Source organism: Canis lupus, chromosome 36 (genome assembly GCF_011100685.1).
Source record: "Canis lupus familiaris isolate Mischka breed German Shepherd chromosome 36, alternate assembly UU_Cfam_GSD_1.0, whole genome shotgun sequence".
In the NCBI taxonomy this organism is placed as follows: Eukaryota; Metazoa; Chordata; class Mammalia; order Carnivora; family Canidae; genus Canis; species Canis lupus.
Window position 1 is genome coordinate 16,889,829 of NC_049257.1, and position 110,658 is coordinate 17,000,486.

A 110,658-nucleotide genomic window follows, 5' to 3' on the forward strand; every position below is an offset into this window, starting at 1 on the left:
GTTGTAGACAGACATAAGATAATTACAAGGAGAAACATTAACTCTGGAACTAGATGATTTGCCCAGATTGACTGTCTAGAATGATCTAATTAACAAGCTAACCAGCAGATCTTTATTTCACTTGAGGCTATGGAGAGTTACAGCTGGTTTTATATAACTGGAAGCAATGCTTAAAAGTATATCATATATTTCTGGTTTAGCACTAAAGGAGCTTTTTTTTCTTTTTGAGTTTTTTGTTCTGTTTCGTTATTTGTTCTTTTGTTTTTAGAAAGTTTTATTTCAAAAAAAAAAAAAAAACACATCAAATTCCTAGGCCCTACATTGTATTTCCAGTTGAGATGTATAGTTTTGATGTTGCCCAGGCATTTAGTTATGGGTTATTTAACACCACCACATATTTTAAACTCCCCTTCTCCTCCATTTCATTAGTGATGAGAAGAAGATTACAGCCTACAATCATAGTCTTTATAAAAAGGAAAAAAGGAAATTGGTTGGTTCTTCTCTATTTATTCATCTTCTCTGACTTCCTAAATTTCCCCAATTAGTTTTTGGGTTGTGTGCCTGCCAGCGTAGTTAGCATTCTCTTGATGTGGGAGTCCATTTCCTGCTCACTGGCCTTCGAGCTGGAGAGCCACATTACTTTCTTTCTTTCTTTTTTTTTTTTCATTACTTTCTTTAAATCAAACCTCTCAGTGCAGTCCAGCTAAGAGTTGGAGTAATAGTACAGGCCTGATTTACATTCAACTTAGATTCACGGCCGCTACAGGTTCTCTGATGTTAAGAAGGCGGCCTGTTATTGTAAGGGTTGCAGAAGGCCCGGTGGAGAACAGCAGCAAGTAACTCTGCAGTGTATTGTCTCAGGGCAGAAAGGCCTCAAACCTAACAGCACAACCAAACAGTGAAGAGAAAGTGCTTTTTGTCACTCTGGAGAATTCTTTGCCAAAACTCCCCTCTACTTGGAAAGGAGGAAGCGCTTTTACAAGGTCGAAAAGACCAAGGAAATATGACTCCATTCCCATGGTGGGACCTGCTATGTTTTGGTGGGTACAGAAGGGCACTTGTGCACGTTAACCCAATTATAGGAAAGAGGCATTTACTGGCAAAAGTGTGACATGCCTAGAAAAGGCATATGGCCTTCCTTTCTCCCCAGACATTAAAAAATGACGGTTTGGTGGAGGGGAATTGGTTCATTTCGACAGGACAAGGGTAGCAGCATTCTAATTTCCATTGTATTCTTACTTGCAATTACCTTCCCTTAATAATAAAAGTCTTCCCAGGACAATGAGTACTGAATAAGGTAGGCATTAGGAAGATTGTAGATATCAGATTGTGGGGAGAAATGGGATTTATTTATTTATTTAGAAAGATTTTATTTATTTATTCATGAGAGACACAGAGAGAGAGGCAGAGACATAGGCAGAGGGAGAAGCAGGCTCCCTGCAGGGACTCAATCCCAGGACCCCGGGGTTCACGACCTGAGCTGAAGGCAGATGCTCAATCAGCCACGCAGGTGCTCTGGGATCTGGGATTTAAATTAAAATTCAGGTCATTAAAAAAGACCAATGATGTGTTTCACTTAAATCAATCAGCTTTATATTGGTTTTTTCCCCCTAACACAGTTGTTCTCAGATCTTACCTACATCACTGTCATCTGGAGGCTGAGTCCCACCCTGCACTTTATGTTTTAATGGGGTGGGGGTGGGGGTGGAGTCCGAGCATTGCAGTCCTGACAGTGTTGCTGATGCTGCTGGTTTGGGAACCACAATACAGGTGGAGCAGGGCCAGTTGAAATGTCTAAAACCCTGCCCTGACTTTTATCACATCTGATACAAAGCAAAAGTTGAATTTTTAGCCAGCTGCTTGCTAGTTGGACTTAAACTGGTATGTGTTGCTCACGCTGATGGACTGGTTTCCAGTTGTTTAGGACGATGCCAGAGGAGTGGTTCTTTTATACACCCCAGCGAAGAGGTATGTAAGAGAAACGTATAGGGTTTTGAGGATGATAAAGGTACACACAGGCACACAAGTTCACATAGACCTTATGCAATGGAATTACTTTCCTTGCCCTAATTTTCCCTTCGTAATTCTGAATTATTTGAATCTACAAATTATTTATAAGAAGGGTTGGATTTGAGAATATTATATTCTGTGCTGCTCTGAGGATAACCTTAAATGCTTCTTCAGGAAACAGAAAACTGCTCTGTACCAGGTCTCAAGAATTTGGGGACTTTTGCTTTTGACTAACACAGGCAGGGAACATGCCAGGATCCAGCCTTACATGAATGTAAACCATAGTAATATCGTAGGATGATTGGGGCCAATCTGTTCTTTCTTTCTAAAGATTTTATTTATTTATTCACGAGAGCCAGAGAGAGAGAGGCAGAGACAAAGGCAGAGGGAGAAGCAGGCTCCATGCAGGGAGCCCAATGCGGGACTCGATCCTGGGACCCCGGGATCATGCCCTGGGCTGAAGGCAGCCGCTCAACTGCTGAGTCACCCAGGCGCCCCTGCTCCTCTTTACAGATAAGTAGAGATAAGTGTTCAAAGGAGGTGATTGGTGAGCTACGCACTCTAATGTGGCAACTGGGGATGGGCCTGGGTCAGCGGGGAGAAGTTCAGGACAAAGGGCCAATGTGTCCTGTTGTCCTGCTTGTGCCTTTGAGCCCTGGCATCTGGAGGCAGGGATTCAGGCTCTGAGAGGAGGACATCACTGGATCTGGCGGCTGAACTGTGAAACCACCATCCCTCAGACTTCTTGGGAGGCCAGCCAACTTGCTGTCTGCTGTTGAGTGTGGGCGAGGAAGTAGGAGGGGAGAACTGGGTGATGAGAGAGTAGGAGGACAGAGAGAAACTGAAGAGTGGAAAATTTGTTGAAGGGGGTGAGGAAAAAGCTGGTGAGGCACAAGAACCCCAATTTAAAACACAATTTAAGGGACACCGCCATCTCCAGCAGATCAGGGGCTTCATGTCTGTTGTCCCTTAATCCTTGCAGGCTTGTGCTAGTCACAGGCCCCTTGGCCTCAGATGTAGCCCCTCTGTGAGCCACACGAGATCCAATTCGTAGGGCAGGTGTCCTGGGCTGTGTGTGGGTGGTGTGCTTGGTAGAAGGCATTGGTAGGATTGAAAGGTGAGGGAAGAAGAATCCCAGAGAATTCCCCTCCCCCACCCCCATCTCTGCCTCAGGTGGCCGTCCTGGCAGCAGCTACCAGACAAGCCCTCAGAGACCCGGCTTCCTCAGATGACCCTGGACTTCCAGCACTTCATCTCCTCTCTTGTCTTCCACCCCAGGGTAGGTAATGGTTTCCTCTCTCAGCTCTGCCTTCATCTGTAGAAAGGATTCCTCGAATTACACCCTATTGTAAATACTTAAAAGTAGTTCATTTCATTGGTTAGATCCTGACTGATACAGGTTAGAATTCTTATTCCTAGTGAGCAGAGGAGTCAACCCAAGCCTGTGTAGGTTAACTTGTTCAAGGTCATCACAACTAGAGAAGGATGATATTGACATTCAGAACACAAGACAGCAGAGCGCTCACACTGTTAACACAATACTGTGTGGCCTCTCAGAGTTTGGATGAATTCAGGAAAAAGAAGAAAAGAAATATTTTCATGTATGAAACAGTGGTAATGGTGTGAAAATGTTGCTTTGACCTCAAGCAATTAGGTGATCTCTACGGTAGAGTAGGCGTGTGTGCCCTGCGTCCTAAATCTTGGTGAATTAATTCAACTCAGGCACTGATGCTAGTCTTTTATTACAATTCCTCGTTTTTTTGATCACAAGGGGTTACTTATTTCCACTCATCTAGCTGTAGTTTGTGAAAATGTGGCCTGAGCCTTGCTTTGGAACTCAGGTTGCTATAGAAACCTTTGACTGGAGGTGGACGGATCACGGAGGTTTATTAATGAGAATTTCCCCGTTCTACCTCTGGGCTTAGTCTGTGTGAAAATCTAAGAAAGGCTCATTAGTTTTTATATTAGTCAGGGTTCTCCAGAGAATCCAAACCAATAGGATGTACATAGGTAAAGAGATTTATCTTAAGGAATTAGCTCATGTGACTATGACAAGCTAAAGACCCAGGAGAGCGGTGGTGTGTTTCCAGTTTGAATGCCAACAGGCTTGAGATCAGAAAGTGGATGTTTTAGTCTGAGTACAAAGGCAGGAAAAAATCATGTCCCATCTTAAGGTAGTTGGGCCACAGTTCCTCCTGACTTGGGGGAGGGTCAGCCTTTTGGTTTTATTCAGGTCCTCAACAGATTTCATGAGGCCCACCTGTATTAGGAAGGCCAACCTGCTTTAATAGTCCACTGATTCAAATGTTAATCTCATCCAGAAGTACCCTCCCAGACACACCCAGCATAATGCATGACCAAAATGTCTGGGCATCCTGTGGCTTAGTCAAGTTGACAAGTAAAATTAACAATTGCAGTTTTCATTATCGAAGGCTAACATTTCAGCCTAATTGTTTGGTGATCAAAGCTGATGATTCTGTCTCCAATCAGCCCTACAGAATGCTGATCTTCCCACATCAGAGGTGAGTGTATCCTTGAGTTGATTGCTGTCTGGCTCATTCCACAGAAATTTGTCTTGAATTGAATGTTACTAGGGTGCCAACTAATATTTGATAAAGGGCAGTGGTCCTCAAAGAGTGGCCTCGGAGCACCAGCATCAGTATCACTTAGGAAATTGTTAGAAATGTAAACTCTTGGGCCCCACCTCAGACATACTGAATTGGAAGCTGAAGGTAGGACCCAAAAATCGGTGTTTAATGAGCCCTCCCAGGTGATTCCAGCGCATAGTCTAGTGGTCTATCCTACAGAAGTGTTTCTTAAACTGAGAGCCATGGGTCTGCAAACGTGTGCTCGGGGACATGAGATCTTTCTAAAAGAATGAGAAATGAAATGTTTCATTTTGACAAAAATCCAGAAAAGCTAATATAAATATATTCTAAGTATCCTAAATAATCAGTTTGAAAACAAATACTGCCATACTATTTCTTTGTCTGTAATTTGTGTTTGTGTTAGTTTTTGTGTCGGCATAGAGTAGAATTCCTTTGCTACAGGGTCATGAGATGCATTTGTGCCGAGTGAAGACTGGGTAAATTGGTAAATTGTTGTGGGAGTTTGAATCTAGAAGGGTGATGGGGAATTGAGGTGTCACAGTATGACACTATATGCACGTCAGACATGTGGGACCTCAGTGGTCACTGTGATTCAGTTTTAGCAAACAGCATCACCTTCCACATTGATTTCATGTTGGTAACTTGAATTTCATTGGTTTTGTAGGTTTGTGTTAACTTATAAGCTTGTTTTGGCTTTATAGTTGTTTGTATATATAAACCTAAGAACCTTAAGCTGAAATTTATATTTGCATATATCTAAGTGACATAATAATGAAAATAATTTATATTAACTTTGGACCTATTCCAACTTCCTCCTTTTAAAAGGAATTTGTGTTTTTGTATCAGTAAGGATAGGTAAACTTATACAACAATATTAAAAAAAAAAAAACCTCGGTTACAGAACTCAAAAGAAGTTGAGGGGTTTTGCTAATTTGAGGTCATTCAGGGAACCAGGCTAGCTGAGGCTTCATTTTGACCTTAGCAGGCTTAAAAATTTTTAAATTAAGATATACCATCACATTTTGCCATTTAAAAGGGTACAATTCGGTGATTTTTTAAAGTATATTCATATAGTTGTGTAATACTTATTACCTAATTTATCATCACTACCTAATTCTAGAATATTTTCAGCACCCTAAAAAGAAATCCTGTACCTACCGGCAGTCACTTCCCATCTTCTCCACATACCAGTCCTGGCAAACACTAATCTACTGTCTCTTCTCTATGGATTGCCCTTGTTTGGACATTCCACATAAATAGAATCACAAAATATGTAGCCTTATGTGTCTGGCTTCTTTCATTCAGTATGATATTTTCAAGGCTCATTCATGTTGTAGCATGTACCAAAACCCCATTCCTTTTTATGGCTGAATAATATTCCATAGTATAGATATATTACATTTTGTTTATCCATTCACCAATTTTTAAAAAGGTTTTATTTATTTATTCATGAGAGACACAGAGAGAGAGGTAGAGACACAGGCAGAGGGAGAAGCAGGCTCCCCGTAGGGAGACCAGTGTGGAATGCGATCCCAGGACCCCTGGGATCAAGACCTGAGCCAAAGGCAGAAGCTCAACCACTGAGCCACCCAGGTGCCCTCCATTCATCAATTGATGGACATTTGGGTTGTCTTTAACTTTGGGCTATTGTGAATAATGTTGCTATGAACAATCATGTGTAAGTTTTGTGTAAATATAGATTTTTAATTCTCTTGCCTGTATATCTAGGTGTGAAATTGCTGAGTTGTAACTCTATGTTTGTGTTTTATTTTTTTAGAAATTTTATTTATTTATTCATGAGAGACACACACACACACACACACACAGAGGCAGAGACACAGGCAGAGGGAGAAGCAGGCTCCATGCAGGGAGCCTGACGTGGAACTCAATCCCAGGTCCCCAGGATCACACCCTGGGCTGAAGGTGGTGCTAAACCGCTGGGCCACTGGGTCTGCCCGTAACTCTATGTTTAACTTTTTGAGGAGCCGCCAGACTGTTTGCCACAGTGGCTGCACCATTTTACATTCCTATCAGCAGTGTACAAAGGTTCCAATTTCTGTACAACCTCTTCAAATGTTATTGTCTTTCTTTTTGATGTAGGAAGCAGCTTTTTAAAAAAGATTTTATTTATTTATTTGAGAGAGAGAGAGAGAGAGAATGAGAGACAGCACAAGCAGGAGGGGCAGGGGAGACAAAGAGGAAGAATCTCAAGCAGACTCCATGCTGTGAGTGGAGCCCTACACGGAGCTCCATCCCAGGCCCCTAAGATCATGACCTGAGCTGAAACCAAGAGTCAGATGTTTGACCAACTGCGCCACCCAGGCGCCCCTGTAGGAAGCAGTTTTGATTTGTGATGACTAATGATGTTGAGCATCTTTTCATGTGCTTCTTGGCTATCCCTATTTCTCCTTTGGAGAAATGTCTATTTTTTAACTAGGTTGTCTTTTTAATGTTCAGCTATAACAGTTCTTTATATATTCTGGACATTAGGTCCTTATCAGATATGTGATTGAACATTTCCTCCCATTCTGTGGGTTGTCTTACCACTTTCTGGGTAGTGTTCTTTGATGCACAAAAGTTTTTAAATTTTATGAAGTCTAATTTATCTACTTTTTCTTTGATTGCTTGTGCTTTAGGCGTCACATCTAAGAATCTGTTGTTGATCACCTTTAATGACCACAGCAGGATGATACTGTGGCAAAATGTGCCATGGTATTTGAAGCATCTACCTGAAACTTCTTACTGAAGTTCACATTTCATAGGTTACAGAATATCAGATGGTTTTACCTAATCTTAGGAGACAGAGAAGTGCAAACTTACAGTAAGTTTGAAAAGTGGGGAAAATAAGAAATAGTTGTTAAACAGCACTACTGACCACCGTGATTGAACTCATACTTGAGAAACACCGAACTTGGGATCACCAAAAACAACATATATGGTGTATTTTAGAACCAAAAGACCCATCTTTACTGAAATACAACCGTATCTTATGTCCTTGCCTTTTCACTTGAAAAATTTTACATCTTCAACAAGTTTATGCCAAAGTATATTGTTCGTTATGTTAGATGGTGGCTTTTACGTAAGGAAATGCATGGTAATTCTTAGGATTTAGTAACAGGAAGACATTATTTATAGATGAACTGCTCCCTTTTATTTTGAATGGGAATATTTTTACTTTTGTTGCTAGGAAGCTCAGAGCTGAAATTAACGACTGCCTTATATCCTCTTAGTGTAGCTAGTATTCCCTTGTTTCAAATATTAAGATTTTTTTCCTCTAAGTATTTATTTTACCTGTCTTGTGCCATTTGTGTGTGTGTGTGTGTATTTATGTATGTATGTGAATGACCTAATTTTTTAATTCTTTGCCATACAGTTAGGAGATAAATTACAAATAAATTACAGGTATTATTATATTTTTCAATACAGTTCTTGATAATACAGTTCTTAATGTACAGTTCAATACATTATAGGGGAATGTTATGCTTAATTTTCAAGTTTTCCAGAACATTCTGCTATGTTCGTGCATAAAAAATAAAATGCATTAAAAGTATAGCGAATTAAGACATGGAATTGGTGCAACATGAGTAAGGGGTTGAAAAAATGGGTAAAGTCACCTTTTACTCTTAGCGTTGATGCTGGTAATTACATGATACTCTCAATTTAAACTTTTGTGGGAGGGTGCTTAGGTAATTATATCACAAGCCTCAAAAATGTGCATACCGTTTGACTAAAAATTGAACTTCTGGGTATTTATCCTAAGCAAATAATTTGGGAAGTGGGCAAAGATTAATAGTTGCACAATCACAAATGTTTTTTTTTTTTTTAACTTGAGAGAGAGAGAGAGTGTGAACGAGTTCAAGCAGGGGGAGGGGTAGAGGGAGAGAGAATCTGAAGCAGACTCCACAGTGAGCATGGAGCCCAATGTGGGGCTTGATCTCACAACCCTGAGATCATGATCTGAGCTTAAACCAAGAGTCAGATGCTTAGCCGACTGATCCACCCAGGAGATCCACAATTGCTAATGCTTTTAATGCTCATGGTTAGTTCTTTATATATGTTTTCTCATTTAAAAAGTAGGCACCACTGGGACACGTGGGTGGGTCGGTGGTTGAATGTCTGCCTTTGGCTCAGGACGTGATCCTTGAATCCTGCGTTGGGCTCCTTGCATGGAGCCTGCTTCTCCCTCTGCCTGTGTCTCTGCCTCTCTCTCTCTCTCTGTGTCTCTCATGAATAAATCAATAAAATCTTAAAAAAAAAAAAAGAGGTAGGTCCCACTATAAGCTCATTCAACAGAGGAGGAACCTGAGGCTCAGAGGGATTAAATGATTTGTTTGAGGCCACTTGTGGCTAAGAGGGCAGCACCTGGGACATAGACCAGAGCCATTTGATTTAGAGTTCAGAATTTTAATTATTATTCCCAGTGCAGATGTGAGAGCAAAATTTGGAGACAGGAAAAATGTTCAACAATAGGAATTTGTTAAATAAATCAAGTCATACATCGGAATACTGTGCTACCACCTATGGAGTTGCAAAATTGATTTATTGATGTGGGAAGCCATTCACTATATATTGTTGAGTGGACAAAGCAGAAAAGAAAATAGCATGCCGGGTAGGATACAAACGTGTGTGTGTGTGTGTGTGTGTGTGTGTGTGTGTGTGTATGTGTCTATGTCTACGTAGGTGGGGAGGACTGACACATTGAAAAGGGATTAGAGTAGGGTTCCCAACTTTCTCAGAGTCTTAGAAACCTTGAGGAAACCTTTAAAAAATACTGATGCCAGATCAATGAAATCAGATCAGACCAACAAAATTTGACCTCTCCAGACCACTGAAATCAGTCTCTGGAGGTTTGCCCTGGGCTTTACTATTTTCGAGATACTTCCCAGGTTATTCTAATATGTTATCAAGGTTAAGGACTATGGGTAAAGCAGAAAGTTCACCTAGGAATTAAAAGTGGTTGTCTCTGAGTAGAATGGGAGAATTCCCCTTACCTGTATGAATCCTATAACTTACTTGTATGTGTTCTAGAATGTAAATATACTTATAGAGAAGATACACAATATATGTGTGTCCATGTCTGTGTGTTTGTGTGACTTGTGTTCCTCCATGGTATGTGGGAGCCAAACTACCATCTGGTTAGATGTCTGTGAGACCATGGCAGGCACAACAGTCTTGCTTCTCCTGACAGCCTGGGGTGGTAAAGCCTTGGCCTGCTCGGTTACCCCCAAATGCCATTCCTGCAGTTTCCTCCATGCCTGCTAGGGTGACCAGTCATCTCAGTTGGCCTGGGATTCTCATAGTTTTAGCACTGAAAGTCTTGAGTCCCAAGAAACCTCCCAGTCTTGGCCAAACAGGATGGTTGGTTCCCCTGTTTCAGCTCTGCTAGACACTGTCATCCTTTGTGCTCCCCCCCCCCCAACCAATCTCTCAGCTATGACACTGCCACTCCTCCCCTCTTCATAACCATCCAACATAACATGTGAAGGCGGGGATAAAGCAAATCACATCAGAGTTTGCTCCAGGGCCAACATACAAATGAAAAATGTGTTTTTTTCCCTCATATGCCTTTATTTGGAAGGAGAAGGATATCTATAAACCCAACAGTACCAGGATTTACTCTCTTTTATTTTGCTCTAGGCTTTCCTTAATAGCCTTGAACATGCTGAGTTTTCTAATCTATGGGAGAGCTATGGCATTCTTGCTGAGTAGTCCATTTCTTTTCTTTTCTTTTCTTTCTTTTTTTTTTTTTTGAGTAGTCCATTTCTTTAATATTCCTGAATCATAATACATTTCTCTAGGCTATGTTAGAGGCCTGCCAACCAGTCCTTCATCATGACTCAAACTTTCATAGGATTTTGCAAAAAGCTGGCCTGGACTCTGCTTCGATAACTCTAGAAATGGATTCCAAACAATCTGTTTCTCCTAGTCCTCCTTTTCTAAATTGCTATTTGATCTTGTCATACTCTGCTAAGCCTTGGGTCCTGTTTCAAGTTGCATATCACTCTTTATATGGTTTGACTGATATAAAAACCTTATTGCAAATGCATACTGTACATCAAACTCTGTTGGTTACTCATAATATTAGAAGGGTAACACCATTGCACATTCATTACTTTTTTTCTTAAACTTGGCACATCAAAAATTTTCCCATTCATTTGCATGAGTGGCATCTTTACTCAATTCCCCTTGAAGATGGCACGTGTCTGACCCAAATCAGTGACGCCAAAGTGTCTTTAATGTATTAAAAATAAGTAAGAACCAAAGTTCTATTCCCAAGCTGCAATAAAATCTAGTTTGTCAGTTGGAATGGAAGGTTCGAGGCCAAGGTTGTGTGAGGGATGGTAGCAGTGCGTGTTCTCATTGTGAAAATGGATGCTGATTGTCATAATGGACTGGACATGGGTAAAGCGTTTAATTTACCCTCCTTCTGCTATAGTTGCTCACTTAGGAAAAACTGATTTATTATGTGAAATTTCCTCCAGTCCCCTTATCCAGTTCAGATAGTTTCGGGACATTACAAAATTGTTCCTTTTACAAAAGACTAAATAGCTAATAGCTAATTTTTCTCTAAATTGTAACATTTCCTTCAAAATGTGAATGGAAGATAACCACCCACCCCCTCCTTTTATAAGCTAGCATTTTATAAGCTAGCATATTGGTGAGTGTGGGGCCCATGGCTTCTCTCTCTTTCTATGAACTCCTGGTTATAGGCAAATTGATAAAAAAATTGGGTAAACAGAACTTGCTTTCCACCCATCCGGTCACAATAGCAGCTGCTCCCACCTCTTCAATTGTGAAGACACATTTTGCTCCGGGAAGGGTTTGGAGGGTAGAGGAGCCAGTATCTGGGGCCTCTCTTTCAGGAACCTTTGGACCATTGGCTACCTTGGGGTTCTCTCTCTCCTGCTCTTAAGAAACACTTCTATTCCGTGTGCATTTCTTTTTGGTGAAATGCCATGGTTTGAATACTAATAACTCAGCAAAAGTTAATTCCCTCCCTTAGTTATTGATGCTTTTTCTCCTTTTAATTTTAATATTATTTCCCAACTCCCCCACCCACCCAAAGCACAGCAGGGATAGCTATGTGTAGAAGAAATATTGGCCCCTTTTAAATGTGTAAGATATAATTCACTTTTTAATCCTCACTGGCAAAGGACTGAGGCCACCCGACCTAGCTCCCCTCTTCCTACCCAAATCAAAATCTCTGCGCTTTTACCCATTCTCTCTTCCCTCTGCCTGTTGCAGAAGCAGGGGGTCTATAGGTCACTCTTTCCGCTGCACCTTCCATCCTATCCCGTCCTGTCTTTCCTAGGATCTTGCATGGTCCCCTTAATCTTGTACCTTTAGTCTGCATTTTCTTTCTTTTCTCTTCCATGGACTCATTCTTGGCCTACAAACATCCTCCAGCATCTTCCTCTTAAAGCAGTAACCTGCTCTAGTTTCACTGCCTTTTAAGCTGCTCTCCTCTTCATTGCTGAACTTTTCCCTGCCATATCTCAAAAATTGAAACCTTCCCATCCTTCGAGACCCTGCTCAAATGCTTGATAACCTCTAGGTAGGAAGGACCTTGCTCCCTTGCTTCCTGTTCCTCAAATCCCTTTCCTTCCACAGGACAGACCCTCGTTTTCAGGATAACCCCATTTTCAGGATACCCCCCTGCCCCCAGCCCTCACAGCAGTGTGCTAAATCCGAGAGATGAAACTCCAGATCAAGTTTTCCTTTAGTATAGCTGCCATTGAGAAGAGTAGTTAGCCTGGTCCCTGCATTGGTTGACCTCTTACATTTAAGCATCTTCCAACTACAGACATTAATTGAGGATGAAGGTGGTGAAAAATTAAATCTGAAATCACATTAAGAAAAATAAACATTTCCTTCCTTAGTCCTGTTGTGTGGAATAACTAGGCTTCCATTATTATGTGGCTATTTAGCTTCCTTCCACTTGTTTTCTCTTTGGCCTGGTTCAGAGGAATCCACCGGTATGAAAGGGAAGTTACTGTCTTTAATGGACCGTTTTTTACTCAAAGAAGGGCTGTGGCATTCCATCAAATTTTAAGATTCTTTCTGTTTCAGTTAGTTTACTGTTTCTCAGTGAGGGTCCTATGGGTCATTTGTCCAGGGCAGTTCTATTTTGACTACTATAGGGTGTTAATTATCCTTGCTTCCCATCATATCCCAATGACCCCAGGGAAGACCACTGTCAAAGTGGTTGAGAAAACACTATTTTTACATAAATGCACACTTACAATAGCTGGTAGAGTCCTAAGAAGATCCCCAATGATCCACATGCTTGTCCAGTCTCCTTGAACATGGGGAAACTATGAGCATAGAAACTATGCATACAATGAGATACATGATCATGTTATGTGACATGAAAACAGGTAGATTATTCTAGTGGACTTGGCCTAATCAGGCAGGCCTTTTAAAAGCAGAGGACAAAGTCTGACATCTGAAGCAAAAGGATTGTACATGCCCTTGATGGCTTGAAGTGGGAGTCATATGACAAGGAATGCAAGGAATGGAGGAAGCCTTTTAGGGGCTGAGAGAAGCCTGGCTGACAATCACAGAGGAAATGGGGGATCTCAGTCTTACACCTGCAAGGAAACAGATCCTGCCAAAAATGTGGATAAACTTGGAAGGACCCTGGGCCTCAGATGACCCACAGCTGGACCCCAGCCCAGACTGACACCTTGACACATACCCTCCGTGCCCAGACTTCTAACCTACATGACTGTGAGAAACTCAGCTGTGGTGATTTATTAACACATCACAGAAAGCTAAAACCCGTGCATTTGTCTTTAAAAAGTATATAGATTTTTTCCAATAAAATATAATATTCTCAATTACATGGACAGGCCAGCTTCATCTGGGGTCTATCCAGATGGTCCAGGATGACACCTCGTCATGATAGAACTCTATTAACGCCAGGCTAGTGGATGAATGACATCGTTAGGTTCACCTTAAAGGTTGAGGGTAGAGACAAAGAAATAAATGTCCTTCACAAAGCTCTCCCAATCCAGCAGAACAACATGGGTCAGCACCTACTTCTTTCAAGGCGTACATATAATGCTGTCCCCTACTGATTTCTTTTAGTAACTGAAGATTTTCAATCGAACTTGATTTTTCCTGGACTTCCCTGCAAGGTTTCCTTCCTTGGCAAGGATGTCATAGGAAAGAGCCACATCAGCATATAGTTTTATTAGTGTTATTCTACTGATACCCTGCAGCATGTGTACAGTCTACCAGACTGTTGGAAATGTCAGGGTCATAATTTTGGTTTTATAGTTGTTTTCCCTAATTCCCAGTGGAGTCTCAATTCCCTGTGTCAGGACAGGAAGCCAGTGGTGGCTGAGGCCATGGTTAAACCCAAGCTTGGCTCCCTGTGCTTCCTGTCCTGGGACATGGTGTGGAGTGGTGGGGAAGGGTTTGACTCTGGTCAGAACACACCTGCATTGAAGTCGCAGTCCTATCCCAGGGATGTGCCTCTGTCTCCCCACTTGGCCAAAGGGGTGATAATAGCACCATTTCATGGGATAGCTGAGGAGTAAACAAGATAATGTATATAAAGTACTTAGCATAACGTCTGTGGTTAGGTGGCTCTCAAATATTAGCTTTTATAGTTCCTACCAAATGTGAAAGATTGGTTTCTATAAGGACGCCTGGGTGGCTCAATGGTTGAGCATCTGCCTTTGGCTCAGGGCATGATCCCGGGGGCCTGGGATCCAGTCCCACTTCGGGGAGCCTGCTTTTCCCTCTGCCTATGTCTCTGCCTCTCTCTGTGTGTCTCTCATGAATGAATAAATAAAATCTTAAAAAAAAAAAAAGATTGGTTTCTGTAAATTTAAGAAATGTCTGCACTTTCCTTTCCGTCGTTTATATTGCAAAAACAATAGTTTTCAAATATAAAATGACTTATTATTAAGATATATTTTAAAAATGAAACATCCTCATGTGTGTTCTCCTTGTGCTCCTCTTACGGGGCAGGTCCCTGCTCTGAGAATCCCTTTTACAGGTGTGGGTAGTCTGGGGAGGGGGCGATCGGCTTGTCCAAAGGAAGCCAGGTTCAGGCTGTTGGTTCTAAGTTCTTGCAAAACCAGGTATCGCCTTTTGTGGGGGTGTGGTGCACATGATTTAGAGATAGAAGCCAGGTAGGCGAGGCCATCCAGAATTTTGGTTTCAGGAATTTGGGGGAGGCTGCGCTGCTGGTAGGTTGGGCTCTAGACTTCTCAGGGAGAATGCAAAAGTCTTTCCATAGAAAGCGATATGGTAACCTTGAGCTATTTCTCTGTAGAGCAAAGCAAAAGGGCAAAAAAATCCCAATGAAGAAGTGCCAGTGAAACCTACTTGTTGGGCTTTCAGAATCTTGTTCTGAGATGGCATGTAGATGTCAGCAACATGCTTGCACTTGAAAAACGCAAACTCTGGCCGGAGCTGGTGTTTACGAGTGTGAACTTGCTCTGGCATCCAGTGTAATTTTTGCTGGCTCCGAAACTGCCATTCTTCCCATCTGCTCCCTCAAGCAAATCTTTGTGAAAGAGGACTTCCAGCTGGGGAGAGCTGGGTTGCCGTGTTAAGAATGTGCTGTGGGTGGGCAAGGAAAGGGGCTTCCCTGTCTTCTGTAGAGGAAGCACTTCCTCATGAGCAGGAGGTGAAGACAGGGGAGCTGGGTATTTACAAGCCAGAGAGATGTGGCATTGACTCGTTTACCTTCTTGAGGGTATTTAGAGATCAGAACTGCTCAGCTCCAGCCCCTCCTGGAGGGAAGATACTCTTACCAAGCCCCAAGGAGGGGCTCCCCGAGTAGGGGCAGTAAGGACTCTCTGGACCTTAATGGCTTGGTCACCTTCCAATGGCCATCTGTGTGATCATTTCCGACCTTTATTAGCACGCTTATTTTTGCAAAGACTTGTTGCTATATTGGGAGCCTGTGTAGGGTTGCCAGGTAAAATACAGGACCTGGTTAAATTTGAATTCCAGATAAACAAAGGAATGATTTTTTTTTAGAGTAAGTATTCACAAATATTGCATGGGATGTGTATGAAAAAAAATTGTTTATCTGAAATTCAAATTTAACTTTTTTTTTTTTCTTTTGACTGAATCTGGCAACCCTACCTCCATAAGGCCTGGTGACCTGAGATGGAGTGAGGTAGCATGTGCCAGGAAGATAGTAGGGTTCATTTCCTGGTGGGTTTTTTTGTGGTGGCTTGTGATGACAAAGTGACACCAAGCAGTTCTCTCCCCAAGAAGTCTGCTAAGTGGCAGAAAGCTGTTTGGAAGCAGAAAGGAGCCTGATTAAGGTACCCTGCATTCCATCCTAATCAGACTAAGAAAATATCCCCTTCTCAAACCAGCCTTTCCTTCCAGAAGACCAACCCCACTGGCTCTGACCAGTTGTCAGCATGTCAGGCCTGGCATAATGTCATTGGTTGGTGAGCTGTTTATCCTACATTCCTAACCCGGGAAACGACTCTCATACTTCCTGCCAAGGGGTGGTACTGAAATGTCTTGTTTTGAGGGCTGATAACAAAGAGCACAATCAGAAATCCAGTGTGAAGATAATGTAACTGGGGGCTATGGCAGGCTGTTGCAACAAGGGAAACTTTGCAGTTAGACAGACCTGGGTTCAAAGCCTGCTACTCTGGCTTGCTTGCTGTTGGATCTGAGGACTTGGGCTCAGTCACCTCATCTCTAAAATGGGATTGATTGTGCTATTTTTACCTCACAAAGTTGTGCGGAGGGTTACATGAGACAGTATAGCCAGGGCTCTCAGGTAGTCTGTTATTTGGCAAGTGCTAACTTAATGACAGTGCTTATGGCCACATCCACACAGTAGTTCAATCCCCACCCCATGCTGCTCATGATGATCAGAATGATCTTCTCACAGAAATCTTGCCTTGTGCCAACGGAAAGGGGATGTGTTGGCTTGAGCTTAGCCAAAAGGCTGAGAAGCAATGGAAAGGGGATGTGTTAGCGTTGCCTCCTTTTTGACAGCAGAAAGCAGCTGGCTGGCCTCTGAGGGTCTTTCCAGAAGGACTCTGGGGTTTCTTGGCACCATAATCAATGGCTATACTTGGGTGGATCAGCTCCAGCTCTGAGGTTGGGGTGGGAGTGGGGGTTCCCCAGGATTTCATGAGTTCCCACTCTGAACTTCTGCATATCAACATTAAATCTATGTAAACACAGGGTGCCAGCTCTGCAGAGCCAGCTTCTGACGAGTCTCTGTCCCCACACTTCCCCACCAGTCAGACTGTAGCCCAGGCCCCTGTGTAAAGACCTTGGGGGTCATTGCTGGGTCAGACGAGAAGGGCCTGAGACACCAGGCGTGAGCAGCCTCTCCCTGCAGAGAGAACCAAGGTTCTAAGAGCACTGGCTTTGTAAGAACACAAATAAATTGGATAGAAGACATTTGAAAGTTTCAGCATTTGGTAGAAAGTCTTTATTAAGATTATGTAGCTAATTAGGCGCCTATCAGAATGCGCTGACGCATGTATTGCAACAGAGGATACGTGGGTAAAGGGCACAAGCTTAATGGCACCGATAGGCTTTTAGAAAGGGCATTTAGAGAAAGTTCTAGTGACATTTCAATGCAGCTGATTACACATAAGGATGGGGGAGGCTTGTTTTGGGGACTGGACCACAGAGCCTGGGCCGACGGGGTTGGGGCTGCCAGGGGGTTTGGGTAGGAGGGGACAGAGCCAGCACAGCGGCCACCTGTCCGTCTCACTGGGCCGGCTGTCCGGGCCCTGGCAGCTGGGCCCAGCCCTGCCCCTCGCCCACCACTGCCCCGGACAGTCGGGCAGGCTGGCTGACGGGGCTGAGGGGGGGTTAGGGGGGTGCACTGAGTTCTCTTCCCAGGATGGGGAGGAGATGCAGGCTATTCCGCGTATCACCCTCTCCACCTGCCAAGGAGGCAAGACAGTGCTGGGGAGGAAAGAGCTTTTACTCATTCCTTTGTATTTGGGCCGGACTAGGAGCAGCAGGGACCTGGTTAATAGGTCTGCTGCGCATCACGCTGATGGAGGTGCTAGGGTCTGGGACTCCAGGCCTGGGGAGAGCGTGCTGAGAAGCTTAGGGTGTTATCCCCCTAGCGGTCCCCTCTTGGAGCCGTCTTCTGGAGCAGTCGCGTCGCGTCAGGGCTGGTGTGAGCAGCCAGCTGCGACAGGGAGGGACAGGCCAGGGTCAGGGGGAAAGGCCTGGAGGCCTTTCTATGAAGTGATCATCACGGGGTTAGCCTGGAACATGTTGCCTGCTGTCCGAGCTCTTCACTCTTCGGAGGCAGAGGTACGTTGCCTGGTGCGCAAGGACGAGGAAGGGCAGGCCGCTGCCGGGGCGCCACCAAACCGTCGGATGCTGCTAGGTTGGGTCTCCTCCAGGCCTCTGTTCTCTCTCAGGATGGCCAGATTAGGTGTCCTACTCAGAGAAGGGACCTGTCATATTCGGGGGGATTTCTTTTAGTCTTGGGGATGCTTAGCATGGTTTTTCTTCCATCAGACCTTAGCACTTCCTGGTACTCAGCTGTCACTGTTGGCTCAGGTCTGAGTTCCATGCTATTGTTCCCAACTGTCCCTTCCTCCTAGAGTCCCTGTTACACTGCACGGACCAGATGACTAGAGGCTGCTGGCATCTTCCTCTGGTAGGTGACCTGCGTGCTAATGAGACCCGGCTTCCTCAGGGCTGAGCTCTGCTGGGCGCAGAAGGGCTCAGGGAGCAGCAGGCAGAGGCTGCCAGGACCTACAGCCTGGCTTACACAGGCCACCTTTGTGAAAATAGGGGCTGTTGCTTTTCCATTACCTATGGTCCAAATGCTCCATGTCTCCCACCTGGCCCCAAACACATACCTGCATCCCGCTTCGGCCCCCCTCTTTGCTCACCAGATGGCTAGCTTAGGAGTTAATTGTACTCAAAAGGGCCTCAGTGGTTTTTTTAAGCCATAGCGGTGAGCTAGCTTCAGCCCCTGCTGCCTTCCTGAGTCACTGCCTGGCCCCGTTGCCAGCAAGAGAGGAAGAGTTGGGTGGAGGCGGGAAGAGTGACTAATGACCTGGGAAAATCTTCAGCCTGGAGAGTGATCTCCCTGCTTCCCCTACATGAAGTTATTGCGTGGAACGAGTGTGTCTGTGTGTGCGTGCATGTGCATGCATGCGTGCATGTGCACGTATGTGCTGGAGCCTCGTCCAAAAGCCAGTGCTTTCTCAGCATCCCCTGAGGCCCTTGCTGTGGGCGCGTGCTCTGAGGTCACGCTCTTCTCCTTGTGGTCAAACTCAAGTGCAGTATGAGCCTTGTTGTTCCACTCAGACGAGGACACAGACCCTTGGAAATTCATTTTTTAAATCATGTTCAACAAATGTTCTTGGATTCGCTAATCCTAGCGCCTTCCTTGGGTAGGCCAAGGGTGGGTATACCAAATCTTTCACCAAGATCTTCTTCCTTTCTTTCAAATTTCGGGTTTTCTCCCAAAGTGTAAAAAATAGCATATATGCCTTCAAAATGGAAGTCCCTCCACCAATGACTCTATTGACCGAGAAAATAAAATCCTCAGCCAACTCCTTGCTTCCTGGGCCCTCCGAGGAGGGATCTGTGTGGGAGATGGTCAGCCACTCACAAACATTAACACCTCCATCCACCCTGGAAAGAGGATCTGTGCTCTTATTTATAATGTATATTTTAAAAATGATTTTATTTATTTATTCATGAGAGACAGAGAGAGGGAGAGGCAGAAACATAAGCAAAGGGAGAAGCAGGCTCCCTGCAGGGAGCCCGATGTGGGACTTGATCCTGGGACCCTGGGATCACACCCTGAGCTGAAGGGAGACGCTCAACCGCTGAGCCACCCAGGCGTCCCTATTTAAAATGTGTTTACACAGCTCGGTGGCCATTGAATAAGCCGCTTAATGAAATGCTGGACTTGTGTCTAGATGGGCCTGTTAGAAATCATTGTGAGGAAATGCGTAGAGATTTATTTTCCTTCCCCCAGAGGTCTTTCACAAGTCCCTGAAGATTAAATATTTGTATGACATCCAGTTTGTATTTCCACAGCCTAACATGGTGCTGACGGTTCGCCTTCTTCCACTGAGCTTGTTCACATGCACAGAACTGCTCTCCCCGCCCAGCGCCAGTGACACTATCCCCCTGCCTTAGAGACAGCGCCTGGGCGGCAGCCACTTACCCAGCCTAGAACGTGAGGGCAGGCGTGGGCTTGTTGCTGCTCCAAGCAGCCACACGCCACCAAGGAGTAGGACCAACTGGAATCAGATGAGTGTTGCCTTGAGTTCAGAAAGCCCCATTTCCTCTCCTGGGTGAATCCACCCTTTGAGTGTCATGGAACTCATATTGGCTGTATTTCTCAAGAGTCCTGCAAAATGGAAACCTCTGGAATTTTCTGTGTTCCTTCTGGAAGGCTGATTCGAACTTTCTTTCAAGTAACTTCTTTTTCCTTTAGACTCTTAATATTCCAAAACAAACCCAGGGATGTTATCTAAGACCAGGATTATAAAAATGGTTTTTTTGATTGGTCTTTGTCTCCTTTCTGGGATAAAAGAGAAGGGAGAAGGAATTAGAGAGTACTTCATGCTTTTCATGTACATTTTCATTTATTTAACTACAAATTAGGAAAGTAGGCCTAAGGTTACTCCATAAAGGACGCGACTAGTCATTTTAGAGAGCATTATCATTAGCATAAAATGGGGTTACAAAGAGGTCTGAGGCTATTCAATTTATTTTACATCTCCATACTTGAGGATGGTAGAGGTCTTAGAAATTGGTGTCTGAAGACATTTAGGAAATATTTTCAGCTCAGATTCAAAATATTCTTTACCATAAGGTATGGATAGTACCGTAACCTGAGAAATACTATATACTCGTATCCATAATCTTGAAATGGACAAACTCCTGGACAAGCTTGGAAAAGACTGAAGTTGCCTGTCGCAGACTTAGAAGAGCCTAGACAGTTTGAATTTAGCGGGTAGGAATCTATCAGTTTCCTCCTGCAAGAGTCAGCAACTGATTTTAAGATCATTGTTGGAAGTTCAAGGCTGAAAGCCATCATGAAATCCTGCTCCGTGGGTAGCTCACCGTCCACTCTGTGTGGACTGTCCTGACATGAGAAAACAGTGCAGGAGGCCAGTGAACTTTTTGAGAGCCTGGCAGCCCAGCAGACATGCTGATGCCAGCAGGACACCCGGCGGGAACCGAAGGGCTTTGTACCAGGAAGCCAAGAGTGCCTCTTCCTTGAAGGAGAGGGAGTCCTGGCCCTGGGAAGGCCCTGGGTAGGAACCTGCTAGAAAAGCCTGGGGGAAGGGCCTGAGGTTGGTGAGGGGCTGTGTGCATAGTAGGGGGGAGAGGGATCTGGAGCTTTCCGAGCTGACACAGAAGGGATGTGGCCATCCTCAGGGGGTGGGGAGAGTGGCTCAAGTGTCCGTCAAGACGTGACCCTTCTTGTGGAGAAGCCCCTCCTTGTTTTTAGTGAAATCTCAGGAACCACTTCATGCCAGCAGATTTACTTTTGGGAACCACTGAAAGGGCTGCATTTTGCTTTAGGGTTGGTGGAGGAACCACACAAGAATGGTGTGCAGACATGAGAAAATGCTCCGCATCACTGGCCATCAGGGAAACACAAATCAAAACCACAATGAGATACCACCTCACACCAGTGAGAATGGGGAAAAATAAGAAGGCAGGAAACAACAAATGTTGGAGAGGATGTGGAGCAAGGGGAACCCTCCTGCACTGTTGGTGGGAATGTGAACTGGTGCAGCCACTCTGGAAAACTGTGTGGAGGTTCCTCAAAGAGTTAAAAATAGACCTGCCCTAGACCCAGCAATTGCACTGTTGGGGATTTACCCCAAAGATTCAGATGCAGTGAAACGCCGGGACACCTGCACCCCGATGTTCATAGCAGCAATGTCCACAATAGCCAAACTGTGGAAGGAGCCTCGGTGTCCATCGAAAGATGAACGGATAAAGAAGCTGTGGTCTATGTATACAATGGAATATTCCTCAGCCATTAGAGACGACAAATACCCACCATGTGCTTCCACGTGGATAGAACTGGAGGGTATGATGCTGAGTGAAATAAGTCAATCGGAGAAGGACAAACATTATATGTTCTCATTCATTCGGGGAATATAAAATATAGTGAAAGGGAACAAAGGGGAAAGGAGAAAAAATGGGTGGGGAATGTCAGAAAGGGAGACAGAACATGAAGACTCCTAACTCTGGGGAACGAACTAGGGGTGGTGGAAGGGGAGGTGGGCGGGGGGTGGGGGTGACTGGGTGACAGGCACTGAGGGGGGCACTTGATGTGATGAGCACTGGGTGTTATGCTCTATGTTGGCAAATTGAACACCAATAAAAAATAAATTTATATATATAAAAAAGATGGTGTGCAGAGTCAGGAGGTAGGAGGACACAGACCCACAGCCACCCCCCCCCCCCCCCATCTCCCGCCCCGGGAAGGCCTTTGGACCCTAGACTGTCGCGTTGCTGGGATCGTGAGGATTTCACCTCGCTTGACGGGGCCAGTAGATCCGCACGTGACATCTCTGAAACAATGTCCCGATGGGGGCTTGTTCCTGAAACGCGTGCGCCGCGCGGCGTGCCGGGCAAGTCGGGGCCCCGACGGCTGCACGCGCGGTGCGGAGGGAGCCTGCCGGGGAAGTCGCCGGCCCGCGGGGGAAGGGACGGCCGCGGGCGGGGCCCCGGGCGCGCGGGGGGCGGGGCGGGGGGCGGGGCGGGGGCGGGCGGCGCTGTCAGCCGTGGGCGGGGCCCCGCCGCTCCGGGGACAGCTGGCGGGCTGCGCGGCAGCGCGGGGCGAACGGTGACAGGTTCTGCAAATAACAGCTGCGGAGCAGTCTTCTTGTTTGGACAACGTGGGTAGGGCCATTGTTCACAAATTGGTCTCTTCAACCACACCTGCGGGCGCAGATAATAATCCGCTGTCGGTCTCGGGCTCTCAAAGACAAAAGACGGCCGCGGAGGGAGGAGCGAGCCGTTCCCTGGAGGTTGCAGGACGACTTTTGAACCGAGGAGAGTGCAAACGGGGACTCCAGGTTCTGCTCCCGGGGCCGCCTGGGACAGTAACTCACTGTGGCTTCTCCTGCGTTTGCCGGCGGCGAGCGCCACCTCTCTCTCTCTCTCTCTCTCTCTCTCTCTCTTTTTTTAAAGAGTTTATTTATTTATTCATGAGAGATGCAGAGAGAGAGAGGGAGGCTCCGTGCAGGGAGCCCGACGCGGGACTCGATCCCGGGGCTCCAGGGTCACGCCCCGGGCTGCAGGCGGAGCCCCCCGGGGACCCCCACCTCTTTAATCCCCGCGGGCCACCGCCGCTGCCGCCCGGGCAGCCCCTCCTGGGCAGTTGCACAGCGCGCTCCCCTGCAAATCGGCGATCGATACCGCAGACAGGCCCCGGGAAGGGAAGGCTCGCACGGGTGTCTGTGAATCGAAAGGTTTATGAGGCGCAGGTGCTTTGTACTCCCCCGAGATTAGTATTAGCATGTCAAAGCCAAAGTGAAACCGAAGCATGTATATGCTCAGTCCCTTCCTGTGTGGCTCCGGGAGGGCCCGAGAACAGCCCTCTTGATCTTGCCGTTTGAAATCCTATGGTGGCGCCAGATGCGGCCACCCCATTGCTAATGCATCCAGTACCTTCCATTCGTACAACGCTTTGCAGTAAAAGGTGAAGGAGTTTGCGCACTTGCATTGTCTCATTGGAGTCTCCTATTTCCACTACCTTCCATTTTCACAGTGTTTTGCAATTCACTAGAGCTTCTTGGTTGCATTTTCCCATCTTGGCCTCCTAAGGACAGTGTGAGTGTCAGCTCACAGCTCACAGTCTGGAGTGAGCAGAGGCCCTACTTTAACAGAAGAGGAACCAAAGGAGCCAAGTCTGCTGTTAAGTCGGTTCTACTACTTGGCACAGCTACAGTGTACGTTGGGTTATTTGGATCTTCTTTTACTCTTTCTTTTTCCTTTATTAAACAGCTGTGACCAGGGCCAAGATTAGGTAATAGGCAAGAGACACAGGAGATATTTTCTCTCTCCTCACTTCTCTGTCCCATTGGAGCCGCTAGACACACATGGCTATTTAAATTTAACTTAATTAAAATGAAACGAAATGTGGGGATCCCTGGGTGGCTCAGCGGTTTAGCGCTTGCCTTTGGCCCAAGGCCCCATCCAGGAGTCCCAGGATTGAGTCCTGTGTCGGGCTCCCTGCATGGAGCCTGCTTCTCCCTCTGCCTGTGTCTCTGCCTCTCTCTCTCTCTACGTCTATCGTGAATAAATAAATAAAATCTTAAAAAAAAAAAATGAAATGAAGTGTAAAATCCAGCTCCTCAGTTGCACCAACCACATTTAAATTGCTCTCTGGCCATATATGCCTAGTGGCTACTGTACTGGAGAGGGTAGAAAGTTCTATGGGACAGCATTGGGTTTAGAGATTACCATTTAAGAAAATGTCCCTTCTTTTTCTGTCCTGTTTGCTTGGTTTTTGAAGCAAGAACAAAGCACTTGTCTGGTACGTGATATTCTTGAAATTCAGTTGTTTCTTAGTGCATACGTGCTTCTTGCTTTCTAAAACATAGCTTGAGCAATTTTAGTTTCTCAATACCTTTACTCAGAGGTAAAATGTACATAGAATAGATGTGTTCATTTTGATGTGTGATTTAGTGAGTTTTCGCAAATGTAAACAACAGTGTAGTCACTGCCATTATGAAGACACAGAACTTGTCTGATATCTTTCTATAATATTCCCTTGTGTCCCTTCCCAGTCATTCTTCCTCCTAACCCTTGTTCTAGACAAGCATGGGTCTACTTTCTGTCTTTATATACTAAATCTGTAGCTTCTAGGGTGTTAAAAAATGGAATCTTATAATATTCGCTCTTTTTTTTCGGGCTTCTTTCACTCAGTTTGAGGTTCATCCATGAGATTTATCCACCTTGCCACTTGTATCTGTAGTTAGTTCCTTCTTGTTGCTGAATAGTGTTCCTTTGTATGGATGAATGTATTACAATTTGCTTACCCACTCACTCACCTGTTGAGGGACATTTGGGTTGTTTCCAGTTTTGGCTATTATGAATATTTGCATACCTGCCTTTGTGAGGACATGTTTCCACTTCCTAAAAGTGAAACTTCTAGGTCATAGGGTAAGTATATATTTAACTTTATAAGAAACTACCAGACTGTTTTCAAAGTGACTACACCATTTTGCATCCTATTTAGCAAGGTTGTAGAATTTAAGGTTAACATATAAAAATGAATTCTATGTCTATATGAAAGCTAGGAGTAATTGGAACTAAAAATTCAAAAAGCACCATTGATTGATAACAGCATAAAATATGAAATACGTAGGGTTAAATTTAACAAAATATATGTCTTACCTGAACACTGGAAACTACAAAATGCTGCTGAAAGAAATTTTAAAAGACCTAAATAAATGGAGAGATATATACTGTGTTCCTGGGTTAGAAACTTGATCTTAAGATGTTATTTCTCATGTTTGTTTGTTTATTTTTTAGTAGAAACTGGTAAACCAAAAATAGAAATCCAAAGAATCTAGAAGAGTCAAAACAATATTGGAAAGGAGAACAAAGTTGTAAGGTTTATGTGACTTAATTTCAAGAGTTATTTTAAAGCAGGGATAATCAAGAGGGCATGGTCCTGGTGTATAAAGATAGTCTAGTAGAAGAGATACTAGAGAAGAACCATGACAGGTAAAGATTTAGGAAAAGGTTTTTGGAAAGGGGTCAAACTTTGGGCTTTGGGCTTATAATGAGGAACTTGTGGGGGAAAGCAGAAAAATCTAATGGAGATTTTTATCAATTTGTTTGCTGTCTGTTATGTGCTATAATTCTTCCTCGGTGACAGCACTAAATCTTCAAAAAAGTTCTTAAGCTAGAAGATGCTTGGTTTAGGTAAAATTGTCATAGAAAGTCACAGAGGGCAGAATCAAGATGGCAGACTCAGATGAAGGAGTGGAGTTGGGGGGCACAGAATATCAAGAGGTCATAGTAATGAAGATCCAGAAGTAAGTAGAATATAGTCAGTAAATGCCTGAAGTAAGGTTAGGCATTTTGTAAACAAATGAGGGCTTTTGGATGTTCCAGAATGTGGAAGTAGGGTTCAAACCACAGTCAGCCAGATTCTCTATGGCCAGATAAAGACTTTTCTTATGTGAAGGATTCAGAAATTCCAGTGCTGGTATATTGCACAATTTCAGAAGGCACCGTTTTCATATTCTCAAAATTCTCAGAGAAAGCTGGTTCCCAAGTTGTGCCACCCAACTCAGCAGCCCTCATTGATGGAGTCTGAAAACCAGCATTTTATAAACGGCTATGGGAGTGTGAGCTTTGCAGCAAATTCTCCAAAAAATATGTGTTATTTTGTGTTTCTCAGCCATGTCCCTATAATATGTTCCTTAATTTACAGGCCTCTCAGATAAAGACCCATTAGAAAGGACAGGCAAGGAAAAAAAAAAAAAAAAGAAAGAAAGAAAGGACAGGCAAGGGACACAAAATGAAACCGTATCATCAAATGGGATTCCTCAAAGGAATTCTTTTTTTTAAGTTTATTTATTTAAGCAATCTCTACACCCAATGTGGGGCTCAAATTCACCACCCCGAGAGCAAGAGCTGAAGGCTCTGTAGACTAAAAGCCACTCAGGTACCCCTAAAAAGAGAATATTAAGAGAGAATGCTAAACAGGCTCCACAATCAGTGCAGACAATGAGGGACTCAGTTCTATGAGTCTGAGATCATGACCTGAACTGAAATCAAGAGTCCCACATTTAACTGACTGAGCCATCCAGGCAGCCCAGGAATTCTTTTTTTTTTTTTTTTTTTTTTTTTTACTTCTTCGAATTTCTCTGATTTGGGGAGTCAAAAAAGGGAAGGAAATCTCTTATTCACATAGCCTGGATTAATTAAACTGTATGTCTAGTTCATTCTACCTAGGTCTCAATTTCATATTGCTTTCTTTTTTTTTTTTTTAAACTTGAGAGAGAGAGGGGCGGGGGAGGGAGAGAATCTCCAGCGGACTCCCTGCTGAACCAAGAGCTCACCGAGGAGCTCAATCCCAGGATCCTGAGATCATGACCTGAGTTGAAATCAAGAGTTGGAAGCCTAACCGACTGAGCTACCCAGGTGCTCCTCAATTTCATATTTCAAACCATATTTCTCCCATATTTCTTTTCCATTTAGGTATTCCAAATAATTAGACATGGCCAAAACAAGAGTAAAGTACTTTTACTGGTTAACATCCAACATCCGTTTCTTCTTCTTTAGCACCCTGATTTCTCTCTGGGGAATCATCCTCTCCCTCCCTCAGAGGTGGGTTGCCTATTCTTCCCAGTATTGGGCAGGGCATGCCACCCCGCCTGAGACAACCCGTGCATCACATCCCCTGGCTCTTCTGATTAGTTTTCAGGTGAGGCACGTGGACTAAGTTGGGTCAATCAGAGCAAAATTCATAAATGAGGAAAAGGCTTTCTTCTAAGCCATGCCTAAAATCAGAAGTGTTATCTACAGCTCCTTTATCCCCCTTATGTTAGCTACGTCAGGTTCCATATTACCACAAAGCAACCCTAAATAGAATGCCAGATTTGTTACCTCATCCTCCAAATTCATCCCACTTTTCAGTATTCATTGTCAAAGTGGCATGACTGCGGTCTTGGTCTCAGGATAAGTCCACTGCCATGACAAATGACTCCGAGATGTCAGTCACCACCGTGTGACACCCAGCTGGTGTTCGTATCTGGCAGGCTGCCCTTTATGTAGTCATTCAAAGACCCAGGCTCCTGCAGGGTTGTGGATCTGACCTCCTCTTCATTCATCAGGAGGATGCAGGAGGAGGGCAGAGGAGCATACATGGGGGGGCTGCATGGACCAGACCCAGATGAGAATCCCATTACTTTACAGTCTATGCTCAGAGCTCAGTCACCCACCAGCATGGGTGGCTGGGAAAGGTGTTCTAGCTGTGGCTCCGTGAGGAAGAGGAGGGTGCCCTCAAGTGCCAGGATTGCAGTGTAGTCACTTAATATTTATGCTCGTCCTTGCAGGACTTTCTTCAGCTGGTCACTAAGTCCTGTTAGTTTTGATTTAGCAGTGTCCCTTTCATGTCCTCCCTTCTCTCTGCCACTTCCTCAGTCCAGCCCCAACTATTGCTGTCTGGTGCTTCGACCCATTCTGCATTCCCCTTCCCCAGCTCCTCAAGGGCGGCCGCTGCCTTCCCCAGCTTTGTATTCTCGGTGCCTACGGGCACCTCCGAAGCCTCAAGAAATGTTTGTTTTGTGAAAACCTGACAGACTAATCTTCCCTCTGTCCCAATTTCAGCATGTCATCCCCTTGCTCAGAAATCTTCAGGAGATCTTAGAGTTTATCCTGTCAGTTTTGCATTTATTTGATCTGCATCTGCCTGCCTACCAGTGCTCAGGCCTTAATTTCTATCCTATTCCACAACCTTCTCCTCTGCTCCCCAGGCCGAGGGCTGGCTCCAGTGGGTTCTGTCTTCTGGGCACCTGAAGATATTACTATGCCTTTCCTGAAATGCTCTTCTCTTTTCCCTCTTCCCTCTGACTTTCTAGATAACTTCTTCTTTCCAAGTTCTGGCAAGCCCTGCCTCCTCCACAGAGCTCTCCTTTTCTCTCCTGCTCTTCTTTCAACTCTGGCTGCCTGTGTTGTTGGTAACCAGAGTGACCCTGTGTTCTGGCTTTTCTGGGAGAGCCTGGATGGGCACATGATCTGTCCTATTGTCAGACACTTTAGACTCAGATGCTCAGCGTGAGAACTAGAAAAGATGGAACAGCTTGGGTGGAGGGAGGGGGGCAGAAATAAGCTCTATGGCACCACACCATTGGCCCCAGCATCTTCTTGCAGCCCTCTGGAGAGTGGAGGTTTTTTTTTTTTTTTTTAATTGGAGTTCAATTTGCCAACATATAGCATATCACCCAGTGCTCATCCCACCAAGTGCCCCCCTCAGTGCCCATCACCCAGTCACCCCAACCGCCCACCAACCTTCCCTTCCATTACCCCTTGTTTGTTTCCCAAAATTAGGTGTCTCTCATGTTCTGTCTCCCTCTCTGACATTTTCACTTATTTTCTCTTCTTTCCCCTTTATTCCCTTTCATTATTTTTTATATTCCCCGAATGAATGAGACCATATAATGTTTGTCCTTCTCTGATTGACTAACTTCACTCAGCATAATCCCCTCCAGTTCCATCCACTGCGAAGCAAATGGTGGGTATTTGTTGTTTCTAATGGCTGTTTAAAGACCAGTGATTGGGTCCTCTGGGTGGCTCCATCGGTTAAGTATTTGCCTTCAGCTCAGGTCATGATCCCAGGGTCCTGAGATGGAGCCCCATATCGGGCTCCCCACTCAGCGAGGTGTCTGCCCCTTTCTCTCCCTCTGCCCTCCCCAACACCCCACTTGTGCTCACTCTCTCAAATAAATAAATAGAATCTTAAAAAAAAAAAAGATCAAGTCCAATCCCTTCCTTTTGTGGATGAGGATGTGGAGGCATCTAGAAAGGCAGACTTGCCTAAGATCATAGCTGCTTAGTGAAAGAGAAGTAGCCAGAACCCTCAACCTGGTGCTCTTTCCTGTTTTTGTTTTTGTTTTTTTTTTTTAAGATTTTATTTATTCATTAGACACACACACACACACACACACACGCACACACAGGCAGAGGGAGAGGGAGAAACAGGCTCCATGCAGGGAGCTGGACGTGGGACTCGATCCCGGGGCTCCAGGATCACGCCCTGGGCCAAAGGCAGGCACCAAACCACTAAGCCACTGGGGCTGCCCCTGGTTTTCTTTCCTAACATCTGCCTCCTCCATATTCCGTCTTGCTTTGGTCTCTGGCACAGCTGTGTAGGAGATAATAAATTCTACAGGGCAGTGCCTGCCTCGTTGACTCCCCGGTGGCTGAGATTAAATAATAGGAAATGCCCAATCCATACTTATATGGACTTAAATTTAGTTTCACATCAGAGGGTTTGAAATCTAGAGAAATTAGCCAGGATCTGCGACTAAAACTATAAACCCATTATATACATTTGGATAAGGATTAGAAGGGAACACAGGAAAATGGAAGTAATTTAATTTGATGACTGGCAGGACTATGGGTGAGTTTCTTTTACTTGTGCTAAGTATGAGAATGGCAATCTACTGGAATTAACTGGGGTCCAGATATCTTCTATGCTGCTCTCATTTTAACTGAGAACAGCTTTTTTTCTCTTTCTTATAATTTTCCTTTTTTTCTAATTTCAGAGTTTACTGATATCAACATCCTATCTTCTTTGAGGTTCCCTCTAATCTTCTCTTTTCCATTCAAAACCACCTCAGGCATTTGAGAGTCCAATTAACATTAGAAATTTATTATTAATAATATCAGCAAAATATAACCTGTAATTATATACACCATGATTTTAAACATGGTAGAGCATTTGCAGAAGCACGGACCTTGCCTCAAGGGCTACAGTGTGCATACTCCACGTCGATAGGAAGAATGAATAAATCCTTTTAGATAAGATGACTTTTGGATCTCAAAGGTAGAGGATTCTTCAGTTACGTTCAATAATAATATAAATCAATTTTTCAGAAAGAGACCATCCCCAAAGGACAGAGAGCAAAGGCAAGAAGGAGGTTGCTTTAATGAAAGGCTTGAAAGACATGGGGGGAGGCATGGCATGTGGCTGAGAGCAAGCCAAGCTAAAGCCATGGGGTAGAAAGTTGCTAGCATCTCAGAGATGCCATCCTTTGAGAGAAAGGATAGTGTGGCCTTCCTTCACTAGAATTGGGGACAAGGGCCAGGAGCTGCATGTATGTGAGAAGAGATTGGTCTGATATTTTCATTTCTCAACTCTTAAGAGCTGGGTAGCTGCTTTCAAAAATTTTAAATCACAAGGTAATTTAAGAGTCAACTACAAGTATTTCTTATGGGCCTTGTTTTGAATCTTGTTGTGTAAAGCTTGTTGGGTGGGGGCCAAGGCTGCCCTATAAGGTTGAACAGTTTGTGCACTGCACCAAGACCCAGGTTGAGGTGGTAAATTAAGCCTCATTTTATTATGGGGCTCTGCACTGGTACAAGGCTGCCTTAGCCCAAAGGAAGGGCACTTTTCCCCTAATTTATCCAAAACCAGCTTGCCAAGCCAAGTACCCAAAGAAAGAAGGTGCTGAAAAGAGAGAAGTAAGGATACAGGAAGAAGATAACATGGAGGGCAGCCCGGGTGGCTCAGCAGTTTAGCACTGCCTTCGGCCCAGGGTGTGATCCTGGAGACCCGGAATCGGGTCCCCATCAGGCTCCCTGCATGGAGCCTGCTTCTGCCTCTGCCTGTGTCTCTGCCTCTCTATCTGTTTCTCGAATGAATAAATGAAATCTTAAAAAGAAAAAACAAAACAAAACCAAAAAAACATTAAAAAAAAAAAAGAAGATAACATGGAGAATTTAAATGAATTTGGAAGAGAAACATTCAGAAGTGTTACAAGGTACCATGTAATCCACCATGGCATTCCACTGCCAGGATTCCATTTCCATATTTCTTCTACTCTGCTCCTTACCTCCCATTCTCAGTGATTTCCTTCAAGCCCATAGCTTTAACCTCCACTTTGATGCACAAGACTTCCAAGTTTCTCTCTGCAGCTCTGATCTCTCTCCTTAGCTGTGGGACCATCTGTCCCAAATCCTATATCGGAAATACACCTGGGTGGCCTTGAAGCATCTTAAACTCAACATGTACATTGTCTCCTGCGACCCTAAACTCGTTCTACAATCTTGATCTTCTAAACCTGCATTCTTCTCTTTACTTCCTTGCCTTGCCTTGTAACTGATCTGCCTGCCTCCACATAATGTGTCCTCCACATTTCTGCTGCAGCAATTTTCCTAAAAGGAAAATCGTTTATGCCTCTCTCCTCCTTAAAACTCTCCTGGTTCCTAGATGAGCTTGGAGGTCTTCATGATCTGGTCCCTGTATGTCTCTTTCCAGCCTCCGTTCCTACTCCCACTCCCTTCGTGTTTTATAACAACTCTGACCTGGAGGGTACAGCTCCTCTTCGCACCTTCCTCCTTGTCTCCTTGTCTCCATGACTCTCCCCAGGATGTCTGGCCCTCCTCGTTTGCCAATTCAACTTGCTAGTCACACTTTGCTTCCCTGAGGAAGCCTTCCTTACAGAATTACTTTCTTTTGTGCTGTCTCAGTGTCTTGTACTGTTTTGGGACATATCTCTGTACATGCCAATCTTCCCTCCTAGATGGGGTTCTGTGATGGTTAACTTTATGAATCATCTTGACTGGCCTAAAGGATGTCTACATAGGTGGTAAAACATCATTTTTGGATGTGCTTGTGAGGGTGTTTCCAGAAGAGATTAGCATTAGCGTTTGAATCAGTAAACCGAATAGAAAAGATAGCCCTCCCAGTGTGGGTGGGCATCATCCAATCCACTGGGGCCTGAATAGAATAGAAAAGCAGAGGAAGGGAGCATTTGCTTATTTTTTTTTTTCTCCTGATTTGAACTGGGCAATTGATCTTGTGCCTTCAGACACTGGTGCTACTGGTTCCTGGGCCTTCTGACTCGCACTGGGACTTACACCATTAGCTCCACTAGTTCTCAGGCCTTTGGAGTAGGACTGAGTTACATTATAGGCTCTTCTGGTTCTTTAGCTTGTATGTGGCAGATTGTGAGACTTCTAGGCCTCCCTAATTACGAAAGACAATTCATATATGTAGATATATATCAAATGTATATATCATATATATATGATCTCTATATATAGAGAGAGATTTTATTGGTTCATATATATGTATATGTGTATATATATATGTATATATATATACATATATGTACACACACATACATATAGAGTGAGAGAGAGAGAGAGAGAGATAACTTATTGGTTCTGTTTCCCTGAAAAATCCTGACTAATACAGGCTCCACACATCAGGGGTGAAGTCTTGGTCATCTATGTGTAACTGATACTTGTAAGTCTCTGATCTCATCAGCCTGTGCCTAATTGGAAAAGTCGCCTGGTAAATGTTCTGTTTTATACCCAACTGGTAACAGTTTAAGTCCCTTCTAGTCCACTTGCCAGAAATGAGCTTTCTTTCAAATGGCCATTCAGGTATTTTTTTTTTTTAAAGATTTTATTTATTTATTCATAGACACAGAGAGAGAGAGGCAGAGGCACAGGCAGAGGGAGAAGCAGGCTCCATGCAGGGAGCCTGATGTGGGACTCGATCCCGGATCTCCAGGATCACACCCCAGGCTGCAGGCGGTGTCAAACCGCTGCGCCACCCGGGCTGCCCGCATTCAGGTATTTTTGAGAAGCTTGTAGGAGACTGCTCCCTTCTTGTGATTTTAGAGTGAGGAAGACCCATGCAGACACCAGCCTCCAACCACTACCAGAGTAACCATCTTTTTTGTTTTTTTTTTTTAAAGATTTTATTTATTTATTCATGAGAGACACGGAGAGAGAGAGAGAGACAGAGACACAGGTAGAGGCTCCAAGCAGGGAGCTCAACGTGGGACTCGATCCCGGGTCTCCAGGATCACGCCCTGGGCTGAAGGCGGCGCTAAACCGCTGAGCTACCCGGGCTGCCCCAGAGTAACCATCTTTAGAAAATTTCAGGTCAAACAAGATATCAGAGCCCCCATCAAATCCCTGGAGAATCTCTCAGCATCTCCAAGCCAGTGATGAGCCATGTCACCTAAGATCCACCAAACCACTGGCTGTCTGTGACCAAAAGCCCAAAATATCTTGGCCCAAAAAAGTTTTACTGGGAAAATCAGGGCATTTGAGGTTCAAAACACTGAAATAAGTTGCCCATTGGTAGCGGGGGGAAAAGATGGAAGGATGGTAGGTGGTAATTCCAGGATCCTAGGCAGTCAGGTCATGGATAAATCAATGAAGTTAGATGCCAGCAAAACTGTGAGTGAACAGGGGATGCCAGCTGATGGAGATGGAGAAAGAAGCAGACACATGGAGGGTGACAGCTCTGTTAGGGGTAGGACACCAGCACAGGGAAGCTTGGGACTTTTTGCTGCTAACGTCTCTAAAGACACCTAAAATCCAGAACACCTTACCTTAAAAGCTTAGTTCCCATGAGGACTGCTGTACTGTGGCTTAGTATCAGATCCTGTGACATCCCTGCCTCCTTCCTTACCTTTTATTTATTCTTAGAGTAATTCCCCCTCTCCCCCATTAATCAGATTGAGGAAATGGCTATTCCTTCCACCCCAACAATATGGCCCGCAGTTGGGGCCTGAATCACACTCATTGAATTACACCATGAGGACTTCAAAAGGAGAAAATGCAACGTAAGTTGCTGTGGTTAAGCAAGGCTTTTGGGAAGAACTAGAACTTTAAGGATGGGGGAAGAGTAGAGGGGGAGATATTCCAGGCCAGGGCCAGTGAGTGATCCTAAATTACACCAAGGGAAAGGCTGGTTAGAGAGCAGTGATTTTTGGAACTGAGTTGGAACACTGAAGCTTGAGAGTCCTCTCCTGGTTTTTCGGGCTGCCTCTCCCCCGCCCTTCTTCCTCCTCCCCCGCTGATTTCCCCAAGTCATCATTTGGATTAGTCTGACCCCAAAACTTGGGGAAGACAAAGGGTGACTACTAAAGAATCATACTATGCTGTGGAAGATGGAAAGGTAAAATTGTGCTGTAATAGTCCCGCAGACAGAATAAATGTTGTAGTGGATTATTATGTTGTCTAAAAACAGTCTTTGTGAATGGTGAATGACACTCGTGAAATTTTCAGCGATTTACTTTGCAGTGCTTCCATTTCCATTCTATTCGGAGTGATGGTTTCTTTTCCAATGCCTCCCCTTTTCCTTCATCTTGGCAGTGGGAAATAACCTGACAAGGTGCATTCAGGAACTCTCTCAAGGTCTAGCCTCTCACGGTTCTCCAAAATTCTGGAAAGTTCCACTTCTTCACTTGTGTTAGTGTGTGGGGGTGGGGGTGGGCAGGGGGCAGGGAGGAGAGAGAGAGCAAGAACACAAGCCAAAGAGAGAATGGAAGCCAACGTGAGAACAGGGGGCATTGGCCAGCTGCCATGGAGACTGACATCCATGAAGAGGCATTTATGTAGAAAACACCCCAAGGGTGGGTGGGGGGGGAATGGTTGAGGATAAAGCAAAACCCTTTAACATGCTTGAGCTTTGTACAACAATCCTAAATGTGGCTTATGCACCCTTCTAAACCTCAACTTTTCCAGCATTTTACATTAATTTTTAATATTTAATTTACTTCAAAAACTAGGTAATGTGCTTATGGCACAGCATTTCATATTTACACGAGAGTTTGTAGTGAAAATTGGATCACTTTCTCATTCCTATGACCCAGTCCACCAGGATCTAAGGATCTTTCTTTGGAGACAACCTTTCTGGTGTTTGTTGTTGTCGTTTGTTTGTTTGTTTTTACCTAACTTCCAAAAATAGTCCATGCATCAACCAGAAAAAGTACATTTGTCCTTCTTCCTCTCCTCTTAAAGGCAAATGATAGCATACTATGCGTATTATACTTACATTTTTCATGAGTTGATATATATCTTGGAGATAATTCAAGGGAATATAATTTCAGGATTTATAATGCTGTTTTATTTTTTTAACGACTACACTGTATTCTATTGTATGAAAATGCCATCATTTGACCAATTTTCTATTAGTGTAGCATGGGCTGAATCTGTATCCCCAAAATCCATAGCTTGAAGTCCTCACTCCCAGTCCCTTGGAGTGTGACTATATTTATAGATTGGGTCTTTTAAAGAGGTAATTTAGGTTAAATGAGGTTATTGGGGGTAGGCCCTAACTCTTTATGTATCTATATGGTAAATTCTAGGAGTAGAACTGTCAGGTCAGGGCAAACTTGGGCTAAAATTAAAACTCTTATTTATAGAACTGTGTGAAGGGAATTCAGAAAGTAGATACACCAGTTTTGTTATATATGTTGAGAACCTGTTTAGTTGAACAAACAAACAAACACCAAAATGCAGGGTATAGGAGAAAAAGAGGACATTGTAGTTCATAGAGTGTTAAAATGGAAAGACTTGTAGAAGTCATCTGATTTCAATCCCCTGATATACATATGAAGAAACTGAGCCCTTTGGAAGATCCCAGTATGAATAGAACCAGGGCAGACCATAATACCTGTCACACCATACCATACCACACAACATGCCCAGGTCTCTTGATGTCCTGTTGGCATGATTTTTCACTATGTTTTAACTAATTACCTGAAGTTTATTTGGGGGAACATAAAGGATGATTTTGCTGTGGGAAGGATACTACAGTGGAGCCATTCTAAAATTAAGTAATGACCCCCCTCCCCCCAAGAGAATACACACCATTTTGGTGTTTGTTTGGTGTTTACAGACTCCAATTTCAAGCATCACAATTAAATGGTTGCAATATTGTTCGTCAAGCTCAAAAGCCAAATTTCTAGGAACAAATGTAACAGCTCATCATGTTGACGATAAGCATAACAGGTACCATTTGTCAAGTGCCTGCTGTATGTCAAACAACACCAGGTCCTTAAATACACATTTTTTTTTTTTTTTTTTTTTTTACCTCGTTACCACTTAAACTCTCATCTTTGGTTTCTTCATCTGGAAACAGGAGACAGAAAGAGTGTCTACCTCATATGTAAGGTTGCCTTTAGGATGAAATGAGGTAATCCATATACAGTACTTAGTAATACGTCAGGCAGCGCTCGGTACTCCCTAAGTGTTAGCCATTATTGTCGGTATCTCATTTATTTCTCAGCAGAATGCAGTGATGTAGGGACTTTGTTCCTATTATAGAGATGAGTAAACTGAGACCCAGAAAGTCAAGTAACTTGCTGTTATATTGTTTATAATATACTTTTATAACTTCATTATGAATAGCATGATACGTTTGCGTCTGAGATACATTTCATCATCCTACCAAGGTGGTTGGTTAACACTGAAAGGATTCCACTAGAAGCCCGCTCTCTAAAGCTGGGTACAGGCAGGGGCTTCAAATATCATTATCTATATCCTCAGCAGAGCTTCTGCTAATGAGTATAAGACATATTAGAAATAGGTTTTCATTAGTGACGTGAGCGGCGTGAAGTAGTTTGTAGGACAGAAGGACAGCACAGCCCTTTCCACCACTGTAGGAACAAGATACAGGAGCTGGCTCATACACCCAGAGGCCCGACACTTATTTCCGGGACCCCCACATTCTTGCACACTCTGTCCCTGGGTTCATGAGAAGACTGGCTGACCTTGACTCCCAATGGCTGCGTTTGCCTCGAGTGAAGCATAGATGCAAAATCTTATAGGTGTCCCTAGAGATATCATCCAACTTTACAGGAATGTGGTGTGTCAGTGCTTCTGCCCGCTTTGCCAGGAATGTCTGTGTGTCTGACAGTTGCTTCCACTGAAACATAACACTGTGCAGCAGGTTGCTGTGGGAGGAGACCTAGCTCCCAGCCATCTCTAAGAGTGGCAGGCCACTGGTGTCCAGAGCAGGTGTTGAATGGTCATACTGCCGTGGATCGCATAGATCATGGCAGGATTGGATTGAAAACCTCAGTCTTGCTGGCCCCAAAATGTGTGTTCTCAGCCAGCTCATTTTTCTACTTGATAATAGAAATGACTGAGGATACTTCTGACTATTCATTTCAGGGTATTGCTGTCTAAAATGGCAAAAAAAAAAAAAAAAAAAAAAAAAAGTCTCATGAAGGATTGATAGTTTCCCTAAGACGGGACTTTCTCTACCTGAGCATTCTGGATCTTAAGGGGCCCGTGATAAGCTTCAGGGTTCCAGGAATTCCTGCAAATTGTTTACAGCAGTTTTTGAATTATGTTACTATGCGGAGTCATTTTTCATGATCAGAGTTCATAATTTTTCTAGAGAATCTCAAAAGGGTCTGTCTACGACTCTTCTGCCTCGAAATGTTTACTTCTGATTTAGAAAATCAGTTATAGACCTTTCATCTGCCCTCCAAAGACGTTTTTCTAGACATCAGCACATGAATTTTCTCATAATCTACAGGTAGAGGTAAATGGAGAGTGTCACTGTCCTCATTTTGCTTAGCAAGGAAGGGAAGTGCCCGAGAAGCTCAGGTGATTCAGGGCCAGGGATCCTGCTGCGAGGTCCTGGCTCTGAAGCTGCTCAGGAAGGAGCCCTGCCCTGGGGTCCAGCATCTCTGGCTTCCAGCTCCTTAGTGACATGATCGATTTGCTGGCCTTGAAGTCTTCCCTGAAGGTGCCTCCCATGGTTCTGCTTCTGTGTCTCCTGCTCACACTGCTTGCTTTGCCCAGAAGCTCCTTCCCTTCCCTTCCCTTCCCTTCCCTTCCCTTCCCTTCCCTTCCCTTCCCTTCCCTTCCCTTCCCTTCCCTTCCCTTCCCTTCCCTTCCCTTCCCTTCCTTTCCTTTCCTTTCCTTTCCTTTCCTCTTTCCTCTCTCCTCTCCTCTCCTCTCCTCTCCTCTCCTCTCCTCTCCTCTCCTCTCCTCTCCTCTCCTCTCCTCTCCTCTCTTCTCCTCTTCTCTCTTCTCCAAGATTTTATCCATTTATTCATAAGAGGCAGAGACATAGGCAGAGGGAGAAGCAGGCTCCCTGAGGGGAGCCCAGTGTGGGACTTGATCCAGGACCCCGGGATCATGACCTGAGCCAAAGGCAGATGCCTAGCCACCGAGCCACCCTGGTGCCCCTGCCTGGAAGCTTTTCAGCTCTTCTCACCCTGCAAGGCCCAGCTGGAGCTTACCACAGAGGAACACCTCCTAACACCTCCTAACAACACCAGTGGGAAGTACTCTTCCCTTAGTCTGCACCAAGACCAAACTCAGATGTGCAGAAGTGGGTGGAGATGAAGCATCAGCCATGGACTACCTTGGATTGTTTCTCATATTCTTGTTTTTTTTTATTTATGATAGTCACAGAGAGAGAGAGAGAGAGAGAGAGAGGCAGAGACACAGGCAGAGGGAGAAGCAGGCTCCATGCACCGGGAGCCCGATGTGGGATTCGATCCCGGGTCTCCAGGATCGCGCCCTTGGCCAAAGGCAGGCACCAAACCGCTGCGCCACCCAGGGATCCCTCATATTCTTGTTTTATTTATTTTTTAAGAGGTTATTTATTTATTCATGAGAGAGGCAGAGAGAGAAGCAGGCTCCGTGCAAGTAGCCTAATGTGGGACTTGATCCCAGGACCCCAGGATCATGCCCTGAGCCAAAGGCAGATGCTCAGCTGCTGAGCCACTCAGGCATCCCAATCATATTCTTGTTTTAAACTATTGCCCGTATCTCGTGCTGGTTCCCAGTGTTTGCCAGGCCACAGCCAGTCTGCGGTTTTCCTGGAAAGGTAATGGTCAGTGTCATGTTTCTTAGGCTCTGTCCTCACCTGTTGAGGCCAGTCCTTCTGTCTCCCTTTAGGTCATCCTTATGGTTTCTGAGAGTCCCCAGGGTGGCCCATGGGTGGTCTGAACACCGTCCCCACCCTCCTGCATTGACTCTTGGTGATGGTGACCGCTCCTGCTGAGACCCCTGTGCTCACAGAGTTCCTGAAACACCTGCTGCCGAGGCTGCCTGCCTACGTTTGCTCATTTGCACCAGGGCCACCGAGATGAGGCTCCCCAGCCTGTTCTGTTCACCCTGTGGGGGTCCCCTCGGCTGACTTGAATTGGCCTCGCAGATAAGTTGAGGGCAGTCCCCGATCTTCACCTTGTGTTATTCTTTGTTTCATGAGTCTAGGGCAGTGGGGCTCTGCTCCCCATGGCTTATGGATTTTTATTTCAATAGCTCTTCCCATTCTACTCTGTCCCCTCCCCCTAGAACGCAGCTGAAAGTCCACGGGGATCGATTCTAGGGTACGATCACTGGTCCAAATGATATTTTCTTACCTCTCTTTCTCTTAGGGTAGACTCTTTGTTTAGTCCTCTGGGTAATAATATGATGCTGGCCAGAACTGGCTACAGGTTTGGGCCCAGTCCCTCGTAGAACCCTTGCAGTAAGCTTATGTATGACATTGGCTGTTCTCCTGTGTCCATGTGAGGAGGCCAAAGCCCAGAGGGCTGAAGTAACTTGCTAAGGTTGCCCAGAAAATTAGTGGTAGAACCAGGCTTCCTGACTCTCACCCTACTGATTCTTCCTCAGATCAGTGGCTTCCCAGCTTTCTCTCTTTTTAAAAACCCAATATACCCCTTTCTTCAAATGAAATCATTTGAGAAGCCTGACATGGGAAACAAATAAGGCTGGAACTGCTCTCGATGAAGATAAGGAGAATGTGGCAGTTCCTAAAGCTCAGCTGCCCCTTCCTCAAGGCCGCTGTGCCCTGAGCTGTCTCAGGAGGGCCGCTGAAAACACCACTCCCACGGCACCCTGTCTACCAGAACACCGACCAGCTCCCTGTTCCATCATAAAGGGATATTTCCCACCTGGTAAGGGATGCAAGTTCATTTTTCCACAGGCCAGCAAGAAATGCAGTTTTGTCTGATGGTGATTTATTCTTTCTTTCTCCCTGCCACTTCTCGAGTCCCATCTCCAGGGCTCTGAGTCTTTAATCTTTCACTTATCCCTCTTCCCCATGAGCTCCTCTAGCTGAGACGCTTTCATCCTGGCAGGTGATCTCCACAAGCCTTTAAGGAGTGGTAAAATGATATGGAGAAATAATCAGAGGCCCTGAGGCTGCTTTAGGGGATGTTTGTTCGGTTTCACCCACCCTCCCTCTGAGCTTTGGGTTTTCCATTCAGGCTCATGAATGCCACACCCGGGGCATTCCAGCTGAGCTCTCTGTAGCTGAGCCAGAGTTCGTAGACAGCTGGAGAAAAAATGTGCTGAAGAAGCGAGACCTCCATGCTATTATCCAGTTGGGACTCACCCCAGTAGCTTCAGTTGGGCCTAGCATGACCAGGTGCTGAAACGCTTGTCCTGGGTGGTGAAAAATGTGAAGCTAGTGAGCAGTACCCAGGGCCCTTGGCCTTGGTCTTCCTCCCTCCCTGAGTCAGGGATGACTGCAGAATGAGCAAGCATCAAGGATACAGGAAAGACTTGCCAGAGTGAGAAGAGGTATGTGTGAGCCATTTAGGATGATTCACAAGATTTTCACCTGATAAAGGAATGTCAGCCCTTCCTGGATATGCTTTAGGGGACGCTCAACTCTTGAAAACCCTCCCAAATGCCACACACTGCCAACTCCAGCCTGTTCCTGTGTTCCAGGGAGGGAAAAACAAGACTATAAAAGGGAAAGTGGGTTCCAAAAATGATACTTAGAGACAACTTCATGCTTCAGGTGCAGATTCTGGCTTAAAATGGCTATTGGCCCTGGGGAGACTTTTCAGAGTGTGGCCACTTGTTTGTTCTCCCTGAAACTATGCCTTCCATAGTTGAGGGCTATTTCTGTGGCCCCTTTCCAGATGGTAGCTCCAGGGACTTGATGAGTAACCATTACCCACATTTCAATGGCAGTTTATAGATCCAGAAGTGTATTCCCACATATAGCAGACAGGGTTCATTCAGTGCAGGTAACAGAATCGAGGAGTTTAAGCTAAGGTATTTAATTGAGAGAATGAGGTGCACAAGTTGCAGGCTTCAGGCCGGGCCTCCAGGAATGGCTACCAGAGCTGTCTCCCAGACCCGGCCTGCCCAGAGAGCCTCTACTTTTGCCTCAATCAGGAAGCCACTGCCAGAAATGTTGGCTCCAAGAATATACTCCCTTCCTGTTAGCTGCAGTGCCAAGTGACTCCAATTTTGATCTGTGCTAGCAGAGTACATACCTCATGCTCACCCCTCTCCCTTCTTAACTTTTTAAATTCAAGCCCTGTGCAAGGACATCTGACTGGTGGATCCCAAATTACATCTGAAAGCATAGCTGCAAGGGAGTCCAAAAATTAGAGTTTAGCATCACAGTACAGGAAGGCACTTGAACATTGGAATAGATGTCTCTTTTGTATCTGCCCATAATATATCTCACTTAATATTCACAGGAAGTCTGAAAAGTGATGGGAGAAGTGGTAGCCTCAAGTAGCTCATGAAGGGGAGGGGTGTGATGGTGTGGTTAGAGAGAGAATAGGGAGAGGAGAAAGTGAAGTTTGTGTTGAGGTGGCGAGAATGCGAGGGCCTCGACTAGATGACGGGCTGAGCAGGAATAGTATTCGGGCAGGTGGAATGGCATGCAGAAAGGTTGCAAGCCTAGAGGGAGCTGCTGGTGCAGAACAGAACTGGAAGGAGCAGGGGGTATGCGTGTGGGGCAGGGAGAGGAAGTCGTGGAATGAGGCTAGAGAGGCCGTGGGCAAGCCCTGGAAGCCCCATTGAGGAATCTGGCCTTCATCCTAAGAGCAAAGGGGAACCACTCAAGGGTTTTACAGAGGGGAATGGTTAGTGAAGGTGTGCGGGGGATGTGATCATATTTAATTTTGCAAAGGTCACTGGCTGCAGTGTATCCTGAGGCCGTGCCTGTATTGGCTTGTCACGGTCCACAATTTGCCATCAAGCTACCATCCTCCTCTATTACTAAAGGGGTTTATTTCTGCATCGTTGCCATTCCTTCATTCCAAGCAACAGGAGAAGGAAACAATAGCAAGATGAGGTCTACAAATCTGGGAAGGTATTTATAGGTTTTTTTTTTTTTTTTTTTGCATGTTTGTATAAATAAAAACCTCTGGGAAACCATTAATTTCCTTTGTCGCTGTTCTAGGATGTTAGGAAGGGCATTCGGTGGGAGCTGTTTGAAATGCTTCTGCAAGTGGTTCTGTGGGTGGCGCTCAGTAAGGTGTGGAAATGAATCACCAGCGAGGCCCCTGATGGGCCTCTGGTCCTCTGGAGTGGTGAGCGCTGGGCTGCTGTGGCCCCCTGTCGGCAATGGCTTTTTGGGAGGAGGTGGGTCTCTCACTGATCAGCAGCTCAGGGGTTTGCCAGCACCTGGTTGGGGCCCACTTCAGAGGTCAAAGGGCAGAAATTTTAAAAACTGGCAGATGTGACCATGCTCCAAAAAGGCCACTGGCTTTAACACAATTGGCCCCTGACACTCAACTTCCTCCAGAGCTTTTCTTCTGACAAGAACCCAGCTCTGCTAGCACCTTCCTTCTGGAGGTGTGGATGAGGCATCCAGCAGGCAGGGTCAGCTGCATGGAGACCCAGGCTCTGGGTCCTAGTTTCCTAACCAGCTCGTGAACTTTTATAGGTTTTTGTATTCCTCCCAACATTCATCTTGGTCTGTTCATGGTCTGAATTCAAAATAGTCACCGATCAGGAGATTTTTTACTTCCTTTGGGTCACGGCTGTGAGGTGGGGTGGCCATGGACCACGGGTTCAAAACATTTAAACCCTCAATAGGGCTTCTCTGAAGTGAACTTCTTTTTGATTCTCCCAAGCCCATACACAGTGGGGTTGTCCACACTGGCCCTGAGACCTGTGGCCAGGCGCAGGCAGTGTGCTTTGTGAGGTTACCCCTGGGACGGCGAGTGGAAGCAGCCGCAGACCTTGTGGGCATGGCCGTCCCCTTCCCTCAGAGCTGTGCAGAGCCAGAATTGATCTGCAGGTGCATTTTGAGAGTATTAGCAACCAGTTCAATGTTTGGGCCAAACACATTGATGTTTATTATTTGCCCTGTTTTTCTTTCATTGGTTTCCCAGGAAAATTGCTAAGATAGGAGCCCTATAGATGTGATGTGGCTTCCATGCTGATTGCCTTTCAAAGCAACTGTTACCCACCTGGGGAAGTATTGACTGTAGAAAACTGGTGTCTCTTTCTATGAACGACTGGAATGTGTTGGGTTGGGTACACTAGAGCTTCTTTGCTCATTTGGAACACCCCTTGGTCATCTCTGCTTCCCTATCTATGGCTTCCCTATCTCTGGAGTTTTAATTCCTATTAAAACTCCAGAGAGCTATTTCTAATTATATTCAGGGGATTCAGAAAAAAAGACACCAGGAAGCCAAAGATAACAGTGAAGTGATAAATGATTAATGAAGTAAAACATTATGGACAGAGAGTTTACTCAAATTCATAGGGACAGCAAGTATACTGGTTGTTACCAGGGCTAGGGGGAGGCGGGAACAGAGAATTGGTGTTGAATGGGTGCAGATTTTCAGTTTGGGGGGATGACAACATTCTGGGGATGGACGCTGGTGGTGGTTGTACGACAATGTGAATGTGCTTCATGCCACTGAACTATGCACTTAAAATGGTTAAAATAGTAAGTTTTATGTTATGCATATTTTGCCACAATTGAAAAAGAATTAAATAAAACCATTTGGACAGCATTGTCTCAATGAGGAGATGCTAAACTTGTTGACTTTTAGCTTTGGTGCTGTGTGTGTGTGTGTGTGTGTGTGTGTGAGTGTATGTGTGTGTTTATATTAGAAGTAACCAGTTTCCTGAAAACATATAACCTGCTCCTGGCCAAGAGGCTCTTTTCCTGTGCTTTTCTGCATCCTGAAGCTGTCTCTACTGTGTTGGTCAGGAAGTGGGTGACTCATGGGGCCTTTATGACAGATCCCTGAGTCACACACACACACACACACACACACACACACACACACACACACGTGAGTCACCTTCCCCCTACCCCCACAGGCTTCTAATACAGGCAGTGATTAGGATGCCAGAGAGACATACCTGGGGCATGGAGGGCGTGCCTGGTGCCATCGCCAGGCATGCTCCTGAGCCATCTGTCCGCAGCTTAGTAGTAAACTGAAGCTGTGGCACTACTTCTCAACCCCAGGCTCCGCACTACCTCTCTCCGTGTGTCTCTCTCTAAGGCCAACCTGAATGGCAACAGCAGTGGGAAGTAGTTGGAACTAAAAGCGCCTGGTGCCCACTTGGCCACGCCTGTTTCAGGGACCTCTTTATACTTTTGTGTGAGTGACACTGGTTGTAGGAATACAAAACAACAGGTGTGTGGTGGGTGCCACATGCTTAACGGTCAGGTTAAACCACAGGGCTGCTCTGACACCTCCACGGTTATGAGTCAGTTTAGGAGCTGCTTAGTTACATAAAAAAACGGAGGGCTGAGCTAGATTTTATTTTTTTTTTTTTTTTTTTTTTTTTTTTTTTTTTTTTTTTTTTACTTTTTTTTTTTGAGCTAGATTTTAGACCTGGGTTGAGACTTGGCTGTGACACTAGCTAGTTTCATTTCCGTGGTAAGTCACGTGAGTTCTCTGGCCTTGGTTTCCTCCTCGATCGGGATCAGGATCGGTGGCACACAGCTCCCGCACGGCCTGCCCCTCCTGTGCCCACAGCAGACACTGCTCACTGCTCACGGCACGCTCTCCCCTGAGCCCAGATTGCCAGCTCATGGTCCTGCTCAGACAGCTTCTTCTGTCATTTTCATTGAATCAGAGTTAGCGTTGACAATGACACGTATTTGCCATCTTAAAGGCTAAATTATTGGTTCTCAATTCTGACTACACATTAGAATCACTGAAGAGTGTCTACAAAATACAGATGTCTAAACCCTACCCAAATGGGTTTTTATTGAATCGGTCTGGGATGAGACCAATGCACTGACATATTTTAAAAGCTCTCCAGGTGATTCTGTTGCATGGCCAGGTTGAGGGTGACTGGGTTAGGTAATCACTAAGGCCTCCCTCTTCCAGGGCTCACATCCAATCATTCTACCAACAAGTATTAGACTTAAGGTGGTGGACATGATGGGACCAGTTGAATCAGAGGGCCTCACTTTTGTTTCTTGTTTTTACACCTAATTCACTTGTGATCTTGGGTAAGTATATTTATGCTTTTTGAGTTTTAGACTCCACATCATAAACTGGGAATAGTAATCTCTTGAGCTTCCTATTTCACCATTTTTTTGGGAAAATGAAATGGTGAAAGATGTATGAGGAGAATGCTATGTAACATGCTACATAATTTTTATGACATGAAGGCCCTCAACTACTTTAACAAAATTTTTAGATTTATTTTTATTTGATGTTTTCAACTTTATTTTTTTAATTTTAATTTTTTAGTTAACATATAGTGTAATATTTATTTTAGGAATAGAAGTTAGTGATTCATCACTTACATATAACACCCAGTGCTCATCACAAGAGTGCTGTCCTTCATACCCATTGCCTATTTAGGCCATCCTCCCGCCTACCTCCCCTCCAGCAACCCTCAGTTTGTTTTCTGTCGTTAAGAGTCTCTTATAGTTTGCCTCCCTCTTTTTCCCCCCTCCTTCCCCTATGTTTATCTATTTTGTTTCTAAAATTCCATATATGAGTGAAATCATGTGGTACTTGTCTTTCTCTGATTAACTTGTTTTGCTTAGCATAATACACTAGCTCCATCCAAGTCATTAGATGGAAAGATTTCATTCTTTTTGATGACTGAGTAATACTATATGGTGTGTGTGTGTGTGTGTCTGTATGTTTACATATGTATATACATAAGTATATACGGGTGTTGTGTGTGTGACACCACATCTTTATCCATTTATCAATCAGTAGACATTTTTGGGCTCTTTCCATAGTTTGGCTATTGTGGACACTGCTGCTATAAACATTGGGCTGCATGTAACCATTCAAATCAATATTTTTGTATCCTTTGGGTAAATACCTAGTGGTGCAATTGCTGGGTTGTAGGGTAGTTTTTTTAAAAAAAAGATTTTATTTATTTATTCGTGAAAGATACAGAGAGAGGCAGAGACATACGCAGAAGGAAAAGCAGGCTCCACATGGGGAGCCTAATATAGGACTCAATCCAAAGACCCCAGGATCACGACCTGAGCTGAGGGCAAACCCTCAACCATTGAGCCACCCAGGCACCCCATACGGTAGTTCTATATTTGGCTTTTTGAGGGACTTTCTACTGTTTTCCAGTGTGGCTGCACCAGCTTGCATTCCTATCAACAGTGTAAGAGGGTCCCCCTTTCTTTGCATTCTTGCCAACATCTGTTGTTCCCTGTGTTGTTAATTTTAGCCATTCTGACAGGTGTGAGGTGGTATCTCATTTTAGTTTTGATTTGTATTTCCCCAATGATCGGTCACGTTGAGCATCTTTTCCGATGTCTGTTAGCCTTCTGTACATCTTCTTTGGAAAAATGTCTATTCATATCTTCTGCCCATTTCTTAACTGGATTATTTGTTTTTTTGGGTGTTGAGTTTGACAAGTGCATTATAGATTTTGGATAGTAACTATTTAGCAGATATGTCATTTGCAAACATCTTCTCTCATTCCAGAGGCTGCCTTTTTAGTTTTATTGATTGTTTCCTTTGCTGTGCAAAAGCTTTTTATCTTGATGACATCTCCATAGTTGATTTAAACAATTTTTTAAACAAAAATTGGAATCTATCCCTTATGATGATTTTTGTCAGGATCCAATGAGATAGTATATACAGTAGCACCCAGCCCAATGCCTGCTAGTGTGCAATAAAAGTGCTTGTTTGAAAAAAAATTTTTAAAGATTTTATTTATTTATTTATTTATTTATTTATTTATTTATTTAGAGAGCTCAAGCAGGAGGAGGGGCAAGGGGGAGGGAAAAATATCTCAAGGAGACTCCCTATAGAGCATGGAGCCCAATGTGGGCCTTGATCCCAGGACCCTGAGATCAGACCTGAGTTGAAACCAAGTGTTGGATGCTTAACAGACTCTACCACCCAGGTGCCTCCTTCAGTTATTTCTTCTTTCTTTTTCTTTTTTCTTTAAAAAGATCTTATTTGTTTATTTGAGGGAGAGGGAGAGCATGAGTGGAGGAGAAGGGCAGAGGGGAGGGAGAAGCAGGTTCCCCACTGAGCAGTGAGCTAGACCCAGGACTCAATCCCAGGACCCTGAGATCAGGACCTGAGCCAAAGGCAGCTGCTTAACTGACTGAGCCACTGAGGTGCACCTCAGTGATTTCATCTTAATGGATATTCTCATCTCAGCCTTTTGCAGTTCTATGCCTCCGTTTCCCCACCAGAAAGCTAGGTACAGAGGTGACGAGAAGAAATGGACTCAAACTGGTTGCAGCTCATGGTGGTTTTATGACATCGCAAAGTGTTCACCTGCACTGCTGATGAGCAGAAGGTCATGACCTTGTCTTTCACTTCTCTTTGGGTTTTGTTAGGGAAAGTACAAGAGAGAAGGTGTTGGCATTTTGCCTCTAGGAAGAATTTTGATTAAGGATAAACATATTCCAAGATGCTGTGAAGTTCAAGTCACATGAATGCTAAGTGATTTCTTGGCATCAAAAATCAATCTCTTTCATGTCAGTCCTAAAAAAAAAAAATAATAAACACTTTTACTTTCTTTGGTACCGGGAATAGCCAGGTTGGCTTCAGCTATTACAGCAAAAGCTTTTAAAATAATTACTTCTAGAATACGATGATATTAATGATTAGCTTTGTGTTAAAATTGAAGAGATAAGTAGTTAAATACTAGGAATAATAAACCTTAGAAGTGTCATTGTGTAATAAGTTTGCCCTTTAAAAGTATCATTTTTCAATGATTTTGCTCATCGTGAAGTAGTTCAGGAAAAATTAAATCTCTCACTAAATAATTCTTTTTCTACAATTGAGGTGACTTCTTAAAGTGATCTTTGATTTTCATACATTAGAGTCAGTCCCCTTCGAAACAACAGATTTTTTTTTTTTTTAAGTAGTTACATTCTTGTTTATGAAGTATCTTCCCTGTGCTGGGCTGCGGGCCTGCACAATCATATTAATTCTTCCAGCTGCCTAGTGGAGTGAGAATGATTATCATCACCCCATTTTAGAGATGAAAAAAACTGAGGCTTGGAGAGGTTAAGTCCTTGGTCAAATGAGCATAATACCTATATGGCAGACCTGAGATTCCAAGCCGGGGTGTCTACTTAGGAAACACAGTATCTGACTGGTTGCTCCAAGGGCTGAAGAGGTCTGTAATTATGAGGCCAACTACAGGTCAAATCACCCCCTAGAAACATCCCAGGTATTAAAAAGTATGTGTGTGAATGTGCAGGTATGTGAAAACGTGAGGGATAAATGGAATGAGGAGAATGGGAATCTGTTGGGCTTATCAAGTCAGTCTTTTGGCAAAAGCTCTCTCCTGGGGCTCGTTTCCGCGGGTCCCGGGGCGAGCGGCAGAGCGTGCAGGCAGTGGGCCGCCGGCTGCCGGGCCCGAGTGAGCTCCTCTGCTGGGGGGCCCGTGATTCAGCTGAGGGTAAGGGGGGCTGTGCTGAAAGTCGGTTTGGTGGCTGAGAGCTGACACTTCACACCACTGCTTCCAGCTCTTGGTTGCTGCAACTGATGTAATAAAAATCAGAGTTTTTCTTTTTTCTTTTCAAAGACACTTCTTAGATAAAAATTCAGAGATGTCTACATTTGCTTTATCGCTCTGTCTCCACACACATATACACGCGCATCCACATCCACACCCACATCCACACCCACATCCTCACACATATACACACTGTACACATCCACACCCACATCCTCACGCATATACACGCCATCCACATGCACATCCGCACTCACATCCTCACACATATACACACCATACACATCCACACCCATATCCACACACATACACATACCATACACATCCACATACATATCCACACCCACACCCACATCCACACCTACATCTGCACAAATATCTGCACACATATACACACCATACACATCCACACCATATGCATCCACACGTACACCCACATCCACACCCACACCCCCATCCACACCTACATCCACACACATATACACACTATACACATCCACACCCACATCCACACCCATATCCACACCTACACCCACATCTACACCCACACCCACACCTACATCCACACAAATATCCTCACACATATACACACCATACACATCCACACCCACATTCATACCCACATCTGCACACATATACACACCATACACAGCCACACACACATCCACACCCACACACGTGTACACACCATACACATCCACACCCACATCTGTACACATGTCCGCACACCATACATACATACACAGACATGCGCACATACAGAAGTTGACATGTTAAACCATCTCTTTCATCATTTATCTCCTAAAAGCAAATTCATTCTCCTACCGTCTCTTACATTTATCACACCCAGGAATTTAAACATTGATTTATCAGGAGTACCATTATCCAATCAATCTACAGTCCAAATTGAAATTTCCAGTTGTCCCAATAATGTCCTTTCTAAAATTTGTAAACAACTTTCTGACTCAGGATTCAACAAGATTCGTGCATTGCATTTATTGTCAGGTCTCTGTAGCGCCCTTTCATCTGCTACGGTCCCTCAGCAATTTTTTTCGTCCTTTATGTTGTTGACATTTTTGAAGTGTCTGAGTCGTTTTATGAGAATGCCTGTCAATTTGAATTCGATTGACTGTTTTCTAATGATTAAATTAATGAGACCCAGTTGAAAAAGTCCAGTGACCCAGCTGGTATTTTTTTATATTGTATTTATGTATTATCTATATTTATGTGCAAATATAAGATATAAATATATGTTATTAAAATCATATAATTACATATGGGGGATCTTAAATGGCTTTAAAAAGTACAATATAACAAATACATTCCCCTGCCCCAGTCTCTTTCCCTTAGGTAACACTGTTGACAAGTTTCTGATTTGAAAAATATCAATACATGCACCTCCATATCCACCTCCCCGTTTAGATGTGCCTTTTTATTTACACACCAAATTATCGTCATGCAGTGAAAAGCTCAGACCTTTGAACCACCTTGTGTTTCAGTGAAGACAAGTTCCCAGGGTGAAATGAATCTTAAGGCTGTTCCCTGGTCTGAAGAAAATCTCCGCGTGACTGCTTTCCATCACCTTTGTGAGAGGCCTCCATGGGCTTGTGTGGAGACAGCGGCATTTTGATGATTAATACAGACCAAGGTCAGTGTACACAGTGGTTGTCTGGCATTGGCCCACTTCATCAGATAGTTCCTTTATGGGGCTGATTGGAAAAATTGGTTGTTGATTAACTCAGGGAAGCTTTTAACAAGGCTGAACTCAGGAATGAAGAGAAGGAAGGCCTCTGCTAAAGATGATACCTAGCGTGGCTTCCTTTCATTTTATTTTTTAACTCATTTGGCTCTTTAAAAACATGTGACAAAACTCATATAACATAAAATCTATGGGGATCCCTCGGTGGCGCAACAGTTTGGCGCCTGCCTTTGGCCCAGGGCGCGATCCTGGAGACCCGGGATCGAATCCCACGTCGGGCTCCCGGTGCATGGAGCCTGCTTCTCCCTCTGCCTGTGTCTCTGCCTCTTTCTCTCTCTCTCTCTCTCTCTGTGACTATCATAAAAAAAAAAAAAAAAAAAAAACAACAACAACAACATAAAATCTACCATTAGAGACCCTTAGCAAATTCACAACATGGTACAACTATCACACTAATTCTAAAACATTCTCAACCCCCCAAAAGGAAACCGTGTATTCTTTAGCAGCTGCTCCTCACTTCCCTGTCCCCTCCATCCCTGGTAACCACTGATCTGTGTTCTGTCCAGGAATTTGCCTACTTGGGATATTTCATAGAGGTGACATCAGACAATAGGTGGCCTTTTGTGGCTTCTTCCACTTAGCATGATGTTTTCAGGCCTCATCTGTGTTGCTACATGTATTGGTGCCTCCTTTCTTTTCATGGCTGAATAATATTCATTGGGTGGATGACCACGTGAAAAAAATCCATTTATTGGTTGATGGCCTTTCTTGAATATTGCTGCAAACCTTGGATCAAAGGCACCCCCCAGCGTGGGACTTTTTTTTTTTTTTTTTAGATTTTATTTATTTATTCACGAGAGACACAGAAAGAGGCAAGAGACACAGGCAGAGGGAGAAGCAGGCTCCCTGCAAGGAGCCTGATGCAGGACTCGATCCCCGGATCCTGGCATCACAACACGAGCCAAAGGCAAATATAAGCATTGAGCCACCCACGTGCCCACGTGGGACTGTTTTAAACTGTAAAAACCATGAACCTATGTCAGTAATTTTCTTAGGTTGAGAATTTAGTAGGTCAAATAAATTGTTGAAAAATCATCAGGTCTCTGCTAACTAACAGCAGATTGTCTCTGAAAGGTAGGAGAGAGAATGGTCTGTGACCAGAACATAGAGCCCCTAGGGTTTGTGACAAGGTCTCTGCCTTCTTATTCCCCGAGCCCTTCAATTGCGGCGCCCGATGGGCGATAGGCCCCCCCAGAGACCTCCACGCCACTCAGATAATCATGACACACTGAGTCATGTGTCAGCCGGAGTGGAACAGTCGTTCCTCCCAGGGCAGCTTCGGCCTGGGGCAGCCGCAAGCACCACAGTGGATGCCAGCTCCACCAAGGAACTGCTGCCCTTGCTTCCTGTCTGCTTATTACTTGGAAAACCCAGGAAAAGTCCTCCTCTTTGAAGAAAAGGATTCAGGATTTCTGCTGGCAGTAATGGACTGCCTGCTGTTTACTCCAACCTGCATTTATACTGTGGCTGTGTGCGTGTGTGTGCCTGTGCGTGTGCGCGTCTAAAATCACCCAGACGGGGATTAGCAAGAAACTCCTTAAGAATTCATTTGATGGCTAATGATGGAAAATCCCAGGATTTAAAAGGAGCAGAAAAAAAAAAAAAAAATGCCCGCCTTGTTTTCCAGACAGATGCAAAACCTTCACCTTCCCTATAATTAAAGTCTTGAGCCCCACGGTGGGGTGGGGGGAGAAGGAAGTGTGGGCCCTGAGAGCAGGAAGACAGTGTCAAATTGCTGATCCCTCAGTGGAACCGAGCATTGTCTAACAGATGAAATGTGATGAGGAATTACCAATTTCCCCTCTCCCCTCCCAGCCCCTCTCGGTTGTTCCCATACTTAGCATTTTAAAGACTTCAGTGGGAAAGGGCATCCTGCAGGGAGCCAACCAGAGCATCCTGAGGAATGTGCCAGTGCCTGCCTGCCTGCCTGCCTGCCCCATTTTCTGCAATCTAAATCCACCAACCTTGTGTCTCTTCCACCAGCCAACTGAGTACTCCTCGCCCGAGAAAAAACATGTATGAGGGGAGGGGGAGGATCGAAGGAGAGGAGAGGAGAGGAGAGGAGGAGAGGAGAGGAGAGGAGAGGAGAGGAGAGGGAGAGAGGAGGAGAGGAGGGAGAGGAGAGAAGCGAAGCGAAGTGAGAAGAGAAGAGAAGCGAAGAGGACGCGCGCAGGAGCAAGGGAAGCAACGGGGAGAAGGGAGTCTTTCGTTTCTTTCTTTTCATTCTTTCGTCTTTCTTTGTTCTTTCTTTCTTTTCTTCCTTTTTCTTTTTCTTTCTTCTTTCTTTCTTTCTTTCTTTCTTTCTTTCTTTCTTTCTCTCTTTGCCTCTTTCTTTCTAGAGAGGGACAGAGAAAGAGAAGGAGGGGAAGGGGCAGAGGGAGAGAGAGAGAGAGAGAATCTTAGGCAGGCTTCATGGCCAGAGCAGGGCCTAATGCAGGGCTCAATCTCATGACCCTGGGATCACAACCTGAACCTAAATCAAGAGTCCCACACTTAACCACACTTAGCCAGCCAGGCACCCTCCCCCCCTCTTTTTGAGTCCCTCTCAGAATCCTGATAGTCACATCCCAATCCTTGCCAATGGTGTTGTACCAAAAGTTGGGCTTTCTTTCTTCATCATGGATCATGGTGACTCAATGACTGAAATATCAAGCCCCACATCAGTGGTCCTTCCAAAGTCTCTACATCAAGGTCATCTGGTGCAGTAGGGGGGAAGTACTTTGCTCATCATTCAGCTTTGGCTTTGAAGGTTTAGAACGTTAAAAATGAACAGAACAGTCTTTCTTATGGCATGTTTTTGAGAACCACTTGGGAATTTGGGTGGGGTGGGTAAGAAACAAGTGTCTGGCCTATCCCAGGGGTTATTAGTCACCCAAATTAAGTTTCAGGATAAAAAAATATTAGACAAGTTTGTACATGGTAATAACTGTCAGACTGGCCACTCCCTGTTGATGTTTGAGGTTTTTGGAATTCTGATCTGCCTTCTCAAAGAATTTGTTTTTCAAAAGTCAGAAGGCCCATGGAGAAGGATCCTGGATTTTAGGAATGTGATTTCCTTACTGAGGTGTGACAACAGTTTTAAAAAAAAAAAAAGGGAAGATGAGGGAATGCAGAAAATGTAGTCTTGACTGAAATAGATACAAACCCCAAAAGTAATCTTTGCACTGAAGTGTATGCCATCTAGGATTAAAAGGCTGAGTGCTACCCTGGTCCTTGTATATCAAGACAGACTGAGAAAAACTGCAGAGAAAGGCAAACGCTGAGACCAAGAGGACCTTCAGGATGTACAAAAGGAACTGTATGTTTAAAATCGTGGGTCCTTGAAAGGTTGGGCCTCTTCGTGGAACAGCTTACAGGCCTCATTAGGGAGCAAGTCAGATATACTCCAAGGGCCCAGGCAGGGTTGACAGCCTCTGATTCACTAAATTCCAGAGACTCAAACAAGGCAAGGAGTCCTGATGGGAATAGCTTTGGCCCATTTAAGAAAGGGTTTCTGCGTAAGAGCCAACCAAAAGGTAAAAAAATTATCCCAAATAATCATGCCCATTGAAAAAGAAGACATCCAAGCCATGGGTGATAGATTGCTATCGCCTAAGGATGAGAGTAAAAGTGGCTTATATTAAGAAAAAAAAGGGGGAGAGGGGGAAGCCCGGGTGGCTCAATGGTTTAGCGCTATCTTCAGCCCGGGGAGTGATCCTGGAGACCCAGGATCGAGTCCCACGTCGGGCTCCCTGCATGGAGCCTGCTTCTGCCTCTGCCTGTGTCTCTGCCTCTCTCTTGGTGTGTCTCTCATGAATAAATAAATAAATCTTTAAAAAAGAAAAAAAGAGAAAAAAACTTACATCCTCCAAAATTGGCACTGAGAGATGGTTTTGGATATTGACCCTGACCCTATAGCTACTCTTTACCTTCCTCTAGAGCTGTACTGTCCTGTATGGGAGCCACTGGCCATATGTGGCTGTGAGGAACTTGAGATGATCTAGCTTTATAACTTAAAATACATTTATCAATTATTCCTGGTTATTCCTTGATAAAGTTAAAAAATGTAGCTAGCTAATTGAGATGTGCTATGCATAAAATATGCAACTGGATTTCAAGGACTTACCATGAAAAACGAATATAAAATATCTCATCAATAATTTTTTCATGTGGATATATTGAAGTGACAACATTTTAGATCTATTGAGCTAAACAAATAATATTAATATATTAATTTCACCTTTTATTTTATTTTATTTTATTTTTATTTTTATTAATTTATTTTTGAAAGATTTTAGTTATTCATGAGAGACACAGAGAGAGAGGCAGAGACACCGGCAGAGGAAGAAGCAGGCTCCATGCTGGAAGCCCGATGTGGGACTCATCCCAGGACTCCAGTATCACGCCCTGAGCCAAAGGCAGATGCTCAACCGCTGAGCCACCCAGGTGTCCCACCTTTAGTTATTTTTTTTTTATATGAATTTTTATTTATTTATGATAGTCACACACACAGAGAGAGAGAGAGAGAGAGAGAGAGAGAGAGGGGCAGAGAGAGAAGCAGGCTCCATGCACCGGGAGCCCAACGTGGGATTCGATCCCGGGTCTCCAGGATCGCGCCCTGAGCCAAAGGCAGGCGCCAAACCACTGAGCCACCCAGGGATCCCACCTTTAGTTATTTTAATGTGGCTACTAGAAAACGTAAAAGTTACCTATGTTGCTTACATTGGTGGCTCACAGTCTATTTTTATTGGAGAGCATTGTTTAAAATCCTTTACTAATAATCACAGCATGATCATACTTAAGGGGGTTAATGTTAACGTTGGCCTGAGCGTGTTCACACTGACCTGTGGCATGACTGGAATGTCAAAAGTCAATGTACTGAAGGCCAGGGGCACACCGACAGAGCATAAACAGAATTTTGTTGATGAAAACAAGGTTTTTTAAAACCTTTCTTTCTGGAACGGCTTTAATTGAGACCAAGCTCCTCAACTTGAAGGCATCTAACACTACTATTGGGTTCATTCTTTTCAGGCATTTAGAACAATGGCATTAGTAATATTCCTTTGTTTTTGCCCCAGTTTTTTAGTGTGTGGAATAGGGGCCCTTGCTTTGCCTATGCTAGTAGGACCTGCTGTTAATTGGGTCTGCCCCAACTGGTACTTGAACTGGGGATGGAATATAGACCTTTCTTCTAGTGAGTAAGGTTTGGATGTGATCTGTGGTTCTCCCACACCCCTTTCTCAGTGTCTGAGTTGGATTTTATTTCTGGGGCACCACCTTAGCCCTAGATATAGGGCTCCTTCCCTCATGTAGTCTTTTTTCCCTCATGTTCCGTCTAGGCTCCTTATCAGCTTTGCCCTGGACATCTCAGTCATGGTGTCTAGCATGTTTTGGATCCCCCTTTATTATTTATTTATTTATTTATTTATTTATTTATTTATTTATTTAGATTTTTAAAATTTATTTATTCATGAGAGACACACACACAGAGAGAGAGAGAGAGAGAGAGAGAGATGCAGAGACATAGGCAGAGGGAGAAGCAGGCTCCCCATGGAGCCAAGTGCAGGCCTTAATCCCAGGATCCCAGGATCCTAAGGTCATGAGCTGAGCCAAAGGCAGATGCTCAGCTGCTGAGCCATCCAGGCATCCCTGGATCCCTCTTTAGACAAAAGTACCCTCCACCCCACCACATAGCCCCTTCTTATTTTTTTAATTTTATTTTTTAAAAGATTTAAAAAATCTATTTAACAGAGAGAGAGGGAGAGAAAACAAGCAGGGGAAGCAGCAGAGGGAGAGAGAGGCCCTTGCTTATTAAACATGATCACACTGGATGGCAATCACTTAAAAATTATAAAGAAATTTGGTTTGAAAGCAGCTACTAGTACATAGCTAATGTAGATCTAGTTGTTCAGCTACTGTTAAGATCATTTAGATCAGTGACTCTGAAAAAGGGGGAAAGCTTCAAAATGACCTGGGAGCTTTTCAAAGGATGTACTTTTGGGGCCCATTATCAGGAATTCTGATTTAGTAGGTCTGAGGTGGGGCTTTGACATTACTGCTTTTAAAAAGCTGCCAAAGTGATTCAAGTGAATACACTTGATTGAGAACCATTAGTTTGGCAATAATCCAAACAGAACAGATATTTTCCTATTTTCATTTTGGGAGCTAACCAAGTGATATATTTGATGTCAAGATTAGATGGCTAATACTTCAGTTCCAATTTAACAGGGTATGAATTTGCAGACATATGTATGTATACATAATGTGTGTATGTATGTGTATGTGTGTATTTATTTATTTATTGCATTTTACATTCCCAGCAATTAGCACACTGCCGGGCACATAGCAAGCTCTAACTAAATGATTGCTGCATTGATGAGTGTGCCTATCAGATACATATTTGTAGAGAAAACATTTTTAAATTTAAAAAAAATTTTTTTTTTTATTTATGATAGTCACACACAGAGAGAGAGAGGCAGAGACATAGGCAGAGGGAGAAGCAGGCTCCATGCACCGGGAGCCCGACGTGGGATTCGATCCCGGGTCTCCAGGAGGCGCTAAACTGCTGTGCCACCCAGGGATCCCGAGAAAACATTTTAAAAATGTATTTTGTGAAGTGTTTTTGGAGACATTCTTAAAATATCTTTTAAAATGTATTGAAGGTTTCCATCAAATTTCGTACATTTTAAATAAATGAGAAATTTACTTCAAAGGAATCTGGCAGGTGGCCCTGCGAACACCAGCTTCAGGGTTATCCCTGCATGGAACACTTGGACGGCGAAGCTCATGGGTTTTCGAACACACAGGAGTGGTGCAGCCGCAAGAGTGGCCTTTGTCAACACCCAGCTCCACGCTGTGGCAGTTACTAGCTGCTTCCTGTCTAACTAACACAGGCAGCACGAATGACCCAGGCAATTGCTTGCATCCCGCAGGCAGTGTTTAAGGTGGTGGAGATCCAAGGAGCCGGCCGACGACAAATGCCAGCGGGAGCCTGGGCCCTGGGTCACCCTTAGCTCCAGGAGCGATTTCCAGGGTCACCGACCCCGCGGGGCGCACCTGTGGCTGTAAATGCAGCCGTTGACCTCTTCACTGGCTCACCTTCCCTGACCTTGAGATCTTTGACCCCGCTTGCTCTTTGGTGGTCAGGGCTGATATTTCTGCAAGCCTCTTATGCTGCCCCTCCACCCCACACAGCCTCTCGTTTCTTAGATTTTTAAAGAAGAAAAAACCCGCAGACATCTAAAAACAGTTCGACGGTTGCAGAATTCTAAAAATGACTGAAGAATAACATTGATGGGGTATGAACCTATGTCCAGAGCGGTGCTTTCAAGGGCCTGTGGGAAATCCACGCCCACGTGGCTGGCCAGTTGCATCTTTTCACCCATGTTGGATGGTGATTTTAATTAAGTTTTAATTTAGCAAGAATTTGTTTAGTGGTGTTCTACTTCCACCACCCCGTTGTCAAGCGGGATGAAAGGCCATGTTCTCAGAATGTTGGCCTCTTTCACTCTTTGATAAAAACCTTGTTTTTATCTCTTTTTCCCTTGCTCAGTTACCACCCCCTGCCCCCGCAGGCTCCCATGACCCTTTGTAACTTCCGGGAAAGGAGGAGCCCACATGGTGTGTGTGGGAGGTCAGCTGGGGCAGAAAGAGAGAGGAACTGGGTGCAGACTTTCCACAGGTGACTCGCATGTCCCCGAGCTGCCCCCCGGCACCAGCAGTCCCCACACAGGCTTCACAGCCCGTGACAGCAGGTCAGTGCAAAATGATCTAAGAAACCACAGGCCACCTGAGGGACTGGCCCACACCTCTGGCTCAACTGAAAATTATTCTCTGCAGAGAGCAGTCTACAAGCACGAATGAAAATTGGTCTCAGATTCAGAATTTAAGGAGGAGCAAGCAAGGAAGTCTTCAGAGATTAAAAAACATCAGAAATCCTAACTTTCCAATGGGACATTGGTGCTTTCTTCCTCTCAGTTACTGCTGAGGGTCGTTGGCCCCATGAGAGGGCAGTTGCTCAGTCAACACATGGTTCTGGGGTATGTGCTGTGTCTTCAGGTTCTGTGTGAGCTGCTGGGGCCACGCTGGGGAGTGAGAGTCCTGCTTTCGCAGAGCTGAGAGCAGTGGCCTCCAAACTTCAGTCTTTGCAGATCCATGTAGGAAAAAAAATTGAGCCTGTTCATGCTGTTTTCATTTACTTAGAAATTATGTAATGCATTGCGATTATGTACATCATAAAATAGACATTTATAAAATGGACATAAAATAGGATGAGGTAAATAAATATATAAATATATATATACAGAGAGATAAATGCCCTATATTCTTCCCCTTCCCCTCCCCCTCCCATGGCTTTTTTGCACATCTTTTGGGGGTGGGGTCAGGCACCCACCATGCAGACCACAGATGGGATTAAGAGTTGCCCCGGAATCAGATTTCCTGGCTCCAGAACATACTTTTCTTTTTTTAAAAAATATTTTATTTATTTATTCATGAGAGACACACAGAGAGAGGCAGAGAACAGGTAGAGGGAGAAGCAGGCTCCCTGCAGGGAGCCCGATGTGGGACTCGATCCTGGGACCTTGGGATCATGCCCTGAGCTGAAGGCAGATGCTCAACTACTGAGCAACCCAGGCATCCACAGAACATCTCATGTGATTCAGGATTTGTTGTTTAATTTCTCTAAACCTCTGTTTCCCCATTTGTAAAATGGGTGTTGTTATAATACCTTCCCCAGAGTTGCAGTGAAGATTAAATGAGATAATCCATGTCAAGTGCTTAGAAGACTTCCTAGTATTTGGAAAGAACTCAGCAAATGTTAGTTATAATTATTACAGTCTCTTTGGGGGAGAAAAACACTAATTAGCCAACTAAGTACTTAATTTCAATTGTGATAAGTGTCATGAAGGGTAAGTATAGGATGCCAGGAGGATGTGCTCCAAGGGGACCTAACCTGTCAGTTTTGAGCTGTGTTCTCAGTTTAGGAGGGAGCCAGGGTTTAGAGCAGGGACAGGGCATTCTCAGCTGAGGGGCCAGCTTGAGTGAAGGCCTGGGGCAGGAAAGAGCTTAGCTCCTTGGAAGAGAAGGAGAAGGCTCATGAGAAGGGGAGGTCACCACCAGATGCAACAAGAGAAGCCGGCTGGATGTCATGCAGGCCTCCATGGGCACCGTGCCTCCTAAGGACCTTAGTTACCCATGACAGAACCCGCTTACAGCAGTTGAAGCAGAAAAGGACTTTATTAAAGGTATTAAGACATTCTCAGAATCTCCAGGTGGACCAGAGGGTCAAGTGTGGAGGTCAGGCCACCAGAAGAATGCTCAGACCAACTGCATCCCAAGAGGGAAGCATCAAGGGGCCTCTGCTGCTGCCTCTACGTCTAGACCTCACAGCACAGCTCATGCCACTGGTGCCCCTGCGAGCTGGATGCCCACCACTGCCCTTTCTAGGAAATGGATTCTGTGCAGTTGGCTTCCTCTGTGACTCATTTCTGAATGAAGCCTTGTGCAAGATCATCTGATGCTCGGGCGAGGCCTAGCTGCAAAGGAAGCAGGGAACTTTTTTTTTTTTGCTTCTCTTGAGAGTAGGTGAGCACTCCTGAGGTGGGATATGCCTCAGTTGTAGAAATTATATCAGGGATTTTGGACCCACTTTCTCTCACATCATCAGAGGTTTGCTTTGCTGTGGTCAGGAGGATTGGAGGGGCAGAGAGATTCAACGTCCTTTGCAGAAATGGAAGAGAAAAAATAAACCTCAATGAAACCCCAAAGGCGACCATTTAAGAAATGAAAAAATTACTACTTCCTGAAAGCTATGTTCCTTTATTTGTGATGAACTTAACCTCTTTCAAGAGTTGGCGTGGAAGGGAGGAAATACAGGAGTTTGGACATATGTGCAACCAGCCCCGGACAAACATTCCTGCTTGAAGGGTATGTCCCTCCAGTTTACAGTTTCTCTCAAGCCTTTGTAGGTTGTTTCCCTCAAAGTAGCCACTTGGAAAGGCCCGACTCAGATGCCAAAATTAGCTTTTTCTATGGGGCTACGGATCAAGGACTGGAAGGACCTGAAGGTAGAGAAATCTGAGATGGAAGCATTTGCATGTCAGAGGGAGATGGATCAAGGAAACAAGGTGATGGATGAGTAGAGAAGCTGCTTTCTTAAAAGAGGATGCTTTTTAAATTTTTATTTTTATTTTTAAGGATTTATTTATTTGAGAGAGTGAGCCTGTGTGCAAGGTGGGCAGGGGCAGAAGGTGAGGGAGAGAGAGCGTCTTAAGCAGACTCCAAGCTGAGCTCAGAGCCCCACGTGGGGCTCAATCTCATGACCCTGCAATCAGGGCCTGAGCTGAAACCAAGTCGGGACACATACTGATTGAGCCATCCAAGTGCCCCTGCTTTTTTTTTTTAAGTAGTGCCTAATGATCTCATTTTTGTTGATTCAGGAAGCTGGTTGAGTTGGCAGAGCTTTTTTACATTAAAAGAAAGAAATTACTGCTTTAGTTCAAGTAATAAATAATGCATTTCTAAAAACAGAGCAAAGATATATAAAAAGTAGCTGAGGAAAAGAAGGTCAGAATGAACCTGGGGTGGGATGATTTCTGTGCAGCTCAATATTTTTTGTTTAGTAGTCTGACAAGGCCAAAAGTAGGATTCTTGCTCAACTATATTCCTCAAAATGAAGTGGTACAGCGCTTTAAAAAGTGGAAGTTCGATCAGTTCTCTAGGATAATACAAGCTATTTTATTTTTTTTAAAGATTTTATTTATTTATTCATAAGCGATACAGAGAGAGAGGTAGAGACCCAGGCAGAGGGAGAAGCAGGCTCCATGCAGAGAGCCCGATGCACGATTCAATCCCGGGACCCCAGGATAATGCCCTGAGCTGAAGGCAGACGCTCAATTGCTGAGCCACCCAGGCGCCCCAATATAAGCTATATTAAAGGAGTAAATCTTAAATCATTATTTTAATAATTTAATACTAATAAGAAATTCTTAACTGATTAACAACTTAAAGATGTTACAAACAAGTTAGAAATATTATAAGCCAGATAAACATAATGAGCTTGTTCTTAATCACATAAATACACACTTTTTTTTTTTTTTTTTTTTTTTTAAAGAGTGATCTTGTGGTCAAAGAAAAACAGGCAGTTGACTATGTTTTGGTATCAGCATCTCCCTGAGACTTGTACTGACTTTGGTTTAGTGCTTTTCTCCTAAAACAGCAGTTCTTCGCTCTTAGATCTCTTTGGTACCTGATGAGAGTTATGGACTCTTGCTCTAAAACTTATTTAGAGTTTAAACAAGCAACTTATTTTGGCAACAGATTGGTGTGGATTTCAAGGAGGTTCAAGGACCCCAAGTTCAAGTCCTGTTTTAAACCCTGGCTTTCTTACCACAAATCCTGGGGAAGGGCGATGGCAAGCTTAGGCTGTTGGGTGATGATGTGTGGCATGATGGCAACGGCAGTGGGCCTCCTTGTAGGTAGTCCTTGGAAATACTGGATTGATGGTTCTGGATTAATGGCTAAGAGGAGTTCTGTAGTAGGAACTAATCAATTAGTTTTTATGAACTGCAACAGGCTGGGTAGAATGGAAATGAAGAAGACCACAGCACGGCTATCCTTCGGCTACTCAGCACCAACCCTATAGCTTCCTCCCAGGCATCCTTTGGTGTTAATGCTTTTGACTAATAGGGTCTTCTTAACTTCTTAGTGATGGAGAGTAACTTCTTTGTTGGGTTTCTACTTCTAGTTTAAGCCTGTCCATTTTGAAAGGAAGGGGACTTTAATGTCTTAACCCAAAGGGGTGTCCTCTCTGACAGGTCTGGCTGGTGGAACAGAGGCTGGGAGCAGAGTTTAGGGATGGTCCCTTTGTCAAATTCCTAAAACTCTTAAACAGAAGACAAAAGCTTTTAATTGCAAAATTCTACATAGGAGTGAAAATGAAATGCCTTTTTGGACCATTAACAGGAAACATACATTTCTACAAGGAGGAAGTGGCTGATAGCCCTTCTTTTTCAGAGAGGCGGTAGTGCAGTGTCATGGCAAGGCTTCAGGAGTTAGAGTAAAAAATATGGTTCAAATCCTGCCTCTATATCTTACCAAACTTCGAGGATCCTGGAAAAGTGATTCCACCCAAGCACACACAGGCCTCATTTTATGCCTTCGAGTTCTAAACGTTGCTTGGTGAAACCATGACAGCAGTAGTGTTAACCCTGCAGGCTTAATTTTGGGCAAAGTTCTCAACTACCTGAGCCCAGTTTCCTCGTCTGTAAAATGAGTGTGACACCTACTTCATGGTATTACATAGAATTAAAGGACATAATCCATACTCTGTACCTCATCAATTCTAAGACACATATTCCCCCGCAACTCTGCTTACCCCCCCAAAGCTCAAAGTTCTCTGAAATTAAGATGGCTTCCAGGAGTAGGTCCAGGTTTTATGTGGCCTGAAACTTCTATTACTTGGGGACCTTTTTAAAGAAGAGAATGTAAAATCAAGAATGCAAAATTAAGTACGAATGTGGATGTCTTTTGAGAGAAGAAAAAATTACGACAAATTAGAAATTTTAGAAATCTGACATAAATCACATAAATCACACCACAAAACCCCACAAAATACCATCATATTTTTATTAACTTTGCACTTTTGACACACTTCTGTAACTTCTTTGTCTTTTTTTTTTTTTTTTTTTTTGCTATATGAACAGTGATTTTGCTGTGTCATTTTCTATGGAGAGGATAGGTCGACAAATTCAGTCTTCCTTCTCTACAGTTGCAGAAAATTTTAAGCATACATAATTTAGAAAGTGTTTTCCAGCTTCACCACTTATTTTAGGTAATGCCAGATAAAGTTTTAAGATTGTTGTCAAATTTGGGAAAACCTCCACTGAGTTTCTTTCACATGTGAGCTGTAAGATTTGGAAGAATTTTCCACAGACTAAATTTTGCCTTCATACATTTCAGACCTTCTTTATTTGCCACTATCCATGCCATATACTTCTGGTGAGTGCAGTGGGACATGTTTATATTAGGTAAAACCTTGAGTCCTGCACCGAGAGTACCATTGTCAGGAAAGCTGGCATGATAGAGGGTAGAAATGGTGGAAACCATTGCAAAACAGGCTGGCTAGCAATAGCTTCACTATGTGGATGTGATTATGATCACATAAGCTTATCCCACTTCTCCCAGACTAAACGTATCCCCAACTCAACTTCCCTTTTTGGAAGATCCCTAAATTGCCCATGGCCACACTGTGCCACCCAATGCAAGGGGAAGTGTGACAGAGGGGAAGTCAGAGTAGAAGGAGACAGTGGTCTGAGTGTAGTTAAAATATCTTTTGCAAATTTAACAAAAACATATGGTCACGTGAACCCATTGCTGAGGCCCCTCTGGGAATCTTGGAAGTGTCCATGCAAGTATGGGGCCTTGAGGCTTATACTTCCTTAGCTTCACAGCAAAACACTCTTTGGATGGCATCTTTTAATTCATTGGTAGTATTTTTGCTTTCCTGGTGGCACCTGAAATGACAGGTGTGTTAGAGTTGGTGGAGGCTTGGACGCCATATAATATGTGTAGAGCATCTCACACAGTGCCTGGCACACCAGGGGACTAGTAAGTGTTCCTTCCTTCCTCCCTTAGTGACAAACCAAAAAACAGAACCCCATCAGTGGCAGGGGGCTATGCCTTGTAAGAGCATTATTGAAGAATCAGCTCTCCGTAAATTGCTATACCATTAGTTTGCCTATAAAAACTTTAAATTGCAGTTTTTGATTTCATGCATCTTAGCTCAAAGTCAATAAAAAGTGATTGATGGGTAACTAGTGAGTGCCCAGGGATAGAAGAAGTCCTGTTGCTTTGTCAGTGGTCGATGATAATGTACTTGCTTCTAGCCAAGCACTAATAAAGCAGGCCCATTGCTAAGGAATGGGAGAAAAATGGACTACAGTGTATTGAAGACACCTGACTTTTGCAGAGTGAAGGAGAATTTCCCCCAGAAACAGCCCTGACACTGCTCTTCTACCTTCCTGAGGGCATGTGAGGACAATGAGCTAGAGGCCAGTTAGGACACAACAAAAGCCATTGTGTTATTTTCTTTCCCATCTCCTTCTTCATCTTCTCTTTCATTTTTTCCTTTCCTGCATTTGCCCACATTTTTCTAAATTGCTTATCTGTTGTCACTTCCTGAGAAAAGAAAAAAGATTCAATTTTGTTGCATGTTAGTGCTCATAAGTATGCCACCTGACTCCCTGCCCCTCAAAGCTATACACGTGTATATATATATATATTTAACTATTTATAGGGGCACCTGAGTGGCTCAGTCAGTCAAGTGTCCCTCTCTTGGTTTTGGCTCAGGTCATGATCTCAGGGTTGTGAGATGGAGCCCCATGTTGGCCTCCGAGGTGGGAGTGGAGTTTGCTTAAGATTCTCTCTTTCCCTCTCCCTCTGCCCCTCCCCACCTTGCACGCTGCTTCACTTTCTCTCTTTCTCTCAAAAAAACCCCCAAACAACTATTTATAAAATTATATATATAATATATAATATAATATACATATATACATATGTGTGTGTGTGTGTGTGTGAGTGTGTGTGTATTAAGGCATGGAATACTGATGGAAAGTCCATTTGAGAGTCAGTTAAAATGCATATATATTTCTTCCTATGGTACCAGTTTAAAGTTGCTGTAATTTCAGGGCTGCCTATGTGTTTCATGTAAGACTGTATGATGCTGCTGCTGTTAAATATAGCAACCTCATTTGTCTTGAACCCTGGGTCAAGCTATTTTTCTGAGTAGGTATAATCATGACACTGTTATTTCATGAACAAGTATAGGGATTATGCATAGTAAGAGTCATTCTAGAATGAGCAAGGAATTGACCAGAATAAAGGGATATCATAAAAAAAGCAAGACTTCTTTCAATTTTCAACTAGGAGTTTGGTGTGTCTGTAATCTGATTTTGCAACAGTTGTTTTCCTTAAAGTAATTTGGATGCTGTGTTGGTTCTAATTATTATGATTTCCTGTTTAGAACCCAGATACCTTCTTGATATGTCCCCAATACTGTATTTCTGGAAATGACTTCAACCAATTATATTAGCTCTTATTCCCTTGGTTTCAGTGTGGTTCACCAGACAGGAACCAGGCTGTCCAAGTGTGCTACGCAGATAGTACGAGGCAGTGGGAGGATAGAGTTTAAAATTATGCCAAGGTGCTGTGTGGTCTGAAGGCGAATCTAAGTGAAGGGATGTGACACGGCTGAGGGGTGGGGAGGGGCCATGTTTTTGATGTCCGAACTGTCTTGCCCACCTGGCCTTTCAGGGCTGATGTTGGTGGCTATATTTCATCTGATGCCAAGTCTGCTTCTGGTGTTTGACTGGTGAAGGTGACTGCTAGGACATCGATGATGAAATTTATCTTCAAGAAATTTCCTCTTAAATGTAGTGGATGTCGCAACACTAGGACAAATCTGAGAAGAGTCTTTATAGGCTCCTTAATGTCGCTACTATTATAAATTATTATGCCTTATTTACAAAGCCCTTTCCGTATCATACAGCAGGCCTCATTATTCCCATTTTACAGATGTTTAAACTGAGGCATGGAGAGGTTTGTACATGTGTTAAATGTTGCTTACAGAGTAAGCAGTGGAGATGGGATTGGCACCCCAGTTCCCTGACCCCATTTTGTCCTGTTTCTGTGTTTCCCCCGTGATTCCACATTCTGTGCAGTGGTGGTGGCAGGGGCTCATGGGAAAATGACATGGGTCTTCAGTGCCCTCAAGGTACCTTCTGCGCTCTGAATCTGCCAGAGAAGCAACACACTCCAAGGCTGTCCCCCAGGGGTATGTGCCCTCTCCCCGTACACATATTGGCTGTCAAGGGACTAAGGAGGTTACACAGGAGAGGGATTTTTATAACATCTGAATTGACCTGCTCAAAGATCCAGAAACATTATCTGGCTGCACAGGGTTAGCTGGGAGTTAAGGCATTTGGCATGGAGAAAACACATTCTTCTCCAGAGCCTGTTTCAACCATCATCCCTGTGTCTAAGTCTTGAAAATGGAGAGAAAAAGAAGACCAACCTACCTTGGGCCAAATTAGGGTGTGTGTGTGCATGTGTCTCTCCTTCTTCCTCCTCTGAAACTGAAGACAAGGGCCATTCTTCTATGGTGTCTTGTCCTGTTGTTCCTCACCTTGGCCTGAACAGAGCTGTGCCTCTCCCCCTCTTCCAGAAGGGTTGCAAAGGGTCGTGGACACAACACACTGCTGGCGGCGGGTGAAGTCTATGAGTCTGGTGTCGCATCGACCTGCTGCCCCCAACCCCCACGGATTCTGGGACCTCAGCCACTTACTTAACTTTCCTTGAACTGTCATGTCTTTGGCAAGAACAGTAGGGCAATAATGACTGACTTTGTGGAATTGCTGAGAAGATGAAATGAAATGAGATATGCCATGTGTCCCTCTTCTATGCAGCCAACAGTAGGCACCTGGTCACTTTGACCATGGGAAAGATGACCTGCTTGGTTGGCTGACGTTTGCCGGAAGGCACCTTGATTGGTTCAGGAAGGAAATTGGGAGGAGAGCGTGTCAACCTCAAATTTTTCATCAGTTCAGTTTATCTTTTTTTTTTTTTTTTTAAGATTTCATTTATTTACTTGAGAGAGAGAGAGAGAGCACAAGCAGGGGGAGTGGAAGAGGAAGAAGCAGGCTCCCTCTGAGCAGGGAGCCCAATGTGGGGCTCGATCCCAGGACCATGGGATTATGACCTGAGCCGAAGGCAGATGCTTAACCGTCTGTGCCACCCAGGGGCCCCAAATTCAGTTTATCGGACATATATTTAGAGTATCTTATATAGGCCAGGCACTGAGTGCCCAGAAATGAACAAGGGAGAGCTCTGCCCCTAGCAGAAGTGTAAAAGTACTTTTTGGGGCAGTGGGTTTTAATTATGACCCTCGGTAGGAGCTATCACAGTGCAGTACTCACTCACACACGTAGTATTTATATGAAAACTTAAAGGTTTCTTGAAACAATACTTGTACTTGCATGCAAAGCATTATGATATTTTTATGCTATTTTATTTCGTTTAAAATGCTGATGGTGACTCACTGCATTGATTTTATGTCTGCTTATGGATCACAGCCTTCAGTTTGAAAAATACCGACTCTGACCTTCTGTATGACCGGGGCTGGCAGGAGCCCTGGTGAAAACTGCATGGAAGTGTAGGAAGGTGACCACTAAGAGGGGCAGGAGTGGGTCTGGATCTTTTTTTAATTTTTATTTATTTATGATAGTCACAGAGAGAGAGAGAGAGAGAGGCAGAGACACAGGCAGAGGGAGAAGCAGGCTCCATGCACCGGGAGCCCGACATGGGATTTGATCCCGGGTCTCCAGGATCGCGCCCTGGGCCAAAGGCAGGCGCCAAACCGCTGCACCACCCAGGGATCCCTGGATCTTGATTATTCTAAGCCAGTCTGGAATTCCATCCCCTTTGATGATTGGTTTAGGGATGGACATGTGACACAATTCTAGCCAATGAGATAAGAAGGGAGATCTTAAGTGGAGATCCTGGGAATGGCTTTCTCTGGTCTAAAGAAGGGGCATTAGGAAGTGGCATTCCTTTTTCTGACCCTGGGCACTGTTGTCTACATGTGTTACCTGGACCTGGGGCAGGGCCATAATTAAGTACAGGAATAGAATATGCAGGCCCCAAACCTGACCATCAGAGAGTGATGGAAAGGAGAGCTGATGAATTCCCAGCCACTGAACTAACCAACTTTGGAATTGTCCTACTTTTGGACCAGTTATATGAAACAATGTATTTTTTTTTTCTTATTGTTTAAGCTTTTTCTAGTGGGGTCTCTGTTATTTCTATCTCAAAGTATAGACTGGTTTACCTGTCTCTTGCTTCTGGAGCATGTGCTATAAACTTTTAACTTTGACTCACCGGGGAACCAGTAAAATTAAATTAAAGCCACTAAACTATTCCTTCAATATGGTGTTTAGTCAGGTTCACACCATATAAATGGACACTTTCTAATTTTTTTTTGTAAACTGTGAAATGACTGAATTGATCTTAAAATTTTAGTTAACCAATGCAACAGGGGATCCCTGGGTGGCTCAGTGGTTTAGTGCCTGCCTTTGGCCCAGGGCATGATCCTGGAGTCCCAGGATCGAGTCCCACATTGGGCTCCCTGTGTCTCTGCCTCTCTCTCTCTCTCTCTCTCTGTGTGTGTGTCTCTCGTGAATAAATAAATAAAATCTTAAAACAAAAAACTCAATGCAACAAATAATTCAGCTGTGTGATTTGGGGCAAGTTACTTAACCTCTCTGTGTCTCAGTTTCTTCATCTGTTTATAAAACAGGAATATCAAATTAGAGATGATTCTCAAGTCTAAGATTTGTGATGCTGTAGTGTAGTATCTAAGTAAACTCCTACAGAGAAGGGAATTTGCTTTTAAGTGGCTGTCATGACTATTAGTGGGGCCTTCATATTTGAATAGGAAGTCTTATTTTGGAAGTTGGGTCATGATGGTGGTCATGTCTTGAGATTTGATAAGATATGGCTAAGAATCAGAGGATCTAGATACGATGGCCATAAAAACCTCACAGGCAACATCATTCCTGTGTATACAGTTGTCTTGGACACTTTACTCTCTATGGGCATCTATTTCCCCTCCTATTTAATTTTTTAAAATTTTTTTTAATTTTTATTTATTTATGATAGTCACACACACACAGAGAGAGAGAGAGGCAGAGACACAGGCAGAGGGAGAAGCAGGCTCCATGCACCGGGAGCCTGATGTGGGATTCGATCCCGGGTCTCCAGGATCGCGCCCTGGGCCAAAGGCAGGCGCTAAACCGCTGCGCCACCCAGGGATCCCTCCCCTTCTATTTAATGAAGATAATAATACCTTATCTGTTGACTTTTCAAGGTGATATAAGAATCAAACGAAGGAAAATAAGTAAGAGCACTTGGTCAGCCATTAGTGTGCTATGTAAAAATTTTTTTTTTTTTTTTTTTTGCTGTTTTGATGATGTTAAACCATAAATGTGCATCTAGCTTTTGAAATTCTGTGCTGTGTCTATAACAAACTCTGAGAAACTATTTAGATCCGATTTTCTGCTGGAGAAATAACTGCTCCTCGGCTATGCCCTCTGGCTCTCTTTCCTCTGGGCCTTCCTAAAACTGTTTGTGGCTGCATAGCAGACACAGTCCACTGGTTTTATTCCACAACTTAACTCATTTACTGATAAATAACTTCCATTATTTCGAGACCAAGGGAACTGAGCAAATGACAAATGTCTTCAGGGGTAAAGAGGTGAGTTTGGGGTTGAGTATAAACCTGTCTAGAGTTGACTTTCTCTTAGAAAAACCCAATCTTTCCTTCGAAAGAAATCAGAACACCTGGTGATCCTCAGTAGGCAAGTCAATGAATTAGGTAGGCCTAAATAAACAAACATGTTGATTTGGTGTTGCCTGACAATGCGGTCTGGTTTTAAAATGAAAGGGGTCTAATTTAATTATTTCAAACTAAATGTGTGGAGTCAGGCTCTTCTTTGCTTTTTCTCCCCCAGTATGAAATTCTACAGGTCTTACTCATTCTTGCTGGTGATCTAACCTAAAGTACTGAGAGATTAAATGATTTCCCTAACTAGTGAGTGTCTCTTACAAAACCCGTCAGTCGAACTGAGGTGCAATGCCTGGGCTCTGCTCCTAATGACCATCCCACATGTCTCTATAAATAGACCATTATTGAATGCTTTTTATCAGGCTTGAATTGGACAACAACCATGACTCTCAACTTTCCTTCCTTCCCTCTCATCTGATTTTAAATTATCTCTGACAGTCAGGATATGATAAGTCTACTGTGTTCAGAGTTCAGAGTTCTGAACACAATTTTCCAACATAAGGCAGGCTAGAAATACATATTTTAGACAAAACATGGAAATCCTACCAATTGGTGGTGAATTCCCTCTGAGTTTCTCTCTTCCCTTTCAGGAAACATGGCTCAGGTCTCCTGTCCTTGTTAACACCAGCTTCTCCGGTCTGGCTCTAAATCATTGCCTTGGCAACGCCACTTCCCACGGTCCACAAAGCCTTGGACAGCCAGTCTCTATTTTGCCTTTGTCTCCTATTCATTGGCCAGTAGGGTACTAAAGCCTGTGACCTGGCTCATCCCGGCTTTGTTTTGTCCGAACTCTTTTGTGCAAAGAGGAAAACCAGGATTTTGAAGCATGCTCTGGGCTGGGCTGGCATAGTGCATTGCAAAATAAATCACAACTCCTGTCTTTTAGACCAGGTGGACATGAGCACTTTTCATAGATAGGAGAGGCTGGCCAAAACAGGACCGGGGTGGGACGGGGTCATCCTTTTTAGATTGCCTCTTTTCTCTTTCTAATACGCCCTGAGTTCCTTTCCCTTCCAGGCAGCTGCTGAGTTGAAGTTGTCCCGCAGCAAGCATCCTGCTCACATGCCCACCCTGACTGTGCAGATTGGGCAAAGCCCGTAACTTTCCAACCGGCATGCGCATACGATGATTGATCATGAACTCTGCAAAAGTCAGGAGAGGAGGCTTAATTTAGTAAAACGAATTATGATGTAAACACAACCTAAGTTTATAACCAAGAGTTTCGTCTTCGTTGAGCAAGGCTTTACAACTGGTTGCAAAGGGGAACAGAACTAACATTTCCTGAGAGGCCCCTATGCGCTGGGCTCGTTAATTCTCACAACAACCCTATGAAACAGGTATTATGTTTGTCTCACCCCTCACCCTTTGGGAGTTGTGCCAAGAAGGAGTGGCGGTAGGGGATGTTGATGCTGGCAAGGAGCAAGAAGGGGATTTCAAAGGCAATATCTGAGCTGCAGGACACGGAATTGTCCTGGGAGTCATCCCTGGTGAGTAGCTATACCCAGCAGGACTTGGATACCAGGGGTACTTTCCATAAGCACTCGGAAAACACACTGGATCACCCCATCAGCTCATGTGGACCTAAACTCCATGCCTAGGATGTGGGACACAGTTGGTTCAATCACCCACGTCTTATAACAACACCGTGATTTTTAAGATCTGTGTCCTAGCTTTAGCCGCTTTAACAGAATACCAGCGGCTGGTGGCTCGAACAACAAACACTCACTTCTCGTGGGTCTGGAGGCTGGGATGTCTAAGCATGAGGTGCTGGCAGACCTACCACCTGGTGAGGGCAGTCTTCTTGGTTTGCAGGCATCTTCTTGTTATATCCTCACATGACCGTCACTAAAATCCTCTTTCTTGTGCTTCTTTTTATAACAGGATAAGCCCATGCATGAGAGCTACATTCTCATGATCTAAGTACTTCTTGATGCCCCACCTCCTACACCATCCCATGGGGCAGAGTGGGGGGATGTTAGGATTTCAACATATGCATTTTGGTGGGGGCATAAACATTAAATCCATGATAACGTGGTTTCAATGTCTCTGAATGTATCAGATTAACCAAAGGTACTTGAGTATGGATCCATCCATGTGACCTGAATTTTCCATTTTGTCTGGCCGGTAATAGCTTAGGAGTTGAGATAGGGGAAGGAATCTTCCTCTGTAGAAAAGATCTACACCCAAGGGGCAATAGGGTATGGTGTTTACAAGCACGGATTTAGTGTCCATGTTTTTGGATCCAGATGGAGGCTTATCATCCAAGTTCTCCTACTCGTTTCTTGTGTGGTATTAGGCAGTTACCCCTTGATGCTTCAGTCTCCTCATGTATGAAACGAGGATGATGAATATGATGCTTCCCCCCTACAGAAGTTGTGAAGACTAAATGAGTTGATACATCCAGCTTTCAAAGCAGCGCTTGCCATTTAGCAAACCCCTTACACGTATTTGCTGTTACTGTTGCTATGGTGCCTGTGATGGTTTGCTAGGGCTGCCATAACAAAGTACACAGACTGGTTGGCTCAAACAATAGCAATTTATTTTCTCAGCTCTGGAGGCTAGAAGCCTGGAGATCAGGGCTGAGTTTCTTCTGAGGTCCATGAGGGAACACTTGGTTCCAGGCCTTTCTCCTTGGCTTGTAGATGACCATCTTCTCTCTGTGTTTGCATATGGTCTTCCTTCTGTGCTTGGGTCAGTGTCCACATTTCCTCTTCTTATAAGGATGTCATCCATATTGGATTCGAACCCACTCGAATGGCCTTATTTTTAACTTACTTACCTCTTTAGAGACTCTATCTCCAAAAAAGGTTATTTTCTGAGAAGCTAGAAGTTTGCAATTCAATAAGACATTTTTGGGAGACAGAATTCAGCTCATAACAATTAACCCTTGTCTAAACAAGGTTCTTGGTAAAAATTGCTTTTAGAAAAAAATTTATTCTCGTGAAGTTGCCTTTTCTCCCCAATTCTGAGTAACCTATGTAAGTTTTCTGCCTTTCTCGTGTTATCTCCTACTTACAGAATGTATTTTTAAAGTTTCTTTTTTTTTAAATTTTTATTTATTTATGATAGTCACAGAGAGAGAGAGGCAGAGACATAGGCAGAGGGAGAAGCAGGCTCCATGCACCGGGAGCCTGATGTGGGATTCGATCCCGGGTCTCCAGGATCGCGCCCTGGGCCAAAGGCAGGCACCAAACCGCTGCGCCACCCAGGGATCCCCAGAATGTATTTTTAAAACCCACATAGATATCTTGGTCAAAGTTCTATGAATGCTGTACAGGATGCATTACATGGTACATTCCCCCAAGGAAAAGTCCATGGAATTATAGGTCAAGCAGTAACTCAATGCCTAAATGTAGGGCAGGATCATTATAATATACCTAAGCCACTTTTGGTAGACAACTTTATTATTTTATGATTGGTAATTAACCAAGAGCATTTGCTTTTTCAACGGGTTATTAGTTAGGAAATACCATGCCAGTCAAGTTCCCAAATGCTGTTGGCTGGCAGGAAAAGGTACATCTGTGTGTGAGCTGGGACTGCTCAGGGATGGCTGTATACTGGTGGAATTTACCTGGGGTTTGACAGTCTGCAGGTCAGTCATTTTCATCCAGGCTGGGTATGTTAGGTAAGATTCTTGGGGTGGCAAATATCGGAAACCAACTTCAGCTAGCTTAAGCAGAAAAAGGGCTATTTTGGGAGGATACTAGGAAAACTCACAGAGTCCTGGAAATCACTGAATTCCCAGGTTTCAGGGAGCCTGGGGACCAAGGCAGGAGTTCCAGGCCTGTGCTTTTCCATTTGCCCTTCCAGGCCATTTTCTATCCTTATCTTGCTTTGTGCTTCAATGGTGTGCATCAGTGGGCTCTGTGGACCACATCAATGGCCTCCTACTCCCTTGACTTTTGGTTGGGTTTGGCCAATGATGTATCCTGGCAGGAGCTCAGAGAAAGAATGGAGAGTGTGGTCAGGGTATTATTCCTCCCTGTAAATCCTACCTTGGGAAATGCCTTGGGATGGCCAAGTCTCTAGGCCAGCAGTCACAGGTCATCTTACGGTGGCCTTTTCAGCATGACTCTCTCCTTTTACGTTCTAGTAACTCTTCTTTCCTTTCATTTCTTTGGCCTTACTGTGGTAACAGCTGTTTTTACCACCCCCAGAGAGCTGCACTACCATTTGTAGTTTCCCTACACTTTGATTAGTGCTGTGCTGGGCCACATCAGAAATATCAGTAGTACAGGGTCTGCCTTTACTTAAAGTGTTGACATTTTGTTTATCATAGGCTTTTTTTTCTTTTTTTGGTGTTAACTTTGATTTTTTAAATTATTGCATTAAAATATTATTTGTCTCACTTGCTGAGATTTTCAGAGGCCAGTGCCTCACTCACTTTACCCTGGTCCTAACCTTGCAAGACATTTTTGTAAATGGTCTCATTATAAAAATCCTCCTCTCTGAGCAAGCAGTTTGTGTCCTGATAGGACCCCTGACTCATTCAGAAACCTTCTCAAAAGCATAGATTGGAAATCATTGACTGTCAGGCAATATTTTACCGAAGACGTGATTTATATGACTGGTACAGCTTTGAAATTTAGTTGACAAGTTAAAAAAATTGGAAGGCCTTCAACATAAAAATCTAGATTTCAGGTTTCTCTTGAAAAAATAAAATAAAATAATATGACAACATTAGGTCCCTTTCCTGCAGGGCAACAATTGGCTGGAACTGAGTAGAAGCTGACCCTTCAGACTGGGCATGTCTCCCCTGTTGGATACAGTCCCCACCACTCCCTAGTAACCCCCAAACACAGACTGCTAGTTGCTGTTATCACAGTGGACTGTTTTTATCACACATGGCCTGCTTGCCCAACTAACCCCTGGAGGGAACTGATTTTGAGATACTTCCTCTAGCTTGGTGCTAGACTCCACCTCCAACTCCCAACTTCCTTAACTTCTGGTTCAAACATGACATTCCCAGGAGAAGTGGATCAGATTGTCTCAACTTGAAGTGAGTAGCCGCCCCAGCACTAAGCAACTGTGATCACAAGACCCGATCTTGTGGTTGAGCCCTTGCTGGGGACCCATTCCTGGAGATGGAAAGTGGAGATTTCTAGAGAAGAGGAATTGCTTCCAGAAAGGAAGGGCCTACTACCCTGTAGTGCTAGCGGTTGGATCAAAGTAATATTGCACACATTTTATACTTTACTTAAGCTTTAGTTATTCAGAGTAAGTAGCCAACACTGTCCCTTTTAGTGAATTCTGCAGATTAAGTGCTTCCAAGTACAAAAATGGCAAAAATGGATGCAACTCGAATTTTATTCTTTATGTGAGTGGTGTCGGTGAGAAGGAGTGGGGATGTGTTTATGAGCCACAGGCTGGTTCTCTAAAATTACATGTAGGACACAGATGGATAGCGATATAGTTTGAGGCTGATGGTCTCATGTACCTGAAATCCCAGGCTAAGGATGGCAAGTGTGTGAGCCTTTGATCCTCCCTCTTGAGTGGCCCTTAGCAGATGTTGCTGATATGCTGCGGGAACCCTTGCCGCTAAGGGTCAGGATCCTTCTCAACACAGTGGTCCAGGAAGGCAGCACTAAGCAGGTAGCACGTGAAAAAAACACATTTGCCATTCCTGCCCAGACGGCTCTCTGGGGGCTTGTCGTGGAGCCTCCTTGAGCTGCTGGGGATCACTTTATTGGCACATGTGAGAATTTGGATGGAGACCACAGTTCTGAGCAGATTAGAGCAGGATGCTTTCAGGTCATCAGGGTGGCTCAGCCATCTGGGGTCTTGCTACAAACCCAAGGAAACCAGTCTATGCCCTGTCCTCCAAGACGCCTTCAACAGACATAGGCTGCTGTCAGGCAGGTAAGTGATTCTGCTGGGTCACAGTTGGGAAGGTGAGGGAGTGAGCAGTCAGAGGCCTCTGGAGTCAGGCTAGGAGGGGACTCTTCAGAGGGTCCAGAAAGCATGACTCCCTGGGTCCTGGGCCAATGGTCCATCTGAGGAAGGGCCATCAGAGATGCCTGCTTCTTTACTCCCAGTGTCGTGGCTCTCCAGCCACAAACATTGCACAGGCGGGTATACAGCCAAACCTGACCTTATTCCCTCCTGCCTCTTCCTTGTTTCCTGATAGTAAGTAAATAATCAAATGTGAGTTGATTTTGTTTGAATGAAAGCCTTGGAATTAAACGCTTGGTCCCCCAAGGACACCTGTGTGTCCTATTATCTAGGGGTCATCTCTTGATTACATGGATCCTCTCTCGTGCCAGCCCTCCCCCAACCCTCTGCTCTGAGAAAGGCTTTGGAGCAAGCAGGTACGAGGAGACTGGGGCTGTTTCTATTAGGCTGGGTGCTGCATTCGAGTGTCTTTGCATCTCTGGGCCTTGGTCAACTCATCTTTAAAATATGGGACTCAGGATTGGTGACTGAGTTCCCCTGAGCAATTACTGAGACTTACTGTGTGCTTGGAGTGGCACTAAGAGTTTTATATATATCCTTTCATTTAGTTCTCACAAAAACATGTTGAGGTAGTTAATAATGTTATCCCCTCAGTCAGTTACTATCCAGTTCAGCTGCTTATACAGAAATGTCCCAAGCAGTGATGGCTTCATTAAGATAGAGGTTTATTTGCCTTTCCTGTCTATGTAAAATATAAACCATCTGGATGTAGGCCGGGCCACTATTGATGTGGTGGCTCCATGGCATCATCAACATATCATCTTTTTCCTCCACCATCCTCAGCACATGGCTTCAAGGTCACAAGGTCCAAGATAGCTGCAGTAGCTCCGGTCATCACATGTCTCTTTCAGGCAACTGGAAGCGGGAAGAGAGGATAAAAGAACCACTTTTTTTGAAATTTAAAAAATAATTGTTAAGGGCCACCTTATTTTATTCTAGAAATCCCAACAATATTTCTGTTTACATTTCATCGGTCAGAATTTAGTTACACGTTGACACCTAGCTGCAAGGGAGGCTAGAATGTAGTGTCTTAGTTTCCCAGCCAGCAATGTAAATGTTTGAGTTCTAAGGAAGAAGATGAGAGAGGATATTGGAGTTTCTTCACATCATGTTTGACCAGTGAGCCAGCAGGGCACAGGTTGGTTAAAGCCCTAAGACGTAGAGTTGTTGGTGGTGTTGGTGATTGAGGCAGGATTTGGAGCCAGTCCATCTGCATGTGGAGCCTGTGGTCTTCTGTGCTGTACGTTCTATGCTCTTAGGTCCACCCTGGAATTCCCTTACTGCTTCTTTGCCCTAATGAGGGGCTTCACGTAGCCTTCAGCTCTGAGCTCTCATTTTCTTTCTGTGTCAGAAAAGTCCCTCATTGAGGTTTCACGTTCGACCACCTCCAAGATGCAGGGAATTGGGCAGGGCTGCAAGCTTGAGGCCAGATTGTCCTTCATCAGGGGTCTTCTATCACTAGGAAGGCACAGAATGCCTGTGGGGTCTCCTATGCCACGCAGGCCCAGCCCTCACCCCGGTAGCCCCTAGTCACCTCAGCATCCCTGAGCTCCCTCTGTGGTGTTCCCAAATACCCCACCGTGCCCTCAATTGCCAGCCTCCTCTCCTAAAGGAATAACTCCTAACTCCTGGAATAAATTGGTATCTCTCTTCTTGGAGTGTTCATATTTAAGGAAATGAAGGAGAAATTTTCTTACTATAGAATTTCAGATGAGTTTTTTTTTTTTTCTTTTACTTTTTGGACATGGGAGGTTCTTCCTAAGCAAAGCCCTTAAGACCACTGTTGACTCCTATTCAGGCTTTCTTGTCACCCAAGCCACTGCTGGGAGCTTCCATCCCCTCCTCTTCTCTTTTTGTCTATTCAGCGTGGTCCAAGAGCTAGACACTCAAGCTTTGTAGGGGACCAGCAGCATCAGGATCACCTAGGAATTGTTAGAAACGCAGGGCCTCAGACCCCACGTTATACATCCTGAATCAGCATCGGATTAAATAAGGCACATCACATGCCACCAAAGCAGTAGCCTAGGTCAATGTAGTTTTTAGTGAGTGATTATGAATTGAAGAAATTCACCTAAGTAAGAGTTTACTTATTAAATACATTGCTTGCTTTATTTTTTTTTAAAGGTTTTGTTTATTTATTTGACAGAGAGAGAGAAAGAGAAAGAGAGAATGAACAAGCAGGGGCAGGAGCAGAGGGAGAAGCAGATGCTGAGCTGAGCGGAGAGCCTGATGTGAGGCTCAATCCCAGGACCCTGAGATCGTGACTTGAGCCGAAGGCAGCCACTTAACCTGCTGAGCCACCCAGGTGCCCCACATTGCTTGCTTTAGAAGAAACTAGAATGAGAAAAAGAAAGCAAGTAAAAATCAGGTACTGACATAAATAATTGCCATTTTTGGCACAGCCATGGACCTCTATCTGCCCAGTACATCATGCAAATGTCAACAGTTCTTTGATTGACTGAGGTATTAGAAAGGAGAACTGGACAAGAGTAGATAAAAATTCTCACGCTTAGATTTCTTCTTATGATTCCCTTGAAAAACTACCCAAATCTGTGCACTTGAATCTCCAAATGGTGTTTACAAACTAAATAAGCTTGGCGATTTGGGTTCACATAATTGGCCAGTTTTGCTAAGAGACTGCTGAAAGCACCGCTGTCCAAACAACAATTTTAGTTTAAGGGTACAGTCTAGGTTTAAAAGCCAACATGTGACTCACTTTAAGATTGTTAAAAGCTCAGAGGAGAGAGCTGTCGGACTCTCAATCTCTTTGTTTTTATATCCCATCGTTGTCCAGATGCTGGAAGAATAACAGAGCTATTTATTTCTGTGAGCCCAAGCTTCAATTGTGGAGAGAGCCTCAAAGAATTTCACATTTGGTACTTTTGAAATGCTCCCCTCCAGGTTTTTCATGAACAGCGAGGTTCATGAAGAGATTTTTTTCTTACGTAAGGCGGCAGCTTGACATTGTGGTTATAATGGATCGTGGATTGTCAGGACCTGACCAGCTGGGTTCACACCCAGCCTTTATCAAGCTCTGTGAGGGCAAAAATAACCTACTAGCTGCCATGAGTATGGAGTGAATTCAAGACTCAGTCCAGTGTCTGACAGGTAGCAAGGACTACGTGAGCATTTCGCTGTTGCTACGTCTTCCTACGATGCCTCATCTGTAGACATCTGGCTCATGCTCTTCATCTTACAAAGGTGGAGGTGGAGACCTAGAGAGATTCAGGGTCTGTCTGCTGCAGGGCCCTGAGTTGGGAGCCTTCCTTGTTCTCCCTGCTTTCCTGGGGGTGGCTCTATGCTGGGTCATCCCCCCCCAGCAGCTCTGTGGGGATTCTTTTCCTCCTACTCCACTTCACACATGTGTTTCGGGGCCCCAGGAGGAGGGTCAATGGCAAGAACAGAATCTATGACTGATTCACGTCCTGCATTTTCTTTGCATGTTGACATCTCTCCTCAACCCCATTCAAATTTATTTTCACTTTTTCTTTCTTCTTCTTCATTTTTTAATCCCTGACCGGGCAGGTATGGTATATAGGACTCGCTGGAAGCCAAGCTGGTTTGTGACATCTGGGACACTAGACCTGCTACGTCAGCTGCTACGAACGGCGGAACTGTTTTAAGTGACTACACTCAAAACTATTCCTTCCCCAGGGTTTTGATAATTCCTCCTGCCAATTATAGCACTTTGCGGAGATTAACTAATTAATCCTCACCACACACCCAAGAGACAAAATTAAAGATAATTCTTTCACACGTGTAAAGCACTTTTATCTAAGGATTACTAGCACCGAGGCATTTGTCTCCCATGACAACGTTGCAAGTCTCAGAGATGACAAAGACGATCGTTACCATTTCGGGAACTGGGAACAAAGAAAACTCTCCCCTCTAGGACCCAGAAGAGGACACTGGGGGTGAGGGGGTGTCTCAGAACAGGTACACGTTGGCAAGTTTGGCACTGGAGTGCTATGCCTGCGTTCCTGGGGTCCGAATGGGAATGTCCAGGTGGGGCTGTGACCCCTCTGGCCACCCTTCTTCATGCTGTCCATAAAACCCCAGGGAGCTGCAGAGCGAGAGGTGGTTCCACGGGGGTATCCCAGCCCGTGTTTGGCTTCCTCCTCTCCCCCCTTGTCTCCAAAATGCGGGTTCCACATGCTATTTGCCAAGTTCTGTCTGGCACTGAGATGAAGTGGAGCCAGTAGGCCAACGCCGTGGGGAAGGGAGAGCCTGAAAACGACATTGCAAACGGAGGACCTCCAGGGAGAGGAGGTAGGTGGGGTGGGAGGGAGACAAGCCAGTCTGCCAAAGCTCTGGAAACAGCATCTGGGGGGAAAGAGGGGGAAAAGAGCCATCTGTACTTCATGACCCGGTGATGGGTGTGCTGTGATTTCTTTGTAATTCTTTGGCAGTGCAGATGCGTGCTCCTGAGAGCCGCTGAGGCCGGGGACTGCATCGTCCTGCCTGCCGGCGCGGGGGCTCCCCCCAGGGGGCTCTCACACGGCGATGGAGACGCGAACGGTCCCTTCGGAGACACGTCTCCCATAAAGGCCAAGCAGTTGCCTTTCTTCTAAGCCTCCCATCATTGGCATCAGACAACACTCCTGGAAGCAATTGCAGGTTTCCCCTCCTGATGACAGCTGCACCTCCGGAGCTCAGAGCCCTGGGCCTGCGGGGCCTGGTGCCCCCAAGGCTGCTGCAGCTCCCGCCAGGCCTCTGAGCACTAGGGGTGTCCGGAGGAGAGGCCCTTGCTAACCTCGAAATTCAAGAAAGAGAAAATAAGACTATACCTTTACAGAGATTTAAAAAGCCTGATCTTATTTAAACCTTCTGACAAGCATGTAAAGCCAGGGGGTAAATGGACGCCTCTTCTTTTGGCCAGCCCAACATCGCTTTCTCTGGGAAACTGACTTTTTCTTTTCTTTTCTTTTCTTTTCTTTTCTTTTCTTTTCTTTTCTTTTCTTTTCTTTTCTTTCCTTTTCTTTTCTTTTCTTTTCTTTTCTTTTCTTTTTTTTTCTTTAAGATTTTATTTATTCACGAGGCACACAGAGAGAGAGAGAGAGAGAGGCAGAGAGAGAGGCAGAGACACAGACAGAGGGAGGAGCAGGCTCCATGCAGGGAGCCTTACATGGGACTCGATCCCAGGTCTCCAGGATCACGCCCTGGGCGTGAAAGGCAGGAGCTAAACCACTGAGCCACCCAGGGATCCCAGAAACTGACTTATCTCCAATCATTGCATCCTGATAGGGCTGCCAGTCACAGGACTGTCCCCCTTCCCAACCCCTTCCACCCCCACCCCCACCTCCAAGGTCGGGCATAAGGCTCTGATTAGGCCACTGGACTCCTTAAGCTAGAGATTTGAAGCTTTGGGGAGATCCCCTGGGGAAGAAGAAACTTCCCCCCTGGGGAAGAACTCACAATGTTGAGTTGTGCAAAGAGACAATGCCCGTGGATACTTCTTACCAAGATCTCCAGGATGGCCCAAAGCTGGGCTGTTCAGCTCTTCTTTCCATCCTGTGAATTATTTTTGTCTCCTTCTAATACAGTTGTCTTTAGTTTCTGTGAGCTAGAGTCCACCAACGATGTCTTCCCTTAGAACAAGTGATGCAAGAGAACAAGGCAGAAACCATAGTGCCTCCTACGACCTGGCATCAGAAGTCATACGGCGTGACTGAAGGGAGGGAGATACGCAAGGGCACGAGTACCAGGAGGCCAGGGTCACTGGGACTATCCTGGATCTTGACCACCCCAAGCCCCTTCTCTTAAAACATGACTAAAATTTATCATGAAATATTTAAAAAAAAAAAAAAGAAATATTTTTAGATGTATAAAAAGGATAAAAACAATTAAGTGGATACTTATGTGTCTACCACCCAGTTGAAGAAATAAAATATTATCAATTCAATTGACATTCCCTGTGCCCTCATCCTGAGTACATATCCCCTCCCCTGTCCCACCGCCCTTAAAATACTAGTGTTCTGAATTTCATGATTATCCTTCCATGCATTCTTTTATATTTCCGCTACAAATTTATGTGTCCTTAAACAATATGTGGAGTGTTTGGCATATTTTCAAACTTTATTTATGATGGCATCCTGTAAGCTTCTTCTGCAACCTACAAAACCTTTTGTTTTCAGAGTTGTAATTGTGGGATCTATCTGCATTCATTGTATAGGTCGAGTTCATTTATTTTAGTCACTAAATAGCATTCCATCATCTTAACACGTCACAATTTATTTATCCATTCTCCAGTTGATGAACATTCAGGTTGCTTACATATATATATATTTTTTTCTGGCTATTACACAACGTTGTTATGAGAGTTCTTGTAAAACTCTCCTTGTGCCCAGGTGCAAAAGTTTTTCCAGGGTGTAAATCGAAAAATAGAATGGGTATGTGCTCATATGGTGTGTGCACTTCAACTTCATTCATTATTTAATTCTCTAAAACAGTTGCATTAATTTATAATACTACCAACGATTAAGTTCCCTTTGCTCTTTATTTTATACTGTCAAATTAAAAATTTCATGCCAAGCAGATAGATGTGAAACAATATCCATTTATGGTTTTAATTTGCCTTTCCTTGACTATCCATGAGGCTTATTTTTTTTTTAAATATGTTTGGGTTTCTTCTTCTTAGCACTTATTGTTTACATCTTTTGTCAATTTATTAAGTTGCTACTCCCTTTCTTATTGATTTGAAAGAGTTCCTTAGGGCAGCCTGGGTGGCTCAGTGGTTTAAGCGCCCAGAGTGTGATCCTGGAGTCCTGGGATCGAGTCCTGTGTTAGGCTCCCTGCATGGTGCCTGCTTTTCCCTCCTCCTGTGTCTCTGCCTCCCTCCATCTCTCTCTCTCTCTGTGTCTATCATGGATAAATAAATAAAATATTTTAAAAAATAAAAAAGAAAGGGTTCCTTAGATTCTGGATACTAATTTTTGTCAATCATACATGTCGCTCACATTTTTTTTTTCTTGTCTAATATTTGTCTTTTTTTTTTAACCTTTCCATTGTCTTTGTTGAATAGAATTTTTAAGTCAATATAATTCAATGTATCAGTCTTCTCCTTTATATTTAATATGACAGAGACTGACAGTTGTCCATAACATCCGCCTCTCTCTTCTTTTCCAGTAACAGAGTTGTGGCTGGTCGTACTGTGGAGCGCTTCTAGAAGATTTACGTGTAGCACCTGCTTCACTTGCTTCTGAGAAAGTCTTTGTTTCTAGATGTCCACTCTCTCCCCCTGGAGCCGGCCAGAATGGTGACAACCAGAAAGCCTGGGAAACCTCATGCTGAAGTGCGTGGAGCTGCTGTCAGGCTGGCTCTGCCACTACCTGCAACTCTTTAGTTTAGTAGCCTAGTGTAATGAGGTCATATGACATTTTCTGTTTTCTTCCAAAAGTTTTCAAGTTTTCCTTTTCACATCTAGATCTTAAATATGCTTGGCCTTGGCTGTTATGATGGCCATAAATTATAGTCTTTTTTCAAATGAATAAACAACTATCCTGTTACCCAACATTTTTCCTTTTTTTTAATTCCCCGATGTGAATCCCAGAGAAATTAAGAGACAAGATCAAGTTCACACAGCTAATCAGTGAATTATAGGTTGTGTGAAGAGCTAGCATTTACAATTTTCTTCCCTCAAGCCCTGTGAAGTAGGAAGTGTCATCATTATTCCAATTTCACCCGTGAAAAAGTCATTGCTACACTGCTGGGGTGAGCACATCATCTCTGAGCCCTAGCTTCCCCGGCTGTGCCCTTTCCTCAGTCACCATGCCTTAAGAGAAGAAAATCAGCCAAATCAAATCCAACAAATATTTATTAAGCACCTCCCATATGCAAAGCTCTATGCTAAGAACCCGCCAGCATCAGTAAGACACAGCAGCTCAGCCCCTCATCTGAGAAGCTTGTAATCTGGTCAGGGGACAAGGCAGGGCCACGTGTGTTGGTATGTGTGTCCACTTAGGGTATCAGGAAAATCCTTATAATATTTGAGATTCTTTCAGGCAGCCTGAGGGGAAGGGCTTTCTGGGAGCAAGGAAGAGTCTGAACAGAAGCACACAAGCTGGAAAGCACAGCCGTGTTTAGGACACAGCCAGCCAGACCCCCGAGTTTGACTGGAGCAAGGTCAGATGTGAGGTTGTGGCGGACAACCCTGCGCCAGTGCAGGCTGGACCCCCCGCCCGGCTGTTTCTGTGAAAGAGCAATACTGGCAATCAGAGGTATGGGGGCTGCAGATTGCAGGGGCTGCGGGGGGAGCGCTCGGGGGGAGTCAGTTAAAATCATTCTTGTTTCACCATCTTTGAAAGTGTGAACGTCAAGTCTCTATCCCTGTAGACAGGCTTCTGAACTTTGCAGAACCTCATATCAAAGGCGATTGAGGAGGTTGCAAAGAATTGTATTAGCTTAGGATTTCTCTTCCAGAACCACTTTCCCCTCTTGTGGAACTGGCATAGTGTGCAGACTCTTGAGAGACATGGCTATTGGTCTCTAGCCTGATATCAACTACTTTCAGCAGAATTTCTTCACCCTCTGAATTTCTCCACCAACTCATGCTTATGTGCTTCTAAATGTGACCACTCTTCTCCAAACAACTTAAGGGATGGAGACCCTGCCTTATTCACTGTTATGTTCCCCAAACCTGGCCCCATGCCTGGCACCAGGCAGGTGCATCCACATTTAGGGGATGAGGGAGTGGATGTTGGAAGGGAAGGAAAGAATGAATTCCCCAAAGCTGCACACAGCGGCTCTTGCGGCCCAGCTGTGCATGGGACAGCCAAGGCCAGGTGCCCAGAAAGCTGCCTTCTGCTGAGTTGGAGGGCGACCAGAAATGGATCCTGAAACTCTGTATTAATTAAGATACGGTCTCCACTGCTGTCACAGAGACCCAGCTTATACAAAATCGAGGTTTATTTCTCTTGCATGTAAAAATCCAAGCCAGTATGTGCTCGGCTTGTAGAATTGTCAGAGACCCAAGCTCTTGCTCTGCTGCTCTACTCCTCATGGCGTGCTCAGATCCCCCATTATATCCACATTCCAGGCAGAAGGAATGTGAAAGGAGAAAGGAAAGGTGATGCTCCTTCTATTTAAGGGCACAACTTGAGAGTTGCACATATCCCTTCTGCTCACATCCCATTAGCCAAAACCTAGTCATGGGACCATACCTAGCTGCAAAGGAAGTTGGACAACGTGCAGTCTATTCTGACAGCCATACCAAGTTAATTATCATCCTATTCCCTAGAAAGAGAGACTAGGTATTGGCAAACAGCTTGCTAACCCTGCCACATAATGTGGCACAGATGTGAGACACAATGGCAGACAGACACAAATAGGACCTATTTTGAACAACCCTGTCAATAGTGATACTAAAAGCCACAGCCTGCAATTCTGTGAGGACAGCATGAAAATTAGCGTAGTCTTCAAATGCAAAGAACAGTGGCATGTTCTCATAAGTTTGGTTGGTCATCATGAATCCTCCATGTACTTCTTTTTCTTTTTTGAAGATTTTACTCATCTGAGAGAGAGAGAGAGCTTGCAAGAAAGCAAGTACGAGTGAAGTGGGGAGAAGGGCAGAAAGAGAGGGATAAGCATACTCCCCGCTGAGCAGGGAGCCCCAGGTGGGGGTGGGACTCAATCCCAGGACCTTGAGAGTATGACCCAAGCCGAAGGCAGCCACTTAACCGACTGGGCCACTCCGGTGCCCCTCTTCTGTGTACTTCTAAGAGACAAAGTAGCCAATCAAGTAGGCCTCTGCATCACAACTGTAAGAGAAATAGTGATGTGAAGGGGAGAAATGGTGCACCAGACTTGGGTAATTGTGTGATCGGACATAGCCCTTTTAAATAATCAGTAATCTCTTACCACATTTTCTACTTGAGGGGTCAGTATTGGCAGCTGTCCTCCCCTTCTTCCTGGGTACACAGCTAGACTGTACCTTGGACAGTAGGTGTGACAGTGTCATCAAGGTCTTTCTGAGGGACTCTGAGCATCATGTGTCATTCCCAGGCCTAGACCTGAGGACTGTGGGTGCACCTCCAACACTCTCTCTCCCTTTGCACCATTGGCAACCTTGATGTGAGGCAGTCTAGCTCTAGCCAAATAGACAACGATGATGCCTTAGGGGGTGCGACAGACAATAACCTGGAAGGAGCAAGCGTCCATGACTGTCCTCATAGATGAGAGTTGTCCACCAGCCTGGTGTGCTCATCTGTGACTCTTACATGAGAGGGAAAGAAGCTTCTTGGCTCTCTACTCCACTCTATTCTTAGGTCTTTGGGATATAGCAACCGAGCCTTTTAGTTTAACTAATACACACTTTGCACGTGATCTCCCCATGTCCCAAGTGTGGGACCATGGCTAGGAAGTTATCCACCAGTGCTACATGCTCTAATCCATCAGCAGAGGAATAAGGCTGTTCACCTGTGATGAGGTACATCATATATTTCTGTACAGCTTTTTCAGTTGCACTCTTAAAAAAAAGGATCCCTCCCCGAAATAATTCACAGTAGCAATACAAAATAAAATACCTTGGAATAAGCATCTTATTTATTTATTTATTTATTTATTTATTTATTTATTTATTTATTTATTTAAAACATTTATTTATTCATGAGAGACACACACAGAGAGAGAGAGGCAGAGACACAGGCAGAGGGAGAAGCAGGCCCCATGCAGGGAGCCCGACGTGAGACTCAATCCCGGGTCTCCAGGATCATGCCCTGGGCTGAAGGCAGTGGTAAACCGCTGAGCCACCAGGCTGCCCTATTTTTAAAGATTTATTTATTTATTCATGAGAGACACAGAGAGAGAGAGAGGCAGAGACACAGGCAGAGGGAGAAGCAGGCTCCATGCAGGGAGCCTGGCGTGGGACTTGATCCCGGGACTCCAGGATCACAACCTGGGCCGAAGGCAGGTGCCCAACTGCTGAGCCACCCAGGTTGCCCATGGAATAAGCATCTTAAAAGAAATGTACAGAATTTATGTGTGGAAAGTAGTACATATTTTGAGGTGCATAAGAGAGACTAAATTTAGAGACATACCACATTATAAAAGATTCAGTTGTGAAGATGTACTCTCTCTGCCAATTAATTTGTCAGTGCTAAGTCATCCTAATAAAAATTACTATGAGATTGTTTATGGATTTTAATAACAAATATTCAAAGTTGTAAGAAGAATAAATGGAGGAGAATAACCAAGAAAATTTAGAAAAATTAGAATTGAGGGGAAGATTTTCCTTACCAAACATCAGAATTATTAAAATGCTTCAGCATAGGGACGGCTGGGTGGCTCAGTGGTTGAGCTTCTGCCTTGGGCTCAGGGTGTGATCCTGGAGTCCTGGAATCGAGTCCCACATTGGGCTCCCTGCAAGGAGCCTGCGTCTCCCTCTGCTTCTGTCTCTACCTCTCTCTCTCTCTCTCTCTCTCTCATGAATAAATACATAAAATCTTCTTAAAAAAATGCTACAGTATATAGATCAATCTGACATTGTTTCAAGAATAGACTTGAAAATTAATGGAAAGATAAGAAAATCTTGATAAGATAGAAAGAAAATCCTGATAACTGTGTACACAGCATTTATATGAATTTTGTGCATTATAAATGTATGTTTTATATTAGGAAAAGGTGACACTGCTCAATTAATAGTCATAGGATGATAATTGGTTGGCTAAGTAGAAAAAAAGCTGTATATTTATCCCCATAAACAATAAGACTGATTTAAAAAATATTTTTGAAATAAACAAAATATAAGTAAATCTTCATCTGATCTTGGAGTGCCTGGGTGGCTCAGTCAGTTGTCTGTCTCTTGATCTCAGCCCAGGTCTTGATCTCAGGTTTGTGAGTTAAGTCCTACATTGGGCTCCAAGCTGCGTGTGGAGCCTACTTAAAAAAAAAAAGATCTCATCTTGCAATGAGAAAGCAAAAGATGAAGTCATAAGAGAAATAGTGATATATTTGACTACCTAAGAATTTAAAAATTTAAGTAACCAAAAAAGCAAACTTCAAAGATAATTAACAACTGAGAAAAAAAAACACCAGTAAATAAGTAAGAGCATTTACATATAAAAAGCTCTTCAAATCAGTAAGAAAAAAACTCCATTAAAAAAATGGATAAGGGGCCTGAATAGACAATTTTCAATAGCCAGTTAGCATATGAAAAACTCCAACTTTAGTAGTGATCAAGTAAATGATAAATAAAATAACAATGTAGTATAGGTCTTCATTTATCAAATTGCCAAAAGTTTTTAAAGTTGTCATACTCGGGGTGAAATGGAAATTGTTACACATAACAGAATTACAATTCATCAGACCACATACAGTGTTATATAATTCATCAGATCCTTTCTGGGTAAATTGGGCAATGGGTATCAAAAACCTTTTATATATTTATATTCTTTGACCAAACAATTACATGTCTAGGAATTTACTAAATGGACGTAACCAGAGATCTCCTAAAGATTTATGTATTAAACATCATGTTATTGATAGCAGAGAAAAAAAAATTAAAAACCACAAAAGATATTGTTTGAATACCTTATGGTTGGTCTAGGTTGGTGGAATTTTATGCTGTCATTACAAAATTATGTTTTTGAAGAAAACGTAATGAAGTAGGAAAATGTTCCTAATCTAACAGTAAGTCGAACAAAACAGGATACACAGTGGCTTACGTGCCTTCCATAAGCTGACTCCACCCTAGCTGTTCCCCCCATTCCGACCCATCTTCTCCACTCTGCTCCTCACTCACTCCACTCCTGCTGCCCTGGACTCCTGAATCTTCTGACGTTTGCAACCCCAGGACTCTATACTTGCTCTTTCCTCTGCCTGAAACACTGCCCCAAGATAACCTCACAGCTGCTGCTTCACTTCCTTGAGTCTCTAGTTAAAACTAATCACCTTGTGGGCCAGATCATCCTGGCTGTTCCATATAAAAATATTAACCACTCCTCCCCCACCCACTGCCACCCCATATTTCCTGTTCCCTATCCTACCCTATTTTTCTCTATTGCATTTGTTGCTGTTGGCATATGGCATATTTTCATGTTTATTTATTTATTGTCTGTTTCCCCACGAGGAGCACCAGCTCCGTGAGGACAGGGAACTCGTCTGATTTGCTCATTGCTTCATCCCTACCGAATTATCATTAGTAGGTCATCAATAAATATTTGCGGGATGAGTGACTATAGTAACAATATTACATGACTTTTCTACAAAAACCTTAGGCTTTAGGTAGCTGCAGCTCTAAAGGATGAGGATGTGGACACCGAATATTAACTGTGGTTATTCTTGTGTGTGTTGTTACTCTTGCTTGTGATTTTGATGATCTATTTATGCTTTTCTGTGTTTTTGCACCTGTTTGCCATAAACATGTAATAATGTGTTGTTATTATTTTTAAATTCCATGATTTGTAAAAATCACTCAATGCCTGAGCCGGCCAAATGTGCCAAAGTGTAGAACAATTCTCTCTCTCTTATTTTTTTAGAACATCTCACTTTTACAAATTTTCCATTTTACAAATCTGGTGCCTCTTCCACAGGGCTATATTTTATCAGCCACGGCTTCCTTCCTCTGCCTTCCCCCCATGTGACCAGCGCCTTGATGATGCAGAATTTCTTTGGGGGCACTTTTCAGTTTACAAAAGTCAATGCTAAATTTAGCATTTACTTAAAGATGGATTGGAATGTTTTGGGTTCTGGATTGTAATAGCAATGATTTAAAGTTATAAGAAGAATGGAAGAGAATAACCAAGAAATTTAGAAAACATTTCTAAAAATTAGAATTTGGGGGAAGATGTTCCCTACCAAACATCAAAATTGTTATTGCAATCTGTTTTATTTCTTAAATTCCCTCCTTCCCTCCTCTCCCCCCTCAGCTCTCCTCTCCCCCCACCTCCCCTCTCACTCCCATCTCCTCCTCCTTCCCCTCTCAGGTCCCTGCCCAGCCTCTTCCTTAAGTTCCTTCCCTGGCCCCACACTGCCAGGTGCCTGGAGGCCCCAGGGAGCGGCCTATGTCAGACTCTTGGGCCTCCAACAAGCAAAGGAAAAGGTTACTTGAGGGTAATTAGCTGAGAACCAGAGAAGCAGTTCCACCTGCATAGGGATGGCAGCTAGAGGGTGAGGAAGGGAGGCCCTGCGCATACTGCACCAGGGGCCTAAGCCTCTTTCCTTGGAAGGAGGGTGACCCTGAGTCCCAAACCTCGGGGCTCCCTTTGTAGTCCCATGCGTCCCCCTGGTCCGGAGGACTAGCTGCACAGGGTGAATGGGAGGCTGTCCCTCGGCTTCACGTCTCACGGCACCCCATTTACTTCAAAGTAATTCTCCAAGTACAGACAGTAGCCGCCCGTCGAAAGCAGCCGCACACCCGCAATGAGCAGTGGGTGCCCAGGCCTGGGCTCCCCGGGGCACCGACCACGGCGGTGGCAAGCATTTTCAAGGTGAGGTGGTGGCCTTTTGGCAGAACTTGCAGCCTCCGTGGGGAGGCAGTGGGGGACAGCACCTGCTTGGATTGAGGGAAGAGGGGGGCAGGCCTGCAGCTCCCCCCCCAGCTCTGCCCAGGGGGAGGCTTCCTCCTTCTCCCCCACCCTTAAATACGGGCTACAGGAGGTAGTTGCACGTTCTAAGAAGGTGCCGCCTTCGGCGTGGTCCTTGGCATTGCTGAGCCACCGCTGCCCTGGCAAGGGCCTGAAGACGCATCCGGCGTCCTGGGTCAGTCCCCGGCGCCATCTGACCCTCAAACCCCATGTGAGTGAAATCGTATGGTATTTGTCTTTCTCTTGACTGGCTTATTTCACTCATGTGAAATTTAAGAAACAAAACAGATGAACACAGGAGAAGGGAAGGGAAAGGAAAATATGACAACAGAGAGGGAGGCAGGCCGTCAGAGACTCGTAGCTACAGGAAACAAATTGAGGGTTGCTGGAGGGGAAGGTGGGTGGGGGATGAGGTCATGGGGTGATGGCCATTAAGGAGGGCACGTGATGTCATGAGCACTCGGTGTTGCACATCACGTGCAACTGGTGAATCACCAAATTCTACCTCTGAAACTGATGATACAGTTATTATTAGTCGTTAATTAAATTGAATTTAAATTTAAAAAATTTTAATTCCTCAAACCCTTACATCAGGCCTGTCTTCTGCGCTTTCTGAACATGGGGCGTGCCTCTGTGTACCTCTCACCATATATGAGTTATCTGTTCATACGTCCGTTTCCTCTCCTAGATGCCATGTCTTCGTTCATATTTGTAGGTCCAGTGTTTGGCGCTTAAGAGGCACTCGATCGGTATTTCATGAGTCTAGTATTTGGAGCCTGTCTTGAAAATTCATTGTAAAACCTTCCAAACCATGGTGATTTCCTTGGAAAACTTTTCATTTAGGGCAAGACTCATGGGGACACTTCCAGGGATTGCCTGTTTAGGCATCTTCAAATGCTGAAGGGGGAGGGGGCCTCTAAGGCATCAGGGACACTCAGATGCCTCAGATGGAGTTTGTTGCTGTTATTTGATACAATGATTGTCACAATGCAAATTTCTTGCATGTGTCTAACACATCACGATTTAAAGGCCTTTGAATTTTCTTATCATCTATTATTATGTGCTGATCTCTAAGACATGATCTGGGGAGCCATATTTAAAAATCTTATAAGAGGGGATCCCTGGGTGGCTCAGTGGCTTAGTGCCTGCCTTCGACCCAGGGCATGACCTGGAGTCCCCAGATGGAGTCCCACGTCAGGCTCCCTGCATGGAGCCTGCTTCTCCCTCTGACTGTGTCTCTGCCTCTCTCTCCCTCTCTCTCTCTCTCTCTGTGTCTTTCATGAATAAATAAATTAAAAAAAACAACTTATTAAAAAAAATCTTATAAGAGCACTTGGGTGACTCAGTCAGTCTGACTCTTGAGTTTGGCTCAGGTCATGATCTCAGGGTAGTAAGATCTAGCCCTGCCTCAGGCTCCATGCTCAGCAAGGAGTCTGCTTGAGATTCTCTCTCTCCCTCTACTCCTCCCCTCACTCATGCACAGGTGCTCTCTCTCTCTCTCTCTCTCTCTCTCAAATAAATATATAAAATCTTTTTAAAAAGTTTTATGAAAGATTCCCTTTGCGATTTATCTGAAAGTTTAGTTTTAGGATTAAGCACTATTTTTCATTCATTCAACACACATTTATTGCATATCTATTATGTGCCAACACTGTATAAGTCTCTTAAATAACACAGGTGAAAAGTCACAATTGCTGCTCAGGTTAGAGGCATTGATACAAAGTGATAAGGACTATAATGAAAGTGTCATTACAGGCTATGGAAGCTAGGGACAAGAATGCTGGACTCTGTCTGGAGAGAAGTGGGGAGAAGTTTCAGACCAAGATGATGTCATGTGATGATGAGGATGGGGATGGTGGTGATGGTAACAGCTAGATAGCACCAGCAATGTAGGATGCTTCCCATGTGCCAGGCACTCCTCTGGGTGCTTTACACATATTAACTCAATCCTCACAGCCTCCCTATGAGGTACAGGCTCCTAATATTTCCATTTTACAGATGAGAAGATTGAGGTAGGCAGCAATTAGAATAATTGCTCAAGATTATATCAGTAAGGGGTGGATATCATCTACTATTTCTTGGGTTTCTGGACCAAAACCAGCAACAATGATCCTGGTAAAGAACAAGGTCTTTGGCTACTGCCAGACCCCACTTTCCTTGGTTTCTTAGCTGAGGTGCAGCCCACTTATTTCTCAAGCTGGTTCTTGAGCTTAGCGGTACATTGAGGGGGCCTTCCTATACAGATGATAAGCCTGGTTTATGGCCCTGGCCTCATGTACTCAAGCATCCCAGTGTGGAGAAAGAGCAATGGTCAAGATATGGGATTTCAGATTAGACTGCTGTGGGCTGGACTTCTAGTCCCGTCAATTCTTAGCTGTTGACCTCTAAGCTGTAGGTTCCCCACCTAAGAAATGGGGCTACTAGCTGTATCTATGCCTCTAGGGCCTCACATGTCAGCTGCTTTTTGCTCACCCCACCCCCCTCAAAGACGAGGCCCCTGAACCACACAGATGCTGAAAATGAGCCAACCTGGAAGCCTGTGGAGTTCCCCAGCCCAATGGGAGCCATTGTTCTATTGCTGGGGAGGGCCCCCTGGCAGGGGAAGCAGGCGGAGATCTTTAGTGTCTTTAGCAGACATCTGCCTCAGAGATTTCCTCTGCCTTGCCGTCTGGAGATGGAAGCTCTTCCTTCAGAGGCTGAAGTGAATGCAGTTGAAAGAAGCCCCTTCATGGAAACAACAATTGTGACAGGCCAGAGGACTGGCAGGAGGACTGGCAAGAGGACTGGAAGTGGGCTTAGCCCGGGCCTGTGTCCCTGGGGTACACCTCAGAGGAACCTTGCGGCCAACAGCACACACTCTGTTTACTCAGGGGTTTCCTCATCGAACCCGCCGAGGAAACAGCTTTGTAAGGAAAGGGAAAACATATGGGTTAGGCAAGGTACCCAGCGGGCCTGATGGAGCCCAAGTGGCTGCCTGCGAATTGCCTCCTAGTCCAGTGCCAAGGGAGGAGCAGAGTGCAGGCCGTTCCCCCCCGCGCTGGCCTAGGGCCAACTGTGTGACTCCAGGCCCTTCAGAGGGGCTGGCCTTATGGATACCACCTCCTGGGTGCACTTGGTCCTTTGTGGGGCTGGGGGCATGAACTCCTCTGAGCCTTTCAGCTCCTTAAGTCATTTTGAAAGGAAGAAATTTGCTTGTTTGTGACAGAACTGTCTCTCCACTTACTTCATTCCACTCCCCCTCAGCCCTGGTGGAAGGGGCTTTTTAAAGCACAATAGTGCATCACAATTATGCTGTGAAGGGTTGTGTGCTACTAGCAAGAGTGAGGTTTGCTTGTTTAATGAGGGTTGTACTTGGAAAGATGAATTCCTGCAGTTCTGTGACGATGAGGGGCAGGCTCCAGAGGCCTCGTGGTGGGGGTATAATGCAGAGGGTGGAAGGAAGGGGGCAGGGAAACCAAGGAAACAGGAACTGAGTCAGATTTAGAGTTTGAACTCTGTTAAGATCTACACGGCGACTGATTGGAAGTAAATTGATGACTTTGTCATCCTCTGGACTCCCAGCTACTTGTGATCAGCTACGAGAAGCACTGGATTCTTTCTGGAATTGGGCTGTTTTAAGGGAGGCTAAAACAGACCTTATGCAATGGCCCAAGTGTTTGCCATGTGCGGGCACCATGCTTCTTGCCCAGGAGCCATCGAAGACCATGTTGGTGCAGAAGGGCTGGCGCACTTGCTGGGGGGTGGGTGGGATGATCATGAACAGCAGGATCTAAGGACCAGCCAGGGCCTCCAGTGGGCGATGGTCAAGGGAGGAGCCACGAAGGAGGCAGGTCTCCTGGCCCAGAGGGATGACAGGACAGAAACAGGAAATTGGGCAGGAGTTGGGGTTGAGCCAAGCACTCAGCATTCCAGAGCTGGCTTTTCGACCTGGCTGTAGTAGAGTCTTTGAGGGAAAACTTTTCCCTGCCTCCAGATCCTCCTTCCTGACAGGGATGACTGGCCCCTGAGCACTCAGTGTGCAGGCCCAGAGCCAGGGCTCAAGGCTATACTTGAGAAGAGTCTGGCCAGTCTGGGTTTGATGGCTCAGGGAATTCTCTGGACGCGGGGCTCTTTGGTATCGGGGCAAGGAAGCCCCCATCATACGTATGTACTGGGAAATAAGGGAAACTGAAGTGAGGGTGACGCTGGCAGAAGCTCAGGAGGTTTTCACTGGTTGGAGAAATAAGCGTGATGTCCACGGGGAGTGCAGCGCCTCTGTGCAGACCCTGTGCTGGGCGGAGGGGCCAGGCAGGGAGCCGGGGGCCCAGAGCCTGTGCTGCGCTGGGCTGGGCCCAAGCGTGCGGCCTTGCTCCTAGACGTGCTGTCACTGCCCGCGTGGCTTCAGAGGGCCTGGTACATACCTTTCCAGTTCTGATGTCCGAGTCTGCAAACCTCCTGGCCCCTCCTCCACCAGATAGACACACATCATGTGATCTGGACTATTCTCCCCAAGACCAACACCCACCCTGCCCCACCTTGTTTATCTGCCCTCTGTCCCACGGGCGTATTAAACCACCTAAAAAATGCATTGCTGCTCCCCCACTCCACTTTGCAACTATTTCAAAAATGTTCTCCTTTTTGTTTTCTCCTTTAAGAATTTTATAGGAGGGGCACGTGGGTGGCTCAGTGGTTGAGCATCTGGCTTCAGCTCAGGGTGTGATCCCAGGGTCCTGTGACCAAGTCCCCCAACAGGCTCCCCGCAGGGAGCCTACCTCTCCCTCTGCCTGCGTCTCTGCCTCTCTCTCTGTGTCTCTCATGAATAGATGGATAAAATATTTTTTTAAAAAAAGAATTTTATAGGATAGAAGAATCTCAGAATGGTTGGGGGCAAATAATGAGAAAAGCAGGATTGGATGGGTAGTTCCGATGGCAGGGGATTGGGAAGAAGAAATACTTCTTTTCCCTTGTCACTGCATGTAGTAGGTAAATAGTTTCAGCCATTCCAAGAACTGGGAGCGTTGCAGAGGATTTAGCGCACCTCGGTAGCAAAGTGCATCATACATGGTACCTTATATTCACAAGCAGCTTTTATGCATAATCAAGAATATAATTTTGAAACCAGGGAAAGCTATTAGATTGATCTTAAACTACTACGACTAGCATTTGCCATGATGCCTGCAGTGTACAAGGCATCTTGAGGTCAGAGCTGAGCGGTCTCTGGTCTGTAGCATCCAAGGGGAAGGATCTGAGAGAAAAGATTTTTTAAAGAGCTGAACAGCAGACCTTAGAATTCAGTGCTTTATTCTGCTTTAGTAAGACCATGATTGCCATATATATATATATATTTTTTTTTTTTAACAATGTAGACTGTTTAGAGTTTATAAGATGCATTTTTAGAATGTCATTTATTGTGTGCTCTGATAACACACTATTTCATTGCTAGGTTTGTTTTTGGGAATCTAGGTGTGTTTAACTCAAATTCTCTGTGTAGGGTCTGTGTTCAGGCCTTTGATACTTAGCATGTTTATTTTTTATTTCCAACCAGAAAACTCTTAACAACAGAATCTTTTGTTTTTCTTTTTGTCACAATGACAAAATCACTGCAAAATTTTTAGCAAAACAGCTATATTTTCTATGGCCACATTGGAATGTGCCCGTGATCCAGCCTCTACTTTCTCAAATACGTGGCAGCCAGAGTAGTTCAGGTCCTTACCATCTCTCCCTTTTATTACTGTAATTACATGACTACTTTTCTTACCTCCACTCTTATTTCGCCTCCTATTCATCAACCACACAGTTGTCAAACTGGATTTTGAAAGTACAGGTCTAAGAAAGTTGACAACACATGGAAAAGACTGTGTGTGAGTTATCTCAGAGATGCTGTGGTATGAATGGGTGCCACCCCTTTGAAGGGCAATATGGTCACATCTGTCAGAGTCATAAAAACGGGCGCTCTTTGACTTGAAATTCCACTTCCAGTAATTTGTCCTATGGACATCTTTGTACGCGCAAAGATTTATAAGTGAGGATGTCACTTATGGCATTGTTGATAATGACAAGATACTGGGCACAAGCTAAAGGACCATTCAGTGGCAGGAGCTATCAAACCGAATGATATTTGGATGATGGAATTTGTAAGGGCCACTTGCTGGTTACTCCTCTAGAATCCATTCCTTTTTGCCCCTTCCAAATGGTTGGTTGGTATTGACTCCCACTCCCACCTCCAGGGGTGAACCAATTGGTGGGAACCAGTCAGTCCATCATATTTCTATAGCCACAGAACCATTTCCTATAAAATAAAATCTTGTCCAATCAGAATGAATGTGAGGCTCAGAAGAGCTGCAGCCATGAGAGGAAAGCCTGGAGCTTCTAGGAGACCTGAAGGTGGACACTGCAGAAGGTGCTAACCCCAGGATTTGTGGCTGGAGGAAGGAGCCTATGGATGGCAAGCTAGATGACTTATTTCAGCTGGTTTGAAGTAAGTTGTCCTATATTTACTACCTTAAGGATTCTTGGTGCTGAAGAATGCTCAACAGCCATGAAGGAAAATGAGGTTGATCTTCTTTTGTCCATGTGGAATGATCTCTATGATACTTTGTACAATGAAGGGGCTAAACAATGTAGAAAATATTCCCTTCTTTGTAAACAAAAGGCTGTGAGAATGTGGCCATGTGTGTGCATGCGTGTGTGCCATGTGTATAAGTAGCCTCAGCCCATGCAGTGCCTTTGAACAAATTAGGACAAGGTCCTTGCTCTGGGGCAGCTGATGCAGCCCCATGCCATGGAGCAACTGGGAAGTGAGTATGCAATGGACTTGTCCCCTGGGCTGAGTGGCTTTGGGCACTACACACCTGTACAACAATATGCTATGGACATGATATATATGCTTGTATATACCTATATACATATATTCTATACATATATTCTATGTAGAATATATGTAAAACTAGAAATAGAGGTTGCTTCTGGAAAGACAAGACTTAGAGTTTGGTGGTAGTAAGCAGCAAGGAGTCTTGTCCGTCTGTACTGCACTTGGGGTGCGTCTGAATTTTGTTACCATGCATACAAATCGCTTTTCAAAATTTTCACTTAAACAAGTAAGAAAGCAAACAAAAATACAGATTTAATTTTAATTATTCCCTTGCTTAAAAAAAAAAAGGAAAAACAAACTCTGGCATCATGCAAAGGTTACGGCTGGCCTCAGCCTGCGCCGCCTACCTCGTCTCTGGCTGCTCCCCTTCCTTCATGCTGCACTTGAGGTTTGCTTGAGATTCATCTCACAGAGCATGCTCCTTGCCTTTTGTACCATTTTACATGCTGTTCTGCTCTTCCCCACGCTCCACCCCAAGGACTATCGTCATCCTCTGGGGCCTTCTTCCTTGGAAGCACCCACAGGCTTTGGCGCTTTCCCCCTTCTTGCTCCTGCCACGGTTTTATTATAATTATTTGCTAATCTGTGAGTGAACTCTTTGACACCATTGACTGGACTTAGGACAGTCAGGGCTAGTGACAGGATGGGAAGAGGCATCTCATAGCTGTTCCATGAACAAAGGGAGGTAAGTTCAGATTCCAGCTGTCTTTTTGCTAGACTGTTCTATCCCTTTCAGACTTCTGTTCTCTTGCAGTTGCAAATTCTCATCTATGCTTTGTCTCTTGGCCCAGTAGCGATCAGCCAGGTTGTAGCAGAGTGAGGGTTTCCAGCCCAGAACAGATAGCATCTCCTCACCCTGAGTAGCTCAGGGGAGCCCTCTTTCCCTTCACCAAGGATGCATCTGAGATTCACAGCAGATCTGTCGACCCGTTCTTTGTCTGCTCTGACACATAAGCAGTCTGTCATGAAGTGTTCATCCGGCTTAAAAAATTGAGAAAGCTGGGAAGCAGAGGACAGGGAAAAGAACATTTGTGAAAATATAGCCAGCCACTTGGACATCCGTCCCACCCAGCAGTCTGCTTGCTTAGCCCAGTAACCTGGAGGCTCATTCAAGAGCTATTACCGTTCCTGGTAAGAGCCTTCGTTCCTGGTAAATAATTACCGAGCCCAGGAGAAATCTGCCCTGTGCACATAACATCGGTAAGGCTGTGGCTTTCCAGAAAGGAGACGTGGTGAGGCAACAGTGCACTCCTCATGCACACGGGGAAGCCGGCTGGGCTTGCTCAGGGAGGAGCTGAGCTGCCGCCAGGTTGGCCACTGCTAGAACATCGCAGGTGCTCGGGAAGGCCCTGGAGGACGGTGCGTAAGGAAGATGATGAGCCGTCAAACCCATTTCTGGTTTCAGCCTTCAAGAACAATGGTTGCTCGGGGATGCTAGTGTTGGGGTCTGGGGAAGATGCGGTGTCCCGGGCATCGGACGACAGGTTCGGGGCTGCTGCTAGTCTAATATAGTGTCTTTGTATGAATGAGAAAAAAAAAAAGAATCTCCCCTTCTGGGCTGACACGGCCCCCCACTTGGGCCTAAGGCTTGCAAGCTGGAGGTGCCTCCGTCCGAAGGAAGAGTGTCCATTACTCTGGGGGGGCACGACCCCAGGCCTGGCACCTAGGCCTCAGCTCCCACTCACCCTCCCAGCTGGGAGCTATTACGTAGCAGCACAGGAGCCGCTGTACAGCGGTGCTTGTGGCCCAGACGGCATCACTCTGGGGACACTTAGAAAGGCGAGGTGTAGAGAAAAGTGAATTGGTAACTGACGGTTCTAACATTAGTTGGAGTTGTTCTTCCCAAAGTGTGGAACTCCTTATCAGAATCACGTCAAGTCCTTGAGGAGAATGCATATTCCCGGGGCCCACCTCAGAATAACGGAATTAAACTCTCTGAAGGGAGGGGCCCAGCAATGGGGATTTGTAACCAGCTCCCTAGATGTTTCTAATGCCCTCCAAAACCCACAAAATGCTGGCTTAGGGACTGTTCTGTCAGAAGCCCTTGGGATCTGCATATTTGGGAATCTAGAACTATCTGTCTGGACACAGGAAAAACAGACCGCACCTCCTCTGCGCTCTGCAGTGTCATTTTGTGGGCCCCCGAGGTCCTCCTGAAGGCTGCCGCTCTGGGGTTAGGGCTGATGTCATTCATTTTTCTGGCAGCACTGCTTTGTTGTTTCTAAAAAGCAGTTTTAAGAGTGCCACATTTTAGGATAAAAACTCTAGGAATCTTGAAACAAAGAGTGGGTACAGCTCATAATGCCACACTTGTCTTTCCTCCTCAGCCTCAGGCTCACTTCCTGCCGCCTGGTCCTGTGGTAGAGAATGTTTCAGGCCGAATCCCATTAAAGGAATTCTTCTGGAGACACTTTGTTTCCATCTTATATGAAGGTTAAGTTACATTATCCTAAATTCCAAGGGGCTGATTAGCTTGCTTTGTTAAACTGGTATTTCTGTCATTTTGAGTAATGCTTGAAATATGAATGCGATTGCCCGTATCTGGCCACCCCTCTTTTATCTAGAGAGTTTCACTGGAGCAGAATTTGGGCTGAACTCACATGTGCAGATACCCATTGCTCTGGGCCACAGGGAGGCGCTTATACAACTCAGCCTCCCTCCCTTGGGGGGATGAAGTCATTCATACACATTGTTCACTCCTGTAGAAGGAAAGTTTGTGTCCCCTCAAAATTCATGCATTAAGTCCCAACTTCCAATGTGAGGATCCTTGGAACTGGGGCCTTTGGGAGGAGATTAGGTCTTAAGGGTAGAGCCCTCATGAATAGGGATTAGTGCCCGAATGAAAGAGATCCGGAGAGCTGCGTTGCCCCATGCCTCACCCCCTGTGAGGACTCATCAAGACAATGGCCATCTGTGAACTAGGAGACAGGTCATCATCAGCAGACACTGAGTGTGCTGGTATTTTGGTCTTCCCAGCCTTCAGAACTGGGAGAAATAAATGTTCCCTAAGCCACTCAGTTTATGGTATTTTTGTTACAGTGGCCCGATCTAAGACATTCACGTTGTCATCTTTGTGTCAAGCACAGAGCAAGACGTGTTAGTGTGAGAGGTTGAGCAGGGTGTTTGATCTACACTCCGCCGTCCGTTATGGCAGCCACCAGCCTCACGTGGCTACTGGGCACTTGAAAGTTCCCAGTGGAGATATGCTGGAAGTGTAAAATACACACCAGACTTCAAAGACCTCATAGGAAAAAAAAAAAAAAAAGCATGTGAGATATGTCATTAACAATCGTTTTATATAGATTGCATGTTGAAATCATAATATTTTGGATATATTAGGTTAAATAAAATTCATTATTAAAAGTAATTTTACTTCTTTCTTTTTAGAATGAGTCAGCTAGAAAACTAAAAATCACAGATAGAACTCACATTATATTATTATTGGACAGTGCTGCTCTAGAGGGTGGGAAGGACATGTAACTGATAATCATAAGGCCGTGTGATTACTGTTGGGTTAGTAGGACAGGGCGAGCTAGGGGCAGTTTGAAAAAGTCCTAACTCAGCCTTGGGAGTTAGGAAAAGGCTTCTGGGAGGAGGTGATATCTAATTGAGACCCAAAAGCTGAACAGGAGGGAGGTACAGAGTGAGGTGGTGAGGGGTGTTGGAGGTGACAGGGTGTGGTGCATTGGGGAGCTGTAAGCAGTTCAGGGAGGCTGTTGCTGGATGATAGGGGGTGGGAGAGAAATCTCTGGAGAAGGAGGGAGGCAGCAGGGTATGGGGAGGAGGCACTCTACTTCTTTCTGCGAGGCCTCGGCCGAGGCCGAGCTCTGACTTCCTTTTCCTGGTAGTGGAATTGGAGGTATTAGAAATGAACGGATATTTGGTTTCCTTTCCACCTGGGGCAGGCCATGGAGGGGGAGGAAATGCTTAGCAGTATTGGGGGTAGGAGAAAAGTGTTTAAATATTTTTAAATATTTAAATATTTAAATATTTGCCCCACACTTGGCAAAAGCCAAGTGTGGAACTGATGAGCTAGAGCAATTCTTATCAATGAGAGTATATATATATATATATATATATATATATATATATATATATGCTTTGTAAATGTAATGCTCCTGTATAAATATTACTTTATGATGCTCAGTTGACCCTTGATCTGTCTATAAGAATATTGAAATGATAAATTCTATGTCTGGGAAAATTGCAATACTTGCTTCAGATTTCAGCCTATTTTATTTTTAGAAGAGGTGATTTTCAGCAACAGCAGTCTTCACAAGGATAATAACAATCCCTTTTAAAGCAGAAGACTCTGAAGAGAGTAGCAGTTCTGATGCCAAAGGGTCACAGTGTCCTAGGAATGGCCCAGCCCAGGATATCACACCATGCTACCTTCTCATAAGGTACTGCGCATCCAAAAGTGAAGAGACCAAAGACTTTTACAGAGCGTCAGAGTCTCTCAGTTCTCACACGGCGCATCTTTACTCAGATGCCCATTGTCATCAAAATTCCAACAGAGCAATAAACTAAATGCTTGGCGTGGGACGTTCAGGAAGTTTCGCTTCTGTGTGTGGTTTGGCTTTGCTCTTAACACACAGTAAAACTGTTAGCATCTGGGAGTACATTTATCTGGAAGCGGTTAGTTTGCGCATCGCTTTCTTTGCTTTGAGCTTTCTCTAGGGATTGGGGAAGAGCAGAATTTGTCCCCAGCAAATGGTTTTCTTTTAAATTTTTTTTTTTTTTTTTTTTTTTTTTTTGCAAATGGTTTTCCACAGATAAATGTCCTTTGGCCCCTGGGAGGCCCAGAACTGGATTACTTCCTCCTAAGAAAAGAGATTCTCCAGTAAAGGGGATGGCTTTGGACATTTGTCCACTCATCCTTTTTTTTTTTTTTTTTTTTTTAATTTATTGAGCACCTATTGTGTGCCAGGGACAATACTGGTCCCTGAGAAGAGGTGAATTAAGAAAGAGCCCTTTTTTGGATCAAGCTTCTAAGCAGGTCAGAGAGATCCGCGTGAATTCAAAGAAGCCTCAATGCGGTTTAGGGACAGTGAGGGTTAGTGGTGAAGCTGTGAAGGCTGCGAAGGGAGGGAGGCCTCAGGGCTGCTGGGGGGCGGTCGGGCAGGAGAGCCTCCCCCTGAGAGCACCGGCTTGTGTGGGGAGTTGTGGGCTGGTGAGCAAAGCACAGGAAAGAGAAAGTGCGGGCCGGGCCTGGCTGGTTGGGGAAGAATCAGGAAGAACCTGGTTGAGGGGAGCGAACCTCCCCCAGGAGAGTTTGCAGTTGCACAGTGGGGAGGTCTAGGCTGTGGAGAAAGGACCCCGGGGGTGAAGCCTGCAGGTGGGAGGGGAAGGCGGGCTCTGTGGGGCGTCTGTGCAGGTCACTTGGAAACTGCAACTGGCACTTCCTTTTCTCTCTGAAGTGTGTCCAGCCTCGGGGAGCCCCAGGAAGGGGCGGCATGGCCACCCAGGGTCCCCGGGCCGCAGGGAGGGAGTGTGCGGGCACTTGCCCCCCGCGGGCTTCCCTCTAGGAAGGGGCCTGGGTGCCCAGCAGGGAAGCGTGAGTCGGCGCCCCCAGGCTGGCCGGGCCGCGGGGCCCAGGACGACTCGGGTGGCAGGGGCCCGTGTGCAATGTGACGGTCCCCTTGGCCGCCGGCCACTGTTCCCACCGCGCGCTGCCGCCCCACCCCGAGGCAGGATGCCCTGCCCTGCGGAGCCGTTGGAAGGGATAAAGACATTTGTTTTGGAACTGGAAGCTTTCCTGGCACTGCGGGGAAAGGCGTCGGTGCCCCCCCAGCTTGCCCGCCCTCCGCACCGTCCCGAGTAGGTCGCGGTTACACCTGCCCCGGCCCAAGCCTCCCGGGACAGCGGCGCCGGCACCCAGGGCCCTGGGCGGAGCAGCAGGAGACCCTACTCCCAGAGCCCAGCGCAGCCTTGCCCCTCACCTCCCTTATTAGGGCAACTCTGCCCTGTGAGATTGCACCGAGCCACCGAGCCACCGTGAAGGGGGACGCCGGGCACCTGTCCAGGTGGTGAAGCGGCGGTCTCACTCGTCACCTGCTTAGCAACATTGAGCAATCGGGTGCATTTTTTAAATGCTCCAGAGGCTTCTGTGAACTCTAAACCTGAGGTTCACTCCTGATAGTAGAGCTGCCTTTGGCAGGAGCACGCTGGCCACAAGAGGGGCCTGGTAAAATAGGGGCCCGGGGCGCCTTTGGCTGCTCCGCAGGGCAGCTGGCCCCTGCACTGGAAACGCCCTTGTGCAACACACCTGTAGACAGACACCTACCTGCTGGGTACCTATAATTGCCAACTGCTTATTGTGTGAGGAAGACACTACAGGAGGTTTTTTTTCTTTTTAAGTAACCTCTACACCCAACATGGGGCTCGAACTCACAACCCCAAGGTCAAGTCACACGCTCCACCGACTGAGCCAGCTGGGCACCCTACTCCAGTTTTCACTTAAGCTATGCTATGTGGTATTAACCAGGAAATTGTTCGGATAGCCAATTATCTCTGGTGGTTATGTTTTGGCTAACCTCTCAGGAGGAAGAAATTAAGATATTGGAAGTCATTTTGCTTTTCATTGTCCCAAGCTGATAAGATGTGTCATCCTTTGATAAAGAACAAAACCCAAAAGTCTACCCTTTTTCTAAGTCACCGTTGTTCCGTGTAAGTATAACTTAAACAGGGGATGAAGACCATGGATTTGCCGAATCAACAAACAGTGTAACATTGCAGTTAAGGACATTCAGTCTGAAGACCCAGCCACTAAGCCAGATCTTCCCAGCGCTGTGCCACCCTGGGCAAGTCACTCTATCTTCTCGAGTTTCTTTATCTGTCAAAGGGGGACACAAATAGTCCCTGCCCCATTAGGCCATTGTGAGGATTAAAAGGAAACCCAGGTAAAGGTACTAGGTAAATATTTAGTGACGTTGTTACGTGCTACTCTGTGCTAGGGAAAGATGAGCAGAATATGGACCCTCTTTATAGGAGTTCCAAGTCCACTGGGGTAGCAGAAACGGACTTATATAAATAGCATGGAAATACAAGCATGTAGAGTGTGCTCGTGAACTCAGAAGCACTCATTAGGGAATTAGGGAAGACTTCACAGGAGAGGCAACCCCTTGCTGAGATTGAAGGATGATCAGGAGTTTGTTCACCATGGGCAGCCCAGGTGGCTCAGTGGTTTAGCGCCGCCTTCGGCCCAGGGTGTAATCTTGGAGACCCGAGATCGAGTCCCACGTTGGGCTCCCTGCATGGAGCCTGCTTTGCCCTCTGCCTCTCTCTCTCTCTGTCTCTCATGAATAAATAAATAAATAAAATATTAAAACAAAAAAAGTTCGTTCACCAGGCAGACAGAGGTGGAGAAGAATCTTCTGGACAGCACCAGAAGCTGGTACAAAGAGAAGCAGGAAAGTGCATGGTCCAATCAGAGAACCATAGGAGTTATTGAAAGGTAAATATTTTAAAAGAATAAAAGCATGATACTCATAGAATTATAAGTCGAATGTCTGTCAATGGTTTTATTTAACCCATTAATTAATAAGGAAACCAGGAAAGATGTTACAAGTGGTTCAAAGGAGAACTCAAAGAGCATTCCTATGTAAGTGACCAGAAAATCATTTAAAGGGCCCCTGGTGGCTCAGCGGTTTAGCGCCGCCTTCAGCCCAGGGCCTGATCCTGGAGATCGAGTCCCACATCGGGCTTCCTGCATGGAGCCTGCTTCTCCCTCTGCCTGTGTCTCTGCCTCTCTCTCTGTGTCTCTCATGAATAAATAAAATCTTTAAAAAATCATTTAAATAATTTACAAATAGATACAAAACTGGTCAATATTCACAGGACAAAAACTGCATCTCCGGGGACACAGTTTGCCTTTCTGTGGCCAAGAATCAGTTACCTGACTTCCAGTGAATAAAAATATAGAAACAAAAATATAAAATAGTCCACAGCTTATGGAAATAAAATGTAGTCTACCAATTATAGCAATAAAATAGCTCAGGGGCGCCCGGGGGGGCTCAGTGGTTGAGCATCTACCTTTGGCTCAGGGTGTGATTCTGGAGTCCTGGGATCGAGTCTCACATTGAGCTCCCTACAGGGAGACTGCATCTCCCTCTGCCTGTGTCTCTGCCTCTCTCTGTGTGTCTCTCATGGATAAATAAATAAAATTTTTAAAAAGAGAAATAAAACAAGGAAAAGATGAAGGTGATTTGGTAGGATGCATTGAACAGGACACCCAGTAATCTTTTTTTGGCTCATTTCAAAAATGTTCATAGTTTTTCCTGATAGTGGGTTTGTTTTATTGGAGAACCAGAGGGGAGAGTGGGAGGTCGATGAGAGGGAGATGGGGCCTGAAGTGCAGACAGGGACCAAGTGTAGAGCCCCAACCTTCATGCTGGGGAGTCAGAATTTTACTCTGCAGCCTGTGCTGCAAAGCGTGGATTGTGGGAGACTGAGGCTGGAGTATGGGGCCCAGGGGAAGAAGCCAGGAGATGTTGAATCATGCAGGGAGAATGGAGATGAGGCATGGGAGTGAACCGGTTATGAAATGAAGGAGACATTTGGGGTGACTCAGGTTTTAGGAGGACAGAGGATATGCCTGAGGAGCCTTTGAGGGAAGAGGCCCTTCTGTGCATATACCCGAGAGTGCTATTTTCTCAGGAGCTCTCACGGAGTCATTTGGAGCTGTGGACCTTCAACTCTGACCTGACCTCTCAGTTAAAGAGAAGAACTTTCCAACAGAGAGCTTTCTTGGGAGAAATCACATACATTGATTTTTCTGTCTGGATTTTCTTTTTCTTTCTTTTTTTTTTTTTTTAAAGGCAGCAAATAGCTTTAGAGCCCCCCCCCCCTTTTTTTTTAAGATTTTATTTATTTATTCATGAGAGACACACACAGAGAGAGAGGCAGAGACACAGGCAGAGGGAGAAGCAGGGCCCATGTGAGGAGCCGGATGTGGGACTCGATCCCAGGTCTCCAGGATCACGCCCTGGGCTGAAGGCGGTGCTAAACCGCTGAGCCACCCGGGCTGCCCAGGATTTTCGAAATACTCTGATTCCCAAGATATGGTTTGGAAAGATCATATGTAAAACTTCTCTCCCTAACCCATTTGGATCCCTTGCTTCTGTCACGTAGATGGGTGCTCCTTTCGCCGTGCCTCTATTGCCCTACCCACACCCATTCTCCTCACCTGGCTCCCTGGTCCTTGTCTTCTGGTTGGGTTTGGTGCCTGGAGTGTAGACGGGGAGAGAGGCCAGAATATTTGTTTCTGCAGGTCCTGCCTCTTTGGCAGAGTCCCTCCAGGACAACAGCCACTGTGGGCTTCAGCTCCCAGCCAGGCCGTCCGACTCCTTTTCCTCCCTTTGCCTCTCCAGGCCTGAGAATGTGCAATGGGTTGAATAGAGCCGCCCCAAAATTCCTGTGTTGAAGGTACCTCAGACCATAACCTTGTTTAGAATAGTGGGATATAATTGCAGATATTATTAGTTAAGATGGGGTCATACTGGAGTAGGGTGAGCCCCTAATCCAATATGGCTGGTGTCCTTATAAAATAGGCGAAATTCAGACATAGTCACACAGGGAGAATCCCATGTGAAGACTGGACTTCTGCTGCCACAAGCCAAGAAACTGCCAGCATCTAGGAGAGGGACCTCAAACAGTTTTCACCAGAGCCTCCAAAAGGGACATGGCCTTGTCAACACCTTGATTTCAGTCTTCTGGACTCCAGAACCGTGAGACAATAAATTGCCATTGGTTGAGCCACTAGTCTGAGGTAACTAGTTGGGGCAGCTCTAGCAGATGAATACAGGGTGCTAACAGCTTTCTGCTGTTGCTGGTTCCTTAGCGCCAGCTGTACCTCCAAATAATGATCTCTTCATCAAAAAGTCTTTTCAGAACTTCCGGGTTGTCCCTCTCTGGCCAGGACCATCACTATAGATTTGCTGTTACGCACCAGCCATATGATGTCCCCCTCCCCCTTTGCCTTCCCTGTTGCGAAATGGTACGTTCCTGATCTTTATACGCTCTTCTGAGTTGTTTCCTATCAGAGCCACTGTTGGTGGTAAACTCAGGGAGTATGATTGTAGAGAGCAGTTCGCATCTTCCGAGCCTGCCCCCTCTGTGAATGGCAACACGCCAGAGAAGGTGGTAGCAGGAAACACACGCATCACTTCCTTGTTTTCAATGGCAGGCAAACTCTTGATTGTTGGTGCCTAGGATCTGGATGACTTGCTCGGCATTCTAGGCCCTCGTGCTTGTATTTCCATATCGGGATCACATCCATGTAGGGGTCTTCACCTTAAAACCAGGAAAAGCAATATTAGACCTAAATAGATACACTTGTTTGTGTCAAGCCTTCGTGTCGCAAAAGGGCCTGTTGTGTGCTGTGGAGTGGTGCATCCTGTCTGCTCTCGAAAGCTGGAAACACAAATATCTCTTTATCCCAGCAGCACTTTTTTTCTCTTGTTACGAGTCTCCGAACAAAGCTTAGCCTGTATTCTTTGGCTGGGTTTCCAGATTTCTCCCCTCCCCAGCACAATGAAAAGAACTCTTCTCAGCCCTAGTAGGCTTATTTATTTTCTCCAGTTAAGACAAGACACATCACCAGTCATTATCGGGGGTGATAAAGTGACACTTGAGCAAGGTCATACAGATGGCAGATGTCCATACTGTTAATTTTCTCAGACTTGAAATCCCTAGCATCTGTGCTTTTAACTGTCAGTGGGCCTTCTGTGTTTAAAAGCTGGTTCGATTTATCTCGATTCTGGAACTTTCCCTTCATAGAATGTTGTGCCAAACAGGTGGATCTGTGGTGGTTTGAGAATACTCATAGCGCTGCAGTAATAAAGTTTACAATAATAAATTTCTTTCATATTGTTACTTCATGTTTTCCAGTAGTTTTCACAGTCGTTCTATTCATAAAAACCCTCTGGACGATCAGAGTAGTTGATCCTGCCCCAACTTACTAAAAATCTTTTTCCTGGCCAGGGTAGTCCCTGATTTGTAGATAGTAAATAGGTAAGTATTTATTTTAATATTTTTACTCCTTATTCACAGTAGGTGACCGGGCTTTCCATTTTGGGGAGAATTATAAAATTGCATTTTAAAAAGTACAGATGAGGGGCACCCAGGTGGCTGAGCTGGTTAAGCATCTGCCCTCAATTCAGGTCATGATCCCCCCCTGGGATCACACCCCATGTAGGGCTCCCTGTTCAGTGGGGAATCTGCTTCTCCCTTTCCCTCTGCTCCTCCCCCTCTCTCACTAAATAAGTAAGTAAGTAAGTAAATAAATAAATAAATAAGTAAAATCTTTTTAAAAAATAAAAGTACAGATGATGTATAAGTTTGACAAATATTTTTGAAGGTGGAATGACCAAAGTGTATAGGAAATCTTGGTCTTTGAAAATGCATATGATTCCCCATTCAGCAGAAAAATCCAGTTCCCCAGAAAGTTTTTTTAAAAAGATTTTATTTATTTATTTATTCATGAGAGACACACAGAGAGAGGCAGAGACATAGGCAGAGGGAGAAGCAGGCTCCCTGTGAGAAGCCTGATGTAGGATGCTCAACACTGAGCCACCCAGGTTCCCCATCCCAGAAAGATTTTAGTGTATTCCGAATGAAAGTGGAATAGAAAGAAAAGTCAGAGGCTTTTCCCTTTGCCCAGACTTAATGGAACATGTGGGTCAGTTCTCATGGTTGTGGCTGAGCCACTCCAACTGAACTCAGCACCTTACAGGTATGTTTAGAGACCCAGCCACCCTCTGCCCAAGGCACAATTAGGGTTCCCTCCCCAGACCCAGGAATATGCCTGGGAAGGACTTGCTTGGTTTGTGAAGGCAGTGCCTCCTTGGGAAGCTGAGGCTGTGTCCCACTCCTACAATGAACTGAGCCCGACCTCAAGTGTCCTGGGGTCCAGCCAGGAGCAGGCTGCACAAGGCTCTTGTAGGACCGTCCAATGTTCACATGCTGTCCTGGTTCCCTACAGATGCTCTAACAAAGTACTACAAGCATGATGGCTTATAAACAATAGATATTCATTCTCTTACAGTTCTGGAAGGCCCTGGACCTTCAGAGGACTACAATCCAGGTGTTGGCAGGGTTAGTCTCTTCTGTGAATTCTAAGGCAAGAGCTACCCCAGTCCCCTCTCATGGCTTCTGGTGTCCGCCCACCAGCTTTGGCATTCCTTGGCTTATAGATTCATCACTCCAATCTCTGCCTCTGTCTTCATCTGGCCTTCTCTGTATGTCTGTCCAAATTTTCCTTTCCTTTCCTTTTTTTTTTTTTTTAAGATTTTATTTATTTATTCATGACAGACACACACACACACAGAGGCAGAGACACAGGCAGAGGGAGAAGCAGGCTCCATGCAGGGAGCCCGACGTGGGACTCGATCCCGGGTCTCCAGGATCACACCCTGGGCCGAAGGCGGCACTAAACCGCTGAGCCACCCGGGCTGCCCAAGAGTTTTTCTTTTTCTAAATAATATTTGTTTATTTATTCATGAGAGACACCGAGAGAGAGGCAGAGACACAGGCAGAGGGAGAAGCAGGCTCCATGCAGGGAGCCCGACGTGGGACTCGATCCCAGGTCTCCAGGATCACACCCTGGGCCAAAGGTGGCACTAAACCTCTGGGCCACTGGGGCTGCCCCCCAATTTTCCTTTTCTTAAAAGGACAGCGTCGTTGGATTAGGATCCATCCTAATCCTGTCTGAATGCACCTTACCTTGATTTCATCTGCAAAGATCTTGTTTCTAAGTAAGTTCATATTGACAGGTACCAAGTGTTCAGACTGCAACGTATTTTTTTGGAGGACACAGGTCTACCCGACGTGCGTGGTAACTAGGAGCCACAGCATTTTAGAACTGAAAAATGATGCTCAAGCATTCCAGACGTGACTGAGATAAAGTCCTGACTTTCCACTCTGACTGTGTTGGGGGCCGACTGCGCTCTGTCTGTGTTTCCCTGTCAGCAGGATGAGAGGATAGTAGCAGTGGCCGCCCTGGAGCCTGTGTAGGGATTAGGTGAGAATATCTGTGTGAAACCCAGTGGCCAGCACAGAGCAAGCCCCAATCAATGTTACGTAACTTTATATGGCCTCCGCATATGTCCAGTCAGCCCCTCGTAAACTTAGGAAGTGTCATGTAGGATCCTTAGCATTAAAAAAATGATACTTTCCTGATGGTCTGGGAAATGTAAGTAAGCTTTGGGGATCAAGAATAAGTGCTTATGTGTGGTTATATTTTGATTTGAAAGAATAACCGTTTTGGTGGTTATACAACACTGCGGTTTCTTGTATAAACTGTCAAATGATATCTTCTATTTGAATAAGGCTTCTCAGTTTTCAAAGGGTTTTTATTTCTTTCTTACACAAACCCTGGGAAAGTGGCAGGGTGGGTATTGATAATCCCATTTTATGGGTAAGGACACTAAGACAAGGGTTAAGAGGTTTGCTTTAGATCA

General features: G+C 44.8%; 1 long non-coding RNA gene across 3 annotated transcripts; it reads left to right on the forward strand.

The window, feature by feature from the left end:
* The first annotated feature begins 3,896 nt into the window (after positions 1-3,896).
* LOC111094247 lies at positions 3,897-83,339 on the forward strand. 3 transcript variants are annotated; one of them, XR_005384690.1, is made up of 3 exons: positions 3,897-4,532; positions 50,240-50,388; positions 82,955-83,339. It is a non-coding gene; the product is annotated as an uncharacterized LOC111094247 (long non-coding RNA). The 3 variants fall into 3 exon arrangements; XR_005384689.1 differs by lacking the exons at positions 3,897-4,532; positions 50,240-50,388 and adding exons at positions 78,138-78,197; positions 79,355-80,098; XR_005384691.1 differs by lacking the exon at positions 50,240-50,388.
* Positions 83,340-110,658: the final 27,319 nt, after the last annotated feature.